The sequence below is a fragment of the Salvelinus alpinus genome, chromosome 13 (genome assembly GCF_045679555.1).
Source record: "Salvelinus alpinus chromosome 13, SLU_Salpinus.1, whole genome shotgun sequence".
NCBI lineage: Eukaryota > Metazoa > Chordata > Actinopteri > Salmoniformes > Salmonidae > Salvelinus > Salvelinus alpinus.
In genome coordinates, this window is record NC_092098.1 from 9,597,387 (window position 1) to 9,733,149 (window position 135,763).

A 135,763-nucleotide genomic window follows, 5' to 3' on the forward strand; every position below is an offset into this window, starting at 1 on the left:
TCTAAGGGGGGGGGGGGGGGGTTAGAAGGATTACTTTATCCTATCCTAGGTATTCCTTAAAGAGGTGGGGTTTCAGGTGTCTCCGGAAGGTGGTGATTGATTCCGCTGACCTGGCGTCGTGGGGGAGTTTGTTCCACCATTGGGGTGCCAGAGCAGCGAACAGTTTTGACTGGGCTGAGCGGGAGCTGTACTTCCTCAGAGGTAGGGAGGCGAGCAGGCCAGAGGTGGATGAACGCAGTGCCCTTGTTTGGGTGTAGGGCCTGATCAGAGCCTGAAGGTACGGAGGTGCCGTTCCCCTCACAGCTCCGTAGGCAAGCACCATGGTCTTGTAGCGGATGCGAGCTTCAACTGGAAGCCAGTGGAGAGAGCGGAGGAGCGGGGTGACGTGAGAGAACTTGGGAAGGTTGAACACCAGACGGGCTGCGGCGTTCTGGATGAGTTGTAGGGGTTTAATCGCACAGGCAGGGAGCCCAGCCAACAGCGAGTTGCAGTAATCCAGACGGGAGATGACAAGTGCCTGGATTAGGACCTGCGCCGCTTCCTGTGTGAGGCAGGGTCGTACTCTGCGAATGTTGTAGAGCATGAACCTACAGGAACGGGTCACCGCCTTGATGTTGGTTGAGAACGACAGGGTGTTGTCCAGGATCACGCCAAGGTTCCTAGCGCTCTGGGAGGAGGACACAATGGAGTTGTCAAGCGTGATGGCAAGATCATGGAACGGGCAGTCCTTCCCCGGGAGGAAGAGCAGCTCCGTCTTGCCGAGGTTCAGCTTGAGGTGGTGATCCGTCATCCACACTGATATGTCTGCCAGACATGCAGAGATGCGATTCGCCACCTGGTTATCAGAAGGGGGAAAGGAGAAGATTAATTGTGTGTCGTCTGCATAGCAATGATAGGAGAGACCATGTGAGGATATGACAGAGCCAAGTGACTTGGTGTATAGCGAGAATAGGAGAGGGCCTAGAACAGAGCCCTGGTGGACACCAGTGGTGAGAGCACGTGGTGCGGAGACAGATTCTCGCCACGCCACCTGGTAGGAGCGACCTGTCAGGTAGGACGCAATCCAAGCGTGGGCCGCGCCGGAGATGCCCAACTCGGAGAGGGTGGAGAGGAGGATCTGATGGTTCACAGTATCAAAGGCAGCCGATAGGTCTAGAAGGATGAGAGCAGAGGAGAGAGAGTTAGCTTTAGCAGTGCGGAGCGCCTCCGTGACACAGAGAAGAGCAGTCTCAGTTGAATGACTAGTCTTGAAACCTGACTGATTTGGATCAAGAAGGTCATTCTGAGAGAGATAGCAGGAGAGCTGGCCAAGGACGGCACGTTCAAGAGTTTTGGAGAGAAAAGAAAGAAGGGATACTGGTCTGTAGTTGTTGACATCGGAGGGATCGAGTGTAGGTTTTTTCAGAAGGGGTGCAACTCTCGCTCTCTTGAAGGCAGAAGGGACGTAGCCAGCGGTCAAGGATGAGTTGATGAGCGAGGTGAGGTAGGGGAGAAGGTCTCCGGAAATGGTCTGGAGAAGAGAGGAGGGGATAGGGTCAAGCGGGCAGGTTGTTGGGCGGCCGGCCGTCACAAGACGCGAGATTTCATCTGGAGAGAGAGGGGAGAAAGAGGTCTTATTCCTTATTCCACATTTTGTTACGTTACAGCCTTATTCTAAAATGTATTAAATAGCTTTTTTCCCTCATCCATCTACACACAATACCGCATAATGACAAAGCAAAAACAGTTTTTTAGAAAATGTATTAAAAATAAAAAATGTAAATTATTATTATTAAAAACATTTACGTAAGTGTTCAGACCCTTAACTCAGTACTTTGTTGAAGCACCTTTGGCACCGATTACAGCCTTGAGTCTTCTTGGGTATGATGCTACAAGCTTGGCACACCTGTATTTGGGGAGTTTCTCCCATTCTTCTCAGCAGATCTTCTCAAGCTCTGTCATGTTGGATGGGTAGCATCGCTGCAATGATATTTTCAGGTCTCTCCAGAGATGTTTGATCTGGTTCAAGTCTAGGCTCTGGCTGGGCCACTCAAGGACATTCATAGATTTGTCCCGAAGCCACTACTGCATTGTCTTGGCTGTGTGCTTAGGGTCATTGTCCTGTTAGAAGGTGAACCTTCGCCCCAGTGTTAGGTCCTGAGCGCTCTGGAGCAGGTTTTCATCAAGGATCTCTCTGTACTTTGTTCCGTTTATCTTTCCCTCGATCCTGACTAGTCTCCCAGTCCTTGCTGCTGAAAAACATCCCCACAGAATGATGCTGCCAACCCCATGCTTCACCGTAGGGATGGTGCCAGGTTTCCTCCAGACGTGACACTTGGCATTCAGGCCAAAGAGTTCAGTCTTAGTTTCATCAGACCAGAGAATCTTGTTTCTCATGGTCTGAGAGTCCTTTAGGTGCCTTTTGGGAAACTCCAAGTGGGCTGTCATGTTCCTTTAACTGAGGAGTGGCTTCCGCCTGGCCACTCTACCATAAAGGCCTGAATGGGGGAGTGCGGAAGAGATGGTTATTGGTCTAGAAGGAACTCTAGAGCACTGTCAGAATGACCATCGGGTTCTTGGTCACCTCCCTGACCAAGGCCCTTTTCCCCCAATTGCTGAGTTTGGCCAGGCAGCCAGCTCTCGGAAGAGTATTGGTGGTTCCAAACTTCTTCCATTTAAGAATGATGGAGGCCACTGTGTTCTTCAGGACTTTCAATGCTGTAGACATTTTTTGGTACCCTTCCCCAGATCTGAGCCTGTCTCGGCGCTCTACGGACAATTCCTTCGACCTCATGGCTTGGTTTTTGCTCTGATGTGCACTGTCAACTGTGGGAACTTATATAGACAGGTGTGTGCCTTTCTAAAACATGTCCAATTGAATTTACCACAGGTGGACTCCAATCAAGAAACATGTAGAAACATCTCAAGGATGATCAATGGAAACAGGATGCAACTGAGCTCAATTTCAAGTCTCATAGCAAAGGGTCTGAATACTTATGTAACTAAGGTATTTCTGGGTTTCTTTTAAATACATTTTCCCAAATTTCTAAAAAACCTGTTTTCACTTTGTCGTTATGGGGTATTGTATGTGGATTGATGAGGAACAAAAATTATTTAATCATTTTTAAAATAAGGCTTTAACGTAGCAAAATGTGGAAAAAGTGAGGGATCTGAATACTTTCTGAATGCACTGTATATGCCTAATATTACATTTTTTCCCCCCAGTTTTTTCCTCCACGTTTTGTTTAAGAAAAACTGTCGGAGGTGGTAGGTGTGGTGAAGTTCTCGGCGTCCAAGGCTTGCACTGACGGTCAGGATAAAGATGAGTCTGTGACAGTAGGAGTGAAGTTTTTGGAAAAAGTGGACCCTTGCCTTTTGTCTGATCCATTTGTGGATTCAGGGTGGGTGAAAACAGAGTTGGGTGCTGTGGAATCGGTGAGGGTAACCAGAAGTGGTCTTGTGGTAATTGTTTGTGTTTCTGCTGGACAGAGGGAGAAGGCACTCTGCGTTAAACGAATGGGGGCAAGACATGTGAATTGTTTTGCTCTCAAGAAAAGGGCGCCATTGAAAGGAGTGATTACTGGGGTAGCAGTAAAAGTTGACCAACTGAAGGGACGATTCCTGGTGTTTGTGATGCTCGTCGTTTGGTGCGACGCAGACAGGGCGGCGTTAGTGGTGATACGGAAAGTCATTGTTCTTTTGAGTTTTAATGTTGATTCTTTACCCGACAAAGTGATGTTAGGATATATAAGTTATCCTGTACGAGCCTTTGACCCGAATACATTACGTTGTTACAGGTGTCAAGCTTATGGGCATGTGGCAGCAGTGTGTAGGAGGAGGCTCCTAGGTGTGAGAAGTGTTCAGAAGGGCAGGAGACAAAGGAATGTGTAGCATAGGGGAAAGTAGTGGTATGTGTTAATTGTCGGGGTGCCCATGGGGCTGGGGATCAGAAATGTCCCGTGCGAGAGAGGCTGGTGTTCTTTTTTATTATTAGATATATTTATTTTTATTTTTGTGTGTGTTGTGTTAGATGGTAGGTTTAATAATAACGAAAATGGAACGTTATTTGTTTTTGTTTATTTATGTTATTTGTTTATTTATGAATTTTTTCAAGCAAAGTATAATGGAGTTGTACTCCAGTCTAGTAGGTGGCGGTAATGCAACATTTATTGGATGCCAACCGCCGTTAAACCTCATCGAAGAAGAAAAAGACAGTCGTCAGGCAGTATTGGTTCTGTTTTCATGTCCAGACACTTCTCTTGTTTTGTAACGTTCCATTTTCGTTATTAAACTCACCATCTGCACCTGCTTCCTGACTCCCTGCATCCTCATTATGTTGGGGTTCGTTCCTTGTTCCTTGTCAATCATTGGCTCATTGGTGAAATTAGCATTCAGACAATATCTTTAATTAAATAATTCAAAAACCTTTATTAATGCAATTGCAGACAGAAGTTGACAACAGGAACATAGCATGCATGTTTCCGAGTAAGTTCTGCAAAATAGAAAAGGGTCCGAGGTGTTTTATTATGCCTACAGTCATATATCTTAGTGATATCACTGCCTACGTCATTACCTTCTACTCATGAGAACAAGCCCATGCCTACACAGCTATATAAACAAGAGGTTCAGTGTTATCTAAAAGCTCAGCAGTAAATGTCCACTCCCCAAGTTGATTTACAGTGGAATGTCTGACTAGTCTCTTATCTCTTACACTCCCCTGCAGAATTCTGTCTCACAGTCACACATTTCTCAGACCGTTTCTTTATATAATATTAAACCTTTATAATGAATATATATAGTTAATCTGTAGTCTAGGACCCTATAAATGTAAGGAGGGAGGGGTCTTATAACCCCTCCCCTTATATTAATACAACATAAGCATAGTCAATTATTATAATACATCAAACATTTGGTATAGCCCCTATCATGACCCAAAGGTGAACCCGACAATTACACAGCCTGAATTCAAAACGGATTAAAAAATATCTCACACAATACCCCTTAATGACAAAGTGAAAACCTGTTTATTGAAAATGAAATACAGAAATATCTCATTTAAATAAGTATTCACACCCCTGAGTCAATACATGTTAGAGTCACATTTGGCAGCAATTACAGCAGTGAGTTTTTCTGGGTAAGTCTCTAAGAGCTGGATGGTACAATATTTTCCCATTATTCTTTTGAAAAGTCTTCAAGCTCTATAAAATTGGTTGTTGATCATTGCTAGACAACCATTTTTAAGTTTGCCATAGATTTTGAAGCAGATTTAAGTAAAAACGGTAACTCGGCCACTCAGGAACATTCACTGTCTTCTTGGTAACCAACTCCAGTGTAGATTTGGCCTTGTGTTTTAGGTTATTGCCCTGCTGAAAGGTGAATTCATCTCCCAGTGTTTGGTGGAAAGCAGACTGAACCAGGTTTTCCTCTAGGATTTTGCCTGCGGTTAGCTCCATTCTTTTTCTTTTTTATACTGAAAAACTCCTCAGTCCTTAACGATTACAAGCATACCCATAACATGACTCAGTAATGTGTTGTATTGAATTTGCCCTAAACATAACACTATATTCAGGACCAAAAGTTTATTTCTTAGCCACATTTTTTGCAGTATTACTTTGGGGCCTTGTTGCAAATAGGATGCATATTTTGAAATATCTTCTTTTGACTGTCAATTAGGTTAGTATTGTGGAGTAACTACAGTGGTGAACCATCATTCAGGGCAGGTGGAGCAGAACCTTTCTAGCAAAATAAATAAATATATACACTACCGTTCAAAAGTTTGGGGTCACTTAGAAACGTCCTTGTTTTCCATGAAAACATACATGAAATGAGTTGCAAGATGAAATGGAAATATAGTCAAGACCTTGACAAGATTAATTTTTTTTTTTTTTTATTGAAATAATAATTGTGTCCTTCAAACTTTGCATTCGTCAATGAATCCTCCATTTGCAGCAATTACAGCCTTGCAGACCTTTGGCATTGTAGTTGTCAATTTGTTGAGGTAATCTGAAGAGATTTCACCCCATGCTTCCTGAAGCACCTCCCACAAATTGGATTGGCTTGATGGGCCCTTCTTACATACCATATGGTCAAGCTGCTCCCACAACAGCTCAATAGAATTGAGATCTGGTGACTGTGCTGGCCACTCCATTATAGACACAATACCAGCTGACTGCTTCTTCCCTAAATAGTTATTGCATAGTTTGGAGCTGTACTCTGGGTCATTGTCCTCTCGTAGGAGGAAATTGGCTCCAATTAAACGCCTTCCACGGGGTATGGCATGGCGTTGCAAAATGGAGTGATAGCCTTCCTTCTTCAAGATCCCTTTTACCCTGTACAAATCTCCCACTTTACCACCACCAAAGCACCCCCAGACCATTACATTGCCTCCACCATGCTTGACAGATGGCGTCAAGCACTCCTCCATCATCTTTTCAGCGTCTCACGAAATTTCTTCTTTGTGATCCCGAACACCTCAAACTTAGATTCGTCTGTCCATAACACTTTCTTCTAATCTTCCTCTGTCCAGTGTCTGTGTTATTTTGTCCATCTTAATCTTGTCTTTTTATTGGCCAGTCTGAGATATGGCTTTTTCTTTGCAACTCTGCCTAGAAGGCCAGCATCCCAGAGTTGCCTCTTCACTGTTGACGTTGAGACTGGTGTTTGCAGGTACTATTTAATGAAGCTGCCAGTTGAGGACTTGTGAGGCGTCTGTTTCTCAAACTAGACACTCTAATGTACTTGTCCTCTTGCTCAGTTGTGCACCGTGGCCTCCCACGCCTCTTTCTATTCTGGTTAGAGCCCGTTTGTGCTGTTCTCTGAAGGGAGTAGTACACAGCGTTGTACGAGATCTTCAGTTTGTTGGCAATTTTCGCATTTCTCAGAACAACAATAGACTGACGAGTTTCAGAAGAAAGTACTTTGTTTCTGGGCCTTTTGATTCTGTAATCGAACCCACAAATGCTGATGCTCCAGATACTCAACTAGTCTAAAGAAGGCCAGTTGTATTGCTTCTTTAATCAGGACAACAGTTCAGCTGTGCTAACATAATTGCAAAAGGGTTTTCTATTGATCAATAAGTCTTTTAAAATGATAAACTTGGATTAGCTAACACAACATGCCATTGGATATCAGGTGTGATGGATGGTTGCTGATAATGGGCCTCTGTACGCCTATGTAGATATTCCATTCAAAATCAGCCATTTCCAGCTACAATAGTCATTTATGACATTAACAATATATATACAATAACACTGTATTTCTGATCAATTTGATGTTATTTTAATGGACCAAAAATGTGCTTTTCTTTCAAAAACAAGGACATTTCTAAGTGACCCCAAACTTTTGAACGGTAGTGTACATACATATATTTTTATTGTTTTTGAGGGGGGATGCCCGTTTTGCATGTCACAATCAGTTTGCAAACAATGTAAAAAAAATATTTAAAAAATCATTGAGTTATTAATAAAGCTGCATACAAACAATCCAGGTGTTTCAGTCTAGCTCAGTGCTTTCTGTGGTGGTGAGGAAGCCATCGGAAAATAGAGCGTAGGGGTTGGTAATGTTCTCTAGTTGCGTTGCGATTAGCTCAGTGTTCTGTCACTCATAGGGACTGTCATGGTTCCTCGTGGCACCAGAGGGCGGCAGAGACCGCCCTAGAGACTTTTATAGGCCTCAGATGTGTCTTATTTCATGATTGTGTCCCTGTTGTGTTTTGAGGTGTGTTTTCTGTGGTCCTTTGCAGAAGCTTGAATTGTATACCATGTGCGTTCGTTTCCTGAGTGAGTTTTCGAGACTTAGTGTTTGTTGTTTTTTCAAGTGTACTGTGATCCTGCGGCTACCGTATCTCAGTAAAGTATTATGTTTATCCTTAACCACTGATTTCTCGTGTGGTCTCTTCTCTGCACCTGGGTCCAACCTTATCACATCACAGGGACACGGAGACTTTTGTCACCATCAAATGAGCCCAGCAAAAAGGGTAGAGCTCGAAAAGTCAAGCCCCTTGGGTGCTACCATAGAGTTACATTAGAAGTGCCCATCCAAGAAGGCTCAAGGTCATTGGCCACAGATAAAATGACGTCAAATCACATATCTGCAGCAGCCTTGATTGGACTGATCATGTCAACATCATACTTTCAAAATCTTAACAAACAAGCTAGCAGTCATCATCATGAATCAAGTCGACAATCTACTTGCAAATCCTTTTTGATCCTTGTCACATGAAGATAAATTATAGATAAACATATCGGTGCTCATCGGCCATTGGACATAAACATTACACAACAAGTTGGATATCGCAAATTCAAAAATGAGTGTTTTGGAAGGAATCAGTGGCTAACTGCAAGCATTGCAAAGCAATCACTAGCCTGCTATTCAGTGGAGTCGGTGTGTGGTCTCAAGTATGGGTTTAAGGGTGTCATGACGTTGCCCTCTTTGGGTACAGCGAGCACTATTCCCCCTCCCTCTGTCTCTCCTACACCCAGGCTGCTGCGACCTCAGGTCGTAAATTCCTAGAGGAGAATCTTCCTAAATGGCCAGACAGTATAGAGAGAGAGTGAGTTTTCATAGAGAGAACAAATGAATTTCTTCCACCTCACAGAACTTGACAACCGAACAATATTCATGTTCTGGAGAAGGTATAAAAGATCGGTGAAGAATCCAGCTACGAACTGGTCCGTTTGGTACAATTTTGCGAAACTCATGAGAGACAATACAGCCACATTACCATAACCATGTTTATACAAAAGTCTCCGTTATGAGGCTTACATCTAATGGTTGTATAAAATGAATGAGTAAAGATTAAACTATTTGTGAAATTATGTAATGTGATTTTAGACTGTTTAATGAAGGAAACTCCAATTCCCTTTGGAGTTTAACTAAATCAGAGGACCGCCCATGAGCACAGTTATGGTCTGGCGTCATGGGACAGGCCCTTTCTGCTCTTCCAAATAAAACCCCCACCCGGGTTTTCCCACTTCAGACCAGCTTACCTCGATAACGAGAGGGCCAAGGTTTGAGACCAGACCAGTACCTCTATCACAGAGGGAAATAAGGTTTAAGTAGATTGCTGAATCTTTTAACCATCCCACGTGGTTAAACTCTTAGACTATCGATACCAACAGAATAAGAACAAGTCTTTGATATTAATTACTAGTCTGCAGCTAGGAATTCGGTATCATTGAACGCGAAGACCGACAACCGCCGAAACATCTATCTAATACAACATTTCTGAATGGGACTCTGAAGTATCCATTCTAACCACGGATGAAGTTCCAACAGAAAGAAGGACGATTCCAACAGAGATCACGTGACACACTGAGCGTAAATATATATATTGATTGCAATTATTCCCGAATGAGTGACCGTTCATGTGCAAAGGATTAGCATTTCAATTGTTATAATTATCAACTTTGTAGTGTCTTTTATCTTTCGCGCCCCTCAGTCTTTTGTCCACCAAGCCGCCATGCCGGTTTAGCCCACTAGGGCACATTCCCCTATCATTTCCTTGTAACCATGTGTACTTTGTTTGTTTGTGTGTGCATTTCTGTGATTAATTACTTAGTAAATAAATGATTTAAGAAAATTGGTATATGGATGACTCATAGTGAAGACTGGGTTCATGCAGATAACCAACAATTTACGACATTTGGAATGAGACTAACGTGAGGTAAAGAATAATTAATTAACCAGAAGACTAAGTGATCAGATATTAAAATATCTGAAAGTTATATTAGGAAAATTATAACTTTGTAATCTGAATATTTTCCTTGGTGCCCCGACTTCCTAGTTAATTACAGTTACATGATTAATTAGTTTAATCGCGTAAAAATAATTACAGAGAGTTATTTGATAAATAAGTCTTCAGTTTCAATGATGCCAAAGACCTGCCAAGGGTCTCTTTTCCAAGCTTAAAATGATAAATATTCAACATTGGCCATGTTGTCAATCCAGCATGACTTCTGCCATGCTCAAAACAACTGGAAACTCAGAACTTGGAAATCTGATTTCCGTGAGTTCAAGACAACTGACAACTCGAGAGAAAAAAAACGAGATACGACTGGGAAAATACATTTTGAACGATCATCCAACTCGGAATTGCAAGTCGGGAACTCAGACCTCTTTCTAGAGCTCCGACCTGAAGATCACTAACGTCATCATGATTCGACCTTGTTCCCAGTTGTCTTGAAAGCACCATAAATCCAGAGAATGCCAGACTTTGATCACAAAGTTTGATGAGAAATTTGCCCACGAAGGAGCGCCGCACCACCTTCCTGTTCAAGTGAGCACAGCACAACAATGTGAGTCCAAAAATGTCTTGTATGCTGCTGCATAAATGATATGCCCGGGAGATATGTATACTGTGGCTAAGAAAGTAATACTAAGTGTATGTTGTGTAGTAATATGTTAGTAGCCCATGTGTCTCACCCTAATAATTTGGTCTATTTTCCCATCCTAATTTCACCTACTGTTCTGACTTGGTGGTGCACATGTAGCCTTTAACCTGTTTTAGAGAAATGTATTCATTGAATATTGTAAGAGCTTTCATTGTCTGCTTATATGCCCCATTTATTTATCCTACGGTTCTGACTTGGTGTACAGTGAGAACACTGTAAGAATGGCCATGTTCTGAATTCTGTCACTGTACATTTCAAAAGTGCACAAATAAATAAAAGTGCACAAATAAACTTATGGCATAGTTTGTACATCTCAATTGTCAGTAGAAACCACATTTGTTTAAGCAAGTCAGCCATATCAGCAGTTTTTTTTAAAGGCAATAAATGAGGCTGAATGAACTGTTTCACTGCCAGACAAGGCTCCGCTGATAGCCAGGTGTAGCAGTGGTAAGGTGTTGGGACTCTGCTTTTGGGACAGCTTTATGTACTGTAGGCTCTAACAGTGTGTGGGCACCATTTGTCACTGTTATAGAGCAATTCATGTATTGTTTAGTGTTGTGTTGTGTAGTGTAGTGGGTTTGCTGGCATAAAAAAGGTGTTTTAGTTTGCCACACCAAGATTTACATGCTAAAATCTCCACTGAGTAACTACAATGTCTGAAACTGTTTTAAAGTCACCGTTGGCCTCATGGTGAAATCCCTGAGTGGTTTCCTTCCTCTCTGGAAACTGTATATTTATAGTGACTGGGTGTATTGAAACACCATCCAAAGTATAATTAGTAACTTCACCATGCTCAAATGGACATTTAATGTCTGCTTTATTTTACCCATCTACCAATAGGTGCCTTTTGCGAGGCATTGGAAAACCTCCCTGGTCCTTGAGGTTAAATCTGTGTTTGAAATTATTTAGGCTTGCCAATAACAAAGGGGTTGAATACTTATTGACTCAAGACAAGCTTTTCATTTTGAATTAATTTGTAAAAATGTCAAACATAATTCCACTTTGACATTATATGGTATTGTGTGTAGGCCAGTGACCAAAAAAATCTACATTTCATCCATTTTAAATTCTGGCTGTAACACGTCAACATGTGGAAAAAGCCGAGGGGTGTGAATACTTTCTGAAGGCACTGTATTAAAACACGTCTCATATCCATCCACTGTGTCCACATTGTGACCAGATTTCCTGGTCCCTCCCTGTATGTGCATTATTTGACAACTATTCAGTCAAAATAATATTGATTGATTTATTTGAAGACACATATTGATGCCATAAGTCAATGGTGCCACCTGTCCATTTTTATTGAACCTCTATTTTATCAGGGAGTCATACTGAGATTGCGGGATAATTATGATTTAAAGGGTTTCACTGTCTATATTCCAGACACAATGCATGCCTGATTAACTCCGGAGGTGGTCAGGAAAATCTGATCACAATCAGATCACAATGCATCTTTAATCATCTACACTTTTCAGAAAATGTGGGCACAATCAGAATGTGGACAAGATCAGGACAAAGGATGTATGTTAGAACCAGGTATAACGGTTGTGACTAGAGGGAGTACAGTTACTAACGGAAGTGGCTTTTCGTAGCAGGTAAGGAGAGCATTTAAGCTAACACTTACTCTTTTCCTAACCTTAACCTAAATCTCCTAACCTGCCATGTTAATTAACCTAACCTGCAGCATAAATTATCCTAACCTGCTACGGTCGACTTCCGGTCATAGCTGTACTCACTCCCTGTAGTCAGAACTGTATAAACTTCTGAATAAACTCTATTAACTGAAGTGTTTTAGTAACCAGAGTGCTCCTCTTGCAGTCTAAGTACCGTGGAGTGTATGGGTCAGAGGACTGGGTGAAGTGTGAGTCCCACTTCAGGCTGCAGAACACAGATGCTGATTATCCTTGGCCTAGAGACAATGCTGTCAGGAGGACACTATGGGAGCCATCAGCCAAGTAGAGGCCTGCAAAATGGGGGTCAGCCCTTTTCAAATATGATTTTGTCCATTCCCACACAGAAGTGTTCACCAACTTCTCATTCTTGCCCCACAAACCCCAAAAACAAAAGACTATGGGAGGACAGCAAAAAAGGGCAAAGCCAAAGGTTTCCCTAGCTAACTAGCAGAGGTGTCATGCCCATTTTTTCCACGACCCTGAGTGTCACGGGACTCATCTGAAGGTAACCCATACAAACGAATGAAAGTAGGGAGATAGTTTTGTGCCAACAAAAATAAGTGCCAACATTAAATATGTATCCAAAAAAAACTACAATATTTCTTAGATATAAGACAGACACTTCAATTCCTTATGATAAATTGTTTGACTGTCTTTTTTGCCATTTATGAATGTGTTATTCAATCTGTTTCTATTGGCTATAGTAGTAAATGTCAAATTCAATATTTAATAAAATAATTTGTAAATATATTTTATGATACCTAAAGGGGTCCTACAATTCCAAATAAAATAGCTAAATGATCCATGGTAAAACAAAAACAATTCCATATGTTAGCTTAGTAGAACCACCCCCCAGCCATCCTCACGTACTTACTGCCCTCTTTATACTTTTGGGGTGCAAGACGCCCCTTTAGCAGTAGCTAGCGAAATACTTGCAATGCTAGCTAGCTAGCTTTGGATTGCTAGAGTGATAGATAATGTCAAGCTACCGTGAAAATACAGATCTAATTGCTCATTAAACACATCAGTAATATTGTTAGAAATAGAAAGTGACTTACCGAGATCGTTGGTACACTGGCACGTGGACTTGCTTGCCTCTGGCAAAGATGTTTGAATATGATGTCATTTTTTTGTTTAGACTGTTTGAAAATAGTACATTTTCGATCGCAAAGATGTCGCGTACGCAGCTCACCTGCTTTTCAAGAATCTTTTTGTCACTCCAAGAGAACCTTTATAATACTTCTAAGATTTATTGGTGAATAGTTATTCCAGGAACCCCAACGGACACTGAAGAACCACGGAACCATTGAAGAACCTTTATTTTTTGCACTATTTTCCAGTTTAGATCTGACTGATGTGTGGTAACATTATGGAAGTGACTAGAGAGGTTCTGTTGCATGAAATGGTACAGTGCTCTAATATAAAATGTAATCTTTATTTTCGGGTTGTTATGATTACATTGCTGGTCCTTTGATCAGCAATGTAAGTGATCTTTGATCTTGAGTCAATAAGTATTCAACCCTTTGTTATGGAAAACCTAAATAAGTTCAGGAGTAAAAATGTGCTTAACAAATCAAATAATAAGTTGCATGGACTCATCCCGTGTTCAATAATAGTGGTTAACATGATTCTTTAATAACTACCCCATACAAATTATCTGTAAGGTCCCTCAATCAAGTCGTGAATTTCAACAACAAAGACCAGGGAGGTTATTCAATGTCTTGCAAAGAAGGGCACCGATAGGCAGATGTGTAGTTTTTTCTTTTTAAAGCAGACGATGAATATCCCTTTGAGCATGGTGAAGTTATTAATTAGGCTTTGGATGGTGTATCAATACACCCAGTCACTACAAAAATAAAGGTGTCCTTCCTAACTCAGTTGTCGGAGAGGAAGGAAACCGCTATGGAATTTCACAATGAGCCCAACGGTGACTTTAAAACAGTTACAGAGTTTATTGGCTGTGATAGGAGAAAACTGAGGATGGATCAACAACATTGTAGTTACTCCACAATACTAACCTAAATGACAGACTGAAAATAAGGAAGCCGGTACAGAATAAAAATATTCCAAAACATGCATTCTGTTTGCAACAAAGCACTTAAGTAATACTGAAAAAACATTTTGTCCTGAATACAAAGTGTTGTTTTGGGCAAATCCAACACATCACTGAGTACCACTCTTCATATTTTCAAGCATGGTGGTGGCTGCATCATGTTATGGGTATGCTTGTCATCGACAAGGACTAGGGAGTTTTTTAGGATAAAAATGAACAAAATACAGCTATAAGCACAGGAAAATCCTAGAGGTAAAACCTGGTTCAGTCTACTGGGAAACAAATTCACCTTTCAGTAGGACAATAACCTAAAACACAAGGCAAAATCTACACTGGAGTTGTTTACCAAGACGACACAATGTTCCTGAGTGGCCTAGTTACAGTTTTGACTTAAATCGACTTGATAATCTATGGCAAGACCTGAAAATGGTTGTCTAGCAATGATCAACTATCAATTTAACAAAGCTTGAATAATTTTGAAAAGAGTAATGGACAAATGTTGTACAATCCTGGTGTGCAAAGCTCTTAGAGACACCCAAAAAGACTCACAGCTGTAATTGCCACCAAAGATACTTCTACAAAGTTTTGACTCAGGGGTGTGAATACTTATGTAAATCAGATATTTCTGTATTTCATTTTCAATACATTTTCAAACATTTCTAAAAACATGTTTTCACGTTGTCATTATGGGGTATTGTGTGTAGATGTGTGATAAAATAATATTTTTCATCCATTTTTAATTCAGGATGTAACACAAAATCCTTGCTGAAGGCACTGTAGCTGCTCTTGCATTGAGACAATGTATGCATTAATCAAAATTAGTTTAATTTCAGCAAATAGGCCCAAATAAGGTAAAATGGCATTACTTAAAATGCCACTTAAATGTGCTGAAGAAAAGCTGAAAATAGCAACATGGAGAATTAGATCTTTGTTTTCCTGCAGTTCTGCAGTTCTTTGTGATATTGGGAGTAATTTTCCACTACACTCAGTCAGACTTCTGAGGATGACAAAGAATGCTTCAAATAAACTTCAGTGCAGAGCTACCAGTAAAGAAGTAATACAAATATTTACCTTTTTTTGTTCAGCAAATAACCTTAAATTCAATACATTTTCATCTCTGTTATCAAAATTAAGAGAACCAATAAATACAAAAAAAGTATTTTGATTTGTTTAACACTTTTTTTTATTACTACATGATTCCATATGAGTTATTTATAGTTTTGATGTCTTCACTATTATTCTACAATGTAGAAAATAGTAAAATAAAGAAATACCCTGGAATGAGTAGCTGTGTCCAAACTTTTGACTATGTTGTCAAAATAAATCATTATAAACTGTAACACATAAAAATAAAGAAGTCACAGTGATGCCGAAACATTGGTGTTTTACCCAATAAATTACTGGGAGTTTATATATATATACAGTGTGCGACTCTCTTTACTTTTTATAGCTTACAGATTATTTGCAGTTAGTCAGCACCTCTAAACTACATAATTTTCTCTGGGTGTACGCCAGTTCATGCTTTTTTCCCCAAATAAATCATTACGACAAATCATTCTATGAACAAATCCCTAGAAAATATGTTAGGCCTATACGTGTTTTTAATTTTCATATCTTTCCGTGGCTATACACAATACATCCAATTTTGGTCCATACAGAATTGTACAGGTCACACATGTAGTATTATGTCAATACAGCTGCAAAAAACTAGCATCCCTGTTCTGATATTCGTTTAACTCTTCGCAACATTTAAAGCATAGCGTTTGAGTCCTCTCTTTTTGCAATCTGCACTTGTATCATACACAAATACAAGTGTCAGCACATACATTTCTCTCACTATCCTTTTCTTTAAAACGCAAGCGTTTCTCTTCAAAGCCTGTTTTCATCACAACAGACATTTTACATTAGGTATTTTTGTCATCTATCCTCCTCATCCTAAAACTTTACCAAAACGTCACTTTACAGTCCAATTAAGAGAACACCAACTATGTCAGTTCTGATAAATTCCTGGTAACACTGGTAACACATACCAGTATAAGTATTGGTAACATTACACAATATAGAATTGGTGAAGTAATGTCTGGCTACTAGAATTGAAGCCAAATAAAAACAACAAAGAATTGGTCAAGTGTGTTAATGACTATCAATAGATTCATAATTGGATAAATAAATACCATTAGTGTCTATAATACAATTACAACTAAAGTAGCTGCTTTCTCCTGTTCTCATCACTCAGAATGTTGGAAAAACACTACCCTGATACTATGTCAGGATAAAAGCTGATCACAGCGACAATAGCTGGGCGTCAGTGGGTTCATACTGTATGGAGTCGTTATTCAGTTCACAAATTATGTAAGAAGAAAGGTAGAAATAAAAACAAAGCAGCGATCACTGAAGGTACAACTCTCTTTGGCAAAAAGGCAATCTTGTGATTACCAATGATGACATGCAAACTAGTAAAATACATTTTCTCAAATACCAATGGCAATACGGGTCGATGTAACATTTTCCTTTCTTTGGCTGTCTATCCTTCATATGCATATTACAAACATGTCTAACATTTGAATTAAAAAAATATAATTTGAATATTAATCGATCATTACTGCATATGATTTGGATTAAAATCTTCACCACTAGTCGAGAATACTTATTTTACTGCAGGACAGAGAGGTGATTGTAGGAGCATTGGAAACAAATAAACGGTTCATTTCCCAGAATAGTTTCATACCAAAGGTAGAATTATAGGCCCAATATTGCTAAAATTATTTACATAAGTCCAAGAACATGGAGGATGAGCAGAAGGATAACCAGAGTAGTGTTAGGAAACTGGTTAACCTGTCCAGTGTCTCATTCAATCTGCCTGTGGCTCCTATTGTCAAATATCATGGACCTCCTCTGTGGCTGATAAAAGCAGCTGGTCGAGGTCTCCAGCCTCTGTCCACTCTTGGGTAATGTCATTTTGTTCCGCAGGGTCACCCCCTCTGGGGTCCTGAGATTCTCATCCATCTCTTTAGAAAAGACATCGAGTGCTGATGTTTCAGTTGGACTTCTGATGGGCGGGAGGAGGAGCTTGCCATCATCCCCTAGCGGTGGGTAATCCATGATGGGGAAGGGTGGACTGAACAAGATGAGGCTCTGTGGTCTCTGGCGGTTCCTAAAGGATGGTCTTTGTAGAACAGTAGACCGTTCAGGTCTTGGACAGTCAGCAAAGGCCTCTGCATTGGAGGAGCGTTTCCTCCTCAGCACCAGTGGGTCTGAAATAGGTGTGGTTTTATTAGTCTCTGTAGATTTCTCTGCAATAGCCTGCCTTATTTGGGATTTGGGGGCTGGCTCCTTATTCTCCAACTCCTCCTTTAGATCCCTGATAGATGGAAGAATAGGTACAGTATCTAGTTTCTCTCCCCTGGTTTTTGTGAGTTCTTTCTCGGCTTCATTTCCTGCATCATTGTTCGTGGAATGAGGTATGTGGCTGTACTGCACCTTTGGGGGGATGACAGGCACGGCTTTGGCCTGGCAAGTCTTTATCATGAAGGCCGTCCTGACAGACGAAACACTGACGGGGGCGGAGTTCCGGCGCACAGGGGCCTGACGATCGCTCAGGAACAGCTCCAGTTCCTGGGACAGGCCGTTGGATTTGGTCCCAGACGGGGTCACTGCCCCTCTCTGAATGGAGGATAACTCAGCTGACTCAAGGTTTTGCTGATTGGAAATGTCTCTGATACATCGAAGTCCTAAATCCAAATTGAGTGAATAGGGTCTGTGTTTGGAAAAACTGTCCTGCACAGTTTTTTCTGAATAACATGCTTCATAAGACGTCTGTCTGTGAAATCTCTGGGAGGAGGTGGTGTTTTTCTGCTTGGCTATGCAGCTGTTCCCTCTGTGTGGTCTCGTTGCGTCATCACTGACCATGGTGGTTTTGGCGGGTAACGGAAGTGGATGTGTGATTTTGGTCTCTGTTTTGCCGCTGCATGCTAGAGAGCTATTTCCTGGGAACACTTCTATGCTCCTAACGGGACATGATCCATTTGTTGGTTTGTCTTCTCTAGATCGAGGAGGAACGTTTAGATCTTTGGAGCTCAAACCTTCTCCCGCAGAACAAGACGATGACACATCTAGTTTTCCAAGCAAATCCTTAAATGTGGGTGAATGAAGAGGACTGGTTACCCACTGTTTGGTGGAGCTGAAGACCTCCTCCCAAGGTTCCTCCTCCAAGTCCTCCGATTCGGAGTGTCCTCCACATCCATCCTCATCATCTTGGCGTGCTAGCCCCAAGGTGTGGGGTCTTTCCTCCAAACATATTGAAAGCCTCTCAATGCCTCCCATGACAACTGACAAAGCATTCTTTCCATCGTCATGGAAAACCCCTTTGACCCAATCTTGACTTTTACTTTTCCACGATGGCTCTTTTCCTTTCTCTACTACAGACGTGCCTATGTATGTTATGTCATCCCCTGGCTGCAAATGGTTTATGACCTGGCTTTGTTGAGTAGAACGTAAACTTGGCTCTGCGAGGTGAGGAACCACAAGTCGTGGCTTGACGCTGATGGGTTTATCTGTTTCTGTGAGCTTAGATTTTGGGGAAATGTGTGATTTGTTTTCTGTTTTATCTGTTGAATCAGCAGCATGTAGAGGTGTATTTTTCATATCTGTGCCAACCATGAAATGTAATGTTTTGTCAAATGGAAATAGTGTGTCTGAGGAGTTCTTTCTTGCTGAATGTGCTACTGTAGAAGCACGTTGATCAGTCAATGCAGGCCTGGTGGGCATCAAAGGCTGTCCCTTATATAACAACGAGTGAGTTGGAAGACTGGTTCTTCTTTTTGCCTTAACATCCTCACGAGTGTTCTTGGTGGAACAAACAACAGGCATGAACTCCTCTTCCATAATGTCAAGCTCAGGCTCAGTGATTTTCAGCTCAAGATGGAGTTCACACCACAGTTCTTCCTTGATAGGTAGAGATCCCATATCCTGCAAAACATAAATCACAAACGCCCTAATAAAGCGACAGCCATTGTCACTGTGTTATCCTTTGTATATTATATGTGATGAAGCACAGAGCTAAACTGGAGATTAAACATACCAGTTGTGTCAGTTCTTTTGTCTCAAGCTGTGGTGCTGGCGGGCTGTCCAGATTCCCAGGAGATTGCTGTTTCTCTTTATCTTCCTCTCTTGTGTTGGGAGTGGAGGACTGTCTCAGGTCAGATACTTCCACCTTCCCTTGAACCTCTTTCACCTCTCCTTCACTTCCTGAAACTAATAACATAAATAGATATGTCATTATTTTATTAATAGATGCTGTTACCATGGATAATGAGGAAGGTTTTCAATCTGAGTGCATGCACACACACACACACACACACACACAGTCACAGGCTTTTTTCTATGTTATCAGGTGAAAATGTCCTACCTTCTGGCACACTTTTGGAAGCTGCCTCCTCTCTGCTCCTCTCCTCTGCTGGTCTCGCCTCCTTTTCCAGAGGGGTTGAGCTGCTGTTACTGTAAATACTGCTCTCACTCCCCACACTGCTCTCTACAAGGGGGTGCTCTCTGTAACTTGAGCTGCCGCTGCTATCACTCTGCTCTGACTGGGAGGTCTCTCTGCTGGGTTTCAGGGCAGCTGCAGCAGGCCTCTCTTTCCCTGTTGCCCTGCAGGGGGTGCTGTTGGAGCTGATGACTGCAGAAACCCTCAGGGGCACGGACACAGCAAAGGGCTCTGATATGTTGAGAGCCTTGCGCTGATGCCTGGGGGAGGACTCAGGAAAGAGGCTTCCTGGGAAGGAGGGCCTGGATGTGCTGCTGTGGGTGGAGCCAGAATACAGCATCCTCCTGTTTTTAGGAGAGGTGGGCTGGCAGGTGCTGAGGTCATCGCCTTTGAAAACCTTCAGTTGTTCAGGTAGAGACTTCTGTTGGGGTGGTGAGACACTTGGAGAGCCCCTTCTCTTCATGTTAGGGCTGCTGCCACCTGTGGCCTCGCTCGATTTCTTAATCTCAAACTCCCACCTCTGGTGTTCACTGAGGTCATAGAGTGAGTCAGATCCAAGTGTTCTGGATTTTATGCCTGGTGCAAAGAAACCGTTGGCCTCGCCTGCTGAGTTGAAATTTCCTGCCTTGTCATCATCTGTGTGTTGGAAATCAAATGTGAAACAAATTGTTAGATATACATCTTCTCAGCCTTATTTACAAAGCAAATGCTACAATGAGGATTTGTTTATTGGGGAGAACTGCTGTGAGTAGATTTCACGATGACAAAAGTCTTTTGTATGCAATGTAGTGCATTCAGCCCCACCTGTTGGCAGAGAGCACAAAGAGTCCATGCTTCTAGCTGGTCGGATAGCTGCCTTTTCTGTGAATCAAGAATGCAGTCATGGGGTAAATCCATTTGAATTGAATACATTTTTGACAGCATCCCTTTTGATTGAAACAAAACTTTCCATACATGTCTGCCCATGGAAGAAGTGGTCAGAGAGTGACTTTTTGGACCTGAATGCCAAAGCATTTAGGAGATAGAGATGCTCAAAGTTGACCCATTTTGCATCACCCACCCCACGGGGGGTCTGGGGGTCCTCCATTATTTTGGGCATCTAAAGCTCATTTCCTGCATTTCTACACATCTAATATGACCCATGGACCTTCTAGACATCTATTTAGAACAACAAAAAGTTACCAAAAATGCCCCCAGTCATCAAGCTTGGTAAGAGATCATTATTAAATATGTTTAAGTGATTGATAAGACTGAACTAGGTCAATGATAATTCAATAATCAATATTGTGTTGCACCTTTAACCAAAAGCCTAACAAATGAACAACTCTTACAAATAAAGTACAAATACTTTTTGATTGTCTTTGTGAAGACAACCTCTATCAAATTTCATCCAGACCGCCCAGCTGCGCCAAGCCGCCTGCACACCAGACCCCCCACCAGTCTAGTCAATAACTTAACTCTCTCCCCAACACAGCTTCTTTCCCATCATTTTTTTATGTCTCAAGGGAAAACAAAAGTTTAATAAAAACACACATACACCTACACATTAACACAGAGAAAAAAAGTACACCCTCCATATAATTCGTATCATAGGCCTAAAAGTACTGTAAAGCTATTTTTACTTGCACACAACATGGCAGAATCACCCGGTCCTGCCCCTAGGGGTCCACGGCCCTACAGCGCCACAACCCAACACACCCCACTCAGCTTTAGGATCTTATTGAAACATTCATTATTGGTTTCAGGTATGTTAGGCCAAGGCAACCAACAGTGGCAACCAACAGTACGGCAGACCCCCAGGGCCAGGACTGAGCAGCCCAGCAACTAGGGATTGCTTAAATAGGTATCTCCCCTGACATGGGCATGTTTTCAATATAGACTCCTTTTGTCGTACAGTATTCCATATAAGGCATCCAGACCTTATGAAAGTTGCACAGTATACCCTTAATCTTGTAGTAAATCAAATCTAGTGATACAGTGCCTTCGGAAAGTATTCAGACCTCTTGACTTTTTCCACATTTTGTTACGTTACAGCCATTATTATGAGCCGTCAACAGTCCTGCCACAGCGGCTGCAGCATAACACTTGATGTACATCGTCATCAGCAGTCGGTCTGGTTGGCTGATAGCCTATGCGCATCAGAAAGACACAGTAGAGAAGAGCGGCTGCATCTACGACCCTCTGACCCAACTCCATCCCTTCCTCAGTCGGGAGTTACACATCTACGACCCTCTGACTCAACTCCATCCCTTCCTCAGTCGGGAGTTACACATCTACGACCCTCTGACCCAACTCCATCCCTTCCTCAGTCGGGAGTTACACATCTACGACCCTCTGACACAACTCCATCCCTTCCTCAGTCGGGAGTTACACATCTACGACCCTCTGACTCAACTCCATCCCTTCCTCAGTCGGGAGTTACACATCTACGACCCTCTGACACAACTCCATCCCCTCCTCAGTCGGGAGTTACACATCTACGACCCTCTGACACAACTCCATCCCTTCCTCAGTCGGGAGTTACACATCTACGACCCTCTGACCCAACTCCATCCCTTCCTCAGTCGGGAGTTACACATCTACGACCCTCTGACTCAACTCCATCCCTTCCTCAGTCGGGAGTTACACATCTACGACCCTCTGACACAACTCCATCCCTTCCTCAGTCGGGAGTTACACATCTACGACCCTCTGACTCAACTCCATCCCTTCCTCAGTCGGGAGTTACACATCTACGACCCTCTGACTCAACTCCATCCCTTCCTCAGTCGGGAGTTACACATCTACGACCCTCTGACCCAACTCCATCCCTTCCTCAGTCGGGAGTTACACATCTACGACCCTCTGACCCAACTCCATCCCTTCCTCAGTCGGGAGTTACACATCTACGACCCTCTGACTCAACTCCATCCCCTGCTCAGTCGGGAGTTACACATCTATGACCCTCTGACTCAACTCCATCCCTTCCTCAGTCGGGAGTTACACATCTACGACCCTCTGACACAACTCCATCCCTTCCTCAGTCGGGAGTTACACATCTACGACCCTCTGACTCAACTCCATCCCTTCCTCAGTCGGGAGTTACACATCTATGACCCTCTGACTCAACTCCATCCCTTCCTCAGTCGGGAGTTACACATGTGTGTCAGGGCAGCAGCAACACAGGTAGTTTGGACTCTTGCTAACCACCATATACTAAAATATCCACACAAGCCACTAGCCAGCCTGAACTGTATATCATGAGTTAAAATATTCTGAATATTAAATTATGAGGTTATTATTTAAGAGCATTGAAGATAAATCAAAATCAGTAAAAAATGTAATATGGAGCTAGCTAACAAGCAGATTTACATCAATCAACAATGATCAAATGATAGCACACCCTATTTTCCCGATGTCAGTCATGCCTTTAGGAGGCCCTGTAACTAGCTTGATTACAATTTGTGATGAGTGTTCTTGCAGAAATAAATAGGCCTATGCAAAAAAATATATATAAATAAAAATCGCTACAGAGGCAGTTAGTAGGCTATGTTATGAATTTCGAGATATGAAATATGAGTATTTTCCCCCCTTCATTTTGAGCACCTGCTAAAAATATGCACAGCCCTGTTCAGTTAATATCAATTATTTCAAGTAGAATGTTCATTTCTGTGATAGTCATTTTCATTGATCATTCACTATAAGATTGAAATAAAATGTGTAGGGGAGAGTGGGGTAAGGTGAGCCAAACGGTTAGCTGAGCCACCCCTTGTTTCTCGGAAACCATACACAAAATTCACAATGTGACCAAATATTTAGGAAGAGGTCATCATTTCATGGAGTCTGTGAAGGAAGAAACCACATGGAAAAAGTGGTAAGCAAGTTAGGTCCCAAAAACTGATTTTCACAAAGATTATTACATTTATTGGTTATAGGTTTCATGGTGCTTGTATCTAAACCAAAGTAAATAGTCATAAGATTGTTTTGTACATCAGCTGGGTCTCTATAGCTACAATATGAGGTCCTAAACCTAGCATGAAAGTGCATCCTGAGCCAATGGCCACCATACCCCAAACAAATGATTACATTTTGTCTGTTGTATGTATAATGTGCATAGTATTTTTGCAACGCATCATGCATATGAACTCAAGATAGTGCAGACATCATCATTCCCTGTGTATACAAATGCAAAACAAGTAGAGGTCTAGCCCCCCTTGAGGTTCTTGAGAGAGTAGCCAAGGAAGTGGGAGAAGGGAAGAAGTCCATTTGAGCAGAAGCAAGAGAGGCTATGATAGACTAGCAGAGGAACATAAGGTCTTATCTGATGACATGGAGTCTGAGCTTGCTAAACATATCAAGAATCTCGACGACCAGTTTCATGGGCTTAGTAGCCTTAACAAATGCAGAGAACTTGCCTTGCTATTCATTGACTACAGCTCAGCATTCAACACCATAGTACCCTCAAAGCTCATCACTAAGCTAAGGATCCTGGGACTAAACACCTCCCTCTGCAACTGGATCTTGGACTTCCTGACGGGTCGCCCCCAGGTGGTGAGGGTAGGTAACAACACATCTGCCACGCTGATCATCAACACTGGAGCTCCCCAAGGGTGCGTTCTCAGTCCCCTCCTATTCTCCCTGTTCACCCACGACTGCATGGCCAGGCACGACTCCAACACCATCATTAAGTTTGCAGGCGACACAACAGTGGTAGGCCAGATCACTGACAAAGACGAGACAGCCTATAGGGAGGAGGTCAGAGACCTGGCCAGGTGGTGCCAGAATAACAACCTATCCCTCAACGTAACCAAGACTAAGGAGATGATTGTGGGCTACAGGAAAAGGAGGACCGAGCACGCCCCCATTCTCATCGACGGGGCTGTAGTGGAGCAGGTGGAGAGCTTCAAGTTCCTTGGTGTCCACATCAACAACAAACTAGAATGGTCCAAACACACCAAAGCAGTCGTGAAGAGGGCACGACAAAGCCTATTCCCCCTCAGGAAACTAAAAAGATTTGGCATGGGTCCTAAGATCCTCAAAAGGTTCTACAGCTGCAACATCGAGAGCATCCTGACTGGTTGCATCACAGCCTGGTACGGCAACTGCTCGGCCTCTGACCGCAAGGCACTACAAAGGGTAGTGCGTACGGCCCAGTACATCACTGGGGCTAAGCTGCCTGCCATCCAGGACCTCTACACCAGGCGGTGTCAGAGGAAGGCCCTAACAATTGTCAAAGACACCAGCCACCCCAGCCATAGACTTTTCTCTCTACTAACGCATGGCAAGCGGTACTGGAGCGCCAAGTCTAGGACAAAAAGGCTTCTCAACAGTTTTTACCCCCAAGCCATAAGACTCCTGAACAGGTAATCAAATAGCTACCCAGACTATTTGCATTGTGTGCCCCCCAACCCCTATATTTTACGCTGCTGCTACTCTCTGTTTATCATATATGCATAGTCACTTTAACTATACATTCATGCACATACTACCTCAATTGGGCCGACCAACCAGTGCTCCCGCACATTGGCTAACCGGGCTATCTGCATTGTGTCCTGCCACCCACCACCCGACAACCCTTCTTTTACGCTACTGCTACTCTCTGTTCATCATATATGCATAGTCACTTTAACCATATCTACAGTACATGTACATACTACCTCAATCAGCCTGACTAACCGGTGTCTGTATGTAGCCTCGCTACTTTTATAGCCTCGCTACTGTATATAGCCTGTCTTTTTACTGGTGTTTTATTTCTTTACTTGCCTATTGTTCACATAATACCTTTTTTTTCACTATTGGTTAGAGCCTGTAAGTAAGCATTTCACTGTAAGGTCTACCTACACCTGTTGTATTCGGCGCACGTGACAAATAAACTTTGAATTGGCACATCGAAATAACATCCCTGTCCAAGACAACTGGTCAAGAAATGGAAGGGTAAGTGATATTTAACAGAGAGATCTATATCTGAATGTAGGCATACATTTAAGATATGCCGTACAATATACCACACCCCCATTCCGTTAATTAAACTTTGACCAACCCGCACCATCACACACTGTCACAGGACACCATCACCCACTAAGGCGGCTCAACTTACCCTGTACCCGGAGTAAGTTGTGCCAAGAGACAACTTTTTTTTGGACAACCTGTGTTTTCAAAACTTATGTCTGAAATAATTTGGATTATTTACAGGGATACACAACATCCAGAGATATATGTAGACTTCTTTGTTAGAAATAATACTATACTTACATGGACGTAGTGATGCTGAATGTAACAAAAATGGCTCAACATACCCCGCACTCCCCTACTATGTTACCATGTTTTCCATGACAAATCATTTAGCCTTACCAGTTAAAACCCTTTCCTGCAATCAATGACCAAAAGGGCCCTCTTTGGCCTCATGGGTGGAATGTTATTAATATTGTTCAGAATTTCATAATTAATAAATATTCTAAAAAATCCGGTGTTTCTATGTCAAACAGTTTTGTTATATTTCAGTCTTCTGTGATGTATATAAAGTGTAATATTGGGATGCAAACTCAAATTCGAATACATTTCAACTCTATCTGACATGGTACAGGTGTCTTATTTTTTAAAGCCCATAACCATCTGTATGAGGTGTATACTTTTATTTCAAAGTAGATTTGTTTAAGACCACCAAGAATCACTATGTGTGACCCTGATTTAGCCTACTGCAGTAAATTGTTAAAGTGCTTTTACCTGTGATGTTCTGTGCTCTCAAGAACACGCTCCCATTCCGGCTCAGTTTCCCCTTAGAGTCTGTCACAGACTTGCCCAAGTTGAAGATGGACTTCCACGTTTTGGATTTCCCAGAAAGCTTTCTTCTGACAGAAAAGGAGAAACATTTGTGAACAATATGGCCTGTTTGGTTTTGTATTTGTTGATAATCAGTGTGTTTATTGAAGAGTAAAAGCAGTATGTACAGCAAAACAATGCAGTAACAATAAGGGTACAGTAGCTAAAACCATACGATCAACCTAGACTGATTTGCCAGGCACTGTACTGCACAGTGTACGAGTTATTGTATACTACATTATGTTTGATCAGGTATTTTTTTAAATTTATGTTTTCACTGCCAAATGTATCCAGGTGCCTGACAGCCCAGAGGATTTGTGTATTAAGCATGTTAAGTAAACTAAATAAATCAGTCAGTTGAATCCTCATCCATCTTACTTGCTATCCGATATGTCTATGACGGTATGGTACAGCGTGGCAGTGCTGGTGTCAGGTAGACTGTTCTCCCGTTGACGCTCTTTCCGTGCTGGGTGGTTAGGGCTCAGGGAGCGGGCCTGGGCCTCTTCCAGGCTCATCAGCTTCATTGGCCCACCCTGGCCACTGATTGGCAAAGTGGCATACTTCTCCCCACACATCAAACCGGGTCCTATAATAATACATTGTGTAGGTTTTTACTGTTGGCATGACAATAAATACAATCCATTGTCCAATGGCCATATAAATGACACAAGTGTAACGGATGTGAAATGGCTAGCTAGTTAGCGGGTACGCGCTAATAGCGTTTCAATCAGTTACGTCACTTGCTCTGAAACCTAGAAGTAGTGTTGCCCCTTGCTCTGCAAGGGCCGCGGCTTTTGTGGAGCGATGGGTAACGACGCTTCGTGGATGTCAGTTGTTGATGTGTGCAGAGGGTCCCTGGTTCGCGCCCGTGTCGGGGCGAGGGGACGGTTTAAAGTTATACTGTTACATTGATGCTGTTGACCCGGATCACTGGTTGCTGCGGAAAAGGAGGAGGTTGAAAGGGGGGTGAGTGTAACGGATGTGAAATGGCTAGCTAGTTAGCGGGTACGCGCTAATAGCGTTTCAATCAGTTACGTCACTTGCTCTGAAACCTAGAAGTAGTGTTGCCCCTTGCTCTGCAAGGGCCGCGGCTTTTGTGGAGCGATGGGTAACGACGCTTCGTGGGTGTCAGTTGTTGATGTGTGCAGAGGGTCCCTGGTTCGCGCCCGGGTCGGGGCGAGGGGACGGTCTAAAGTTATACTGTTACACAAGCAAGAGGGCAACATTCATGAAATGTCTAAATGCACACATTGGACACTTTCAAACATTGTGACATGCATACCTTTAGGTTTTATTGGTGCAGCTGCATGGTTGAAGATCTGCTCAGTGTGATTTAAAATGAACTCAACCACTGACTGCTGTACCCGCACCTCCAGGAAAGCCATGTCCCCATTGCAGGATGCAACTTCAATATCTTTAGAGCTACAAAACACGAAGCCAAGAGAGAAAGTAGAAATGCTTTCAGTCACAACCAAGGAGGGATTTTACCGTTGCTCGTTGAGAGTTACCATATGGAATAATGCATCAGATAGGGTATAACTCAAAGCAAATGTAGTTATCACAGAACTGTTGTAGTATGTTCTTGGATAAGGTGATATTGGTTTGTGTACAATATGTGTAGAGCTCACCGCAACAGATTTGGAGCCCACACCAAGGCCAGGTTGCGGCTGTGCATGTTAGTCTGGGGGCTTAAGGTGGCCAGGTGGGCCAAATGCTTGGTAAGATATTCCAGAGTCCTGAAAAGAGAGGACACACACTTCCTTTTAGCTTATAAACCAAATATAAATGTTGGGAAGGTCCTTTACAAGGGAAACAAAAGTCTGAAGTGAGTTTTACCTAAAGTGGGGGAGTGGTAGCTCTTTAATGACATCCTGAATATGCTGTAATCTTTCATGATCCTCCTGGACTGAGACGGCTTCCTAAACAGTAAAAGACGAAGACAAGTATTATCAGTGTTGCACATCATTCTTTCTCTGAATGTGCCAGAGTATTAAATGACTAATCTCTCATGTAAATCAAACAGGGATTATTGTGACCAAAGTGGACACATTACAGATGTATTGTACTGAACCCCTTGCACTGGCTCTATGCACACTCACTAGACTCTACCCACACACTCACACATACTACACTGACACTCCAACACACAGATACGCACACTACATATGCTCACACACAAAACACACACACACACACATGCATATTGACGCCACACACACACTCACACATAGACACACGTTGACACTTCACATACGCTGCTGCTACTCTGTTCATTATACAGTGCTGTGAAAAAGTATTTGCCCCCTTCCTGATTTCTTATTTTTTTGCACATTTGTCACATTTAAATGTTTCAAATTATCAAACACATTTTAATATTACACAAAGATAACCCAAGTAAACACAAAATGCAGTTTTTAAGTGATAATTGTATTTATTAATGGAAAAAGCTATCCGAACCTTCATGGCCCTATGTGACAAAGTAATTGCCCCCCCCCTTATTAAATCATGAATTTACTGTGGTTAATCACATTTTTTGAAAGCTGAGTTCAATTTCACTAGCCACACCCAGGCCTGATTACTGTCAGACCTGTTGAATCAAGAAATCACTTAAATAGAACCTGTCTGACAAAGTGAAGTAGGCCAAAAGATCTCAAAAAGCAAGACATCATGCCGCGATCCAAAGAAATTCATGAACAGATGAGAAACAAAGTAATTGACATCTATCAGTCTGGAAAGGGTTACAAAGCCATTTCTAAAGCTTTGGGACTCCAGCGAACCACGGTGAGAGCCATTATCCACAAATGGAGAAAATTTGGAACAGTGGTGAACCTTCCCAGGAGTGGCCGGCCTACTAAAATGACCCCAAGAGCGCAGCGACGACTCATCCAAAAGGTCACAAAAGAACCCACAACAACATCTAAAGAAATGCAGGCCTCACTTGCCTCAGTTAAGGTCAGTGTTCATGACTCAACCATAAGAAAGAGACTGGGCAAAAATGGCATCCATGGCAGAGGTCCAAGGCGAAAACCACTGCTGACCAAAAACAACATAAAGGCTCGTCTCACTTTTGGCAAAAAAACATCTTGATGATCCTCAAGACTTTTGGGAAAATATTCTGTGGACTGACGAGACAAAAGTTAAACTTTTTGGAAGGTGGGCGTCCCCTTACATCTGGCGTAAAAGTAACACAGCATTTCAGAAAAAGAACATCATACCAACAGTCAAATATGGTGGTGGTAGTGTGATGGTCTGGGGCTGCTTTAGGACCTGGACGACTTGCTGTGATTGATGGAACCATGAATTCTGCTATCTACCAAAAAATCCTGAAGGAGAATGTCCGGCCATCAGTTCGTGACCTCAAGCTGAAGCGCACTTGGGTTCTGCAGCAGGACAATGATCCAAAACACATCAGCAAGTCCACCTCTGAACGGCTTAAAAAAACCAAAATGAAGGTTTTGGAGTGGCCTAGTCAAAGTCCGGACTTGAATCCGATTGAGATGCTGTGGCGTGACCTTAAAAAGGAGGTTCATGCTCGAAAACCCTCCAATGTGGCTGAATTAAAACAATTCTGCAAAGAAGAGTGGGCCAAAATTCCTCCACAGCGATGTAAAAGACTCATTGCCAGTTATCGCAAACACTTGATTGCAGTTGTTGCTGCTGAGGGTGGCACAACCAGTTATTAGGTTTAGGGGGAAATTACTTTTTCCACATAGGGCCATGAAGGTTCGGATAGCTTTTTTCCCCTTAATAAATAAAATCATCACTTAACTGCATTTTGTGTTTACTTGGGTTATCTTTGTCTAATATTTAAATTTGTTTGAAGATCTGAAACATTTAAGTGTGACAAATGTGCAAAAAAATAAGATATCAGGAAGGGGGCAAATACCTTTTCACAGCACTGTGTATCCTGATTGCCTAGTCACTTTTACCCTTAGCCACATGCACATACTCTATTACCTCAACTACCTCGTACCACTGCACATTGACTCGTACTGGTATTCTTTGTATATAGCCTCGTTTTTGTTTTTATTGTGTTACTATTTTCTTTAGCAAATATTTGTCTTACTCTGCACTGTTGGAAATGGGCTCTTAAATAAGCATTTCACTGTAAAGTCTACACCTGTTGTATTCGGCGCATGTAACCAATAACATTTTATTTTATTTTGATTCGATTTTTATAGGTAGAAAGGAAAGGGGAATGCCTAGTCAGTTGTACAACTGAATGCATTCAACTGAAATGTGTCTTCCGCATTTAACCCAACCCCTCTGAATCAGAGGTGCGGAGGGCTGCCTTAATCGACATCCACGTCATCGCCCAGGGAACAGTGGGTTAACTGCTTACTCAGTGGCAGAACGACAGATTTTTACCTTGTCAGCTCGGGGATTCGATCCAGCAACCTTTCGGTTACTGGCCCCACGCTCCTACCCGCCAGGCTAAAAACACTGCCTCTTTGAACAGTACTCACAGTGAATTTCTTGTAAAGCTCATAAGTGAGTAGAGGATTGGGTAGCTCCCTGAAGTACAGCTTGCATAAGGAGCCCACACAGTGGATATCCTGGAGGTACATGTCCTTTGTGAGGTCAGGGCACAACTCAGTGCAAAATTCCTGTCTGTAAGTAAGCACACAAACACATGGGTATCGATACAGCTGTAGACGAATGATGCTTCCACAATCCCTCTAGTATGTGCAGGTTGTTTTGTAAGATTGAAATGTAGGCTGCTAAGGGTTTATATTGAATAAACTAAAGTTGTACAACATGATACGTTCATAATGGCCTAAATCGATAAACGTACTACACAAACACGCTTAGCATAGAGCCCAAACTGAAATGTTGACTTCCCTGTCCAAATTCTTTTGGAAGGCACAGTATGTGGTTAAAATAGTTACCTGAGTCGCTGGATATTGGAGGTGACCCCTGAGAGTCTGTATATCCCATCCACAACGCCATGTTTCTCAATAAACTCTGCACACGTCTTTAAAACTTGGGGAACTGAAAAAATAATGATAAACAAATATTATTTCAACCATCCGTTCGACATGAAAAGACACACACACATGGCAAACCAAATAAAAACATTTTGAGGGTTCAGTCTGGCAACAGACAGACTTTGAGGAGGGAAGGTCAACATATTTTAGGGTGGTCATATTAAACTGTCATGGATGTTGTAAAGAAGGTACGTGAATAAGCTGTTATTTATGAGAGAAATCATAACATACGAAGTTACGTATCTTTTGGTGTTCTGTAAGAGGCAACATTCTCATTTTCGCAGAAATGATGTTCAACTGAATATCTTTCATTATATTATTTTAAAACGTAATGCCATGTCTACAGTCTAGGGAGGTGGATGGAAAACGTGGCAACTTGGGTTTTAGCAGTTGGGAAAATGCTGGCATGCCATTTTCAACTGCTGACATAAGGCAGAAAGAGGAGGGACAGAGAGGGCCTCTATGAACTGGACAGGGTCAGTTTAATGCTGTATTTACTATAAACAGAGTCAGAATCTGGATCTTTGGCTCATTCTTTGAGACAACCCTTTTTTCCATGGCAGAAAAGGACAGAGAAGCGTTAGGAGTATACTTTGGGAGAAACCAATTTCCATTAGTATAAATTGTATTAGTACTTATTTAGTATTTTAAATCATACTTAACATACTTTACGCTGTAGCTTGGCTTTGTATTCCATAGGGTTGCTGATTGTGAAGAAGGTGGAATTTCACAGGAAGTTAAAAATGGTTTGTTTGTTTCAGAGGAAGGTTGACACACCCAATCCTTGCAGCTGGTATTACTTGTGACACTTCCTCTAATAGAAATGGCCTTTCAAATGTTACCACCCAATTCTCTATTGCTTTCCAAACTCTATTCCCTACTGGGATGTCTCTATTCTTAAAATATGTTATCTACGATGCTGTATTCGAGAGGAATGAGGGGTTGCTTTCCACACCAATGAATACTTGTAAATCAAAGACAAAGAACATCTTCATAATACATTGTAACTGGAATTGAAACATGTATAGCTCCGCTTTGGCATGGTATGGCGTAGACTACAGCAGTTAGTGTCCCTCCTACCTACGCTAATCGAAAAACCAGATGATATAGCTCACTTCTTTTTACAAAGTTGTTCCACTCTGGACTGAAATCAGCAAACCAATGTATGCAACAACCTTAGACGAGAAATACACCGTGCACAATGTTCCTGTAAGCTCCTCTATCCCTCAAGGAAAGCACTTGAGACTCATAGCTCAACTAATTTAAGTTAAATAGACCTTCCCACTTTGCAACCAGGCATTCCCCACTTCACAGATACACTAGATGAGGCCCTTCCCAGAACTCTTTACAAGGGGATAAGGAACCATCTCGCCAGTGCCCCAGTGACAGTGGACCGTTTCACATTTTAGCCGCACAATGACAAGCATGGAGGTCAATCTCTCGTGTCCCCAGAGAATGCAGAGCGATATAGTGTAGGTCTACTCAACAACTTACAGTGGAACAGTGGCATAGATGAATGACAGTTTACAGATTGTTTCCCTTATTTGCAGACTCTTAACATATCTCATGAGCAACACAACTAAACCTGAACAATAAATCAGTAAGCACATAGACATGATGATTTCTTAAAACTGCATTGTTGGTTAGGGGCTCGTAAGTAAGCATTTCACTGTAAGATCTACACCTGTTGTATTCAGCGCATGTGACTAATACAATTTGATTTGATTTGATATTATTTATATGCAGCTGAACATTAGCTAAGCAAAACTAAAACAATTTATTCCATCTTTGGAGCTTTGAAATGTACTAGTCAGAGGTTCCCCTGGGCAGTATGAATGAAAGTCTGTTCTCCCACATGAGGCTTGCTTAGGGACTACACATCTGAACAGACACTCTCAGTGACATGCCTGTGGTCAAAATGGTGGCTGGTCTGAATGGGATTTGAGTCACCATGAGTTCAGAGTATTTTCTCAGAAAGAAAACTCCTGCTTGCCTGAAAATCTCCTTGCGGATTCAAAAGGAATCCAAGAATACGGCTCATTGAATAAGATGCTGTTATTTTAGATGACAATTGTTAAATCAAATAACATCCTCGTAGGTAAATTGTCTGTGTAAATGAATTAATTACACACATCCTTTCTCGTCCCTGTCTAGGGTCAAACAGAGTTAGTGACATTTCAGCAACCTCAATACCAACTCAACAACAACTGATATCTCAAAGTGCCATGTCAACAAAAGCAGATATTATTATAAGCCACTCGTAATTATATATGCCATTTGACAAATAACAACTAAAAGTATCATCATATTAACCATATACAGTCATTTATACCTTCTCCCCTGTAGCAGAGCAAAATGTGTATTGTGCAACAAAGATCTACTGTATCAAATCTGTTACATCTGTTCATCTGTTAAATCTGTTCAAAATAAAGGTTTCTAAGTCACATCACATTACCTCACTTCATATTACAATTTTACCTACATTCAAATACTATCTGGGTAAACACACCCATCCTCAATTGTTGTCTAATATATGATCTGTTGGCTGACACTCCCCCCTATGAGCAGTGTTGCCCACCCAGAATCCTCAGTTAGAGAGCCAGACACAGGCCTCTTGGTGGGCAGGGGAAGTTGACAAAAAGACTATGAGCCACACCCTAACTCACAAATCCCCTATTTAAAACTCTGTGGGAGCCTAAAGGACTTAATGGAATGTAAAACATATGTACATTGATGTCCATATTGCAATATACATCTGTGCCACATACCTGAATAAACGACATCCTCTTCTATACAACTGTTAAAAACAGCATGGATCTTTCCTAACCAATTTCACATTAAGTTTACAAAATCATCCAAGGCAAAGAGGTTTAACATAATTTTTCCCAAATGTATGGGGTATAATGTATAAGTCTCAATCTAATTCGGAATTCTCCTAAAACCATAGAGGTATTCCATACTGAACATGTATAGACAATTCAACTGTACCATTACACATCCTGTCGCAAACAGTCATCAACATTGTAATAGCTAAATTAAAAACTAAATCTAGACTAAGTTGTTAAATTGTTACCTGTTTAGTCTAAAAAAAACTTTTTCCCAATGTAGGTTGATTTGGGAAAGTGTTTTCTCAACGATCACACTGTGTTAATATTTTTGTAATTAGCATAACTATTATTATGATTATTTGTTGTTTATTTGGTTAATACTACATGTCTAATAAATCTGTACACATGAAATATGACAATGGCCTCAATAACTCTAGTACATGTTGAATAATGGGCCAATAATTAGGCTCTGTTTCTGTGTAACTCAGAATTCATAAGGTCAATATTATGGGGCATGATGACATTTTCTGAAATCTGCTGGAAAAGGGAAGCAGCAGGAAAGGGAAGCAGCAGGAAAGGGAAGCAACATAATAAACATAGAAAGAAACAAGTTTACCGTCTTGTCCTGAATTCTGTAGATGTTCTGTCAAGTCACAGCCGAATGCATTTTCACTTCCTTTCTTTTTGGACCTCTGCTTGGTTCCTTTATTCTTCATCTGGATCCAGTTAGTAGTCCAGGAGTTCAGAACAAACAAATCCTCAAATTCACAACCATTGATCCAACAGACCCTGGGAAAGGGGTGAGATGTAGCCCAGAAGTAAAAACCACACGAACCTCCCAAAAAGGATTCAGCCGCTCACATCTTGACCAACCACACTAAATGTGTGGGAGACTGAAAAGTCCTTGAGAGAAGAATGAAGCAGACGTCACTTTTCTGTCAGAGTTTTAGTGCTTTATACATTTCCAATCAATCTTACAAAAATGTATGGGAAAACCCTTTGTCAGTTATAATTGTCAAATGTGGATTGGGAATGGCAGTCCTCTGAAGTGATTTATCTCAGGAGGATTTGCAGAAAACAGCACCAGAATTATTTGGTTTCCTGTCGGTTTTTTACTCAGTGTCCCTCTGCCTTTTTACTCTCCTCCTCTTTTCCTCTCGTCCACACAATCTCCCTGTTCTTTGGCTCCTCTGTATATGAGGAAATGTACCCAGTGAGGCGCAGGAATATTGTTTCTTTATCCTTCTGCTTCCAGTTTTCCATGTTTCGAAGGTCATGGTAGTTGTGGCACTGGCGTGGTATGGAGATTTGAAATGTCAAGTCTGTGAGAAGGGGAGGGAAGTGAAGTCAGGGGAGGGGAATAGCTGACTGGTCTTTCTCCTCTGGTTTAGAGATTACTGACCCCTTTTATCCACACTTTTTTTTTGCCATGGTCCTAACAGGAAATCTGCTCTTTGCCTTCCTGAATGCCTCCAAAGTACACAATTTCCTGTACAGAGAGCCTTGTTTGGAAAACAAAAACAGACTGGTTCTTAAGGAAGAGGGAAGTGGGGGGAGAGTGAAATGAGGGCTTTAAGGGCGCAGATGGGAAAACTGGGAAAAAGGACACATGGTTCTTGTTACTGACTGCTTAGCAGTTTAATCCTTTTCCCTCTAAAGCAGACTGAAGCTCCAACCACGTGTTTGAAGTACACTTCCTCATATCAAATTAATGTTTAACGGATCAGAATGAATCAATACTTTAAAAACAACCGTACTAAAACTCAGTAGGCCTAGATACATAGCTACTGCGTTGGTTTGAAAGACATTCAGGGTTTTCCATTTCATTTTAAAGCATATACCTGGATCTACACAACTGATGGACGTCGGATGTGGAATAAACTTAACACATTATATCACTTTTGAGGTCTGAAAACATCAGACAAAATTTGGAGTGAATAAAACTATAACTTTAAATTAACATAGGCCGACTACAGCTATACATTTCTTTGATTTGGTTTAAATTGTTTCTTGGCAATCTGTAGAACTGTTGAAACAGCATGGTCTTGTAGCCCTCCCTGTTCAAACAAGAAATAAGTACACTACCAAATACCAAGTGAATTCACATGCCCTTGCTGTTCCTTAGGTAGTGTCAAGTAGAGTCAAACAAGGGTGTTTATAGTTGTAAGCTATAACTTGGGCCCATAGCTTTTCCAGGTGAGGTTATGTTGTCAGGTCCCTAACTTTAGCACTAGGTATTTAGCCATTAAGGGTCATTTAATTGAACATTTGTTTTGGCTTAAAATAAAGTTTCCAGTCAAGTGACCAAGCTTGCTGAGCCATTGAGATAACAACCCACGTAGGGAGTCAATAGTTTCGACATATCCTGAGTATTTTATTTAATTTTTTCGAGGACAGCTGGCTAATAGTACAGTAGGACGCTTTGCTGTGGTTTTATTATAATTTTAAGCTCTTTATGTCTGCTGTAGTGCGAAGTACATTTCAAACTCTACATTCTATGATATCATGTGATATCTTGTTTGCTGGGCTCAAAGCTTAATGTTTCAAATGTCAAAAGTTAGCCTTTGGTGCCCTGGCCATCCTGGCCTCCACTGAACAAAGCTTTCTTTCTGCACCACAGGAAAAAGAGATGACATCATTTTGCCCATACAAAGGCTCGGACATCACACTCCTTCCCCTCTTTGGTTCCCTCCACAAGACTGGACTGGTGAAACTAGTGCTCCCTTCAGAGCACAGCCTTCAAACTTGTAATCAAAAACTACTATACTGAACAAAAATATAAAACGTAACATGTAAATTGTTGGTCCCATGTTTAATGAGCTGAAATAAAAGAGCCCAAAAATGTTCTATATGCACAAAAAGCTTATTTCTCTCAAATTTTGAGCACAAATTTGTTTACATCCCTGTTAGTGAGCATTTCTCCTTCGGCAACATAATCCATCCACCTGACAGGTGTGGCATATCAAGAAGCTGATTAAACAGCGTGATCATTACACAGGTGCACCTTGTGCTGGGGACAATAAAATGCCACTCTAACAACACAATGCCACAGTTGTCTCAAATTGAGGGAGCGTGCAATTGGCATGCTGACTGCAGGAATGTCCATCAGAGCTGTTGCCAGATAATTTAATGTTCATTTCTCTACCATAAGACTCCATCATCATTTCAGAGAATTCTAGTTGGCTGGGCCTAGCTCAGAAGTGAGTGGGCCTATACTAGAGGTCGACCGATTATGATTTTTCAACGCTGATACCGATACCGATTATTGGAGGACAAAAAAGCCGATACCGATTAATCGGCCGATTTATATATAATTTTTTTTTTAAAAGGTTTATATATATATATCATACACACACACACATTTTTGTAATAATGACAATTGCAACAATACTGAATGAACAATGAACACTTTTATTTTAACTTAATATAATACATAAATACACACACACACAGCTTTGAAGTGACAATGATACTGAAGAGTCTGCTTAGGAGACAAATACTCTCAACTGTTTGAATAAAAATAGAGTTTAAGTTACCTGTGATGAATGTTGAAAACAAAAACTGTCATTTCTATATGCAGGAAATCCTATTTTAATAATGGGCATGGTAAGAATTGACGACCAAAGTGCGAGTCATAATTCCCATGACACCTAGCAAAATCTGAAAAGTGGTTCCTTCATTTATTCCATAGGATATTTTTTAGATTCACTTAAAATAAGGTCTGTGTTTCGTGTAGGCTTACACCACCTTGCCAATTTTATAACTGTGTAGATATCCATAGGACAAGGTAACTCTGATTAATATTGGCTAAATATAAGCGAAGATCATTTTTTTTGTAGAGTGGATTTATGAAAATATGTTGACAAACGTTACCTTATCCTAGTGAGATTTACACGGGTATCAAAACATCGAGGCGGTTTAAGCCTGCACGAAACACAGACCTTATTTGAAGTAGATCAAGACATTCTCTATTGAAGACATGAACGGTAAAATAACGAAGGAACCCCTTTCAAGTTCAGCCGCAAGTTATTACAGGAATTATAACGCGTCGACTATTTCTCTCTAAACCATATACCTTTGACTAATCCGGAAACTATCACCTCGAAAACAAAACCTTTATTCCGTTCCGTATTTTATCTAACGGGTGGCATCCATGAGTCTAAATATTCCTCTTACATTGCACAACCTTCAATGTTGTCATAATTACGTAAAATTCTGGCAAATTAGTTCGCAAAGAGCCAGGCGGCCCAAACTGTTGCATATACCCTGATTCTGCGTGCAATGAACGCAAGAGAAATGACACAATTTCACCTGGTTAATATTGCCTGCTAACCTGGATTTCTTTTAGCTAAATATGCAGGTTTAAAAATATATACTTGTGTATTGATTTTAAGAAAGGCATTGATGTTTATGGTTAAGTACATATTGGAGCAATGACAGTCATTGATTGATTGTTTTTTTATAAGATAAGTTTAATGCTAGCTAGCAATTTACCTTAGCTTACTGCATTCGCGGCACAGGCAGGCTCCTCGTGGAGTGCAATGGAATCAGTGTTAGAGCATTGGACTAGTTAACTGTAAGGTTGCAAGATTGGATCCCCCGAGTTGACAAGGTTAAAAATCTGTCGTTCCTAGGCCGTCATTGAAAATAAGAATGTGTCTGACTTGCCTAGTTAAATAAAGATTATTTTTTTTAAATTAAAAAAAGCGGCAAATCGGCGCCCAAAAATACCGATTTCCGATTGTTATGAAAACTTGAAATCGGCCATTCCGATTAATCGGTCAACCTCTAGCCTATACCCTCCCAAGCCCACCCATGGCTGCGCCCCTGCCCAGTCATATGAAATCCATAGATTAGGCATTAATGAATTTATTTCAATTGACTAATTTCCTTATTTTGGACTAACTCAGTAAAATTGTTGAAATTGTTGCATTTATATTTTTATTTTGTATAGATAAAAACTTTATATTCCATCTTGTCCATCATTTATAGTAGAGGGTGAAGAACAGGGACTTTACAAATCAGTATCATCAACCCACTGTCTAAACATTCAAAGACTAGCCCTAACTAAAAACACACTTTAAAATGACTTTGTTTATAGAAATAGATCATTTATTTCTCTTCAATTCACAAGTCCCATCTGATTCATGTCTCTCCCCACCTATAATACAATCTACAAAACTAAAAATGTTATTTTGAAAGGAAAAGATTCAAGAGAGAAAGGTCTCACCGAACAAGGCACTCTTAATTAATCAGTCATTATGGCATCCCAAAACATATTCTAAACATCAATAATTTATACATCATCAGATAAAGTAGGACCACAGAAAGAAACAAATGTTGAACGCTACAGTACTACTCATATAGCTAACCTCACACCATGCAAATATGAATGACGCATAACTTACAGAAGCATATATGTGAAAGAGCAGGCCATACCAAAACCATATTAAAATATATAAAACACAATAGTCTTATATGATATGATAAATAACATTGTTAAAACAGGCATAGACTAAGAATACATTTGAGCAAAACGGTGAAAGTGTCAAAGGCAGTAGGTAGCTCTTAACAGCCTAAATGGGACAGCTTGCTTCAACTCAAGATGGCCCACATAGACCTAGATGGGGGGGTAGAGGGAACCTTTGTAATTTTCCATTGGAGCAGATTTTTTTGTTTAACTGGTTGGATTGATATTTTTACCATGTAGGCACCTGCAACTTCCCACAGGTGAGAAATTACACAGTAAACGAGAACTTGCCTCCAACCAAATTATTTAGAACATTGAATAAGTTATTGCAGGACATTTGACTTCGATGTGAAAAATCTAAATTTCAGTTGGTTTTTTTTGGGGGGGGGGGGGGGTCTGTGCAGTTGTAAAACCTACAAATACACATGTGAAGAACACATGTTTTGGTTTATTTCAACTTATTTGAAAATAAATAGTGAATCATGTAAGGGTGGCAATATATTTGACTGGAACTGTATAGCTCAGCAATAAAAATAAAAACAGGAATGGACCTCTGGTACTTTTACAACTGGATGAATTAAGGCAACAGAAGCAAAGTATTTTACAATATTAGACATTTGACTAAATTAGTGTTTTTGAGTTACTTCACAAATCTTGTAGCAGCATATTCAAAATATAAAACTTGTGATGTCTAGAAAATGAAGCCATCTACACTGTGATATTGCTGTTGGCTGTTGTAACAAGATTGCATAAAAACTACAATTAATTTCCATGTAGCATACTTTCACAAATGTGAGAATGATTCATATATGAAAACGTGTTCCTTGCGTCCTATGTTGTCCCTTGTTTCCCCATCTTACCTTCTACATTCATCAATTCATGTAGGAGTGATTTGAGAGCAATTCTTGGTTCCCATTTTTATTTGACAACCAGAGATTAAGAAATGACCAAATACAGGATTCTTTAGAATAAAAAAAAGACAACATGCTCTATTAGAATGCAAATACTTGTTGAAACAATCAAGTCACAACAAACCTCTAACGCAGAGCAAAATTTAATTGTGGTTTTATTCTCACCCCTAGAAACTACTCACCAGTTTTGACTGAAGGGCTTCCAGACTTTACGTTATTAGGACCTGGCAATATTAAGTGCCCTGCTTGGAATGGTTTACAGTGAAAACTTTTGCTTACCAGCTACTGCCACTGTTTGTTAGGGCAGGTACATAACATGTAGGCATGGACATACCAGAGCACCATTACTGTATTCAATGCAGTAAATCAAGACAGATGCTCTGAAGCCTCAGTGCAGTGGTTTGCCAATGTCCACTGTGACATTAATGTACAGAGGTGGCCTCTCAACTGAGAGAGTACTGTAGGAGCAGGTGTTAAGGCCATCCGTTCTCCAGACTTGAGGTGTCCGTCCTAACAAGAGCATCCTGTGAAGGAGGACAATTTCAGAATAAAAGGAATTAAATGACGAATAATAGCTTATGATTACAGCAAGCAATTTATAAATTGATGTGTCCACAGTGACTCACCGGTCTTTATTAATTTCGTTGCCGCTATCTCTTTTATGAAATACCATGGTATAGCGTGCTATAAGAGGGGGTGGCCGTATAATCTTCATTTTCTGGAGCTCCACCCTATCAGAGACAAATTAAATAAATCGATAACATCCCGCATTGACTAAGATGTAGGACACAAATGGAGTAAGGTCCAAAAATTGTACATTAAGCCAACATGGTTAGGACTGTTGCGGTGACCGTATTACCGCCACACCGGCAGTCATGAGTCATGACCGCAGTTAAATTCCACGTGACCTTTGTGTCATGCTGATCTCCTTTTATGCACTGCTAACTACTATCAGGTCGCTAATGACCTGGTACTCAGGGCTCTATTATCCCTCTAACCACTGACATCAATGGAAATAAGATTAGGGAGGTAAGGCAATAAATAGGCCATAGAGGCGAAATAATTACAATTTAGTATTAACACTGGAGTGATAGATGTGCAGATGATGATGTGCAAGTAGAGATTCTGGGGTGCAAAAGAGCAGGAATATAAATAGCAATATGGGGATGAGGTAGTTGGGTGTGCTATTTCAGCCCAGCCTCACATTCAATTCACGCATATATGTACAAAATGTATTTCAGCAGATTTCGTGCGTTTTTGTGCATTTTTGGGGTGGTTCAATTCGTTTGAAAATACACGAATTTCTGTGCTACTTAATTCGTGCGAAAATACACAAATTTCTGTGCTACTTAATTAGTGCGAAAAGACACGAATTTAACCAGTTGGCGACACACAAGCCGTTGCAACAACCATAGACGCGATCGCCTGTATTTAGTAATTTTACGTTATGAATATATAGATATTTTGTCTTTTTTTTTACCATATAACCATAAGAGGTTATATACAGTGGGGAGAACAAGTATTTGATACACTGCCGATTTTGCAGGTTTTCCTACTTACAAAGCATGTAGAGGTCTGTAATTTTTATCATAGGTACACTTCAACTGTGAGAGACGGAATCTAAAACAAAAATCCAGAAAATCACATTGTATGATTTTTAAATAATTAATTTGCATTTTATTGCATGACATAAGTATTTGATCACCTACCAACCAGTAAGAATTCCGGCTCTCACAGACCTGTTAGTTTTTCTTTAAGAAGCCCTCCTGTTCTCCACTCATTACCTGTATTAACTGCACCTGTTTGAACTCGTTACCTGTATAAAAGACACCTGTCCACACACTCAATCAAACAGATTCCAACCTCTCCACAATGGCCAAGACCAGAGAGCTGTGTAAGGACATCAGGGATAAAATTGTAGACCTGCACAAGGCTGGGATGGGCTACAGGACAATAGGCAAGCAGCTTGGTGAGAAGGAAACAACTGTTGGCGCAATTATTAGAAAATGGAAGAAGTTCAAGATGACGGTCAATCACCCTCGGTCTGGGGCTCCATGCAAGATTTCACCTCGTGGGGCATCAATGATCATGAGGAAGGTGAGGGATCAGCCCAGAACTACACGGCAGGACCTGGTCAATGACCTGAAGAGAGCTGGGACCACAGTCTCAAAGAAAACCATTAGTAACACACTACGCCGTCATGGATTAAAATCCTGCAGCGCACGCAAGGTCCCCCTGCTTAAGCCAGTGCATGTCCAGGCCTGTCTGAAGTTTGCCAATGACCATCTGGATGATCCAGAGGAGGAATGGGAGAAGGTCATGTGGTCTGATGAGACAAAAATAGAGCTTTTTGGTCTAACTCCACTCGCCGTGTTTGGAGGAAGAAGAAGTATGAGTACAACCCCAAGAACACCATCCCAACCGTGAAGCATGGAGGTGGAAACATCATTCTTTGGGGATGCTTTTCTGCAAAGGGGACAGGACGACTGCACCGTATTGAGGGGAGGATGGATGGGGCCATGTATCGCGAGATCTTGGCCAACAACCTCCTTCCCTCAGTAAGAGCATTGAAGATGGGTCGTGGCTGGGTCTTCCAGCATGACAACGACACAAAGCACACAGCCATGGCAACTAAGGAGTGGCTCCGTAAGAAGCATCTCAAGGTCCTGGAGTGGCCTAGCCAGTCTCCAGACCTGAACCCAATAGAAAATCTTTGGAGGGAGCTGAAACTCCGTATTGCCCAGCGACAGCCCCGAAACCTGAAGGATCTGGAGAAGATCTGTAGGGAGGAGTGGGCCAAAATCCCTGCTGCAGTGTGTGCAAACCTAGTCAAGAACTACAGGAAACGTATGATCTCTGTAATTGCAAACAAAGGTTTCTGTACCAAATATTAAGTTCTGCTTTTCTGATGTATCAAATACTTATGTCATGCAATAAAATGCAAATTAATTACTTAAAAATCATACAATGTGATTTTCTGGATTTTTGTTTTAGATTCCGTCTCTCATAGTTGAAGTGTACCTATGATAAAAATTACAGACCTCTACATGCTTTGTAAGTAGGAAAACCTGCAAAATCGGCAGTGTATCAAATACTTGTTCTCCCCACTGTATATATTGTCTTTATTTAATCCCTATTAAAACATTGTGGTTTTATGCCTATATGTACTGTTTTCGATTTTTCTGAACAGACTTCAGTATAGAATGAATCATGCAATGCATGATGGCTAATGGTATTTTATTCGGTTGTAGTTCCATGTATTTCTTAAAAAACAAACGTGTAAACCATTTTTATTGACCAGAATGTAACTGAAAATACAATGGCAGCCTTGCCATTGTCCATCAATAACAAAACATTTTTTTTTCGTATAACATTTGGGGAAACGTATGCAGTCATTGTAGTCTTACATTTTGTTGGCCAACCAAAATTACCAAAACGTTAACCCGTAATAAGGCTAGGGTGGCTGAGTGTAAATACATGGCTCTGAGTGTAAGCACCTTTTCACTAGAAACGTTCTTGTGTTCAAATTACCGTCAGTGCGAAATAGCTAGAAAGCTTTCGTATTTCCACTTGGCTGCACCTACGGTTACGATAACGATAAATCAAGTGCAATACCTGCGTCGACCTGTGTCGAGCAACAAAACACCGGAAAGCTTCTAGCCTACCGGAAAGTTACAAGAAGAACAAGAATAGTTACCTCATCCGGTCATGTGACACTCTGGATGCCCCCTAAAAGCAATTTCAACCGTTTTGAAAAATGACACCTGGTAACCCCAAAAAAATACCAGGTGCATGAGAAGTTTGGACTTAGAATATTTTTTTTAAAACCTCCATAAATCACCCAGGCCATTGACTCGAGAAGAAAAAACATAAAATATTTTCCAGAAGAAAAAACAGAATATTTTTTGAAAACCTCCATAAATCACTCAGGCCAGCACCCATTGATTTGGGGCGGTAGTATAGCGCTCCCAGAGCGGGTATGGAAGTCTGGATCCCCCCTAAAAGCATTTAAGGCTCTGTGTGTCTTTAAGCACCATACTTTTTCACTCCGTACTTGCTGTGTGTGTGTGTGTGTGTGTGAGAGAGAGCTTTTCTTTGACATCTGTTTAGCGAAATTACTGATTTACAGTTCATGAGGGTTGACCGATTCACACATTTAAAGTTTTGGAAAGATCTGACTTTTTTAAACCTTCGAAACAGCACCTATGACCCCATTTTAAGGCAATTCCGGTTGGCACAGGAAGCTATAAGTAAATACATATCCTGATCGGGGTATGCTTTTACAGAATCCTGAGTTTTAAGTCTATACGTTAAGAACTGACTGATTTACACAGGGTTGAATGCACTATATATCACAAACTGCTGGTTGGGTATGGCAAAACACTTTTAGGGTGATTCAAGCCATAGTGGCTTGATGGATTGTCATTGAAGACAGGTTCATAAGACATTCATAACCCACATAGGCTTCAGGTTGAATTTAGGGGTGCAGGCAATGTGTTCCTATGGGGTGAGATGTCATTGTAAACTGTTTGATGTAAACACCTTCTTTTAACTGTTAAGGGTTAATGCCACACGGTCAAGGTTAGGCTTGCACAGAGACCTTAGGAACGTTCCTGAGGTCAAATTGTGCTTCTAAACCTTAACAGTTCTCTCTCTGTCTCCCAAAAGCAAAAGACTTGAAATGTAGGTCAAGGGTCATCTTCTTGTCACTGTCGCTGCGCTCAGACCGAGCAAGCTACGGTCAAGCGGGGCATCTCGTTGAACTCGGCACGGCTATGGTGATGTCATTTTTAGTGGTGATTTCAGAATGCTATTTTGGTGGTTTTTCACTGTTGAAACATATTGCAAATGCACAAAAGTCAACTAGCAAGTCAGTGTCCATCAGCCAATTAGATATTTTCAGACACCAAACTGATACCATCTGACTCCAAACTCACTTTTTCCAACTCGTTTAGAAGCCAACTATCACATATTTCAGAGCAGGCCCAAAATTCACAGCGCCTTCCATTTAAACCATAATAAAACAAATAATACGTAGTTATGTTCTAGCTGCGGGTCCAGTTTTCACATTATGTTTAGCCCTATGTGAGGCGACCTCGAATCCCAAGTTTCGGCTCGATAGGTCATTCGGTGCCCGAGCAAAACCTTAATTGGTGCTGAAATTCCACTTTTTTCCATGCCTTGCTACGGGGTCCTTGAATGAGCTATCGGACAGAAATGTCGGGGTCCGTCTCTATGGGCCGAGCCAGTTTCAATGCACCTAGTCTTGCAACTCTGGGACTTTTCTAAATGTCACCATTTTGTAATGCTCAAAATGAATTGAAGTCAATGCAAATGCACCGAGGCTTTTTATCGGTCCGAGAACCTTCGAGAGCCACATAACTCACCGTGCTTAATCGACCTGAGCTCTAGAACAGGTTTGTAAAGTTTCAGAACTCTAGGTCTGACGGTTCTTTAAAAGTTCAAACAAAAGTAACTATTGCAGTCACTGTCTGCCTCTAAGCCCATCAGTGTGTCACTCCATCCTTTCTGTGTGGGTGTGTAAATTTTTCCTTGAAATCTGATGGGATGAATGACTGATTTACAGTTCATGAGGGTTGCCTATTCACATATATTAAGTTTTGGAAAGATTAGACTTTTTTAACCCTTCGAAACAGCCCTTTTGACACCAATTATGGCACTTCCGGTTGGCACAGGAAGCTGAAAGTAAACACATATCCTCATTGGAGTGGGCTTTTACAGAATCCTGAGTTTTAAGTCTATACGTTAAGAACTCACTGATTTACATAGGGTTGAATGCACTATTTCTCTCAAACTGCAGGTTGGGTATGGCAAACACTTTTAGGGTGATTTAACCACTTCCGGTTGCTCCAGGAAGCTTAGAATCGACACAGGTAGACCTCATAGTGGCCTGATGGATTGTCATCGAAGACAGGTTCATAAGGCATTATTAACCCACATAGGCTTCAGGTTGAATTTAGGGGAGCAGGCAATTAATTCCTATGGGGAGACATGTCATTGTAAACTGTTTGATGTAAACACCTTCTTTTAACTATTAAGGGTTAATGCCACACGGTCAATGTTAGGCTTGCACAGATCGGGAGGACCTTAGGAACGTTCCTGAGGTCAAATTGTGCTTCTAACCTTAATGGTTCTCTCTCTGTCTCCCAAAAGCAAAAAAATATGAAATTGAGGTCAAAGGGTCATTTGGGTCCTTCTTCTTGTCCCTGTCGCTGCACTCAGACCGAGCTAGCTACGGTCAAGCGGGGCATCTCGTTGAACTCGGCACGGCCTGGAGATAATGGCAATGCCATTGCAGGCTTTGTGTGTCTTTAAGCAGCGTACTTTTTCACTCCATCCTTTTATCCCCTTTTCTTTGTGGTATCCAATCGCTAGTAATTACTATCTTGTCTCATCGCTACAACTCCCGTATGGGCTCAGGAGAGACTAAGGTCGAAAGCCACGTGTCCTCCGAAGCACAACCCAACCAAGCCGCACTGCTTCTTAACACAGCGCGCCTCCAACCCGGAAGCCAGCCGCACCAATGTGTCGGAGGAAACACCGTGCACATGGCCCCCTTGGCTAGCGCGCACTGCCCCCGGCCCGCCACAGGAGTCGCTGGAGCGCGATGAGACAAGGATATCTCTACCGGCCAAACCCTCCCTAACCCGGACGACGCTAGGCCAACGGACCTCCCGGTCGCGGCCGGCTGCGGCAGAGCCTGGGCGCGAACCCAGAGACTCTGGTGGCGCAGCTAGCACTGCGATGCAGTGCCCTAGACCACTGCGCCACCCGGGAGGCAGATCTGACCTTTTTAACCTTTCGAAACTGACCCTATGGCACCATTTGAAGGTACTTCCGGTTGACATAGGAAGCTGAAAGTGAACACATATCCTCCTTGGGGTAGGCTCTTATATAATATTGAGTTTTAAGTCTTTATGTTAAGAACTGACTTATTTACAGAGGGTTAAATGAGTGTGTGTTATTTCATAAAATCACATAAAATCACAGAATTCTGGCAGAGCTTCGAGACCCACTTAAAAAATGTTCGTCTGAACACACTGCAACTGGATCTGTAACTTTTTTTTTTTTTAACTCCTTTTTGTGAACATGACCAATTTGTCAATGTACGATTTCTCTTAAATTACGATAGATAAATGGCTGGTTCTTTTTTTCCTGACACCGTATGCTTATGTACTTTGACGTGAAGCGGTCAAATTAGCACCCTACTTTGCGTTTTTGACCTTTAATCCCTGAAAAATGGCCATAACTCAAAAAGCGTTGAGGCCTCGACGCCATCTTGTTCCGGGCCAACTGTCCATTACGTCTTCGAAATATTTTCCGTTTAGGAGAAAAGGCCATATGCATTTGCAATGTGCTTGTGCATTTGCAATATTATTTATTTTCCCTCTGGTGGGAATTTCCGAGACTGCGGAAAAATGACCAAAATGTGTTATTTTTATAAAATGGAAACCGAACGTCCGAGAGATTTAGTTTGATGACTTCCTGAAAGATCTCTCCCCCGCGCACGGCCCGACGCCGTCCACGAATTTTAGAAACGTTGCAGGACGTCTAGTAAGGGACCTTACATTTGCAATGTGGCGTTTCTCACTAACCATATGGTGAGTGCTAAAATGTTCCCTTAAGGTATGGAAAGGCCTTGGAAAGGCCATAAGTGTAAGCCAACACAATTCATTATTTTACATTAACATGTAATACATGCATTATGAAGAAAATTGTGTAATTTAGGCTCCACGAAATATGAAATGGGTTATGAAGAAAATCGTGTATGGTTGCCTACATGACAAAAAGGCGTTCTGATTACAAGTGCACCAGTATCCAAAGTATTAAGCGAAATCAAGCACAGAAAACAGCATTGGCATTAATAAAACAATATTTCCCACGAATGAAGTCGCACTTAAATGTGCGTCTTTTCTCAAAAATTCTGTTCAGCAAGTCTAAAACAGTACATATAGGCATACAACGACACATTTTAAAACATGGTTAAACAAAGACAACATTTCTGTATATTCATGACGTTGAATTAGCCATTAAGAAGAACAGAAATGAAATACAAATTATCGCGTCTACATGGTTGTTGCAACGGCTTGTGTCGCCTACTGGTTAAATTCGTGTCTTTTCGCACGAATTAAGTAGCACAGAAATCCGTGTATTTTCAAACGAATTGAACCACCCCAAAAATGCACAAAAAATGCACAAAAACGCACGAAATCTGCTGAAATACATTTTGTACATATATGCGCGAATTGAATGTGAGACTGTGTTGGCTATTTACAGATGGGCTGTGTGCAGGTACAGTGATCGGTAAGCTGCTCTGACAGCTGATGCTTAAAGTTAGAGGGAAATATAAGTCTCCAGCTTCAGTGATTTTTGCAATTTGATCCAGTCATTGGCAGCAGAGAACTGGAAGGAAAGGCGGCCAAAGGAAGGATAGGCTTATGAGCCCAAGCCCAAAAAAGAAACTGAATTAAATGATTGCAACCTTATAGAATGCCATGCGTAATATGCGGTAGGCTGAAAAACATAAAACAAAAATTATTTAAGATGTCTTTTGTACAAACGGTCTAGCCTATACTCCAAAATTAAACAAAAATCGAGTAATCCCCTTTGAGTGTGGACTGTATTACTATGCATACTGGATGGACTGGTTACCTTACGCTACACTCCAAAATATCTATGAATGAGTCTGGGAGAGAACATATAGCAATGCTGTTGGTTCATTGATTGTGCAGGGCGGCTTACAGTTAGCCTACAATTAGTGAATTTGGATTTGATTTGGATTTTGAATAGCTTAACAGGGATTTTTTAAATATTCTCATAATTAAATTCAGTGGAACAATACCTTTAGCTGTGCAGAACATCTCACCGCAACGTGTTTCCAGCTCCTCCTCTCTCCTTTATTCCTTTCTCGAACGCGCAGACAGCCCAACAATAGTTTAGTAAAATATGTTGTTACGGGAAAAAAGTTACTATCGATGTTCCCGAACAGATTTCACTTGGTTTCACAAATTAAGCATTGGGTAGCTGCAGGAACAAGATTGGAGAGCCCATGGCATACAGAGTTTGGGCAGAATATATCCTGTCGCGCAGCGAGAGCATGCACCTCAAACAGTGGTTGACGCCTGGAGTGAAATAAGTGTCCTTATATTTGTTTCTCAGCTGTATAAAGTACATGCTCCGCTATAAAACCGAAGTAGCCTACAAAACCGACCGACAGAAAAGCGTTTGGCCTCCATTCGCTATTCGAGTACATACAGATGTATTTTTTCCCCTGCCCATTTGATAATGGTCCAATCTAAATCAAAACTAATTTGACATATTAGTAAAGACAAGATTAAATTGAGAATAGTCTGATGTGAAAATATGATCACTTGATGAGAGAACAGCTGTGCAGCCTGAGGCAAGGGACAGAGCAGAGCGCAAGCTTTATTTAGCTGCTTCCCAAATCATTAAAAAGCCTAAAGTCGCACCATGCAGTCCATATACGTTTTGATTTCTAAGACATTTTAAGGTTTGTATCATTCACAACTAAAGTTTTCCCCCCCCCAAAAAAAGCATATAGAATCTGTTTCAAATTATCACTTTTATGCTCAACATAGCCACTTCATAGGAGCACTTGCTACGGAATGCAAAAAATATCCTCCTTTTATTCAGCTAAGTTCAATTATATTCTTCTTACTATAAAATCATATAAAATAATGGCACAGGACTTAAGCATATCTTGTCAGTTAAATGAACAAGCCTACAGCATATGTCAGTGGGCCAACTCATATTCTGTTCTTCTGAAATACATTTTCTTCATATGATAAAGTTTCTTTAGACCCGACTAAAATAATGGATTTATTGTGATGGTATATATGAAATTGATTAATTAGACTTAAAAATTTTTTTATGTAGATGTTCCAAAGGTGCGCATCAGCGACTTGTATGAGTGGAGGCCTGCATATGCTAAATGTGTTCCAGCTAATTAACGGTCAATTACCATGAGACCGGCACTCTTTTGCATGACAATAATCGGTGAACAAAATTTCACGACCACCACAGCCCTAACCATGGTTAAAAGTAATAGGGGTCTCACCTGATGCGAAGGTCATCATCCTCCCCACCCCATCCCCAGTAAGTGTTTGAAAATCCGTTCACTTTGTGAAACTGGTCCTTCGTCATGGCCGTCACCCCTCCAAAGTACCCTTTGTATCGCAATCTACGAGAGCAAAAACAAAAAAAAGCAAGACATTACAGACCTGTTCCCAGGACTTTGATTGAACATTGGTAATAATTGAAATGTTAAAAAGTGAATTTGGTATGAATAGTCCATTTATAGTGATAGCTGCCACATCACTTCGGACATGCTGTTGAGAGAGCATATAGACATTTACCTGCTTTTGCATAAAGGTGGACATGAGTTGAGAGCTAAGATATTTACTTGTATCCTGTAGCGTTCCTGCCGACCACTAAGTGTTTGGGCTGTTGGTCACACTTGTATAGGTTGTAGTCGTTCTCTGGAACCAGATCCACGTCATGAAAAACAAAGCAATCCCAATCGTAGTCCTTGAGTGCCTCCAAGTACCCCACATTAAGTAGCTTGGCACGATTAAACGTCACCTCTCCAGCCTGTCACAACACACAAATCAACCACAAACATCAACCTTTTTCAAGTTCAAAGTCTGTAACCCTTATCGGCTCAAAAATCGATACAAATATAATTGAGGAAATGACATAATGTAGTGTAACTTCATGACAGTAATACCTGGTGGATGACGTAGATGCCGTAGTGCAGCTGCTGCCTCTGAAGAAAGGGGTGCAGGTGATGCAGGAGGTAGAGGAGGTGTTTCTCCCGGTTACGGTGAGGGATGAGGATGGCCACACTCTGCTGGGCGAGGCAGTCTGGAGGCTGGTATTGGCCCTCAGCCACTCCACTGTTCTCACTCTCCACCTCCTTCAGCGTTAGAGAGTCCTCGAATGTCAGCTTCAGGGCTCCACCTGTAGGCAGAAAATAATAGGCATGATGAAAACCTAGACAACTAAATTGTAAAGTCTTACGGAGAAACTCCATTGCAATATATTTACATGGCACTAATTTAAAATACAATATCATGAACTAAAAAACAGCATGGTCGGGACAGATAATTACAAACGTGTGTGTGCATTCTGTTTGGGCCACAGACATAAACACAAGCCGTCTTCAAATAGGAATTTATGTTGATGGAAACCCACTGTAACGCTGTGCCATCTGCCTCCCATATGGTGTAAGCCTTATTACAACAGTTGTCCACTTCCTGTCAACAAGGAGCCATTTTATGTAGGCTACATGCAAACTGTTACCACATAGGCTACAGTCTGAAAATAATCAAAATGAGCCTCAGCCTAGCAATGTTTGAGTAATAAATCAGGCGGTTACACAATCCCTACAGTTGCACATTAAAGTATTCACTTGATTACCAACGTTCTTCTCTCCACACTGCACATAATGTTCTTTTCAAGGAAGTACACAGTAACATGGCATTATCATCAGTAAGTAAGCTATAGCAAAGCCTGTATTAAGCTTACAATAACATCTGTGGATACTGTGTAGCCCTACTTACGAAGCAGTGGTGATTTCTCAGGACAGCTTTCTTTTGGTGGTGGGGTGTCAGGGAGAGGATTGGAGAAGACTTGCGTCACTGTTTTCCATGAGTATTGCATTCCCCCCCTCAGGACCTCAGCGTTATCCTCAAGTGTCTGTGCTGACCTATGTGTATCCTGAATTGCTTTCACTGTTTCGCCGGCAAAAGTGGCGATCCAAGCCAAAACAGAGACAGAGAGCAGCAACAGTATCATATACTTCCACCTCCGGAAGTACCTGGACACAGCAGGACAGACTCCCATGGCTGATTGGTTGTACAGGTATTAAATCCCCCAAAATGTGGGAGGCTTCAATCTTGGTTTATGACATCTGGTTCTCCTTTGCAGCAGCCACAGGAGAAATTACTTAGTAGAGAGCACCAGGCCCCCTGACATTCAACCTATGATGACAACATTCTGGATGAGTTTCATTATTTTTGTCAGTTAAAAAAAAATGTTTGTCATGTAAAAAAGCATTTGGGTACTTTATATTATTTAGTTGATTTTCCAGAAAATATAGTTGCATGTGAAGGAAGGTGTGCCGCTTAGAGGAATTGAGTTCCTCTGACTGCTGTACCTGTTATGTAAAAGAAAATATTTCAGTTCCATTGACACTTCCTACTTGAATTTATAGCATTTGACTAGTGCATTATGCAAAAAGTAGCCTCAGGTGCCCGGGCTTTGGTGAAAGCCTGTGAAAGAGGCTAGGCGACAACAGAATTCACAGTACTTTACATTGGCTGTGCACTGAGGCGTTTAATCTATACACACCCGGCTCTATGTACTCCCAGCTACACTCCACCCAAAAGAAACGGTAACTGAAGTGGAACGATTCTCTTTTCTACTTCCTCACACCTGTTTGCGCTTTGGTTTCATGTTGACACAATTACAATCCATTGTCTTTCAATGCACATTATTCAGGGATGTCCTGGATAGTAATCTTAGGCTTTAACTGTAGCCTGCTTTTGTGTGTGCTAAGCTTAGACACATCACATGTTGCCACGTTGTTCTTATTTCTCCTTCTCTATTCACATAACCAAAATGGGATACCTATCCTAATCAAAACGGTCATTAGCTAAAATGACTAAAGAACAGGCCCAGGACAAAATATTCAAATTTACTGTAAAAAGACAACTTGCTATAAAGTCCTTGCACTACTAGCTATTTACCTATCATGACATGAGCAGTGGAATTTAAACATGACATGTTGTGCAGAAAGCCAGTAGCCTTCTGCACAATTGTACAGTCAGGGAATTAATGTAAGTTGTTGTTTGAATGTTGCCTGTTACACATTCAACGTTCCTCAAACTGGCTGTAGTTAGCTAACTTAGCTCGATGCTGACATCTTTTTGGGTGGTCAAATGAATTGATTTATTAGGGTCACACATAAATATAACGTTAACCTGACTTGCAAACTGATTGTTCTCTGAACAGTGACACATTTTACTTTAGAACTTAAGAAATGGCTCGTGTAGTCCTGCAACCAAAAGCTAGTATTTAACAAGCTAAGTAACATTAGCTAGCAAGTAGCTCGTGAAGTCCAATGTAGATAACAGCTTTTTAGCTTGCTGAAACTAAACAACAGCTATTACTGCGACCACATTGGGTTAGCTATTTCGGTATGAATGAAGTCCCGGAGAATACGGGTTTAAATGTACACAGCAATTACCATATTTAACGAGAAATACATGTTCTTAGAGAATGATGAGCGGATGTCTTACTTGCCAGTTGCCTAGAGTTCTTCTGCTGTTGTTTTGGGCAGCTGGCTGGCCACTCCCCGTTGGTACTACTCCTGCAAACGCCGTTCTAGAAAGATATACGCGTTCAAGACTCACACATGAACGTCAAATAGAAAAATAAGGGGTAGGGTGACCACATGTCCCGGATTGTTTGGGACAGTTCCGAATTTTGGCCCATTGTCCCTCAACCAAACAATCATGTCCCGCATTTTATCAACAAATTCAAACACCACTCGTTTAGAAAAATAAGTTGTCCTGTATTTCAGTCAGACGTTCCAACCTGTGTATTATAATCACGTTGCGCGTATGAAAATATATCATAAGGATGTGGTACTGGTGATGTTAAACACGTATCCAATCGTTGTTGAGATCTGATATTTTGTGCAGCGCAAAACGAGACAGTAGGCCAATGTCATAGGACTATCGTCAACCAAATCACATTTCTCAAATCCCTTTGCACTAAATTCCAGCTAAATTTGGAGACAGTTAGGCCTAAATCGAACAACCTCCCTCATAGAATTCATTCAAAATAATAATAATAATAATAATAATAATGTTTGTGAGGTCTGGGATCCGCTCGCCTACCAAGAATTCACAAAATGGGACAAACACCAAATTGACTCTGCATGCAGAATACTGCAAAAATATCCTCTGTGTTCAACGTAAAACACAAAAATAATGCATGCAGAGCAGAATTAGGCAGTTACCCGCTAATTATCAAAATCCAGAAAAGAGACGTTATATTCTACAACCACCTAAAAGGAAGCGATTCCCAAACCTTCCATAACAAAGCCATCACATACAGAGAAATAAACCCCTAAGAAAGCTGGTCCTGGGGCTCTGTTCACAAACATAAACAGACCTCACAGATCCCCAGGACAGCAACAGAATTAGACCCAACCAAATCATGAGAAAACAAAATGATAATTACCTGACACATTGGAAATAATTTACACCGATGGCAGACTTGGCTCTCAAGAGAAGACTATGTGCACACTTCCCACAACAAGAGGTGGAAACTGAGCTGCAATTCCTAACCTCCTGCCAAATCTATGACCATATTAGAGACGCATATTTCCCTCAGATTACACAGACTCACAAAGAATTTGAAAACAAATCCAGTTTGATAAACTCCCATATCTATTGGGTGAAATACCACAGTGTGCAATCACCACAACAAGATTTGTGACCTGTTGCCACAAGAAAAAGGCAACCCGTGAAGAACAAACACCATTGTAAATACAGTTGAAGTCGGAAGTTTACATACACTTAGGTTGGAGTCATTCAAACTTGTAGTTCAACCACTCCACAAATTTCTTGTTAACAAACTATAGTTTTGGCAAGTCGGTAAGGACATCTACTTTGTGCATGACACAAGTAAGTTTTCCAACAATTTTTTACAGACATAATTCACTGTATCACAATTCTAGTGGGTCAGAAGTTTACATACACCACTAAGTTGACTGTGCGTTTAAACAGCTTGGAAAATTCCAGGAAATTATGTCATGGCTTTAGAAGCTTCTGATAGGCTAATTGACATCATTTGAGTCAATTGGAGATGTACCTGTGGATGTATGTCAAGGCCTACCTTAAAATTCAGTGCCTCTTTGATTGACATCATGGGAAAATCAAAAGAAATCAGCCAAGCACTCAGAAAAAACATTGTAGACCTCCACAAGTCTGGTTCATTCTTGGGAGCAATTTCCAAACGCCTGAAGGTACCACGTTCATCTGTACGAACAATAGTATACAAGTATGAACACCATGGGACCACGCAGCCGTCATACCACTTAGGAAGGAGATGCGTTCTGTCTCCTAGAGATGAATGTATTTTGGTGCGAAAAGTGCAAATCAATCCCAGAACAACAGCAAACGACCTTGTGAAGATGCTGGAGGAAGCAGGTACAAAAGTTTCTATATCCACAGTAAAACGAGTCCTATATTGACATAACCTGAAAGGCCGCTCAGCAAGGAAGAAGCCACTGCTCCAAAACCGCCATAAAAAAGCCAGACTACGGTTTGCAACTGCACATGGGGACAAAGATCGTACTTTTTGGAGAAATGTCCTCTGTTCTGATGAAACAAAAACAGAACTGTTTAGCCATAATGACCATCGCTATCTTTGGAGGAAAAAGGGGGAGGCTTGCAAGCCGAAGAACACCATCCCAACAGTGAAGCACGGGGGTGGCAGCATCATGTTGTGGGGGTGCTGTACTGCAGGAGGGACTGGTGCACTTTACAAAATAGATGGCATCATGAGGAAGCAAAATTATGTGGATATATTGAAGCAACATCTCAAGACATCAGTCAGGAAGTTAAAGCTTGGTCGCAAATGGGTCTTCCAAATGGACAATGACCCCAAGCATACTTCTAACGTTGTGGCAAAATGGCTTAAGGACAACACAGTCAAGGTATTGGAGTGGCCATTACAAAGCCCTGACTTCAATCCTGTAGAAAATTTGTGGGCAGAACTGAAGAAGCTTGTGCGAGCAAGGAGGCTTACAAACCTGACTCAGTTACACCAGCTCTGTCAGGAGGAATGGGCCAAAATTCACCCAACTTATTGTGGGAAGCTTGTGGAAGGCTACCTGAAACATTTTACCCAAGTTAGACAAATTAAAGGCAATGTTACCAAATACTAATTGAGTGTATGTAAACTTTTGACCCACTGGGAATGTGATGAAAGAAATAAAATCTGAAATAAACCCTTTCTCTACAATTATTCTGACATTTCACATTCTTAAAATAAAGTGGTGATCCTAACTGACCTAAAACAGGGAATGTTTACTAGGATTAAATGTCAGGAATTGTGAAAAACTGAGTTTAAATGTATTTGGCTAACGTGTATGTAAACTTCTGACTTCAACTGTACAACCTATATTTATGTTTATTTATTTTCCCTTTTGTACTTTAACTATTTGCACATCATTACAACACTGTATATAGACATAATATGACATTTGAAATCTCTTTATTCTTTTGGAACTTTTGTGAGTGTAATGTTTACTGTACATTTTATATTGTTTATTTCACTTTGGTTGATTATCTATTTCACTTGCTTTGGCAATATAAACATATGTTTCTCATTCTAATAAAGCCCCTTAAATTGAAATTGAATTGAGTGCAGCGCCTGTGTTGTGGTCGGCGAACCCTCAACCTTCTGTCCCGTAGTCCCTGGGTGGCATTGACTGTGCCACTGTCACGTTCTGACCTTAGTTCCTTTTTTATGTCTTTATTTTAGTTTGGTCAGGGCGTGAGTTGGGGTGGGCATTCTATGTTGTTTTTCTATGTTTTGTTCTGTATTTCTATTTCTATGTGTTTGGCCTAGTATGGATCTCAATCAGAGGCAGGTGTCAGTCGTTGTCTCTGATTGGGAGCCATATTTAGGTAGCCTGTTTTCATTGTGTTTTGTGGGTGATTGTTTCCTGTGTTAGTACCATACGGGACTGTTTCGGTTTTCATTTAGTCTCTTGTTTTTTTTGTATTCATTCTCGATTAAATTATATTATGGATACGTACCACGCTGCATTTTGGTCCTCCTCTCCTTCCACCAACGAAAGCCGTTACAGCCACAAAAACAAAGTAGATATCCATGGGTTGCTAACCATGAAGGGCAATGGGTTCTATAACTGATTCAAGTATTTTTTGCCAGATCCAAATTGCACTCTCCCTACATGTTTCATTACTTCACGATAAGAGCCGGTTGCAGACAATGATCAGCGAGGGAGAAATCAGATTTTCTAAATTTTGATGCAATATTGATAACTATATAAAATGTATACAACGAATTTTCCACCAACAGGTTACTGTGCCAATGCACCACACAACCAATAGGTCTAAACAAAACATACCGACATGGTTTGTGTTTTCAACAACGCAATAAATAGACTACCGGTATGTCAATCTCGACAAACAGAAAACACATCCCTCCCTACCTTGTAGGCTTACCCAGTATCGAAGGCTTGGCTTGACAATCTGAATGAAACGTTTTAGGCCTATAGACAAATAACTGTAAAAGTGACCGGGATTGCACAATAAAGTTGGGTACTTATTTTCATTGTGGTCCATACATTTGCTGCAGCATATGCTACGGTAATATAAGGACTGAATGCATGTCTTACTTACATATCTCCATCTGGCTTTTGGGGGTCACCTTGTTTTTGAACATAGCTACATCAGCTTTTACGTTTTTCTGTCGTGCGAAATGTGCGGTAGCCTATAACATAGGCTATGTGTTGGATAAGAAGACAATCATTTGGGCTTTTTTGGGCTTGGGCTCATAAAATGTCTTTAATGCACGGCTCATAAAATGTGTTTAATATATAGCTCATCAGGCATCAGACTTTAATGTTCATGCCGAACAAAGCGCTAATCAAATCCAGACATATGCTTTATATGCTTTAGAATGACACTTCCGGTCTGGGTAGGAAACACGGGGTTGCCCTGGAGAAAAGTTATTATTCTCGGGGTGGAACATTTGTAAAATACTGTTAAAACATTCAACCCTAGTCTAGATCATTCTTTAGATGTTTGGGGCTGCTGGTGAACCATGAAATGGAGGGATAATCAAAGTGACACTGGACTAGCGCATTTGCCAGAGTCTATAGGGTGTCCATGCATTTCTTTATGTCAGATGGCTCCTGCGTCTGATATACAGATATAGATGTACGTGAGGAGGCTGATTTGTTAAAGATAAGCATTATACTGTTAGATTATAGGAGTAAGTCTGCAAGGCCTAAAACCTTATTTCTCCCGTCAAGTTCAAATGTCAGAGTCAGTTGGAGCACAAGTGCACACTGCCTTTATATCATAGGTTTGCAGTAGCTAAAGCTTAAGAAAAGGCACACCACACCAAACCGTCACAAAGTTTCTACATTTCTAAGCCATTGGTTACAAGAAAAATAGGAGCAGGCTATTATATTGCGGCAAACACAGCAATACAGTTGGAACTTAATTTGGCCAAACAAAATGACTCAATAGAATGAAACAAAACACTTGCGAACTGGTTTAAACCTTTACAAAAGTTTTGAACAGGCTATATTGCAGCAATTACCAACAAAGACAAGTGCCTACCATACCCAACCAATTAGAGAAATAGGCTAATGTTATTTATTTTACAACAGACCTACTTATACTTTATTATACTTATACTTATCTACCACTCTAAATTCCAAGCATCTGCCTCTAACCCTAGGAAGCTCTTTGCCACCTTCTCCTCCCTCCTGAATCCTCCTCCCCCTCCTCCCCCCTCCTCCCTCTCTGCTGATGACTTCGTCAACCATTTTGAAAAGAAGGTCGACGACATCCGATCCTCGTTTGCTAAGTCAAACGACACCGCTGGTTCTGCTCACACTGCCCTACCCTGTGCTTTGACCTCTTTCTCCCCTCTCTCTCCAGATAAAATCTCGCGTCTTGTGACGGCCGGCCGCCCAACAACCTGCCCGCTTGACCCTATCCCCTCCTCTCTTCTCCAGACCATTTCCGGAGACCTTCTCCCTTACCTCACCTCGCTCATCAACTCATCCTTGACCGCTGGCTACGTCCCTTCCGTCTTCAAGAGAGCGAGAGTTGCACCCCTTCTGAAAAAACCTACACTCGATCCCTCCGATGTCAACAACTACAGACCAGTATCCCTTCTTTCTTTTCTCTCCAAAACTCTTGAACGTGCCGTCCTTGGCCAGCTCTCCTGCTATCTCTCTCAGAATGACCTTCTTGATCCAAATCAGTCAGGTTTCAAGACTAGTCATTCAACTGAGACTGCTCTTCTCTGTGTCACGGAGGCGCTCCGCACTGCTAAAGCTAACTCTCTCTCCTCTGCTCTCATCCTTCTAGACCTATCGGCTGCCTTTGATACTGTGAACCATCAGATCCTCCTCTCCACCCTCTCCGAGCTGGACATCTCCGGCGCGGCCCACGCTTGGATTGCGTCCTACCTGACAGGTCGCTCCTACCAGGTGGCGTGGCGAGAATCTGTCTCCGCACCACGTGCTCTCACCACTGGTGTCCCCCAGGGCTCTGTTCTAGGCCCTCTCCTATTCTCGCTATACACCAAGTCACTTGGCTCTGTCATATCCTCACATGGTCTCTCCTATCATTGCTATGCAGACGACACACAATTAATCTTCTCCTTTCCCCCCTCTGATAACCAGGTGGTGAATCGCATCTCTGCATGTCTGGCAGACATATCAGTGTGGATGACGGATCACCACCTCAAGCTGAACCTCGGCAAGACGGAGCTGCTCTTCCTCCCGGGGAAGGACTGCCCGTTCCATGATCTCGCCATCACGGTTGACAACTCCATTGTGTCCTCCTCCCAGAGTGCTAAGAACCTTGGCGTGATCCTGGACAACACCCTGTCGTTCTCAACTAACATCAAGGCGGTGACCCGTTCCTGTAGGTTCATGCTCTACAACATTCGCAGAGTACGACCCTGCCTCACGCAGGAAGCGGCGCAGGTCCTAATCCAGGCACTTGTCATCTCCCGTCTGGATTACTGCAACTCGCTGTTGGCTGGGCTCCCTGCCTGTGCCATTAAACCCCTACAACTCATCCAGAACGCCGCAGCCCGTCTGGTGTTCAACTTTCCCAAGTTCTCTCACGTCACCCCGCTCCTCCGCTCTCTCCACTGGCTTCCAGTTGAAGCTCGCATCCGCTACAAGACCATGGTGCTTGCCTACGGAGCTGTGAGGGGAACGGCACCTCCGTACCTTCAGGCTCTGATCAGGCCCTACACCCAAACAAGGGCACTGCGTTCATCCACCTCTGGCCTGCTCGCCTCCCTACCTCTGAGGAAGTACAGTTCCCGCTCAGCCCAGTCAAAACTGTTCGCTGCTCTGGCACCCCAATGGTGGAACAAACTCCCTCACGACGCCAGGTCAGCGGAGTCAATCACCACCTTCCGGAGACACCTGAAACCCCACCTCTTTAAGGAATACCTAGGATAGGATTAAGTAATCCTTCTAACCCCCCCCCCCCTTAAAAGAGTTAGATGCACTATTGTAAAGTGGTTGTTCCACTGGATATCATAAGGTGAATGCACCAATTTGTAAGTCGCTCTGGATAAGAGCGTCTGCTAAATGACTTAAATGTAAATGTAAATGTTATAACCTATCTTATACAACAAATGGAGCACACAATTCAAATCAAATTTAATTTAGCCAAAGAAAATGTCTCAGCCAAATTAAACAAAACAGGTTTTGCATGTTTAAAGAACTGGTTCCGATTAATAAATAGGCTTACAATAATAACAATGATATACAATAATTGTCATGCCCTGACCGTAGAGATCTTTTTATTCTCTATGTTTGGTTGGTCAGGGTGTGACTCGGGTGGGAAACTCACGTACCACGCTGCACCTTGGTCCACTTCTTCCGACGGGCATTACAGAACATCCCACCACCAAAGGACCAAGCAGCGTGGAGAAAGGGACTCATGGACATGGGAGGAGATCCTGGACGGTAAGGGACCCTGGAGGCAGGCTGGAGAATATCGCCGTCCAAAGGAGGAGATAAAGGCAGCGAAGGAGGAGCGGCGGCGATATGAGGAGGCAAGTCATCAACGGAAGCCCGAGAAGGCACTCCCCCCCCAATTTTTTGGGGGGGGACACACGGGGAGGTTGGCAGAGCTAACTCCTCACGGCAAGGAGCGTGGTACTGGTCAGGCACCGTGTTATGCGATAAAGCGCACGGTGTCTCCGGTGCGCTCGGAGCCAGCTCTCCGCCAGCTCTCCGCAAGTTCCACGCTAGAGTGGGCATCCAGCCAGGGCAGATTGTGCCAGCTCAGCGCTCTTGGTCTCCGTTGCGCCGTTTCGGCCCAGGGTTACCTGCGCCGGCCCTGCACACTGTGTCACCGGTGCGCTGTGACAGTTCAGTACATCTTGTGCCTGCGCTCCGCACGTGCCGGGCTAAAGTGGGCATTCAGCCAAGAGGAGCGGTGCAAGTGTTAAGCACCAGATCTCCAGTGCTCCCCCACAGCCCGGTTCAACCTGTGCCTGCGCTCTGGAGGTGCCGGGCTAAAGTGGGCATTCAGCCTGGAAGAGTGGTGCCAAGGAGAAGCACCAGATCTCCAGTGCTCCCCCACAGCCCGGTTCATCCTGTGCCAGCTCCACGGGTCAGTCCGGAGCCTCCAGCGACGGTCCCCAGTCCGGAGCCTCCAGCGACGGTCCCCAGTCCGGAGCCTCCAGCGAGGGTCCCCAGTCCGGAGTCTCCAGCGAGGGTCCCCAGTCCAGGGCCTGCAGCGAGGGTCCCCAGTCCGGGGCCTGCAGCGAGGGTCCCCAGTCCGGGGTCGGCGACGAGGGTCCCCGCACCAGAGGCGCCACCAAAGTGGGTGGAGCCAGAAGTGGAGCGGGGTCTGCGTCCCGCACCGGAGCCGCCACCAGGATAGATGCCCACCCGGACCCTCTCCTATAGTGTCAGGTTTGCTGTCCCGCCTTGACCGTAGATATATTTTTATTCTCTATGTTTGGTTGGTTGTGTGGTGACTCGGGTGGGAAACTCTATGTTCTTTATTTCTATGTTTCGGTCGGGTATGGTTCTCAATCTGGGACAGCTGTCTATCGTTGTCTCTGATTGGGAATCATACTTAGGCAGCCTGTTTTGCCACCTTAGTTTTGTGGGATGTTGTTTTTTGTTGGCTCTGTGAAGCCTACAGAACGTGACGTTCGTTATTCTTTTGTTGTTTTGTTTGGTGTTCTGAGAAAATAAAGAATCATGAACACGTACCACGCTGCACCTTGGTCCACTTCTTCCGACGGGCGTTACAATGATAGTATTAATGATAAAACAAATTATTAAAAATATATACATTACCGGTCATAAGTTTTAGAACTTATGTTTCCTTATTTTTACTATTTTCTACATTGCAGAATAATAGTGAATACCTCAAAACTATGAAATAACACATACGGAATCATGTAGTAACCAAAACAGTGTTAAACACTGAGATTCTTCAAATAGCCACCCTTTGCCTTGATGACAGCTTTGCACTCTCTTGGCATTCTCTCAACCAGCTTCATGAGGTAGTCGCCCGGAATGCATTTTAATTAACAGGTGTGCATTCTTAAAAGTTAATTTGTGTAATTTCTTTCCTTCTTAATGCATTTAGCCAATCAGTTGTGTTGTGACAAGGTAGGGGGGTATACAGAAGATAGCCCTATTTGGTCAAATACCAAGTCCATATTATGGCAAGAAGATCTCAAATAAGCAAAGAGAAACAGCAGTCCATCATTACGTTAAGACATGAAGGTCAGTCAATACGGAAAATTTCAAGAACTTTGAAAGTTAGTTCAAGTACAGTAACAAAAACCATTAAAGGGCTATCATGAAACTGGCTCTCATGAGGACCTCCACAGGAATGGAAGACCCAGAGTTACCTCTGCTGCAGAGAATACGTTCATTAGAGTTACCAGCCTCAGAAATTGCAGCCCAAATAAAAGCTTCACAGAGTTCAAGTAACAGACACATCTCAACATCAACTGTCTAGAGGAGACTGTGTGAATCAGGTCTTCATGGTCGAATTGCTGCAAAGAAACCACTACTAAAGGACACCAATAATAAGAAGAGACTTTCTTGGGCCAAGAAACACAAGCAATAGACATTAGACTGGTGGAAATTTGTCCTTTGGTCTGGAGTACAAATTGGAGATTTTTGGTTCCAACCAATATGTTTTTGTGAGACTCTGTGTGGGTGAACGGATGATGTCCGCATGTATATTTCCCACTGTAAAGCATGATGGAGGAGGGTGTGATGGTGTGGGGTGCTTTGCTGGTGACACTGTGATTTATTTAGAATTCAAGGCACACTGAACCAGCATGGCTACCACAGCATTCAGCTCACAGTAGTTTTGGTCACAGAGCCCTGCTTCTGTAAACCAGATGAAACATTAACTGGGAGGGGGCAGTCGATTTCCTTCAGCTAATTAAGCTAATCTTTGTTCACTCCTCCTTTTTCAAATTCATCGTATAGACCACTACATGGCACTACGATCTATATTTACAGTTAAAAATGCTGTCACAGAGAAACCAAAAACTATTCAAACCATATACCATATCATATAGTGCCTTCAGAAAGTATTCATACCCCTAGACTTCTTCCACCTATTTTTGTGTTACAGCCTGAATAAAAAATGGATTAAATAGAAATAAAAATGTATTTATGTAGTCTCATCCATCTAAAAATGTAGTCTCATCCATCTACATACAATACCCCATAATGACAAAGTGAAAATATGTTTTCAGGCCTCCCGGGTAGCGCAGTGGTCTAGGGCACTGTATCGCAGCGCTAGCTGTGCCACCAGAGACTCTGGGAGGTCCGTGGGGCGATGCAGAATTGGCCTAGCGTCGTCCGGGTTAGGGAGGGTTTGGCCGGTAGGGATATCCTTGTCTCATCGCGCACCAGCGACTCCTGTGGCGGGCCGGGCGCAGTGCGCGCTAACCAAGGTGGCTAGGTGCACGGTGTTTCCTCCGACACATTGGTGCGGCTGGCTTCCGGGTTGGAGGCGCGCTGTGTTAAGAAGCAGTGCGGCTTGGTTGGGTTGTGTTTCGGAGGACGCATGGCTTTCGACCTTCGTCTCTCCCGAGCCCGTACGGGAGTTGTAGCGATGAGACAAGATAGTAATTACTAGCAATTGGATACCACGAAATTGGGGAGAAAAGGGGGTAAAATTAAAAAAATATATATATGTTTTCAGAAAGTTTGCAAATTTATTGAAAATGAAATACAGAAATCTAATTTACATAAGTATTCACACCCCTGAGTCAATACATATTAGAATCACCTTTTGCAGCAATTACAGCTGTGAGTCCTTCTGGGTAAGTCTCTAAGAGCTTTGCGCACCTGGATTGTACAATATTTGCCCATTATTCTTTTTAAAATTCTTCAAGCTCTGTCAAGTTGGTGGTTGATAATTTCTAGACAGACATTTTCGAGTCTTGCTATAGATTTTCAAGCAGATTTAAGTCAAAACTGTAGTTACAGTAGGCCGCTCAGGAACATTCAATGTCGTCTTGGTAAGCAACTCCAGTGTATATTTGGCTTTGTGTTTTAGGTTATTGTCCTGCTGAAAGGCACATTTGTGTCCCAGTGTCTTTTTTTCAGTTTTACTTTATTGCAAACAGGATGCATGTTTTTGAATATTTTTTATTCTGTACAGGTTTCCTTCTTTTCACTCTGTCATTTACATTAGTATTGTGGAGTAACTACCATGTTGTTGATCGATTTTCAGTTTTCCCCTATTACAGCCATTAAACTGTTTTAAAGTTCCTATTAGTCTCATGGTGAAATCCCTGAGCGGTTTCCTTCCTCTCCAGCAACTCAGTTAGGTACTTTTGTAGTAACTGGATGTTTAGATTTTTTTTAACCAAGTAAGTTGACTGAGAACACATTCTCATTTACAGCAACGACCTGGGGAATAGTTACAGGGGAGAGAAGGGGGATGAATGAGCCAATTGGAAGCTGGAGATGATTAGGTGGCCATGATGGTATGAGGGCCAGATCGGGAATTTAGCCAAGATACTGGGGTTAACATCCCTACACCCCTAATGAAAGCAGTGCCACAGATGGCATCTCTTAGAATAATGAGATGGGCAGTAACACTACAAGCATATGAGTATGTTATTACTTACAGAGCAGGCAAGGACAATGGTAATGCAGATGCTCTCAGCCGACTCCCTCTCCCAGAGTGTCCAAGCAGTCGCCTCCGGAGGAACGAGTGCTGATGTTGGACCAGGAGAACAGCCCACTGATGACCTCCCAGCAAATCCAGAGCTGGACAGCGAAAGATCCAGTCCTGTCGAGGGTCCGTGAGTACACACTGAGGAGGTGGCCAGATCACAATGTGGGACCCGAGTTTGCTCCATACAAACAGAGACAGCATGAGCTAGGTGCCCAGGACGGATGTGTGCTGTGGGGAGCCCGTGTCATCATTCCAGAGAGAGGACACACAGTGATGATGAAACAGCTACATCAGAGTCATCCCGGCATGACCAGAATGAAAGGCTTGGCCAGGAGCTACATTTGGAGGCCTAATATGGACTCTGACATTGAAAGGAAGGTAAAGTCATGAACCACATGTCAAGAGCAAAGGAAAGCACCTGCTAGTGCACCACTCCATGCATGGGAGTGGCCCATTAAGCTCTGGAGAAGGCTACACATAGACTATGCAGGTCCTTTCATGGGGAAGATGTTTTTGGTGATAGTAGACGCTCACTCAAAATGGCTGGATGTATATCCAGTGAGCTCAGCTACATCTGCTGCTACCGTGGAGTGCCTCAGGAACAGTTTCAGTATACATGGCATTCCAGAGATGATTGTTTCAGACAATGCTCAGCGTTTAGTGTGTGAGAACAGTCAGGAGTTCATGACAAAGAATGGAATCACACATGTCCCTTCGGCACCACACCACCCTCCCCCGAATGGTTTGGTAGAGAGAAACGCTCAGACGTTCAAAGAGCTAACGAAAAAGAGAGCAGGCAACTCGTTGGAGACAAAACTGAGTAGAGCGTTGTTTAGCTATCGTGTCAGTCCACAGTCAACCACCGGACTTTCACCGGCTGAGATGATGATGGGGAGGAAGTTGAGGTGCACGTTAGACTTGATACACCCAGACCTAAAGAGTAAGGTGCAGGCTAAGCAAGCAGGACCGAAAATTTACCATGAGAAACATGCAAAATCTCGCAGTTTTCTAGTCAGAGACTCAGTGTATACCAAGAACTTTGGGTATGGATCTAAATGCATACCTGGGCTGGTTAAGAAATCACAGGGCCTGTGTCATACACTGTGCTAGTGGGGGATGGTAGAGGAGTACGTAGGCACGTTGATCAGCTGTTCAGCAGACAGGAAATAGATTATGCAGAGCCAGTGACAGACAACACAGAGCTCAGTCCAGTAGGCAAGGAGTTACCACAGGACACAGGTACTCCACAGCCACCAACGGACAATGCACTTGTTAAGAAAACCAACAAAGGTTCATCTAGAGGTGAATTACGACGCTCTCAAAGAGTTAGGAAACCTCCAGCTCATTTTGGAGAGTTAGGAAAGTAAAGGAGATATTTCTTTCTCATGGGCTAGAATGTGCCCTTATCTCCTTTAGGAAGTAACGTAGTCTACCCTTGTTTCCAATAAACAAAAGTGAAAAGACAATGCAAACACTGAATCAGTTGTTCAGTTGATATAAGAAACACTGGAAGGTGATGTCATTATTGCTAAGTGAAGAGATTACTTACCAGTTACAATGAGGATGGTTGCTGTTATTGTTGTTGGAATACTCATACAGTAGGTGTTAAATCTGAAAATGTTAAACTAACCGAGAGTTAGCTCAGATTTATGCGGGGAGGAGTGTTATAGAGTGATAAATCATGCTGGATCATCTAACCAATAGGCGGCGCTATCACCGGTCCTAGGTTGGTAATCGTTCTATGCGCAATAGATAGTTGAGTATTGGTCTCCATGATAGATGGTGGTGTAAATCAGTTCCTAATAAACTACAAGTAAAGATTACATCCTGTGTCCTCCAATTATATGTTGGTCTATTCAAGATACTACACACCACAACACTGAATTTAAAAAATACAATAATTAAATAAAACAAAAAACGAATAATTCATTAAAACCCCCATCTATTGGACATATTCTCTAAAACATCCCCTTGAGCAATTGAGATCACCAATTTTGGACAGTTTGCATACCATGTCCAAATTCTAGAACATATCATTCTGATCCTCTTTTTTTCCTGAAATGACAAATACATCTAAAATGTAACATAATCTGTTAAAAATGCTTGTACTTCAGAGAAGTGAAAGTTAACAGGAGAGAAGCCACAGGATGGGTTTGTGCCTACGAATACCAAGGACAGAATCCAGAACAACCCAGAGGGACTGCACCTTAACAAACAGCCAGGAAGGTAAGATCACCGTAACTATACTAAACAAAAATATAAACGCAACATGTAAAGTGTTGGTAACATGTTTCATGAGCTGAAATAAAAGATCCCAGACATTTTCCAGATGCACAAAAAGCTTATTTCTATCAAACGTTGTGCACAAACTTGTTAACATCCCTGTTAGCGAGCATTTCTCATTTGCCAAAATGATCCATTCACCTGACAGGTCTGTTATATCAAGAAACTGATTAAACAGCAGGATCATTACACAGGTGTAACTTGTGCTTAGGACAATAAAAGGCCAATTTAAAATGTGCAGTTTTGTGACACAACACAATGCCACAGATGTCTCAAGTTTTTAGGGAGCGTTCAATTGGCATGCTGACTGCAGGAATGTCCACCAGAGCTGTTGCCAGAGAATTTAATGTTCATTTCACTACCATAAGCCGCCTCCAACTTCATTTTTAGCGACTTTGACAGTACGTCCAACCGGCATCACAACCGCAGATCACGTGTAACCACGCCAGCCCAAGACCTCTACATCTGGTTTCTTCACCTGCGGGATCGTCTTAGACCAGCCGACCGGACAGCTGATGAAACTGAGGAGTGTTTCTGTCTTTAATAAAGCCCTTTTGTGTGAAAAAACTAATTCTGATTGGCTGGGCCTGGCTTCCCATTGGGATTTTATTATATGAACTTTAACTCCGTAAAATCGTAGACATTTTTGCATGTTGCGTTTATATTTTTGTTCATTATAATTACTTATAGTGACATGCACTATAGCCATATGTACTGCAGCCTTGGTCCCAACGGGATGGATCTGACTGGTCTCATCTGATGCTCTACAGGCAATATCTCTTCAATGCAAGAACTGCATCTAATATCAACATTCAGACAGGGAGAAGACAATCCACTCCTAGTCTTACACAAATATAATTTGAAAAGAAAACAGCAAATTGAGTGCTTGTTTAAGTTCAATATTGGTTATGGCTGGTCATTGCTCTGTTTGATTTTGACATTAAATATTATATTTGTCACTGATCTGGTGATCAAATTTGTTGTCCAATGTAGAATATGATCCTACTTATGAAATTCTAGAGACTAAATGAACTGCATGCAAATGTTAACAGTCATATTAGTTTTGTCTGTAGTGTCTTATCAGCAGTATAGACAGCAGTGTTCAGTATATCTATAATTAAAACCAAGACTGCCTGTCATTGGTTGATAAATAAAGTGGGTTTAGTAATTTGTGTTCTATTTTTGATTTAATATAGGCCTACCATTACTTACAGCGTTCTAAATTAGTTGATTGTCCAAATGATGTCATCAAATATATTTGGACAAATCCTCTGCTCTTGCAGAATGTCTGGTGCCAGGCTGTTACTGTTCATCTAGAGCCTGTCTCTTAGGAAGCCCATGGAGCCAGAGGGGTAGGTGTCCAATTTCAAACAATGTCTGATGACCCTTGACCTGGTGGCTCTGGGGGATGGCAGCACACTGGAGGCTGGCGTGTATGTGCTGTCAGGAGATATGGCCAGAGTCGTGGTTGGGCCCAGTATAATTATATATTTCCTTGCGGCAGCAATAGCCTCCATCTTTGCAGAACTGTGCTATGCTGAATTTAGAGCTTGGGTGCCCAAGACCGGCTCTGCCTATCTCTACAGCTATGTGACAGTGGGGGAGATTTGGGCCTTCATCACTGTCTGGAACTTGCTGCGGTTATGTCATAGGCATGTCAAATCTAATAATCAATATAAAATATTAGATATAAGCTGTTTTATTGGATGCTCCGTCAGAGCTCAAGCCCATACGGACAAAAATATATCAACAATACCAATCAGAGCTCACTGCTGCATTGAAAATGTCTCATTGACATACTGTAAAAATCCTTTATACAAAGCAGACTTAACCACCTTTGGTTTCTTGATACAGTATTTTTCTTCTCTGATCAGGAACATCAAGTGTAACCAGGGCATGGAGTGGTACCTTTGATGACCTCATTGGAAATGCCATTGCCAACTCTTTGGGTTAACATGCAGCAGTGGATTTGCCAGGCCTCGCTTCCTACCCAGACTTCTTTGTTGCTGCTCTCAGAATGCTGTTGGCAAGCAAGTTATATTATCAAAAAGGTTTTATGGGGCAAAATAACTGGTAAATGGTCACAGTAAAGAACTCTTTAACTATATATATTGTATAGTGAACAATGAGCTTACTCTTGGTTCTAACAATTTATCACTTGTTTCTTCCATAGGGATTTGGCATTTAAAGAGTCTGCTATTGTGAATAAGATTTTTTTACAGCAGTAAATACAGTGTTTGTTTTTATTATCATCGCTGGCTTCATCAAAGGTGACATTGACAACTGGTACATTAGTGAGGACACTATCATGAATGGAACAACAAATGAGTAGGAACTTTATACATTTTTTAAATGTTAATCTCAGCACTATTATGAAATACGATGTGTTCTAATAAAGTACAGTAAATTGATATTCAAACAACATGAAGTGTGTCATATATCCCTTCAGAAACTTCACATCTGCACTAAATTAAACCACAAATGGCTTAGCTTTGTGGCTTGGGGCATTATCCTGCTGAAAAAAATATATATTTGCAGATGGATACACTGCTACCATGAAGGGATGCACCTGACTGGCAATTTTTTATTTAACTTTTATTTAACTAGGCAAGTCAGTTAAGAACAAATTCTTATTTTCAATGATGGCCTAGGAACAGTGGGTTAACTGCCTTGTTCAGGGGCAGAACAACAGATTTGTACCTTGTCAGCTCAGGGATTTGATCTTGCAACCTTTCGGTTACTAGTCCAACCTTGCAACCTTCCAGTTAATTAACTGCTCTAACCACTAGGCTACGCTGCCGACCCAAATGATCTTCATATATCCTGTGGCACTCAAATGTTGCAACACTTAGATTTTAGATACAAAACTATTCACATGCTTCATAATTCGCAGTTGTAAATGAGAACTTGTTCTCAACTGGCCTACCTGGTTAAATAAAGGTGAAATAAAAAAATAAAAAAATGTATGATCTCTGATCATGATGATGTATGATCTCTATAGAAGTTGAATAAATGAATATTATTATTAATATTATTATTTTGGCCTCCTCACAGTTCATTGGAAGAGGATATGTAAACTCTATCATAACCTATTTGCTAGAAAAGGTAAAGGTATCTTGGCAGTGGAGAGAAAATGTTGCTTTTGTACATTTTTCCATTGAGCTGAAAGAAAAAATAGCAGATTTTAAGCTAATTTCCAACAATTCTACACAGAGCTGAGAAAGAACTTCGCAGTTTCAAAGCAAATTTCCTGCAATTCTATGCATTTTGCCATGGCTGCTCAAACATAACAAAATCAATGGGCATGTGCCCTGAATGGCTGACTTCTTTTTATTTTCGATCCCTGACTGTATAGATTTTATTTGTTTGTTAGTTCTCAAAGATGGTATAAAAATATAATTTCTGTATGATTTCTATCTGGTTTTGGTCGTTTAAGTTGACACTGAATCTGTTTTTCCATCCCGAACATTACCACTTAGAAGGCCCACCTAAGAATATTCTACACAGAAAAACCTCTGTAATTAGCTCCAATGACTGTAATGTCCTCCATATTAAGGGGATAGTTTGTGATTTTTGCAGTGAGGCCATTTATCTACTTCCCCAGAGTCGGATGAACTGGAACAGCTAGCATGCCAACTGTTCCTGTAGACTTCCGGTCATTGTGCTAACACTAGTTAGCATTGCATTTGCTCGTGAAACTACCTCCTGTTCTTCATACTGGACACAGAGACATAAAATGTTATTCACGATGGTATTCTCTTGTATCTAGCGATATTCATAAAAATGTGTTTGTCATATTAAAAAATCCCCACAAATATTTCCCCCCCCAAAATAAGCCGACCTCCTGCAGTACCTCCATAGACCACCAGCGAGGCGCGGAAAAACCCCAGAGCCAGAGAGAACAAGGGATTGGCACCCGGCAAGCAGCATTAAGACTTCCGTTTTTCCGATTTTGCCTTCAAAATACAAGTCTTCGGTGAAACACTAAGTGTATGATAAGAAATCTTTTTTTGCAGGTTTGGATAGTTCAAATATTCAAATTATTTAACAAAATTCTTGCTACATCAGGGAAAAATCAAAACTAAAGAGAATGACTACTTTATATAGATAATTAATATTATAAGGTGGAGCACATTGTGAAATGGCTACTATTGTCATTTTACTATTGTCATTTTATGTTATATGACTGGTGCTATGCTTAAAAGTGTTTCTTGGTTCTCACAGATCCTATCACGTCATAATTTATGTCCAGTTTGGTTGAGATGTATTCCTAGATGATTATATGGACTAGTGGCTTATACACTGAGTATACAAAACATTTAGGACACCATCCTAATATTCAGTTGCTGTCCCCCTTTTGCCCTCAGAACAGCCTCAATTCGTTGGGGGCATGGACTCTACAAGGTGTCTAAAGCGTTCCACAGGGATGCTGGCCCATGTTGACTCCAATGCTCCCCACCGTTGTGTCAAGTTGGCTGGATGTCCTTTGGGTGGTGGACCATTCTTGATACACACGGGAAACTGTTGAGCGTGAAAAACCCAACAGCGTTGCAGTTGTTGACACAAACCGGTGCGCCTGGCACCTACTACCATACCCCGTTCAAATGGATTATAGCTTTCACCTGGATTCACCTGGTCAGTGTATGTCATGGAAAGAGCGAGTTCTCCTAATGTTTTGTACACTCAGTGTACGTCTTGTAGCACCCTCTAGTGGCTGAAAGCCTCATGTGCCTAGTCCGAGTTGTGTGAAACCATAAAGCTTTGTGCTGTACCCAGCAGTTGTCTTACTATCTTTCAGTGCTGGAAAAAAAATACTTGAGTAAAAGTAAAGATACGATAATAGAAAATTACTCAAGTAAGTGTGAAAGTCACTGAGTAAAATACTACTTGACACAAAGTTGGAAGCACAGAATCATCTAGAATGTCATTGTATGCTGTAGCATTAAGATTTCCATTCACTGGAACTAAGGGGCCTAGCCTGAACCATGAAAAACAGCCCTAGACCATTATTCCTCCTCCACCAAACCTTACAGTTGGCACTATACATTCGGGCAGGTAGCGTTCTCCTAATATCCGCCAAACCCAGATTCGTCAGTCTGACTGACAGATGGTGAAGCGTAATTTATCACTCCAGAGAACGTGTTTCCACTGCTCCAGAGTCCAACAGCGGCAAGCTTTATACCACTCCAGCCGGCACTTGGCATTGAGCATGGTGATCTTAGGCTTGTGTGTAGCTGCTTGGCCTTGGAAACCCATTTCATGAAAGCTCCCCGACAAACAGTTCTTGTGCTGAAGTTGCTTCCTGAGGCAGTGTGGAACTCGGTAGTGAGTGTTGCAACCGGGAACAATTTTTACGTGCTTCAGCACTTGGCGGTCCCGTTCTGTGAGCTTGTGTGGCCTACCACTTCGCGGCTGAGCCTTTGTTGCTCTTAGACGTTTCCAATTCACAATAACATAATTTACAGTTCCCCGGGGAAGCTCTAGCAGGGCAGGCATTTGATTGACTGACGTGTTGGAAAGGTGGCATCCTATGACGGTGCCACTTTGAAAGTCACTGAGCTCTTCAGTAAGGCCATTCTACTGCCAATGTTTGTCTATGGAGATTGCATGGCTGTGTGCTCGATTTTATACACCTGTCAGCAACGGGTATGGATGAAATAGCCGAATCCACTAAATTGAAGGGGTGTCCACATACTTTTGCATATATAGGGTATATACAGGGTAAGTACCAGTACCAAATGTACAATGTACAGGGTCGGGATACTGGAGTTGTTAAGGTAGATTTAGATGTAGGCAGGGGTAAGGAGAAAGTGACTGGTAGCAGGATAAATAATCATTATAATAATTAATATAGCAGCAGTATAAGTGGTGTGTGGGTGTGAGTGTATGTATGTATGTGTGTGTACGTCCGTGTGTGTGTACGTGCATGTGTGTTTGTGTGTGTGTGTGTGCAGGACTGTCAGTGTAGGTGTGTGTGAGTGTCTGTCTAGAGACCTGTGAGTGGCATTTAGTCAGTGCAGATAATCAGTGCAGATAATCAGTGCAGATACACTGTGGGTGAGCATGGCCAGCCATCGCCTAGCTGTTGAAATGTCTCAGTGCTGTTTGGAGCCTGTTGGTCCGAGTCCCAATGCTCCTGTAACGCCAGCCAGACGGTAGAGGAGAAACCAGTCCATGGCTGGGGACGACACAATGCGGAGTGCCTGGATACAGCCCTTAGCCGTGGTATATTGGGCATACACCACAATCCCACGAGGTGCCTTATTGCTATTATAAACTGGTTACCAAGGTAATTAGATCAGTAAATAGTATTTTTTTTTGTCATACCCATGGTATACGGTCTGATATACCACGGCTTTCAGCCAATCACCATTCAGTGCTCGAACCACCCAGTTTAGAACACCATTTATCGCATGTGTTGAATAGTTGTTGGCGTGAAGGGCATTCTAGACCGCACGGTATATCAGCATGGTATAATTCAATGGATATAGTTAATTCTTACATGTTCTACGTTTGAGCTGCTTTTGAAGGCAAAAGTCGAATTGAAAACATTATTGGAATGGTAGGCAGAATGGTCTGCCTACCCATGTGAGAGACGCAGACTCGGTCTCAACCTTTAAGTCTTTACTGAAGATCTATCTCTTCAGTAGGTCATATGATTGAGTGTAGTCTGGCCCAGGAGTGTGAAGGTGAACGGAAAGGCTCTGGAGCAACGAACCGCCCTTGCTGTCTCTGCCTGGCCGGTTCCCCTCTCTCCACTGGGATTCTCTGCCTCTAACCCTATTACAGGGGCTGAGTCACTGGCTTACTGGTGCTCTTTCATGCCGTCCCTAGGAGCGGTGCGTCACTTGAGTGGGTTGAGTCACTGACGTGATCTTCCTGTCTGGGTTGGCGCCCCGCCTTGGTTTGTGCCGTGGCGGAGATCTTTGTGGGCTATACTCGGCCTTGTCTCAGGATTGTAAGTTGGTGGTTGAAGATATCCCTCTAGTGGTGCGGGGGCTGTGCTTTGGCAAAGTGGGTGGGGTTATATCCTTCCTGTTTGGCCCTGTCCGGGGGTATCATCGGATGGGGCCACAGTGTCTCCTGACCCCCCCTGTCTCAGCCTCCAGTATTTATGCTGCAGTAGTTTATGTGTCGGGGGACTAGGGTCAGTTTGTTATATCTGGAGTACTTCTCATGTCTTATCCGGTGTCCTGTGTGAATTTAAGTATGCTCTCTCTAATTCTCTCCTTCTCTCTTTCTTTCTCTCGGAGGAGGACCTGAGCCCTAGGACCATGCGTCAGGACTACCGGGCATGATGACTCCTTGCTGTCCCCAGTCCACCTGGCCTTGCTGCTGTTCCAGTTTCAACTGTTCTGCCTGCGGCTATGGAACCCTGACCTGTCCACCGGACGTGCTACCTGTCCCAGACCTGCTGTTTTCAACTCTCTAGAGACCGCAGGAGCGGTAGAGATACTCTTAATGATCGGCTATGAAAAGCCAACTGACATTTACTCCTGAGGTGCTGATTTGCTACACCCTCGATAACTTCTGTGATTATTATTATTTGAACATGCTGGTCATTTATGAACATTTGAACATTTTGGCCATGTTCTGTTATAATCTCCACCCGGCACAGCCAGAAGAGGACTGGCCACCCCTCATAGCCTGGTTCCTCTCTAGGTTTTGGCCTTTCTAGGGAGTTTTTCCTAGCCACGTGCTTCTACACCTGCATTACTTGCTGTTTGGGGTTTTAGGCTGGGTTTCTGTACAGCACTTCGAGATATTAGCTGATGTACGAAGGGCTAAATAAAATAAACTTGATTGATTGATTGGCATTGTTGAATTTGATTAGCATAATAGCAAGCTAGGAATCAAATCACATTTTATTGGTCACATACACACGATTAGTAGATGTTATTGCGAGTGTAGTGAAATGCTTGTGCTTCTAGTTCCGACAGTGCAGAAATATCTAGCAAGTAATCTAACAATTCCACAACAAATACCTAATGCACACAATTCTAAGTAAAGGGATGGAATAAGAATTTGTGCATATAAATATATGGATGAGCAATGACCGAGCGGCATAGGCAAGATGCAATAGATGGTATAAAATACAGTATATACATATGGGATGAGTAACGCAAGATATGTAAACGTCATTGTTAAAGTGGCATTAATAAAGTGACTAGTGATCCATTTGTTAGAGTGACTAATGATTTCAAGTCTGTATGTAGGCAGCAGCCTTTCTGTGTTAGTGATGGCTGTTTAACAGTCTGATGGCCTTGAGATATAAGCTATTTTTCAGTCTCTCGGTCCCAGCTTTGATGCACCTGTACTGACATCCCCTTTTTGGATGGTAGCGGGGTGAACAGGCAGTGGCTCGGTGGTTGTTGTCCTTGATGATCTTTTTGGCATTCCAAAGGACTGATGGTTTGCTAAACTAGCAAGTCTGTTTGATAAAAAAACAAACATTTTAGTCATTTGGCAGACACTCTTATCAAGAGCGACTTACAGGAGGAATTAGGCTTCATAAGTACTTGCTTTTACATCGCCATTTTTCTCTATAAGAACAATTATGGGTAGGCCGTCAATGTAAATAAGAATTTGTTCTTAACTGACTTGCCTAGTTAAATTAAGGTTAATTAAATAAAAAAATGAGCCAATATGTAATTTATAGGCCTACAGTTTATTGCATTCAGGGCTGTGGAGTGGGTGAAGTAGAGTGTTGCTGTGTATTTAGACGAGTCCTCCATGAAATAACACCATATGTAGATTCTACTGACGCCACTGAGTATTCCCAACCCCACTTTTACGTTGACACATAGTATATTTTTTTCTCTATAAGCCAATAGATATTTCATATACAATGTATTGCATTGGGGACATTTATTTAACTTTGAAAAAATAAAACTATAAAAAAAACATTTAATGCAAATGTCACTTAAATATTAATCATAGTTCATGTTTAGACAATTATTTTTTAAATATCATGAATAAATACATGTTCATGTATTTACGTGGGGGACTTTTATTATGAACATTTTCTAAATTCCGTGATAGGGAAGTACTTTTTTTTTGTCACTGACGAGACGCTGGTAGAAGGATTAGTTACACATATCTTTGTCCAGACTGTAACGTTAGCCACCTAATTTTACGAAATACCTGAAAGGGGACTTCTTAAAAGGTTTGTTTTGCAGCATTCACCATTTGTATTTCATGTGGTAGTTGAACTGGATGCATAAACTTTCACCCCAAAACTATCTTTCTAGAAAGCTATGGTTAGCTTCTTCTTGTTAGCTAGCTTCCTAGCTGTGGGCGGCTAGGCAGCATTCTTCAGCGGTGCGTGCTGCTAGCTAACAATAATGCACTAACGTTATAGCTACATGGTACATACTTAATAGCTAATTTTTATTCATCAGGGGTGAGGAGATATTGGGCTTCGTTTTTCAGAGCTAAAGATGCGTAGTTAGCTAGTTAATAGCAACTGGCTGTTATTGTGCGGAGGCCTTCTGCGAAGGCCCATTCGATGTAGCTAACGTTAGCTTGCATCTACGTTGTTCTGGGCTGGTAAACATATTATTCTTTCTGTGATGGACATCAATTGACATCTAGTTAGCTATTGAATGATTAAAGATGGTAGTATTTCAGATACACAGTCGTCGAAGGAGACTTCCTTCCCACGGCTCTTCATTAGGGCCTACACTTTATACCAGGCTGTATCACGGTTTGGCCGGGGTAGGCCGTCATTGTAAATAATAATTTGTTCTTATCTGACTTGCCTAGTAAACGGTTAGATAAAAATAATACAAAAAAATATAATAATAATATTAATACAAAAACGAAAAAAAACAACCATTGATTTAGACATCAAATGTTATTTGTCACGTGCGCCGAATACAACAGGTGTGTAGACCTTACCGTGAAATGCTTACTTACAAGCCGTTAGCCAACCATGCAGTTCAAGAAATAGAGTTAAGAAAATATTTACTAAGTAAAGTAAAAAGTAACTCGCTACCGTTACTGAGTCAATGTGCGGGATTACAGTTTGGTCGAGGTAGTTTGTACATGTAGGTTGGGGTAAGTGACTGCATAAATAATAAAAAGCGAGTAGCAACAGTGTAAAAACAAAGGGTGGCGGGGTCAATGTAAATAGTCCGGCTGGCCATTTGATTAATTGTTCAGTAGTCTTATAGCTTGGTGGTAGCAGCTGATAAGGAGCCTTTTGAACATAGACTTAGTGCTCCATTACCGCTTGCCGTGTGGTAGCGAAGAGAACAGTCTTTGACCTGGGTGACTGGAGTCTTTGACACTTTTTTGGGGCCCTTCCTCTGACACTGCCTACTATATAGGTTGCCTTAGACATGTTCATATGTTACAACATCAGTTGAAATGACTGAACACCATTTTCCCCCAATTTCAGAATAAACTTCTCTGTGCCCTGACGGTTTGAGGATGGAGGACAGTGAGGGTCACAGCTCTGCACACAAAGGATCTGGTGATGGTGCGACGAGCACTATGAACTTATATGCCACTCTGGGGCTCTCTCCAGAAGACGTGGATGCTCTGGCCCAGATTCCAGAGAATGAGATCAGTGTGGAGACGTTGCCTTATCTGATAATGAAACTGAAGGCCAATCGAGCCAAGCAAGAGGAGCAGGGACAGGCCTCCCCAAAGGGAGACAGCTGTCAGGAGGATACAGATGATGGAGACCTTAGCAAACAGGACAGTCCCCCTGCTGTCCCTCGCAGGTCAAACAGCCACTGTGACACTGATTATAGGAGAGCGGAGATTCACAGTCGACCAGAGCGGACTGAGGCAAGGAGAGGTTCCCGTCACACTAGGCCCTCAATGGAAAAACCATCCGACAGCCAGCAAAAGATTCCTTTCTCCTATCAAGTGGACGATTTTCATGGAGTTGTGCCCAAGGTTTACCCACACACATGCTCTCTATGCTTATGCATGTTGAATTCTAATAAGGTAAGCTTTGTTATATTTCAAAACTCTTGCTGTTGGACTGTTATTCTATATCATTTTAATCAGAACACTCAACCTTCCATGATGGCATTTAGCTTAATATGGGTTTGTTTTTTTCACAGACATGGAAGGAACATCTCAATGGATTACGACATGCGGAGGGATGTCAAGATCTCTCGCGTCTGTAAGTGTTTTCATGCAAAGTAAAACATTTAGATAATGGACTATTACAGGTCACAAAATAAATTGAGATATTTTCTATAACATGGTTTTATTTAAATTTGTTTTGTCTTTTCTGTTTGTTTTTTTACAGATATCCAGATTGGAAAAAACAAGATCCCCGGAAGGAAATGTTAGGGAAAACATGAAATTAAGCTTTATGTTGAAAACAGGCATGTCATGATGTAAAACCATTAGCTGTTCCTCTTCTTACTTAGCACTGTTTACGTTGTCTTCCAGGTCCAACTCCATTCCAAGTAGAGATGCTATTTCAACCGCCCAGAAGTCTGCATCAGAAAGACACTATTTGAAGCCCAGGGTAATGATGCTCCTTTTGTGACAATATTTTCTTATAAATAGAGCATTTTTAATTCACTTATGTTTATTTGCTTAAAGCTGCATGCTTGAATGTATTTCTATTTTGCTTCAGGCTGGCACGAAGGTGGTGGTCACAAAATTTCCCCATGGCTCTGTTTGTGTTGAAGACTTGATGACTTTGGCTAAGCCATTCGGCACGGTTGTAAAACATCTGGTGTTCCCCTGCAAGGTAAGTTACACAAATTGATAAGAAAAACCGAGTAATAAACACTAAACTCTTAAACATGCACTATGCAGAAATTGCTCCGCCATTTCCTGGTTGCTAAAATTAATAGTTCACCTAATTTCAGTGTATGTGACAAAACAATTTAGTATAGTGTAGAGAATCATTGTACCATCTAAACCTCTGTGAAACATTTATTTTCAATAACCAAAAATATTTGCTGTTCTAATACCCATACTAACCTACTGTATGCTACATACTTAATGAGTGTATATACTATTTGTTCATTTTAGTATACTGTAAACGAATGGTATCGTTTCAGTTGAGCGTACTAGCGCTTCGCCTGTCTACTGGAAGTTGATGCTATTGCTATGCAACCTCTTGCTAGCTTGTTCGCATAACAAATGACTAGCTAGACGGTTTACGGTTCCAGGTGTGTTAGTAAATTCAATCTGGAGTGCCAGCGTGCGCTCTGGGCGTTTGTAAATCCAGAGCATTGTCAGATTGTCCTTCGTAAATTCAGAGCGTTTCGCTCTCAGAGGGTTTAGAGCGCACACTAGATGCTCTGGCCGAGGAGTAGGGTTGATCCGTGCGTTCAACGGCAGTCAAGCACCCAAGCTAACTGGCTAACGTTGGCTAGCTACTTCCAGACACATAATGAGAGAGAACCTCAGTCTGACCATTTCACTCACCCAGGCAGAGCTGGGTTAGGCTGCTTTTATGTTATCCAGACCGTTGGTGACTAACTGTGCTGCTGGCAACAATTTAATTACAATTTTTTTTTGCCGACGTTTACTGCCGGGTGTTGAGCGTTCATCAGTTATTCTGCGCTCTGGCACACTCAGACGAGAGTCAAATCAAATTTTCTTTGTCACATGTGCCAAATACAACAGACCTTACAGTGAAATGCTTAATTACAAGCCCTCAACCAACAGTGCTCTGAAATCTCTGTACAGTTTATGACCATTGCAATAAATAATACAAAGTCCACCTTTTTAACATGTAGCATTTCACTATCCCTCGGTTGATGAGAAACTTCACTGGTCATGGTGGCTCTACTACTATTGCTTCTTCCCCGCTACTCGTTCCTTCCAATTTTCTCACCACCTCCAGATAGGATACACGCTGGACACTCCTTACCCGTGCCACCTCATTCTCCTTCACCCTAACAGGATACTTCAAGAATTCAGGCGCATGTTCACCTCCACAGTTTAAGCATTTCCCTTCATCTGGCATACAATATTCTTCCCTTCTGCACACACTTGACACATGACCAAACCTTTTACATTTATGAAACTGAAGGGTCTTGTGCACAAAATCTCTTACAGGGCATCTCATGAATCCTAACTTTATATGAGATAGGAGAGACTCTTCATCAAAGAACAGTAGCATGGATGAAGTCTTTCTTTTCTCCGTCCACCATACAGGTCAGTCGACGTGGACCAACTACCATCGATGTCTTCAGTTATATCCTCTGCCTTTAGTTTTTGCACCACCCCAGAAATAATCACCTTGATAGGCGCCCTGCTACAAAAATCCATGCAGGAAACATTCCACTCCGATATCTTAAAACACGCTTCTTCTTGCGACTCTCACCGACTCCAGACTTTCCTCCAACACATTACAGGTTTTCCTGGAGACGTTAAACGGATTTCCCAAGTAGCATTGATCCAAAACCCTGACTCGGACCAAAAAAACATAGCTTTGCTACTCTTGTTTCCCTTTTTCTTCGCCACTAACCCACTCATTCTTACTTTCTGTACTATTAGCTTCACTCGACTCAAGTTTTCGCCATCTTCAATCCTCAGTCACTCTTCCTTCACCTTTCGCTGCATATTTTCTGCAATTTTCTTCAAATCTGAAAACGTTGTGAAGCCACGGCCATTTTCTGAGGAATTGCATTAACAGCCCTAAAAGCACGGAGAAAGTGTACACTGCTTGTATACTTTGTATTTTGGCGAAGTTAGTACAACATCCGGGTACTTTTGGCATACTAACTATATCCATGCTATGACCAATAAGGATACTATATTCTCAATTCATGTCACAAATAGTGCGGTTAGTATGAGTTTTCGAAGCACAGCTATTGTCTTTTCAGCTATTTGAAGCTGGTGTACAAAACCGAAGGTTAAAGAGGAAACTTAGAACATTTCTATGCTTCCTCTGTTTATGTGGCCTATATCTACTGCTTCTTCGACTTGCTTTCAATGAGAATGACAGCGATATTTCTAATTTCTATGTGAATTTGGTCGGGTCGCCCAAAAAGTTTCATGTTGCAGCTTTAATATTCTCTCTCTCAAAATCTGTAGTTGAATGTCTTGGATGATTCACTGTTGTATTTTTTTGTTACAGGGATTCCTGGAGTTTGATTCTCACAAAGAGGCAGTCAATATGGTGAATCACTTCAGTGAAAAGCAAGCTTTCGTGAAGGGATATAAGTTGAATCTGTACTTGTCACCTATGGTGTGCAGTATTCATGTAAGTGCAGCTGCCTCTTAAAAGTTTGAGATTCTGTGTTCTTAATCACAGAGATCGCAGTATGAGCTTGTTTTTTCTTTTAGCCGCCAAGGTTGGATGAACCAACAGAAAAACGTCCGACCAAACAAGCTACCAATACAGTGGTTTGTTTTTCCCGCCTACCTCCTGGGAAGGAAAGAGAACCAGAGATTCTCGATCTCGCCAAGATGTTTGGGGATGTGCGGCATTCAACATTTTCAAGTGATCAGGTAAGGTTCGAGCAATATGGAATTGAAGTGTGATCAATCAAATTCTGCAAGTCTCTGGTGATTTCAAATAGAAAACAATTATTAAAACAATTTACTCCAAAACCTTCATTATGCAGCACCATATTTAGCTTTGTCTAATGCATTCTCCCTTATTCATCTGCAGGCCCTGATTGAGATGGTAGATTGGAAGGATGCTGACATTATGGTGAAGTACTACCACTCCAACCCCCTCAAGATCAATGGAAAGAGTGTCAAAGTATACTTGTCACTGAAACGCCTGAGGTAAGTAAGAGTCCTTCAACTGGGGCTATTGCGGCCCGACCAATTTTCCTGTGGGACTCATCAGGAAGTATGTCTCAGGGAAGTTTACCTCAATGGTTTTTGCCTTGTAGAGAAAGTCCTGACTCCACCACATCCAGAAGAGCAGATTCCAGTAAAGGCCGCAGCAGCAGACACAAGAGCGAGGAGACTAGCAAGACCTCAAACTCCACGAACAAAGAGAAACCCAGTACAGGCAAACAACCTGCTGAGAAAGTGATGGAACAAGGAGAAGGTCAACAAAGCACCTCAGAGGTCAAGGAAGTGGTCAAGCAGGACATCGAGGAGGTGGTCAAGGAGGAGGACATTGATTTGGAAAACAAAGATCTGGACGAAGAGATTATCCAGGTGGAAGCTAAACAAAGCTTATTAGATGACGAGGTTGGTGCTGGTGTTGATACTAAAGACCCTGCTCCTTCCAAAAGTGCCTCTCTGGTGGTTGATTCTAAAGATAAGGGGGAACCCGAAATCTCAGAACTATTGGCAGACGATACCTTGGAGGATTCTGACATCAAGGCTGCCGATGATCCAGCTCTGTGTGATGCTGACGTCTCAATGGAGAACATGATGGAACAGGAGAGCTTTCAAGAAGATGTAAGAAATTCTTGTCATTCATATTTGTGACCGGAACCAACAAAAGGCTTATTGTTCCCAGAATTGAAAATAAGTTTGTCAAGTAACCAAGATGTGGGTTCCTAGCAATGGCTTCTTAAAGCATGTATGCTTCAACTCTTCAACTTGGTTGAAGTTCTGGGAGCATTCCTGAGAATAGTTTGGTTGAGTGAGATCCTCCACTGATCAGTTGAAACAGATGTGGCCATCTATTGCCTAGAACCACTGAAATCTGGCTGAAGTTTCAGTGGCAAATAAAATGTATCTGACACTTCAGATTGAACCTCGTCAATATAGACAAACAGTCAAGATGTTTTCTGTGACTCATGTCAGCAATGCCCGGTTTGACTCATGGCTTGTTGGAATATTGAGTTTGCTTGGTACCATAGCACGCTATTTACAGTGCCATCAGAAAGTATTCATACACCTTGAACTATTCCACATTTTGTTGTTACAGCCTGAATTAAACATTTATTACAGTCTCACCCATCTACACAAAATAAGCATTATGACAAAGTGAAAACCTGTTTTTAGAAATGTTTGCAAATTTATTTAAAAATTAAATACAGATATCTAATTTACATAAGTATTCACACCCCTGAGTCAATATGTTAGAATCACCTTTTGGTTAAGTCGCTCAGATTTTCACACCTGGATTGTACAATATTGGCACATAATTATTTACGCTCTGGCAAGTCGGTTGTTGATCATGGCTAGACAGACATTTTCAAGACTTGCTATAGATTTTCAAGCAGATTTAAGTAAAAACTGTAACTAGGCCACTCAGGAACATTACATTTTGTCTTGGTAAGCAACTCCAGTGTAGATTTGGCCTTGTGTTTTAGGGTATTGTCCTGCTGAAAGGTGATTTTCGGATTTTCGTCTCCCAGTGTTTGTTGGAAAGCAGACTGAACCAGGTTTTCCTCTTGGATTTGGCATGTGCTTAGCTCTAAGCAGTGCCTTTTTATCCTTAAAACTCCCTAGACCTTGACAAGGATACTCATAACATGATGCCTCCACCACCATGCTTGAAAATATGACGTAGTCCTCAGTTAATTTCTTTGCCTTATTGCAAACAGGATGAATGTTTTGGAATATTTTTATTCTGTACAGGCTTCCTTATTTTCACTCTGCCATTTAGGTTAGTATTGTGAAGTAACTACAATGTTGTTGATCCATCCTCAGTTGTCTCCTATCACAGCCATTAAACACTAACTGTTTTAGTCACCATTGGCCTCATGGTGAAATCCCTGAGCTATTTCCTTCCACTGAGTTGGACTGGGTGTATTGATACGCAAGTGTAATAACTTCACCATGCTCAAAGGGATATTCAATGTCCAGATTTTTTTTCTTTTTTTACCCACCTACCAATTGGTGCCTTTATTTGTGCGGCATTGGATGACATCCCTGGTCTTTGTTTGAAATTCACTGCTCGACTGAGGGACCTTACAATTATCTTTATGTGTGGCGTACAGAGATGGGGTAGTCATTAAAAAAAGAGTCCATGCAACTTATGTGACATGTTAAGCACAATTTTACTTCTGAACTTTAGGCTTGCCATAACAAAAAGGTTGAATACTTATTGGACACAAGACATTTCAGCTTTTAAAATGTTTTATTTGTAAAAATGTCTAAAACCATAATTTCACTTTGACATGGGGTATTGTGTGTAGGCCAGTGACACACAATCTAAATGTAATCCATTTAAAATTCAGGCTAACACAACAATGTGGAAAAAGTCTAGGGGTGTAAATAGTTTCTGAAGGCACTGTATGTAGGCTATATGATGTGCTCAGGGGTTATTAATTCCATCAGTTTTATGAGTGCCCTACAAATCAGATGGAGATCAGCTTTGAAGGATCTCCTTATGTTTCATGGTTGAATAGCAAAGGTTATAGAACCATCTCTGTACAAGCTCCAATTGTTTCCAGAAAACCTAGACTGACAGTAGTAATCCAGAACAGGCACTTAATCGCTCAAAAGTCAGCCAAACATTGTTGAACTGCATTGTTGGTTAAGGGATTGTAAGTAAGCATTTCATGGTTAGGTCTACACCTGTTGTGTTCTGCACATGTGAGAAAGTACAATTATATTTGATCAGACATGCTTATCTGTTCAGCCCTAGCATGGTTAAAACCTGGACTGACCAAGAGGTTTGAATAACTTTGGACATTTAAGCTGTCAATGTCAATTGTAATAGTGCAGCCACAGAGTTCACTTCCTAGCTTTGTGACATGGATCTTTATCATACTTCAGTACTATTGAATACAGTTTTGCATACTTTTATGTTCATTGTTTGAAATGCTTTTGAGTTTCCAATTGCAACCTCACAAATATTTGTTATGGTTTTGGTGCAGCACTGTGGACCTTGAAACTCAAATTCTTTAACTTATTGATGTTGTGGACTTATTTCCAACAGGACAATATGGATGACATGGATTTCCCTGAGAATATGGATGACTTCGTTACATTGGATGAACTTGACGACAGTACTGGAGGGGACACATCGCTGGGTAAGCAATGAATGATGCAAAACATTCTTACTTGGCAGCAATGGACAAAAACAATTATTACAGTTTAGCCTGTGTAGATAATCTCCAGATAATTTATAGTAATAATTACTTTTTGTTTTTATTTGCAGAGTCAAAGGATGCTTCATGGGTGGGTATTCCTCCATACCGAGTAGTTGGAATGTGTCAAACGTGTAGAAAGTTGTTTTTATTGATAGTTGGTTAAAATTGTTTTCTACAGGATGGAAAAGTTGTCCAAATTAGCCCAATTAGAAAGGGCTATGGCAATGTGGAGGTGGCCCTATTGAAACTGGCAGAGCGAGCAAACGTGAAAGTTGTAAACCATTCCATATCCTTCCTCAGACAGGAGGTATGTTCATAATTATGTTACTTGCAGATATGTTATTTGGGGTGTATTTTATTTTGTATGGTACTTATCTAGGTTTCTTCATGTGATGGAAATAATGTTGTCATAGCAACAGTGGTGAATAATTTGACATTCATGTAGTTCGGCATACAGGAAGAAGTTTATTTACTCAACACCTGATTTGTGCAAATCTTTGCTGTCTGTTTTTATGACATTGAGCTTTTTCTATATTTTCAGGCATGGTTAGAGCTTGAAACTACCGAGGAAGTATGTGAAATGGTGAAATTCTACAAAGGAAAAGGACAGTTGTTGAGGAAACATGTCAATATTAGCATGTGCTTTTCACGGAAAGAGTTGGAGGTGGGTTTGGTGTCTGCTAAATGGTGTAGTATCTATGTTGTACGCGTTATGCATCTGATGAAAGAATTGAGTTGCAGTGCATTCATAAAGTATTCAAACTTTATTGACTTTTTCCAGATTTTGTTATGTTACAGCCTTATACTAAATTGATTCAATTGGTTTTTTCCCCCCTCATGTACAACACACAATACCCCATAATGACAAAGCAAAAACTGTTTTTTAGATTTTTTAAAACGAATTTATTAAACAAAAAAAAGAGGTCACATTTACTTATCTATTCAAACCCTTTACTCAGTACTTGGTTGAAGCACCATTGGCAGTGATTATAGCCTCAAATCTTCTTGGCACACCTGTATTTGGGGAGTTTCTCCCATTCTCCTCATCAGATCCTCTCAAGCTCTGTCAGGTTGTACTTGGCCCGAAGCCACTCCTGCGTTGTCTTGGCTGTGTGCTTAGGGTCGTTGTCTTGTTGGAAGGTGAACCTTCACCCCAGTCTGAGGTCCTGAGCACTCTGGAGCAGGTTTTCATCAAGTCTCTCTCTGTACTTTGCTCCGTTAATTTTTCCCTCGGTCGTGACTAGTCTCCCAGTCCCTGCCGCTGAAAAACATCCCCCTTGCATGAAGCTACCACCACCATGCTTCACCGTAGGGATGGTGCCAGATTTCCTCCAGACGTGACGTTTGGCATTCAGGCCAGAGTTTAATCTTGGTTTCATCTGGACTGAGAATCATTTAGGTGCTTTTTTGCAAACCATGCGGCCTCTCGTGTGCCTTTTTCTGAGGAGTGGCTTCCGTCTGGCCACTCTACCATAACGGCATGATTGGTGGAGTGGTGCAGAGATGTTTGTCCTTCTGGAAGGTTCTCCCATCTCCACAGAGGTCTTGGTCACCTCCCTGACCAAGGCCCTGCTCCCCCGATTGCTCAGTTTGGCTGGGCGGCCAGCTCTAGGGAAGAGTCTTGGTGGTTCCAAACTTCTTCCATTGAAGAATGGTTGAGGCCACTGTGTTCTTGGGGACCTTCAATTCTGCAGAAATGTTTTGGTACACTTGTCCAGATCTGTGCGTTGACACAATCCTGTCTCGGAGCTCTACAGACAATTCCTTCAACCTCAGCTTGGTTTTTGCTCTGATATGCGCTGTCAACTGTGGGACCTTATATAGACCGGTGAGTGCCTTTCCAAATCATGTCCAATCAATGGAATCCACCTGTGGTAAATTCAAATCAAGTTGAATAAACATCTCAAGGATGATCAATGGAAACAGGATGCACCTGAGATCAGATTTGCGTCTCATAGCAAAGGGTCTGAATACTTAAGTAAAAGTATTTCAGTTTATATTTAATAAAATTGCAAACATTTCTAAATCTGTTTTCGCTTTGTCATTATGGGGTGATGTGTATAGATAGATTGAGGGGGGGGAAATATTGAATACATTTTAGAGTAAGGCTGTAACATAACAAAATGTGGAAAGTAAAGTGGTCTGAATACTTGCCAAATGCACTGTATTATAAACTCAACTACAGACCTGGTCAATATGTGTAATGTGATTTTGTTTCTGTCAATATAGAGTCCTAGTGGGAGATCCATCTACATTTGTATGCTTCCACTCCAGAAGTACTCGGACGTCTCTCTTTTACGACTTGCCCAGCCTTTCGGGAAAATCACTGGCTATAATTTGAACTGGCGTCATGGAAAGGTAAAGTTTCACCTGCCCCTTTTGTTTTTCTATTAATAAAGGACTTTCACATGGATGTTTTCTTTCTTTCAGTGTTATATCCAGTTGGAGAGTGTGGAAGCTGCTCAGAAAATGGTGAAGTACTTCCAACGTCCACACAAGTTCTATGGGACCCTGTTAAGGGTCAGTTTGTGCAAAAAGGGAGACTCCCTAATATACTGGTAAATAATTTTAATGACCCTAAGCATATGCAGTAGAGTAGATGATGGAAATGATAGTTAGACTAAATGGAATTTGAAGACTGGATACTAGCATTATGTCCACTGCCAGTTCAATTGATTGGAATTTATTGGAAGAATATACAGCCAAAGAATAATCTGATAAAGAATGTTGTGATCTATGGTTCAACTGGACTGTATGAGGGCTGTATCTAAGTACACTTTCATGATATAGTACTCCATGACATATTCTGTTCTCCTGATACAGGAAGCCTCCAGTCAAATATGAGCTGTGGTTGGCCAGTCAGAAAGACAGAAGATCAAGAGATCATCATGGAGATGAAAAGACTAATGGCCAGTCAACCAAAAGCCCCTATCCAGAGGTGAAAGATGGTTATTGCTGTGTTTTTGTTTCCTTAATTTAAAAAAGGTGAAATATTGCCTTGTTAGTTAAATGCTTGCTGAATATTTATGTATTTAATTTTGGCATGTCTGTGAATAATCCTTTTACAGTTACTGGTTAGTCAAGAAGTAATCAGTTATTGCACTTCACACAGGGAAGAGTGCTGATATTTATTCGTGTTGGTCTCTCAGGCTAAGTAGAACAAATGAGTAAAAGACATGATTGTGTTTGTATGGCCAGGATGTCCAGAGTCCTGTGTCTGACAGTGAGGGGGTCTGTGGGGACCCTGAGGGTGAGGTAGCCAGTGGTGTGGAAGCTATCCCAGAGGGAGAGAAGAAGGAGGAGGAGGATGAGGAGAAGAAGAAGCAGGAGGAACCTCTGGGTCCTTATCAACCTGACAACCCTGTTGGTAAGATGCTAGAGAAACTGACTTCTGTTTGTGTGGCTGCCTATTTTTATTATCAGGTGTGACAGGGATCTGCTAAAGAGCTTTTAGTGCCATATTGCAATAACAACCCTTTTTCTCTCCTTTTACTTGCAGGGTTAGACTATCTGGTGCCAAGGACTGGATTCTTCTGCAAGCTGTGCAACATCTTCTACAACAATGAGGAAACAGCCAAATCAGTCCACTGTAGCAGTGAGGAACATTATCTGAACCTTAAGGTACTTCTCAACTATGACGAGTCAGTCTTATGAGTCATTCTTTGTGGTGTGGCGTTTTTGAAAATTTATTTATTTATTTTTTAATTCACCTTGGAGGCCAGAATACATTCCCAAATGTTTCACTGTTAAGTGTCAAATATTCATCAATTTCAAGGGAAACCTTGTTTATTTAAAGCTAGTATCACCTATGCTTGTGGAATCTCAACCAATTGGAAAGATGAGACTTGGGGATCTGTTTTAGCTGTTCTTGGTAATAGGTTAACATAGATAATGCATTGAAAATGTACACTGATTTTCTTTTCTTTCAGAGAAAGATGGATAAAGAAACAGACCTTGTCTGATTGAGAGGATTGTCGTCCCCTTGTAGTCTTCCCAGAGGAAGGCCGTTTTAGTATAAACATTTCTGTCCAATTTGTTTAACATTCCAGTCTTTTTTGTTACTGTTAACATTGTTACCCATTTGAAATTAATTAATGCAGCCAATTATGAAATGTAGTCCCATTCTGTGGTTTGGAATAGTACCTGGATAAAGTTTCCTCTTATTGAATAAACAAATGTTGGACTTGTTCTTTGACTTCTGCCATTACTTTTGTCACCTCTTATGGCTAACATTTACTCTGAAACTACTGCACTTAACATACTTGACAGAGGCCTATGGTTGTTTATGGTCAACTGTCATTTATCAAGGACATGTGGACAGGATTAGCTTGAACTACATCCCATAATCCAGAGAACCATCTGGTGCTTGACTGTGACAGCAGAGCTGGCTAAGAAGATTCACCCCGTCTGTAGCAAGGAGCAGCACATCGCTTGAGGAAAGGACAAATGAGGGAGATTGGCTTAAATCTTCCATGTTTTAGACTGAACAAACAGGCCTAGATGCTTCCGATAGGGGATAGTTCAGTGAATGTATTCCATAACATTTTACATTTCACACAAACTCGAGGCTATAAAAATTGTTGCGCACTTTATATTCAAGCTACCACTGTTTTGGAACACTGCCTTCATGGTAATGTTATGAAAGCTTGAATCAGGTTATGTAGACAGTGTAATTAGTGCAACCAATGACAATAGTCAAGGGGTGTGTCATGTTATTAGAGGGATGAGAATGAAAAAAAAATAGTTTACAGGATGTTGAATATATTAGGCTATCAAATTGCAACATAAGTAGATATTTTACATAGTATTAGCATCAACATGATTTAATTACATATACACATTTTATATTTTGGTTCAACCGTAAAGCACAATATGCAGAAAGAATCTAGTAATCCTATAAATATTCTAGTAATTACTATAGAAATCTGCACTATCATTTAGGATTGTTATGTCCAGCGGGTAATACACTCCTGTCCCCCGTGGACCGGCTCGCACATAAAGCATCCTCCATTCAGGCTGCAAAGGCATAATTTCCCTCCTTAATAATGGCAGGGGGGGAAAAACAGGGTAAATGTGTACTTCTTAATAAAACACCATTAGCCACCCCCATTTTTGGATAAGGGTGTGAAACATCCCAAATTGTCAGAAAATTGGAAAAATGGTGGTGGAAAAAGGTTTTATTAAGACAGTACACATCTTTCCAGTTTTTTCTCAGACGGCACGCCAGCCCGGCGGTATTTTAGTTGTTGGCTTGAGCACACGCGCAAAGACCAGAGTGTGCACATTTGCTCGATAATGCAATTTATTTTAGGACAAAATGATCAGTAGCCTAGAGTTAAAAATGCGATGGAAATCCATTTACTTGTATTTTTTATTCGGTACATGGAAATTTAAATTTTATGCGCACGGCTTTTTATTCGCAACAAATCAATTTGATGGAAATACATCTCTGATGTGTAAATGCGCATGTTTTTAATGCAGATTTTTTAGTATTTGCTTGGAAATCTGTCGCCAATTAGATGGAAACCTAGCTATAGAGAACAAGTGGTGGGGTTGTGCTGTTATTCAAAAACATTTCCCAATGTTGACAGGTCTGCTATTTGTATGTTGAAATGCATCTGTGTAGGCTACATTTTGTTGTTGGTGACCCTGCATGCAGAAAACACTATCTTTAAACTATAACAAAGGTTTTGAACTTGGTCTTACAGCAGATGGCAGAGACTCGTGTGGGACATTGTTGAGGTTTTGCTTCATGGTCCTTAAAGGCATTGGCCTTCTTGCTGGTAAGTGAGGCTAAAGAGTGTCCCCATCAATTCCAACACCTTTTGGAGGGGGGTTCTTAGCTAAGCCTTGCACAGAAAGATTTTTGGAATTTTGATTTTTGAGCCCTCTTCCAGTTCAACCTATAGAAAACACATAAGTTTATCATACATCATTAGTTTAGGCATGTGGTCACTTTTCCAATAATGAGGAGATATGTAGCCTTGTTAATGTTATTAAACATGTGTTTACATTATTCACAATGCACCTATTCACAGTTGGCTAGTTAATACAAAATAATGGAAATGGGGGGGAAAGGATAAGGAATAGGTCAATCTGTTCAGATGTACTCAAATCAACTGTGTCTCATGCATTGTGAATGTAAGAATTATATCTGCCATTCACAATACTGTATGCACAACAGGGATGAGGAAATTAAATTGAGTAAGATAGATGACTGATGCTTACCCTTATTCATTGAGGAGCGGTGGAAGTTCTACAAAACATAATTGTTAGTTTTAGTATTAATAACAGTAATTTTCAACAATTCAAAATAGCTACTAAAAACTATTTGTAAATATGTATTAATTATCATCTTATCTCACAAATACACATTTTCATCATGTCATTCTCAACATATCCCTAACAACAGTAAGTTACAATGTTTCCCTTTATTTACACTCTCTGTGTGAACGTTCGTTGGAGTCCTCAGATGACATGACTATGGTAGGCTAGCTTGGTTGGAGCTAACGTTGGACGATGTTAACTTCTATGCTAACAGAGTTTTATAAATTAATTAAACTACGGAAACATCATAAAAACATGACAATAATATCATTAAACTCCGCTTAACTTGGTATTTCACATCATATGCTTTATAACTCGCTCACCGTGAAGATAATGTTTAAAATAATTTGTTTATCTGGTGCTTCTCTCTTCAGTTTTCAGTTGGCTCTCTCATTCAACTTCAATAGGCAGGCAAGCTAGTGTGAGAGCCACTGAGTGAGAGCACGTGAAGTAACCACGTGAAGTAACCACTTCCCACTCTGCGGGAAGAAACAAGCACACCCCTTGACTATACATGATTACAAATAGCAGATTAGGTTACCATATATCTCACATTCTCTAACATTTCTGATTGGCAACACAGGGAACCCAAACATGAGCACTTAAAAATATATATATATTAACACAGAAAGTATTACCCCTTTTTCACAGCAACTATTTTCTTTTTTATTTGATGTTACAGACAAACTAGGACCAACAATAGTAGCCTAATGCCTCTGACTTTGTATAGCACAATATTGGATCACTCCAATATGGTATCATTCTGCTCGGCAGGATACATTTAGTCCTGTGTACCGGGTAGTGCTGCGGGTGTCCCCCTTAAATAGCTGCCGCCCTAGTACTCTCACCGTTTCCTATTTTCAGCTCATTTCAGAAGATTAGCTGGGGGGGATGTTTTTCAGCAGCTAGGACTGTGAGACTAGTCAGAATTGAGGGAAAGATGAACGGAGCAAAGTACAGAGAGATCCTTGATGAAAACCTGCTCCAGAGCGCTCAGGACCTCAGATTGGGATGAGAAGGTTGGCAGTAGTATAGAACACATTGTATTGCTAAAATGATATCTGCAGTGGCCGTACGGCATTTACTGTGATACAGCCTCTGCAGAAGTCAGGGCATGTACACTTGCGCTTCGTTGAGCAGAGCAGGACTTCCCGCCCCCACCTACCGTCAACCAATCATGTCAATGCGGAGCTATGCGGAGACCTCCACATTGTTACAAAATCTGTCCCGTGCATGGCTTTGCGGTATGGAACTCCATTTGACCTCTGCATGCCTACTGCGGCTCAGCAATACTACTCTTCAACCATGTTTTTTCAGATCAAGCATAAATTGGCGTTAAATTGCCCCTCACTATAGCTGCACTTCTCCACATGGCCAGACTTTTAGGGCCGGTGTCAGACAGGGCTTAGATTAAGCCAGGAGTAGGCCTTAATGTGTACTAGTTAAACTAGGACATTTAAGTAGCTTTCATGAACGTGGTTTAAATTTGGCTTAGTTAGTCAGAGACTATGGAGTCCTGGAGTAAGGTAAGTAAGCCTAAATGAGAACACCTGGGTTAAGCCTGATTAGGTTAAGTATGAGCACATGCTGTTGGTCTAATGGTGCTCATAAAACCCCGGGAATGGAATAGAAAACACCATCACTGGTGTGAATCTTGAGACAAAACAATGGCAGAGGCAAAAATAATTTGTTCAAAAAAACTTGAGTATGAAAAAATGAAACAAAAACAAAATTTGTCAAACCATCCAGTTATTGAAAGTAAAAACCATTCTACTGCTACTGAGCAAAAGAAAAAGTGGTTGGGCTGCAATTTGGAGTGATTTAAATGAAAATGTAACCACGAGTACAACAACTTCAGGTGAGTTATCTCCATTATTTTCAGTATTTCACATCCATCATATTCATATTTTTGTGACATCACTTATATTGAATGATATCTGCTTTTTATAGACTGAAAGAACCTTTAAATTGGCTTTAAAAAGAGAGAATGCAGATTTCAGAAGAGAGCGATTTACTACTGCTGGTGGAACACCAAAAAAAGACGAGACTGATGAATTGAGTGACTTGCTGTCTGGAATAATAGAGCACCAGCCACCTCTGGATGGTATACCAGATGATGACCATTTGGACAGTTCAGAAGAAGCACTGAGCACAAATGGTACTTATACGAAATAAAGTAAATTGGTCACTTCCTTTGGTAAATATATTCCACTGTCTGTCAATCTGTATTCTTCCATCGATCTAAGGACCATGTGAGTTTATTTGTGCTTCTGTGTTCTTTTTCCAGAGGAAAGGAATGTGAACAGGTTGGAAGAGCCAGTGCAGAGTGAGTGTACCCACCACATCTGCTATAGCATCCCTGAGATAAGATTCTGCCACCACCTTTCAGCAGAGAACAAAAAAGATGACCGTGCATGAAAAGTTAGCCAGAGAATTTCACGAGCATAAAATGAAATCTGAAGAACATGAAATGAAAATGAGAGTTCTACAGGTTGAACTGGATATGAAGTTGGAAGAGAGCGGTATGATGCAAACTAAATACAGTAATGAGACAATTGTGATTACCAGCCATGGTGAACAATATATGTAAAAAATGTTTTGTCATTTGGATATTCATGAGTGAGTATTTTAATCACCACAAACTACATTTTAAACCAGCCTTGGTTTAGTCACTCATTTCATTTTGCTGCACACTATTTGAATTTTGTACAGAACATGCAAAAATAAGCCATAATGAATAATTCCATATTTAGATGCGTCTCATCTAGTTGAGGTGCTGCAATTTGAAAGCAACTCTGTGTGCCAGTCCCCATTGGTCCTTGCCTGCCTCATCCATGGGCACATCTGCTTGATCCTGATCTTCCATTGGAGGACAGCAATGCTGCTTCAGGTAGTTGTGCAGCACAGCCGTAGCAATGATCACTTTGCAGCATCTTCTTGTCTTGAAAGCAAGTGTATTGTGTAAACTGGAATCGATTTTTCCATACTCCAAACATACGCTTGACCATCCCTCTTGTGCGCATATGAGCTCAGTTGTATCTTTGCGGCTCAGCTGTTGTGGGATTTATGTATGGAGTGAATAAAAAGTTACTCTGACCATATCCACTGTCACCAAGTAGTAGTCCACTATGTTGTCCTCTCTGAAACTAAGCACACAATGAAGAGTTGAGGAAAAATCCTTGAATTGCGAGTTTCACCTTTTGTGAGGGGAAAAATTATGTATTCACCTTATTTGTTGGATATGGAACAATTATTTACTTAACAAACAATAAGATATTTCTCTCCTGCTAATGCTGAGTTTTATGGTGTCCACTCTGGCTTCCTGCAGCTAGTCTGGGTGTTGTGGACATGGGTTTTACTAGAGATAGCTGGAACTGACAATTGATTGACCTGGTGATTTAAAACCTACAGCTGGCATTCCAGTGACAGGATGTGGGGTGGTTGTAACTGGGATAGAGAGGAGTAGAACAAAGGCCTCTGGTTCTTAGACATCTGGGATATTAGGCCAGGTTCGGGAGTTAAGATAACGTCGGGCAAATAAAGACAGGATGAGCCCAAAGTGGCTCATGGTGCCCCCCAATCTATATGGGAAGGGTGAAGCAAGCCATGGTTGAAGCATTTTTAGGTTTGGTATATATGTAACGGATGTGAGATGGCTAGCTAGTTAGCGGTGGTGCGCGCTAATAGCCTTTCAATCGGTGACGTCACTTGCTCTGAGACCTTGAAGTAGTGATTCCCCTTGCTCTGCAAGGGCCGCGGCTTTTGTGGAGCGATGGGTAACGATGCTTCGTGGGTGATTGTTGTTGATGTGTGCAGAGGGTCCCTGGTTCGCGCCCGGGTCGAGGGGACGGACGGAAAGTTAAACTGTTACATATAAATATACAGTATTCTCTGTATGATTCAAGCACTCGGTCCGACAGTCAAAACTGCTGGGCTGATAGCTTCATTATTACATTAATTAATCAATATTAAATAAAGACGATTGTTTGAAGAAGAAATGACCAAGTCTCTCTCAGTACTGAATTTCCACAACACCTTTACAACGGGCAACCATGTTTGAAAACTCTAAATTAGGAGTGCATACTCCCGCAACATTGATGGAAAACCAGTTCTTACGGTTCCTGTACTCCTCAGCACCAGGAGTTGATAGACACTTGATGGGAACATGACATCCATCTACACTTGAAGTTGAAATTTTACATACACCTTAGACAAATACATTTAAACTCAGTTTTTCACAATTCCTGACATTTAATCCTAGTAAAAATTCCCTGTCTTAGGTCAGCTAGGATCACCACTTTATTTTAAGAATGTGAAATGTCATAACAGTAGAGAGTGATTTATTTCAGCTTTTATTTCTTTCATCACATTCCCAGTGGGTCAGAAGTTTACATACACAAGGTCCAGGCACATTAGCAGGACAGTAATATGGTGAATTTTGTCATGATGTATCAGCTAACAAAAACATGCTAATGCAGGGATTTCTAGTGGTGCACATATGAATTATAACAATAGACCCCTTTCTGTGTTTGCAATTATTGCTTTCTGTGTTTGCAATTATTGCTGCACTAGGGCAATATGCACAAGTTGGTGGCGGGGAGTTCTTATAGAACGGCAGCAAAAAAAAGCCTCTATTTACATGTTGCTTATGAGTCTATTTCACACTACCTTTTGATTATAATTTGATTGTAATGCTCGTATGCATGTCCTGCTTGATATAATGGTTGAGTCATCATCACAAATCAACTGCATTACACTTTTAAAAAACACTTACAGCCCAACACCGTGCAGGACGTTTGGCATTTGCCAGAGAACACCAAGATTGGCAAATTCGCCACTGGCGCCCTGTGCTCTTCACAGATGAAAGCAGGTTCACACTGAGCACATGACAGACGTGACAGAGTCTGGAGACGCCGTGGAGAACGTTCTGCTGCCTGCAACATCCTCCAGCATGACCGGTTTGGTGGTGGGTCAGTCATGGTGTGGGGTGGCATTTCTTTGGGGGGCCGCACAGCCCTCAATGTGCTCGCCAGAGGTAGCCTGACTGCCATTAGGTACCGAGATGAGATCCTCAGACCCCTTGTGAGACAATATGCTGGTGCGGTTGGCCCTGGGTTCCTCCTAATGCAAGACAATGCTAGACCTCATGTGGCTGGAGTGTGTCAGCAGTTCCTGCAAGAGGAAGGTATTGATGCTATGGACTGGCCCGCCCGTTCCCCAGACCTGAATCCAATTGAGCACATCTGGGACATCATGTCTCGCTCCATCCACCAACGCCACGTTGCACCACAGACTGTCCAGGAGTTGGCGGATGCTTTAGTCCAGGTCTGGGAGGAGATGCCTCAGGAGACCATCCGCCACCTCATCAGGAGCATGCCCAGGCGTTGTAGGGAGGTCATACAGGCACGTGGAGGCCACACACACTACTGAGCCTCATTTTGATTTGTTTTAAGGACATTACATCAAAGTTGGATCAGCCTGTAGTGTGGTTTTCCACTTTAATTTTGAGTGTGACTCCAAATCCAGACATCCATGGGTTGATACATTTGATTTCCATTGATAATTTTTGTGTGATTTTGTTGTCAGCACATTCAACTATGTAAATAAAAAAGTATTTAATAAGAATATTTAATTCATACAGATCTAGGATGTGTTATTTTAGTGTTCCCTTTATTTTTTTGAGCAGTGTATATTCCTTTCTTATTTTCCACTAACCCTACCACCCTTCCCCTAATTGGAGTAAACTAATGAACAACAACACTTAGGCTTCTACTTCCAGCTTATACATACTATATACATTTCACGCACACAATCTATTTTACAAGTTATATTTTGTTTGTTTTCAGTCCTGTCCTTCCTCTACCCCCAACCTCTCCCATCTATTTCTGATGTCCATCCAGTCCATCCAGTTTCTATTTGCCATATTTTTTTAACTGTGCTGTTTCACAAAAGTTCTGAACCTATATACATTTTCCAGACACAGTATATTTTACATTTGTTATCTTGTTATTATTAGTCCCACTCTTCAGCTCCATTCAACTCCTCCCATCTATCTCTTAACACCATCCATATTGGATTTCTATTTGCCATATATTTTTTGACTGTGCTGTGATGCTTCACAAAAGTTCTGAACCTTTCCATTCTCATAGTTTCTACAGTTTGTAAATTAAAGAAACATTTTTGCTAAAAGTATTATATTATTGATCGATTGACTGTGACTTTTCAAATCACCCACTATTGCTATCTGCAGCGTTAGCTCCAGGTAAATGTTGCAATTCTTCAGCCATTCCTGGACCTGTGACCAAGAACAAGCTAAAATGGACAGTAGCAAAATAAATGATCTAATGACTCTGTTTGCAGCAAAATTTGAGAAGGTTGTATCCCCATATATATATATATATAACATTCTATTGGATGCAAGAATTTTGTATAATAATTTAAATATAAAAATGATATGTTTTGAATCCGGCGTCGTTTAGCGTATCAGTTCATAAATCATGTGCCATGGAATCGGTACATCGAAAATCTCTTCCCAACTATTTTGCAATCTAACTATACCCTATATAGGGCATAGCTGTCAATGTTTTGGTCCTTGAGACACACTGTTTTCACAACTGTGAAAACCCCAGCAGCGTTGCATTTCTTGACAAACATAAACCTATGTGTCAGGCACCTACTACCATACCCCGTTGAAAGGCACCTAAATCTATTGTCTTGCCCTTTCACTATTTGAATGGCACACATACACAATCCATGTCTTAATTGTGTCAAGACTTAAAATCTTTCTTTAACATATCTCCTGTCATCTACACTGATTGAAGTGTACATCAATAAGGGATCATAGCTTCACCTGGATTCATCTTGTAACAACCTAAGCATTATGAAACTTATATTAGATCAAATAAACCTCACATATCAAACTAGCAATAAATGTTTATCTTGACCAAATTCGACACTCATTTCCCCATACAAAACTATTAACTTGCCTAATAATTATTTAACTGGAACAGCTAGCATGCTAAATGTTCCTGTACACTTCCAGTCATTGTGCTTGTGCTAGTTAGCATTGGCTCGTTAAACTACCTCTAACTTCCTTCATACTGGACACAGAGACATACAAATGGTATTCACGATGGTATTCTCTTGTAGCTAGCGATATTGATTTTTTTTTGGTCATATTAAAAAATCCCCAAAAATATTCCACACTCCCAAAAGAATACGCAAACCCCTTGCAGTACCTCCATAGACCTCCAGGGCGCGCGGAAAACTCCATGAGCCAGACGCAGATAGAACAAGGGATTAGCATCACAGCAGCAACATTAGCAACCCGCCAGCAATATTAAGACTTCCGGTTTTCCGATTTTGCCTTCAAAATAAAAGTCTTCGGTGAAAATCTTATTTTGCAGCTTTGGATAGTGGCAATGTTAAAATTATGTTACAAAATTATAGCTACATCACGGAAAAATCTAAACTAAAGAGAATGACTACTTTATATAAGATAAATAATATTATAAGGTGGAGCACATTGCGAAATGGCTGTTTTTAATGTTGTCATTGTATGCTATGACTGGTGCTATGCTTAAAAGTGTTTCTTGGTTCTTACAGATTCTATCACGTTTTAATTTATTTCAAGTTTGGTTGAGATGTATTCCTAGATGATTATATGGACTAGTGGCTTATACACTGAGTATACAAAACATTTAGGACACCTTCCTAATATTGAGTTGCCACCCCCCTTTTGTCCTCAGAACAGCCTCAATTCTTCCGGGCATGGTCTCTACAAGGTGTTGAAAGCGTTCCACAGGGATACTGGCCTAAGTTGACTCCAATGCTTGCCACGGTTGTGTCAAGTTGGCTGGATGTCCTTTGGGTGGTGGACCATTCTTGATACACATGGTAAACTGTTGAGTGTGAAAACCCCAGCACGTTGCAGTTCTTGACACAAACTGGTGCTCCTGGCACCTACTACCATACCCCATTCAAATGCACTTAGTTTTGCCTCTTCATGCTTTAAATGGCACACATACACAATCCATATCTCAATTGTCTCAAGGCTTAAAATCCTTATTTAACCTGTCCCCTCCCCTTTATCTCCAGGAATTGCAGTGGATTTAACAAGTGACATCAATAAGCGATTGTAGCTTTCATCTGGTCAGACTATGTCATGGAAGAGCAAGTGTTCCTAATGTTTTGAACACTCAGTGTATGTCTTGTCCTAGTAGCATCCTAGTGGCTCAAAGCCTCATGTGTCTTGTTCTAGTTCTGTGAAACCATAATGCTATGTGCTGTGCCGAGCAGTTGTCTTACTATCATTCAGTGGTGGAAAAAGTACCAAATTGTCAGTAAAGTAAAGATACCTTAATAAAAAATTACTAAAGTAAAAGTGAAAGTGTGAATAATTTCAAATTCCTTATATTAAGCGAACCAGGCGGCACTATTTTCTTGTTTTTTTTAATTTACGGATAGCCAGGGGCACACTCCAACACTCAGACATAATTTACAAATGAAGCATTTGTGTTTAGTGATTCAGAGGCAAAAGCAATGATCAGTGATGTTCTCTTGATAATTGCCAGAATTTGACAATTTTCTTGTCCTGCTAGCCATTCAAAATGTAACGAGTACTTTTTGGTGTCAGGGAAAATGTATGGAGTAAAAGTACATTATTTTGTTTAGGAATGTAGTGAAGTTAAAGTAAAAGTTTAAATAGTAAAGTACAGATACCCCAAAAAACGTCTTAAGTAGTACTTTCAAGTATTTTTACATAAGGACGAGCTTGCTGCTCGGAAGTTAACCACGGATCTTGACTCCCTCATCGCCTTGACCATCTGCATCGATGGCCGATTGCGGAAACGACAGATGGAGAGGAAATTCGATTTCGCTCGCACGTCCAGGGATTCAACCTCGCCTCCGAGTCATCCCGGAGGTCCCCGACGGTCCCGTTGCCGAGAGCACCCGACGCTTCCCGACCTTCCTCGAGAGTCGCCAAAGACGGCCGAGGCACTGTTTCCCGAGCCTATGCAACTAGGCAGAGTTGGGCTGTCGCCAGCAGAACGGCAACACAGGATCAAGACAAGGAGCTGTCTGTATTGCAGGACTTTTGGTCATTTTGTGTCCTCTTGCCCTGTAAAAGACCAGGCTCACCGGTAGGAGCGAGTACTCTGGTTGGCCATATGGAGAACTTTTCTGCTTCCCTTACTCACACCCCTTTTCATGGCATTGTGCTGTGGGGAAACCAGTCCAAATTTCTCCAGGTCCTCATTGACTCTGGGTACGATGAGTGCTTTTTGGACGCCACACTGGCTTCCGAGCTGAACATCCCCACTCAGCCCCTCTCCATTCCCATAGATGTTAGAGCGCTGGACGGGTGCTCTATAGGTCAGGTCACCCATAACAACCCCCCCATCAACCCACGTATGTCAGGGAATCACAGGGAGACCATTCAATTCCTGCTCATCAAGTCCCCCCAGATTCCCATGGTTTTGGGATTCTCCTTGCTTCAGCGGCACAATCCCCTCATCAACTGGTCTACGGGTGCTATCATGGGCTGGAGTCCATTTTGCCACGGCCATTGTCTGAAGTCGGTGCAACCTGCCCCGGGACATCTTCCTGGGGGGCTCGGAAGTTGCTCCGGACCTCTCCGCCATTCCCGCGGAGTACCAGGACCCTCTAGGAGGTGTTCAGCAAGTCCCGGGCCACTTACCTTCTGCCGCACCTCCCCTATGACTGCGGGATTGACCTTTTCCCTAGCACCACGCCGCGCCGGGGACATCTGTACTCTCTGTCGGAACCAGAGACCAAGGCTATGGAGACCTACATTGGGGACTCCCTAGCTACAGGGTTTATCTGTCTCTCTTCCTCTCCCGCTGGCCCAGGTTTCTTCCTTGTGGAGAAAAAGGACAAGACCCTGCGCCTGTGCATTGACTACTGGGGACTCAATGACATTACTGTGAAGAACCCTTATCCGCTACCAGTCATGTTTTCTCCAAGCTGGATCTACGAAATGCCTACCACCTGGTGCGGATACGAGAGGGGGACGAGTGGAAGGTCGCCTTCGACATGGCCAGTGGCCACTACGAATATCTGGTCATGCCCTTTGGCCAAACCAACGCCCCTGCCATGTTCCAGGCTCTGGTGAATGATGCTCTCCGTGTGATGCTTAACCGGTTCGTCTTCGTCTACATTGATGACATCCTCTTCTTCTTCCGCTCCTCCCAAGAACATGTGCTCCATGTCCAGCGCCTTCTGGAGAACCAGTTGTTTGTTAAAGTGGAAAAGTGTGAACCGGGTGTTCCGGGACCTTAAACACCACTTCATCACTGCTCCTATCCTGGTTCACCCTGACCCTTCCCATCAGTTCGTGGTGGAGGCCGATGCTTCGAATGTCGTAATGGGGGCTGTTCTGTCCCAACGTTCTGCCCTGGACCTTAAGCTGCATCCCTGCGCCTTCCCACCGCCTCAATGCCACGGAGAGGAACTACGATGTGGGGAATCGGGAGCTTCTCGCTGTGAAGAAATTGAGGTGTTGGAGGAATAGATGCACTGGCTAGAAGGGGCGGAACATCCGTTCATTGAGTGGACCAACCACAAAAACCTGGAGTATCTCTGCACAACCAAGCATCTAAATTCCAGGCAAGCGAGATGGACTCTGCTGTTTACCCGGTTCAACTTTTCCCTCTCCTACCGGCCGGGGTCCAAGAACGTCAAGACCATCCTTCCCATCTCGTGCCTGGCGACGGCACTCAGCTGGGGTATAGGGAAACATATCCGGGAGGCGCAGCGGTCTCAGCCGAACTCTGGGGGGGGGCCAGATAACCGGATGTTTGTGCCTGACGCTGTCCGCTCCGCGTTACTGGAGTGGGCCCATTTCTCTAGGCTTGCCTGTCACCCGGGCTCTCGTCGCACCCTGGCCTTCGTGCGACAATGCTTTTGGTGGCCGACAATGGTTCCGGATGTTTGTCGCCGCCAGCACGGTCTGCGCACAGAACAAGACTCCTCGGCAAGCTCCGGCTGGTCTTCTCCAACCACTGCCTGTCCCTCACCGTCCCTGGTCCCATACCTCCCTGGATTTCATCACGGGTCTCACCCCGTCTGAGGGCAACAATGCCGTCCTGACTGTGGTCGACCAGTTTTCCAAAGCCGCCCATGTCATTCCTCTCCCCAAACTATCCTCAACCAAGGAGACGGCACAGCTTATGGTGCAGCACGTCTTCCAGATCCACGGACTCCCGGTGGACATGGTCTCCAACCAGGATACGCAGTTCTCGTCCCGGTTCTGGAAGGCGTTCTGTACGCTCATTGGGTCGTCGGACAGCCTGTCCGGATTCCACCCCCAGTCCAACGGCCAGTCGGAGCGAGCCAACCAGGACTTAGAGACGACTCTTCGCTGTCTACTCTCCGCCAACCCTACCACCTGGAGTCAGCAACTGGTATGGGTTGAGTACGCTCGCAAAATCCCTTCCTTGCCCTGCCACGGGTTTCTCGCCCTTCGAGTGTTCCTTGGGAAATCAGCCTCCGCTCTTCCCCGAGCAAGAGGAGGAAGTCAGCAATCCCTCTGCCCAGATGTTCATCCACCTCTGTTGCCATACCTGGAAGAGAGCCCGGGCCGCTCTGTTGAAGACCACTTCCAGGTATAGGCAACAAGCGGCTCGCCACCGGACCCCTGCTCCATGCTATCGTCTCGGGCAAAGGGTATGGCTCATCACCCGGGACCTGCCCCTCGAGGTGGAGTCCCGTAAATTTTCCCCCCGTTTTATCGACCCATTCCCCATCTCTAGAGTCCTTAGCCCCACAGCTGTTCATATTTTGTTACCCCGTAACCTCCGTATTCACCCTACTTTCCATGTGTCTAGGATTAAGCCCATGTCTCACAGCCCTTTGTCTTCTGTTTCCAGGCCCACCCCTCCTCTCTGTGTCATCGATGGCCATCCGGCGTACACGGTGAGACGCCTCCTGAGTGTTCGACCACGGGGCAGGGGTTTCCAGTACCTGGTTGACTGGGAGGGTTATGGCCCGGAGGAGAGGTGCTGGGTCCCCGCTAGAGACATCTTAGACCCAGCCCTCATCGCCAACTTCCGCAGGCACCCCGGTTAACCAGGTATGCGATCAGGTAGGACGCCAGGTGGCGACCCTAGAGGGGGGGATACTGTCACACCCTGATCTGTTTCACCTGTTTTTGTGATTGTCTCCACCCCCCTCCAGGTGTCGCCCATCTTCCCCATTATCCCCTGTGTATTTATACCTGTGTTCTCTGTCTGTTGCCAGTTTGTCTTGTTTGTCAACTCAACCAGCGTTTTTGTATCTCAGCTCCTGCTTTTCCCAGGCTCTCTTTTTCTCGCCCTCCTGGTTTTGACCCTTGCCTGTCCTGACTCAGAGCCCGTCTGCCTGACCACTCTGCCTGCCCCTGACCCTCTGACCCTGAGCCTGCCTGCCAACCTGTACCTTTGCCCCACCTCTGGATTATTGACCCCTGCCTGCCTTGACCTGTCTATTGCCTGCCCCTGTTGGATTATTAAACCATTGTTAATTCGACGTTGTCTGCATCTGGGTCTTACCTTCACACCTGATAGTATGTGCATGTGTGTGTACATGTATGTGTGTGTGTGCAGGACTGTCAGTGTAGGTGTGTGTGGGTTTCTGTATAGAGACCTGTGAGTGGCATTTAGTCAGTGCAGATAATCAGTGCAGATACACTGTGGGTGAAGGTGGCCAGCCATTGCCTAGCTGTTGAAATGTCTCAGTGCTTGGGGAAAGAAGCTGTTTAGGAGCCTGTTGGTCCGAGACCCAATGCTCCGGTACTGCCTGCCGGACGGTAGGGGAGAGAACAGTCCACGGCTGGGGACGACACAACGCGGAGTGCCTGGATACAGCCCTTAGCCGTGGTATAGTGGGCATATGCCACAAACCCCCGAGGTGCCTTATTGCTATTAGAAACTGGTTACCAAAGTAATTACAGCAGTAAAAATGCATGTTATGTCATTTATTTTTACTGCTTTCAGCCAATCAGCATTCAGGGCTCAAACCACCCAGTTTAGAATACCAGGTATGGCATGTGTTGAATAGTTGTTTCTGTTTGGCTTGAAGGGCATTTTAGAACGCATGGTATATCAGCATGGTAGAATTCAATGGCTATAGTTCATTCTTACATGTTCTATGTTTGAGCCGATTTTGAAGGCAAAAGTCAAATTGACAACATTATTGGCATTGTTCAATTTGATTTTCATAATAGCAAGCCAGGACTGACGGTTTGCTAAACTAGGAAGTCTGTTTGATTTAAAAAAAAACATTTGAGTCATTTAGCAGACACTCTTATCCAGAGCGATTTACAGGAGGAATTAGGCTTAAGTGCCTTGCTTTTACATCAAATGTTTCTCTATAAGCCAAAATGTAATTTATAGGCCTACAGTTTATTGCATTCAGGGCTGTGGAGTGGGTGAAGTAGTGTTGCTATGTATTTAGACGAGTCCTCCATGAAATAACACCATATGTAGATTCTACTGACGCCACTGAGTATTCCCAACCCCACTTTTACATTGACACATAGTATACTTTTTTCTCTATAAGCCAATAGGTATTTCATATACAGTGTATTGCATTGGGGGCATTTATTTAACTTTGAAAATTAAAAAGAAGAAAAAAATACATTTAATGCAAATTTCACTTAAATATGAATCATAGTTCAAGTTTAGACAATTATTTTTCAAATATCATGAATAAATACATTAATGTAATTACGTGGGGACTTTTATTATGAACATTTTCTAAATTCCGTGATAGGGAAATACTTTTTTAATGTCGCTGACGAGACGCTGGTTGACGGAATAGTTACACATATCTTTGTCCAGACTGTAACGTTAGCCACCAAATTTTACGAAATACCTGAAAGGGGACTTAAAAGGTTTGTTTTGCAGCATTCGCCGTTTGTATTTCATGTGATAGTTGAACTGGATGCATAAACTTTCACCCCGAAACTATCTTGCTAGAAAGCTATGGTTAGCTTCTTCTTGCTCGCTAGCTTCCTAGCTGTGGGCGACTAGGCAGCATTCTTCAGCGTTGCGTGCTGCTAGTTAACAATAATGCACTTACTTTATAGCTACATGGGGCATACTTGATAGCTAATCTTTATTCATCAGGGGTGAGGAGATATTGGGGATTCGTTTTTCAGAGCTAAAGATGCGTAGTTAGCTAGTTAATAGCAACTGGCTGTTATTGTGCCGAGCCCTTCGGCCAAGGCCCATTCGCTGTAACTAGCTACAGTAGCCAACGTTAGCTTGCATCTACGTTTGTCTGGGCTGGGAAACGTATTATTTATGTGAAGGACATCAATTGACATCTAGTTAGCTATTGAATGATTAAAGATGGTAGTATTTCAGATACAAATGCGAAGGATACTTTCTTCCCAAGCCTCTTCATTAGGGCATACACTTTATACCCAACCACGCCGAATACCACCGTGAAATGCTTAACGTTACTTACAAGCCCTTAACCAACAATGCCGTTCAAGAAATGGTTAAGAAAATATTTACTAAATAAATTAAGTAAAAAATGTATAACACAATAAAATGACATAACAATAACGAGGCTATATACAGGGGCTACCGGTACCGAGTCAATTTGCGGGGTTACAGGTTGGTCGAGGTAGTTTGTACATGTAGGTTGGGGTAAAGTGTCTATGCATAGGTAATAAACTGCGAGTAGCAGCAGTGTAAATAGTCCGGGTGGCCATTTTATTAATTGTTCAGCAGTCGTATAGCTTCGGGGTAAGGAGCCTTTTGGAACTAGACTTGGCGCTCCGGTACCTTCTTGCCGTGCGGTAGCATAGAGAACAGTCTATGACTTGGGTGACAGGAGTCTTTGACACTTTTTGGGGCCCTTCCTCTGACACAACCTGATATATAGGTTGCCTTAGACATGTTTATATGTTACAACATCAGTTGAAATGACTGAACACCATTTTCCCCCAATTTCAGAATAAACTTCTCTGTGCCCTGACGGTTTGAGGATGGAGGACAGTGAGGGTCACAGCTCTGCACACAAAGGATCTGGTGATGGTGCGACGAGCACTATGAACTTATATGCCACTCTGGGGCTCTCTCCAGAAGACGTGGATGCTCTGGCCCAGATTCCAGAGAATGAGATCAGTGTGGAGACATTACCCTATCTGATAATGAAACTGAAGGCCAATCGAGCCAAGCAAGAGGAGCAGGGACAGGCCTCCCCAAAGGGAGACAGCTGTCAGGAGGATACAGATGATGGAGACCTTAGCAAACGGGACAGTCCCCCTGCAGTCCCTCGTCGGTCAAACAGCCATTGTGACACTGACTATAGGAAAGTGGAGATTCACAGTCGACCGGGGCGGCGACCACAGCGGACTGAAGCAAGGAGAGGTTCCCGTCACACTAGGCCCCCAATTGAAAAACCATCTGACAGCCAGCAAAAGATTCCTTTCTCCTATCAAGTGGACGATTTTCATGGAGTTGTGCCCAAGATTTACCCACACACATGCTCTCTATGCTTATGCATGTTGAATTCTAATAAGGTAAGCTTTGTTATATTTCAAAATTCTTGCTGTTGGACTGTATTTCTATATCATTTTAATCAGAACTCAACCTTCCATGATGGCATTAATTTAGCTTAATATGGGTTTGTTTTTTTCACAGACATGGAAGGAACATCTCAATGGATTACGCCATGCGGATGGCTGTCTAGAACTCTCGCGTCTGTAAGTGTTTTCATGCAAAGTAAAACATTTAGAAACTGGACTGATACAGTTCACAAAATCAATTGGGATATTTTCTATAACAATGTTTTATTCAAATTCGTTTTTTCTTTTCTGTTTTCTACAGATATCCAGATTGGAAAACACATGATACCCGGAAGGAAATGTGAGGGGCATGAAATTAAGCTTTATGTTGCAAACAGGCATTTCATGATGTAAAACCATTAGCTGTTCCTCTTCCTACTTTGCACTGTTTACGTTATCTTCCAGGTCCAACTCCATCCCAAGTAGAGATGCTATTTCACCGCCCAGGAGAACGCCACGTCCTGCTATGCCTTACAAGAGACAACATAGCTCAGACCGCGTAGGAGGTGATAACCCCAGTCCCGTTCCAAAGTCAAGTTTGATCCAGACCAAATAAGGCCCAATTGCAAACCACTTGAAAATAAATACTATCTCCTTTCATGTTTTCATCTTTAGGTGAAGTCTGGTCTCCACCAGAAAGACACTATTTGAAGCCCAAGGTAATGATGCCCCTTTTGTGGTATTGTTTTCTTATAAATAGAGTGTTTTTAATTAACTTGTTATGACGTTGTTTATTTGCTTAAAGCTGCATGCTTGAATGTGTGATTTTATATTTTTGCTTCAGGCTGGCACAAAGGTGGTGGTCACAAAATTTCCCCTTGGCTCTGTTGGTGTAGAAGACTTGATGACTTTGGCTAAGCCATTCGGCACAGTTGTAAAACATCTGGTGTTCCCCTGCAAGGTAAATTACACAAATTGATAAGAAAAACTGAGTAATAAACACTCTAAACTCTTAAACATGCACTATGCAGAAATCGCTCTGCCATTTCCTGGTTGCTAAAATTTGTAATAGTTCACCTAATTTCAGTGTATGCGACTAAACAAGTAAGTATAGTGTAGAGAATCATTGTGCCATCTAAACCTCTGTGAAACATATTTTCAATAAGCAAAAATAGTAATTTTAGTTGTTTGATGCTGTAGTACAAAAGTAAAAGACGGGAAGCGCGGAAAGCATAGAAGCATAGAAATAGCACACATAGAACAGATCTATCGCTTCTTAGACTTGCTTTCAATGAGAATGACAGAGCTATATCTAATTTATATGTGAATTTGGTCGGGTCGCCCAAAAAGTTACATGTTGCAGCTTTAATATTCTCTCTCTTAAAAAAAGTTACATCTGTAGTTGAATGTCTATTGGATGATTCGGTGTTGTATTTTTGTTACAGGGATTCCTGGAGTTTGATTCTCACAAAGAGGCTGCCAATATGGTGAATCACTTCAGTGAAAAGCAAGCATTCGTGAAGGAAATTAAGTTGAATCTGTACCTTTCACCTATGGTGTGCAGTATTCATGTAAGTGCATCTGCCTCTTAAAAATGTGAGATTCTGTGTTCTTAATCACAGAGATCCTAGTATGAGCTTGTTTTTTCCTTTAGCCGCCAAGGTTGGATGAACCACCAGAAAAACGGCAGACCAAACAAGTTACCAATACAGTGGTTTGTTTTTCCCGCCTACCTCCTGGGAAGGAAAGAGAATCAGAGATTCTCGATCTCGCCAAGATGTTTGGGGATGTGCGGCATTCAACATTTTCAAGTGATCAGGTAAGGTTCGAGCAATATGGAATTGAAGTGTGATCAATCAAATTCTGAAAATCTCTCTGGTGATTTCAAATAGAAAACAATTATTAAAACAATTTAACAATGCAGTATCTATTTTTTTGTATGGCTAGGTAAATTCTTCACCAAAACCTCCATTATGCAGCACCTTCTCTAGCTTTGTCTAATAAATTCTCCCTTATTCATCTGCAGGCCCTGATTGAGATGGTAGATTGGAAGGATGCTGACATTATGGTGAAGTACTACCACTCCAACCCCCTCAAGATCAATGGAAAGAGTGTCAAAGTAATCTTGTCATCGTCAATGAAGCGCCTGAGGTAAGTAAGAGTTCTTCACCTGGGGCCATGGTGGCCAGAGCCAATTTTCCTGTGGGACTCATCAGGATGTTTGTGTCAGGGAAGTTTACCTCAATGGTTTTTGCCTTGTAGAGAAAGTCCTGACTCCACCACATCCAGAAGAGCAGATTCTAGTAAAGGCCGCAGCAGCAGACACAAGAGCGAGGAGACTAGCAAGACCTCTAACTCCACGAACAAAGAGAAACCCAGTACAGGCAAACAACCAGCTGAGAAAGTGACGGAACAAGGAGAAGGTCAACAAAGCACCTCAGAAGAGGTCAAAGAAGTGGTCAAGCAGGACATCGAGGAGGTGGTCAAGGAGGAGGACATTGATTTGGAAAACAAAGATCTAGAAGAAGAGATTATCCAGGTGGAAGCTAAACAAAGCTTATTAGATGACGAGGTTGGTGCTGGTGTTGATACTAAAGACCCTGCTCCTTCCAAAAGTGCCTCTCTGGTGGTTGATTCTAAAGATGAGGGGGAACACGAAATCTCAGAACTGTTGGCAGACGATACCTTGGAGGATTCTGACGTAAAGGCTGCCGATGATGATGTCTCAATGGAGAACATGATGGATCAGGAGAGCTTTCATGAAGATGTAAGAAATGATTGTCATTCATATTTGTGACCGGAACCAACAAAGAAAGTCTTAATTGTTAGGGATGCACCGATATGACATTTTTGGCCGATACCAATATCGGATATTTTCCTTGCCAAAGAAAACTAGACCGATATAAAATATAAAAATAGCGGCCTTTTAAGCATTCTAGTACAGTTAAGTAGTTTAAACACACACAGACACTGACCAAAAGTTTTTTTGTTGGCATTTACGTATGTCCCCATTACCAGTAAAACATAATCAAAATCTAATTATTTCACTTGCTGTGCTGTTTCGTTGTTCATTTGTTCAGTCTCAACCAGGATTTCATCATACATGTCAAGCAGTGAAGTTTCAGCTCTGTCTGTCCGTGGCCTCTCTTCCTCGGTGCGCTCTGTCACTGTGTCCGTTTCCATCTTGTCAAGCTGTGTCTATAACATTTCATGTAAACCCTGTTTCTTGTCTGCATCGAAGTAGCGGTCCTTGTACTTAGCATCGAGCATGGTGGCGACACAGTAGAGGCTCGGAGAGAATGCCACCGAATCGCTTGTTCACAGCCTCTAATAGAGTACTTTTCCAAGTTAACCCGACAGTCTGTGTTGGCATTTTTGTTGAGCGGGCGTTTCAATGCCTTGACAGGGTTTCACGTCTGCTGTAGATGCAGTTGAGCTTATTTCTCGAGTCAGTTGTTCGAATGGAGCTAGGAGTGTTCATGTTTCAAACATGTTCTCAAATGCCATTGAAATGGCAGCAGTGATGGTATGAGAACCAGCACATTCTTGAGCATGCAATACGGCTTTCCTCAATAGGAAATCCTCATCGACCCACTGTGCTGTCAGACTCCTAATGCTTATGGGGCTGACATCGCTGGTCCAAATGTCAGTCGTGAAGCTAATACCAGTGATGCCCATAGCAAGTAGCTCATGACTGAGTTTCGAGAATACTGTGTAACTCCGGTAGGGCAACATCTGAAAAATAGCGCCTACTTGGAAGTGCGTACTGGTGCTCGACCAGTCGGCGAAAGCCAACATCATCCACGACAGCGAACAGTTGATTGTCAAGGGCAATGAATTCCATTATCTTGGTATTAATAGATTTCGCCTTTGAGTTGTCTCGCTGAAATGTTCTTACTCTTTCAAATGACTGCTGGACTAGTTGACTGCTTGATCCACACAGCAGACATTGTGGACTAGATTAGGAATGCTGTGTTGCGCAATATTTTTTGTGGCGTCATTTAAGTCAAAGCTGTAACTAGGCCACTCGGGAACATTCCATTTTGTCTTGGTAAGCAACTCCAGTGTAGATTTGGCTTTGTGTTTTAGGGGATTGTCCTGCTGAAAGGTGAATTTCTCCCATTGTCTTGTAAAGCAGACTGAACAAGGTTTTCCTCTTGGATTTTGCTTAGCTCTAATCAGTCTCTTTTCATTCTTAAACTCCCTAGAACTTGCCGATGACAAGCATACCCATAACATGAAGCATCCAGCACATTGCTTGAAAATGTGAAGTGGGGCTCAGTGATGTGTTGTTGACCCAAACATGTCACTTTGTATTCAGGATATAAAGTACATTTCTTTGCCTTATTGCAAACAGGATGCATGTTTTGGAATATTTTTACTCTATACTGGCTTCCTCCTTTTCACTCGTCATTTAGGTTAGTATTGTGGAGTAACTACAATGTTGTTGATCTGTCCTCAGTTTTCTCCTATCACAACCATTAAACTCTGTTTTAAAGTCACCATTGACCTCATGGTGAAATCCCTGAGCGATTTCCTTCCTCTCTGAGTTAGGAAGGAGGGCAGTATATTTGTAGTGACTAGGTGTATTGATACGCCATCCAAAGTGTAATTAATAACTTCACAAGGCTCAAAGGGATATTCAATGCGTTTCTTTTTTTTCTTATACCAATTGGTGCCCTTATTTGCGAGGCATTGGAAAACCTCCTTGGTCTTTGTTTGAAATTCACTGCTCGACTGAGGGACCATACTATTATCTGTATGTGTGTGTAGTACAGAGAATGGGTAGTCATTCAAAAATCATGTTAATCACTTACAGATAATGGTATGTTCAGCACTATTATTGCACCGAGTAAGTCCATGCAACTTATGTGACTTGTTAAGCACATTGTTACTCCTGAACTTATTTAGGCTTGCCAAAACAAAAAGGTTGAATACTTATTGGACACCACATTTCAATTTTTAATTAGTAAAATCAATTCTAAAATCAAACCATAATTTCACTTTGACATGGGGTATTGTGTGTAGGCCAGTGACACACAATCTATATGTAATCCATTTTAAATTCAGGCTAACAACAATGTGGAAGAAGTCTAGGGGTGTAAATACTTTCTGAAGGCACTGTATGTAGGCTATATGATGTGCTCAGGGGTTATTAATTCCATCAGTTTTATGAGTGCCCTACAAATCAGATGGAGATCAGCTTTGAAGGATCTCCTTAGTTTCCATGGTTGAATATCAAAGGTTATAGAACCATCTCTGTACAAGCTCCAATTGTTTCCAGAAAACCTAGACTGACAGTAGTAATCCAGAACAGGTGCTTAAGCCAAACATTGTAGATGTATGTATCAGTTGACATGCTTATCTGTTCAGCCCTAACATGTTTAAAACCTGGACTGACCAAGAGGTTTGAATAACTTTGGACATTTAAGCTGTCAATGTCAATTGTAATAGTGCAGCCACAGAGTTCACTTCCTAGCTTTGTGACATGGATCTTTATCATACTTCCGTACTATTGAATACAGTTTTGCATACTTTTTATGTTCAGTGTTTGACAGTTTCCCATTGCAACTTCACAAGTATTTTTCATGAGATTAGATATGATTCTGGTGCGGCACTGTGGAACTTGAAACTCCCAAATTCTTTAACTTATTGATGTTGTGGACTTATTTCCAACAGGACAATATGGATGACATGGATTTCCCTGAGAATATGGATGATTTCGTTACATTGGATGAACTTGACGACAGTACTGGAGGGGACACGTCGCTGGGTAAGCAATGAATGATGAAACATGTTATTACTTGGCAGCAATGGACAAAACAATTGTTACAGTTGTTTAGCCTGTGTAGATAATCTCCAGATAATTTATAGTAATAATTACTTTTTGTTTTTATTTGCAGGGTCAAAGGATGCTTCATGGGTTGGTATTCCTCCAAAAATGACATTAATTTAGAAACTTGTAGTTGGAATGTGTCAATTGTACATTTGTTTTCTACAGGATGGAAAAGTTGTCCATATTAGCCCAATTAGAAAGGGCTATGGAAACATGGCGGTGGCCCTATTGAAACTGGCAGAGCGAGCAAACGTGAAAGTTGTCAACCATGCCATATCGTTCCTCACACAGGAGGTATGTTCACAATTATGTTACTTGCCGATATGTTATTTGGGGATCAGTGTATTTTATTTTGTATGGTACTTATCTAGTTTTCTTCATGTGATGGAAATAATGTTGTCGTAGCGTCAGTGGTGAATAATTTGACATTCATGTAGTTCGGCATACAGGAAGGAGTTTATTTACTCAACACCTGATTTGTGCAAGCATTTGCTGTCGTAGTTTGTATGACATTGAGAATTTCCTATATTTTCAGGCATGGTTAGAGCTTGATACTACCGAGGAAGTACGTGAAATGGTGAAATTCTACAAAGGAAACGGACAGTTGTTGAGGAAACATGTCAATATTAGCATGTGCTTTTCACAGAAAAAGTTGGAGGTGGGTTTGGTGTCAAATGGTGTAGTATCTATGCTTTAAATAGTTTGTTTTTCCTCATCAATCTACACACAATACCCCATAATAACAAATTAATTTATTAAAAATAAAACACTGAAATATCACATTTTACGTAAGTATTCAGACCCTTTACTCAGTACTTTGTTGAAGCACTTTTGGCTGCTATTTCAGCTACGAGGTTTTTGGGGAGTTTCTCCCATTTTTCTCTGCAGATCCTTTCAAGCTCTGCCATGTTGGATGGGGAGCATCGCTGCACAGCTATTTCAGGTCTACAGAGATGTTAGATCGGGTTCAAGTCCAAGCTTTGGCTGGGCCACTCAAAGATATTCAGAGACTTGTCCCGAAGCCACTCCTGCATTGTCTTGGCTGTGTTCTTAGGGTTGTTGTCCTGTTGGAAGTTGAACCTTCACCCCAGTCTGAGGTCCTGAGCGCTCTGGAACAGGTTTACATCAAGGATCTCTGTACTTTGCTCTGTTCATCTTTGCCTTGATCCTGACTAGTCTCCCAGTGCCTGCTGCTGAAGAACATCCCCACAGCATGATGCTGCCACCATGCTTCACCATAGGGATTATGCCAGGTTTGCTTCAGAGGTGACGCTTGGCAGTCAGGCCAAAGAGTTCCATCTTGATTTCATCAGACCAGAGAATCTAATCATTTAGGTGCTTTTTGCAAACCAAGTGGGCTGTCAAGCTCCTTTAGCCGAGGAGTGGCTTCCGTCTGGCCACTACCATAAAGGCCTGATTGGTGGAGTGCTGCATAGATGGTTGTCCTTCTGGAAGGTTCTCCCATCTCCACAGAGGAACTCTTAAGCTCTGTCAGAGTGGCCATTGGGTTCTTGCAAGGCCTTTTTCCCCCATTGCTCAGTTTGGCTATGCGGCCAGCTCTAGGAAGAGTCTTGGTGGTTAGTAACTTATTCAATTTTAAGAAGGATGGAGGCCACTGTGTTCTTGGGGACATTCAATGCTTCAGAAATGTGTTGGTACCCTTCCCCAGATCTGTGCGTCTACACAATCCTTTCTGAGCTCTACAGACAATTCCTTCAACCTCATGGCTTAGTTTTTGCTCTGACATGAACTTTCAACTGTGGGACCTTACATAGACAGGTGCATGCCTTTCCAAATCATGTCCAATCAATTGAATTTACCACATCCTTGAGCTGTTTCTACATCACAAGGATGATGAATGGAAACAGTATGCACCTGAGCGTTTTTTATATTTAGTAAAATTGCAAACATTTCTAAAAACCTGTTTTTGCTTTGTCATTATGGGGTATTGTGTGTAGATTGAGGAAAAATTATTTAATCCATTTTAGAATAAGGCTGTAACGTAACAAAATGTGGAAAAGGTCAAGGTGTCTGAATACTTTCCGAATGCACTGTATTATAAACATAACTACACACCTCACATAATACGCATCTTTGTGTTACAAATATTGACTGTGTAATTTGACTTTGTTTCTGTCAATGTAGAGTCCTAGTGGGAGATCCATCTACATTTGTATGCTTCCACTCCAGAAGTACTCGGACGTCTCTCTTTTACGACTTGCACAGCCTTTCGGGAAAATCACTGGCTATAATTTGAACTGGCCTCATGGAAAGGTAAAGTATCACCGGCCCATTTTTTTAAAGGTGGATGTCGTTTGTTTTTCTGTTGTTATAGGACTCTCCCATGGATGTTTTTCTTTCTCCTTTCAGTGTTATATCCAGATGGAGAGTGTGGAAGCCGCTCAGAAAATGGTGAAGTACTTCCAACGTCCACACAAGTTTTACGGCACCCTGTTAAGGGTCAGTTTGTGCAAAAAGGGAGACTCACTAATATACTGGTAAATAATTTTCAATGACCCCTAAGAATATGCAGTAGAGATGCTAATGATAGTTAGACAAAATGGAATTTGAAGAATGCTAGTATCCAGTCTGTCGACGCCTGTTTAATTGATTGGAATCTATTGGAAGAATATACAGCCAATGAAATAATCTGATAAAGAATGTTGTGATCTATGGTTCAACTGGACTGTATGAGGGCTGTATCTAAGTACACTTTCATGATATAGTACTCCATGACATATTCTGTTCTCCTGATACAGGAAGCCTCCAGTCAAATATGAGCTGTGGTTGGCCAGTCAGAAAGACAGAAGATCAAGAGATCACCATGGAGATGAAAAGACTAATGGCCAGTCAACCAAAAGCCCCTATCCAGAGGTGAAAGATGGTTATTGCTGTGTTTTTGTTTCCTTCATTTAAACAAGGTGAAATATTGCCTTGTTAGTTAAATGCTTGCTGAATATTTATGTATTTAATTTTGGCATGTCCGTGAACAATCCTTTTACAGTTACCGGTTATTCAAGAAGTAATCAGTTAATGCACTTCACACAGAGAAGAGTGCTGATATTTATTGGTGTTGGTCTCTCAGGCTAAGTAGAACGAATGAGTGAAAGACATGATTGTGTTTGTATGGCCAGGATGTCCAGAGCCCTGTGTCTGACAGTGAGGGGGTCTCTGGGGACCCTGAGGGTGAGGTAGCCAGTGGTGTGGAAGCTATCCCAGAGGAGGAGGAGAAAAAGCAGGAGGAACCTCTGGGTCCTTATCAACCTGACAACCCTGTTGGTAAGATGCTAGAGAAACTGACTTTTTTTAAATTAATGGGTGACGGGGATCTGGTAAATAACTTTTAGTGCCATATCAGTGAGAACACAAACATGTTTTTGTTTTTTTCTTTTACTTGCAGGGTTAGACTATCTGGTGCCAAGGACTGGAATCTTCTGCAAGCTGTGCAACATCTTCTACACCAATGAGAAAACAGCCAAATCAGTCCACTGTAGCAGTGAGGAACATTATCTGAACTTTAAGGTAATTCTCAACTATGACAAGAGTCAATCTTATGAATCATACTTTGTGGTGTGGCGTTCTTTGTGGTGTATTTGTAAGAAAATGTATTTGACCTTGGAGGCCAGAATACATTCAACTGTCAAATGTTAAATGTAAAATACTCATCACTGTATCACCTATGCCTTTGGAATCTCAACCAAATGGAACGATATGGAACTTTTTAGGGGATCAGTTTTCAGCTGGAGTTATGGTTTAACATAGATAATGGATTGACAATGTACACTGATTTTCTTGATTTTTTTTCAGAGAAAGATGGATAAAGAAACAGACCTCGGCTGATTGGGAGGATTGTCGTCCACCTGTGGTCTTCCCAGAGGAAGGACGTTTTAGTATAAATGTTTCTGTCCAGTTTGTTTAACATTCCAGGCTTTTCTGTTACTGTTGGCAACAGTTACCCATTTTAAATTAATGCAGCCTATTACGAAGTGTAGTCCCATTCTGTGGTTATGAATAGTACCTGGATTTAGTTTCCTCTTATTGAATAAACAAACGTTTGACTTATTCTTTGACTTCTGGAAATACTTTTGACACCTTTTTGCAAACATTTACTCTGAACCTACTGACCTTTAACATATTTGACAGAGACCTATGGTTGTTTTAATGGTCAACTGTCATTTATCAATGACAAGGACATGTGGACAGGATTAGCTTGAACTACATCCCATAATTTGCCATAACCCAGAGAACCATTTGGTTCTTGACAGACAGCAGAGCTGGCTAAGAAGATTCACCCAGTCTGTGGCAAGGAGCAGCACATCGCTTGAGGAAAGGACAAATGGGGGACATTGTTCGGTCTAAAACATGAAAGATTTAAGCCATACAGGCCTAGATGCTTTTGAATGATAAACCAATAGGGGGAGAGTTCAGCAAATGTATTCTGTAACATTTTACATTTCGAAAAGTAAACGCGAGGCTATAAAAGTTGCACACTTTATATTTATTTATTTTTTATTTAACCTTTATTTAACCAGGTAGGCAAATTGAGAACACGTTCTCATTTACAATTGCGACCTGGCCAAGATAAAGCAAAGCAGTTCGACACATACAACAACACATAGTTACACATGGAGTAAAACAAACATATAGTCAATGATACAGTGAAAAAAAATAAGTCTATATACAATGTGAGCAAGTGAGGTGAGATAAGGGAGGTGAAGGCAAACAAATATATGTATAAATAAATTAAAATATAAAAAGGCCATGGTGGCGAAGTAAATACAACACAGCAAGTAAAATAAAACTTAAAACACTGGAATGGTTGGTTTGCAGTGGAAGAAAGCGCAAAGTAGAGACAGAAATAATGGGGTGCAAAGGAGCAAAATAAATAAATAAATACAGTAGGTAAAGAGGTAGTTGTTTGGGCTAAAATTATAGATGGGCTATGTACAGGTGCAGTAATCTATGAGCTGCTCTGACAGCTGGTGCTTAAAGCTAGTGAGGGAGATAAGTGTTTCCAGTTTCAGAGATTTTTGTAGTTCGTTCCAGTCATTGGCAGCAGAGAACTGGAAGGAGAGGCGGCCAAAGGAAGAATTGGTTTTGGGGGTGACCAGAGAGATAAACCTGCTGGAGCGCGTGCTACAGGTAGGTGTTGCTATGGTGACCAGCGAGCTGAGATAAGGGGGGACTTTACCTAGCAGGGTCTTGTAGATGACCTGGAACCAGTGGGTTTGGCGACGAGTATGAAGCGAGGGCCAGCCAACGAGAGTGTACAGGTCGCAGTGGTGGGTAGTATATGGGGCTTTGGTGACAAAACGGATGGCACTGTGATAGACTGCATCCAATTTATTGAGTAGGGTTTTGGAGGCTATTTTGTAAATGACATCACCGAAGTCGAGGATTGGTAGGATGGTCAGTTTTACAAGGGTATGTTTGGCAGCATGAGTGAAGGATGCTTTGTTGCGGAATAGGAAGCCAATTCTAGATTTAACTTTGGATTGGAGATGTTTGATGTGAGTCTGGAAGGAGAGTTTACAGTCTAACCAGACACCTAGGTATTTGTAGTTGTCCACATATTCTAGGTCAGAGCCGTCCAGAGTAGTGATGTTGGACAGGCGGGCAGGTGCAGGCAGCGATCGGTTGAAGAGCATGCATTTAGTTTTACTTGTATTTAAGAGCAATTGGAGGCCACGGAAGGAGAGTTGTATGGCATTGAAGCTCGCCTGGAGGGTTGTTAACACAGTGTCAAAAGAAGGGCCAGAAGTATACAGAATAGTGTCGTCTGCGTAGAGGTGGATCAGAGAATCACCAGCAGCAAGAGCGACATCATTGATGTATACAGAGAAGAGAGTCGGTCCAAGAATTGAACCCTGTGGCACCCCCATGGAGACTGCCAGAGGCCCGGACAACAGACCCTCCGATTTGACACACTGAACTCGATCAGAGAAGTAGTTGGTGAACCAGGCGAGGCAATCATTAGAGAAACCAAGGCTGTCGAGTCTGCCGATGAGGATGTGGTGATTGACAGAGTCAAAAGCCTTGGCCAGGTCAATGAATACGGCTGCACAGTATTGTTTCCTATCGATGGCGGTTAAGATATCGTTTATGACCTTGAGCGTGGCTGAGGTGCACCCATGACCAGCTCTGAAACCAGATTGCATAGCGGAGAAGGTATGGTGGGATTCGAAATGGTCGGTAATCTGTTTGTTGACTTGGCTTTCGAAGACCTTAGAAAGGCAGGGTAGGATAGATATAGGTCTGTAGCTGTTAGGGTCAAGAGTGTCCCCCCCTTTGAAGAGGGGGATAACCGCAGCTGCTTTCCAATCTTTGGGAATCTCAGACGACACGAAAGAGAGGTTGAAAAGGCTAGTAATAGGGGTGGCAACAATTTCAGCAGATAGTTTTAGAAAGAAAGGGTCCAGATTATCTAGCCCGGCTGATTTGTAAGGGTCCAGATTTTGCAGCTCTTTTAGAACATCAGCTGACTGTATTTGGGAGAAAGAGAAATGGGGAAGGCTTGGGCGAGTAGCAGAGGGGAGGGCAGTGCTGTTGTCCGGGGTAGGGGTAGCCAGGTGGAAAGCATGGCCAGCCGTAGAAAAATGCTTATTGAAATTCTCAATTATAGTGGATTTGTCGGTGGTGACAGTGTTTCCTATCTTCAGAGCAGTTGGAAGCTGGGAGGAGGTGTTCTTATTCTCCATGGACTTTACAGTGTCCCAGAACTTTTTTGAATTTGTGTTGCAGGAAGCAAATTTCTGCTTGAAAAAGCTAGCCTTGGCTTTTCTAACTGCCTGTGTATACTGGTTTCTAGCTTCCCTGAAAAGTTGCATATCACGGGGGCTGTTCGATGCTAATGCAGAACGCCATAGGATGTTTTTCTGTTGGTTAAGGGCAGTCAGGTCAGGAGAGAACCAAGGGCTATATCTGTTCCTGGTTCTAAATTTCTTGAATGGGGCATGCTTATTCAAGATGGTGAGGAAGGCATTTTAAAAAAATGTCCAGGCATCCTCTACTGACGGGATGAGATCAATATCCTTCCAGGATACCTCGGCCAGGTCGATTAGAAAGGCCTGCTCGCTGAAGTGTTTCAGGGAGCGTTTGACAGTGATGAGTGGAGGTCGTTTGACCGCTGACCCATTACGGATGCAGGCAATGAGGCAGTGATCGCTGAGATCTTGGTTGAAAACAGCAGAGGTGTATTTGGAGGGCAAGTTTGTTAGGATGATATCTATGAGGGTACCCGTGTTTACGGAATTGGGGTGGTACCTGGTAGGTTCATTGATAATTTGTGTGAGATTGAGGGCATCAAGCTTAGATTGTAGGATGGCTGGGGTGTTAAGCATGTTAAAATTTAGGTCGCCTAGCAGCACGAGCTCTGAAGATAGATGGGGGGCAATCAGTTCACATATAGTGTCCAGAGCACAGCTGGGGGCAGAGGGTGGTCTATAGCAGGCGGCAACGGTGAGAGACTTGTTTTTAGAGAGGTGGATTTTTAAAAGTAGAAGTTCAAATTGTTTGGGAACAGACCTGGATAGTAAAACAGAACTCTGCAGGCAATCTTTGCAATAGATTGCAACACCGCCCCCTTTGGCCGTTCTATCTTGTCTGAAAATCTTGTAGTTGGGGATGAAAATGTCAGAATTTTTGGTGGTCTTTCTAAGCCAGGATTCAGACACGGCTAAAACATCCGGGTTGGCAGAGTGTGCTAAAGCAGTGAACAAAACAAACTTAGGGAGGAGGCTTCTAATGTTAACATGCATGAAGCCAAGGCTATTACGGTTACAGAAGTCATCAAAAGAGAGCGCCTGGGGAATAGGAGTGGAGCTAGGTACTGCAGGGCCTGGATTCACCTCTACATCACCAGAGGAACAGAGGAGGAGTAGGATAAGGGTACGGCTAAAAGCTATGAGAATTGGTCGTCTAGAACTTCTAGAGCAGAGAGTAAAAGGAAGTTTCTGGGGGCGATAAAATAGCTTAAAGGAATAATGTACAGACAAAGGTATGGTAGGATGTGAATACAGTGGAGGTAAACCTAGGTATTGAGTGATGATGAGAGAGATATTGTCTCTAGAAACATCATTGAAACCAGGTGATGTCATCGCATATGTGGGTGGTGGAACTGTGAGGTTGGATATGGTATAGTGGTCAGGGCTAGAGGCTCTACAGTGAAATAAGCCAATAAACACTAACCAGAACAGCAATGGACAAGGCATATTTACATTAAGGAGAGGCATGCTTAATCGAGTGATCAATAAGGGTCCAGTGAGTAGAGGTTGGTTGGGGTCACGGCGATCCAGACAGCTGGCCGGGTAGATGGCTATCGGTAGCAAGATAGCATAGTATGGAAGTCTATTTGTAGATGTCTCGTGCGTTTCCGTCGGTAGGTTAGTGGGGTTCCGTGTGGTAGAGGGGATCAATCCAAATTGGCAAAATAGATATAGTGACCCAAGAAAAAAAATAAGAAAAAAATAAATAATAATAATAATTGTCCGATATACTTATTCAGATAGCAGCCGATAAGACAGCTAACGGTTAGCGGGCCCCAGATGAGCGTTCAGGTAACGTCGGGACGGAGGTGCCAGTTGGATAACTCCCTCGGGCAGATAACGTCGGCAGTCAGTCGTGAAGGCCCGGTGGGGCTCCGTATCTGCAGCAACAACAAAACAACAAAAAAACGGGTCCGGATAGGTGGCTGTAGCCCAGGAATGGCTGATGGAACTCCTCAGCTGGCTAGCTCCGGAATGATTTGAGTTTGCTCCGGGATCGACGTAAGCCAGTAGTCACACGGTTTGCAGCTAGCTAGCTGCAAATGTCCAGAGCCTGCGGCTGAAATCCGGGGAAACTGAGAGAAAAAAAGTCCCGGAATGCTCCGGTCCGAGTCGCGTTGCACAAAAGTGCCGGTAGATTATCGAGCTAAAGGAATAGCTGATGACCACAAAACGTGGGCAGCTGAAACACCAACGCTAGCCAGCAGACCGGCTAATTTCTGGGCAGCTACAGATTAGCTTCTGGCTAGCTATCGGATAGCTTCTGGTTAGCTTTCTGGCTAGCTTCTGAATTAGCCCCTGGCTAGCTTCCACGGTGGTTTTTCAGATTTGAGGTAAATAATACTTTTTTGTAATTGGTGAAGCGGGTTGCAGGAAAGCTTTTGCAGGGAAGCTTTTGTAGTTGAGTTCTTGGATAATAAAATATATAAAAGATATGCGAAGAAAGGTGTAAATATATATATATACAGGACACGACAATACGAAACAGAAATGACGTCTGAACTGCTAAGCCATCTTGGCTTTATTAAGTATGCTCTCTCTAATTCTCTCCTTCTCTCTTTCTTTCTTTCTCTTAACCATTATATACAAGCTCACAGTAATTTATTGGTGTGGTGGTTCATTTCTGCATTATCAAATGAGAGACAAAACTTATCACATACGTCAGAGTTATACTTAAACTAAATCTTTATTCACTTATAAGGAGAGCGGGTCACACAAACAATTGAATGATGTGAGTACTCTGCAATAACGATGGCTGGTCAACGAACCACCCTTAGATGATTTGTTGAGGCCCCAACACAAAGGATACAAAGATGTTTTAAAGCAAAGATACACCCACTTAGTCTACATGACAAACAACATGTGTGGAATGGGTCACAAGGTGAGACTTGATAAATGAGAAAGGAGTATCTCCCCACCAGATAGCATTAGCTATGAAGACTCTTCTTATTGTAGAGTTTGGCCCCTAAAACGAGGCTCTGAACTTATGCCTGGTACTTCATAATACAGAAACACCAGCTCATTCTATGGCATAAATTGTGACCTCCAGATACCCCTATCTGAAGTAAAACCCATGTCCTTGACCCCACGCCTAGACGAGGTCACTGAGGGGAGTGAGCCTCTGGGTCATACACTATCCCAGGATAGGTGAAACATCAGAGATGACGTACAATGGTTCCAGACACTACCCCACACATCCAGTCTCAGACCTCTCCCAAGGCCGAAGGAGGGAGTGACTGGGCACAGAAATTGTGGAGACAAGTAATTGGTTCCTCATTAATCACACCATTCCTTCAAAATCAAATCAAATGTATTTATATAGCCCTTCGTACATCAGCTGATATTTACATTTACATTTACATTTAAGTCATTTAGCAGACGCTCTTATCCAGAGCGACTTACAAATTGGTGCATTCACCTTATGATATCCAGTGGAACAACCACTTTACAATAGTGCATCTAACTCTTTTAAGGGGGGGGGGGGGGGGGGGGTTAGAAGGATTACTTTATCCTATCCTAGGTATTCCTTAAAGAGGTGGGGTTTCAGGTGTCTCCGGAAGGTGGTGATTGACTCCGCTGACCTGGCGTCGTGAGGGAGTTTGTTCCACCATTGGGGTGCCAGAGCAGCGAACAGTTTTGACTGGGCTGAGCGGGAACTGTACTTCCTCAGAGGTAGGGAGGCGAGCAGGCCAGAGGTGGATGAACGCAGTGCCCTTGTTTGGGTGTAGGGCCTGATCAGAGCCTGAAGGTACGGAGGTGCCGTTCCCCTCACAGCTCCGTAGGCAAGCACCATGGTCTTGTAGCGGATGCGAGCTTCAACTGGAAGCCAGTGGAGAGAGCGGAGGAGCGGGGTGACGTGAGAGAACTTGGGAAAGTTGAACACCAGACGGGCTGCGGCGTTCTGGATGAGTTGTAGGGGTTTAATGGCACAGGCAGGGAGCCCAGCCAACAGCGAGTTGCAGTAATCCAGACGGGAGATGACAAGTGCCTGGATTAGGACCTGCGCCGCTTCCTGCGTGAGGCAGGGTCGTACTCTGCGAATGTTGTAGAGCATGAACCTACAGGAACGGGTCACCGCCTTGATGTTAGTTGAGAACGACAGGGTGTTGTCCAGGATCACGCCAAGGTTCTTAGCACTCTGGGAGGAGGACACAATGGAGTTGTCAACCGTGATGGCGAGATCATGGAACGGGCAGTCCTTCCCCGGGAGGAAGAGCAGCTCCGTCTTGCCGAGGTTCAGCTTGAGGTGGTGATCCGTCATCCACACTGATATGTCTGCCAGACATGCAGAGATGCGATTCACCACCTGGTTATCAGAGGGGGGAAAGGAGAAGATTAATTGTGTGTCGTCTGCATAGCAATGATAGGAGAGACCATGTGAGGATATGACAGAGCCAAGTGACTTGGTGTATAGCGAGAATAGGAGAGGGCCTAGAACAGAACCCTGGGGGACACCAGTGGTGAGAGCACGTGGTGCGGAGACAGATTCTCGCCACGCCACCTGGTAGGAGCGACCTGTCAGGTAGGACGCAATCCAAGCGTGGACCTTGCCGGAGATGCCCAGCTCGGAGAGGGTGGAGAGGAGGATCTGATTGTTCACAGTATCAAAGGCAGCCGATAGGTCTAGAAGGATGAGAGCAGAGGAGAGAGAGTTAGCTTTAGCAGTGCGGAGCGCCTCCGTGACACAGAGAAGAGCAGTCTCAGTTGAATGACTAGTCTTGAAACCTGACTGATTTGGATCAAGAAGGTCATTCTGAGAGAGATAGCAGGAGAGCTGGCCAAGGACGGCACGTTCAAGAGTTTTGGAGAGAAAAGAAAGAAGGGATACTGGTCTGTAGTTATTGACATCGGAGGGATCGAGTGTAGGTTTTTTCAGAAGGGGTGCAACTCTCGCTCTCTTGAAGACGGAAGGGACGTAGCCAGCGGTCAAGGATGAGTTGATGAGCGAGGTGAGGTAAGGGAGAAGGTCTCCGGAAATGGTCTGGAGAAGAGAGGAGGGGATAGGGTCAAGCGGGCAGGTTGTTGGGCGGCCGGCCGTCACAAGACGCGAGATTTCATCTGGAGAGAGAGGGGAGAAAGAGGTCAAAGCACAGGGTAGGGCAGTGTGAGCAGAACCAGCGGTGTCGTTTGACTTAGCAAACGAGGATCGGATGTCGTCGACCTTCTTTTCAAAATGGTTGACGAAGTCATCCGCAGAGAGGGAGGAGGGGGGAGGAGGGGGAGGAGGATTCAGGAGGGAGGAGAAGGTGGCAAAGAGCTTCCTAGGGTTAGAGGCAGATGCTTGGAATTTAGAGTGGTAGAAATTGGCTTTAGCAGCAGAGACAGAAGAGGAGAATGTAGAGAGGAGGGAGTGAAAGGATGCCAGGTCCGCAGGGAGGCGAGTTTTCCTCCATTTCCGCTCGGCTGCCCGGAGCCCTGTTCTGTGAGCTCGCAATGAGTCGTCGAGCCACGGAGCAGGAGGGGAGGACCGAGCCGGCCTGGAGGATAGGGGACATAGAGAGTCAAAGGATGCAGAAAGGGAGGAGAGGAGGGTTGAGGAGGCAGAATCAGGAGATAGGTTGGAGAAGTTTTGAGCAGAGGGAAGAGATGATAGGATGGAAGAGGAGAGAGTAGCGGGGGAGAGAGAGCGAAGGTTGGGACGGCGCGATACCATCCGAGTAGGGGCAGTGTGGGAAGTGTTGGATGAGAGCGAGAGGGAAAAGGATACAAGGTAGTTGATATCTCAAAGTGCTGTACAGAAACCCAGCCTAAAACCCCAAACAGCAAGCAATGCAGATGTAGAAGCACGGTGGCTAGGAAAAACTCCCTAGAAAGGCCAAAACCTAGGAAGAAACCTAGAGAGGAACCAGGCTATGAGGGGTGGCCAGTCCTCTTCTGGCTGTGCCGGGTGGAGATTATATCAGATCATGGCCAAGATGTTCAAATGTTCATAAATGACCAGCATGTTCAAATAATAATAATCACAGTAGTTATCGAGGGTGCAGCAAGTCAGCACCTCAGGAGTAAATGTCAGTTGGCTTTTCATAGCCGATCATTAAGAGTATCTCTACCGCTCCTGCGGTCTCTAGAGAGTTGAAAACAGCAGGTCTGGGACAGGTAGCACGTCCGGTGAACAGGTCAGGGTTCCATAGCCGCAGGCAGAACAGTTGAAACTGGAGCAGCAGCAAGGCCAGGTGGACTGGGGACAGCAAGGAGTCATCATGCCCGGTAGTCCTGACGCATGGTCCTAGGGCTCAGGTCCTCCGAGAGAGAGAAAGAAAGAGAGAAGGAGAGAATTAGAGAGAGCATACTTAAATTCACACAGGACACCGGATAAGACAGGAGAAGTCCTCCAGATATAACAAACTGACCCTAGTCCCCCGACACATAAACTACTGCAGCATAAATACTGGAGGCTGAGACAGGAGGGGTCAGGAGACACTGTGGCCCCATCCGATGATACCCCCGGACAGGGCCAAACAGGAAGGATATAACCCCACCCACTTTGCCAAAGCACAGCCCCCACACCACTAGAGGGATATCTTCAACCACCAACTTACCATCCTGAGACAAGGCCGAGTATAGCCCACAAAGATCTCCGCCACGGCACAAACCAAGGGGGGGCGCCAACCCAGACAGGAAGATCACGTCAGTGACTCAACCCACTCAAGTGACGCACCCCTCCTAGGGACGGCATGAAAGAGCACCAGTAAGCCAGTGACTCAGCCCCTGTAATAGGGTTAGAGGCAGAGAATCCCAGTGGAGAGTGGGGAACCAGCCAGGCAGAGACAGCAAGGGCGGTTCGTTGCTCCAGAGCCTTTCCGTTCACCTTCACACTCCTGGGCCAGACTACACTCAATCATATGACCTACTGAAGAGATGAGTCTTCAGTAAAGACTTAAAGGTTGAGACCGAGTCTGCGTCTCTCACATGGGTAGGCAGACCATTCCATAAAAATTGAGATCTATAGGAGAAAGCCCTGCCTCCAGCTGTTTGCTTAGAAATTCTAGGGACAATTAGGAGGCCTGCGTCTTGTGACCGTAGCGTACATGTAGGTATGTACGGCAGGACCAACTCGGAAAGATAGGTAGGAGCAAGTGTAACGGATGTGAAATGGCTAGCTAGTTAGCGGTGGTGCGCACTAGCAGCCTTTCAGTCGGTTACGTCACTTGCTCTGAAACCTAGAAGTAGTGGTTCCCCCAAGGGCCGTGGCTTTTGTGGAGCGATGGGTAACGACGCTTCGTGGGTGTCAGTTGTTGATGTGTGCAGAGGGTCCCTGGTTCGCGCCCGGGTCGGGGCGAGGGGACGGTCTAAAGTTATACTGTTACACAAGCCCATGTAACACTTTGTAGGTTAACAGTAAAACCTTGAAATCAGCCCTTGCCTTAACAGGAAGCCAGTGTAGGGAAGCTAGCACTGGAGTAATATGATCAAATGTTTTGGTTCTAGTCAGGATTCTAGCAGCCGTATTTAGCACTAACTGAAGTTTATTTAGTGCTTTAGCCGGAAAGTAGAGCATTGCAGTAGTCTAACCTAGAAGTAACAAAAGCATGGATTAATTTTTCTGCATCATTTTTGACAGAAAGATTCTGATTTTTGCAATGTTACGTAGATGGAAAAAAGCTGTCCTTGAAACAGTCTTGATATGTTCGTCAAAAGAGAGATCAGGGTCCAGAGTAACGCCGAGGTCCTTCACAGTTTTATTTGAGACAACTTTACAACCATCAAGATTAATTGTCAGATTCAACAGAAGATCTCTTTGTTTCTTGGGACCTAGAACAAGCATCTCTGTTTTGTCCGAGTTTAAAAGTAGAACGTTTTCAGCCATCCACTTCCTTATGTCTAAAACACAGGCTTCTAGCGAGGGCAATTTTGGGGCTTCACCATGTTTCATTGAAATGTACAGCTGTGTGTCATCCGCATAGCAGTGAAAGTTAACATTATGTTTTCGAATGACATCCCCAAGAGGTAAAATATATAGTGAAAACAATAGTGGTCCTAAAACGGAACCTTGAGGAACACCGAAATGTACAGTTGATTTGTCAGAGGACAAACCATTCACAGAGACAAACTGATATCTTTCCAACAGATAAGATCTAAACCAGGCCAGAACTTGTCCGTGTAGACCAATTTGGGTTTCCAATCTCTCCAAAAGAATGTGGTGATCGATGGTATCAAAGGCAGCACTAAGGTCTAGTAGCACGAGGACAGATGCAGAGCCTCTGATGCCATTAAAAGGTCATTTACCACCTTCACAAGTGCAGTCTCAGTGCTATGATGGGGTCTAAAACCAGACTGAAGCATTTCGTATACATTGTTTGTCTTCAGGAAGGCAGTGAGTTACTGCGCAACAGCTTTTTCTAGAATTTTTGAGAGGAATTTTTTATATTTTCTGGGTCACGGTTTGGCCTTTTCAAGAGAGGCTTTATTACTGCCACTTTTAGTGAGTTTGTTACACATCCGGTGGATAGAGAGCCGTTTATTATGTTCAACATAGGAGGGCCGAGCACAGGAAGCAGCTCTTTCAGTAGTTTAGTTGGAATAGGGTCCAGTATGCAGCTTGAAGGTTTAGAGGCCATGATTATTTTCATCATTGTGTCAAGAGATATAGTACTAAAACACTTAAGTGTCTCTCTTGATCCTAGGTCCTGGCAGAGTTGTGCAGACTCAGGACAGCTGAGCTTTGGAGGAATACGCAGATTTAAAGAGGAGTCCGTAATTTGCTTTCTAATGATCATGATCTTTTCCTCAAAGAAGTTCATGAATTTATTACTGCTGAAGTGAAAGCCATCCTCACTTGGGGAATGCTGCTTTTTAGTTAGCTTTGCGACAGTATCAAAAATAAATTTAGGATTGTTCTTATTTTCCTCAATTAAGTTGAAAAAATAGGATGATCGAGCAGCAGTGAGGGCTCTTCGATATTGCACGGTACTGTCTTTCCAAGCTAGTCGGAAGACTTCCAGTTTGGTGTGGCGCCATTTCCGTTCCAATTTTCTGGAAGCTTGCTTCAGAGCTTGGGTATTTTCTGTATACCAGGGAGCTAGTTTCTTATGACAAATGTTTTTAGTTTTTATGGGTGCGACTGCATCTAGGGTATTGCGCACGGTTAAATTGAGTTCCTCAGTTAGGTGGTTAACTGATTTTTGTCCTCTGACGTCCTTGGGTAGGCAGAAGGAGTCTGGAAGGGCATCAAGGTATCTTTGTGTTGTCTGAGAATTTATAGCACGACTTTTGATGCTCCTTGGTTGGGGTCTGAGCAGATTATTTGTTGCGATTGCAAACGTAATAAAATGGTGGTCCGATAGTCCAGGATTATGAGGAAAAACATTAAGATCTACAACATTTATTCCATGGGACAAAACTAGGTCCAGAGTATGACTGTGGCAGTGAGTAGGTCCAGAGACATGTTGGACAAAACCCACTGAGTCGATGATGGCTCCGAAAGCCTTTTGGAGTGGGTCTGTGGACTTTTCCATGTGAATATTAAAATCACCAAAAATGTGAATATTATCTGCTATGACTACAAGGTCCGATAGGAATTCAGGGAACTCAGTGAGGAACGCTGTATATGGCCCAGGAGGCCTGTAAACAGTAGCTATAAAAAGTGATTGAGTAGGCTGCATAGATTTCATGACTAGAAGCTCAAAAGACGAAAACTTGTAGTTTTTTGGGGAAATTGAAATTTGCTATCGTAAATGTTAGCAACACCTCCGCCTTTGCGGGATGCACGGGGGATATGGTCACTAGTGTAACACAGTAAATTCATCAGGCTTAAGCCATGTTTCAGTCAGGCCAATCACATCAAGATTATGATCAGTGATTAGTTCATTGACTATAACTGCCTTTGAAGTGAGGGATCTAACATTAAGTAGCCCTATTTTGAGATGTGAGGTATCACGATCTCTTTCAATAATGGCAGGAATGGAGGAGGTCTTCACATGGTTTGTAATAGGTAAAGATACATATCCACATATGAAGACAACATTCCCTCCTGTCCTCTTCTCTTTCTGATATTCTACAGGTGATAGACAAGCCTGACTTCTCCCCTCTCTGGGCCCCAGGTGACTGAGGCCCATATGAGGGAGGAAGTGCATCTGCCATCACCAGGGTCCGAAGGGATACATTCTAATAAGAGTTCAACAGTTTCAATCATATAAGCATATTATGTAGATCATATCAATTTAATTATCTATGTTACCGAGCTAATTCTGATTATTCCGCCACATTGGGTAAACCAACGTTTCCGCACCACTGTGCCTTATTCAGGGTAATGTCATGAATGCTTGAACCAGGTTATGTAGACAGTGGAATTAGTGCAAACAATGACAATAGTGAGGGGTGTGTCATCTTTATTAGGGTGATGAGAATGATTTTTTAAAATTAAGACAGTTTACAGCATGTTGAATATATTAGGCTATCATATTGCAATAACTAGATATTGTACATAGTATTAGCATCAACATAAATTATTTAATCTTTGTCACATGTAATATTTTGATTCAACCGTAATGCACAATATGCAGAAAAAATCGATAGTAATCCTGTAAGACTAACATAAATTTATTTCAAGAATATTATAGTAATACTCTAGTAATTACTATAGAAATCTGGGATTGTTATGTCCAACCGGTAATACATCCTGTCCCCCGTGGACTGGCTCGCACGTAAAGCATCTTCCATTCAGTCTGCAAAGGCATCATTTCCTTCCTTTAATGGCGGGCAGTCGGGGAAAAAAACGGGGGGGAAATTCTTAATATAACACCATTAACCCAACCCCATTTTCGGACAAGGGAGTTAAGTCAAGGATGTGAAACATTCTAAATTGTCAGAAAAAAAAAAAAAATGGTGGTGGAAAATTGTGTTTTATTAAGACGTACACATTTTTTCAGACGGCCTGCCATTAAAGCCTGGTATCGGAGTTGTTGGCTAGAGCACACGTTCACAGACCAGAGTGGGCACATTCGCTATTAAAATGCTATTTATTTTGGTGACAAAACGATCAGTAGCCTAGAGTTAAAAATGTGATTCCAAACCAATTTACTTATATTTTTTATTTGGTACATGGAAATTTAACCACAAAAGTTATATGAACCCGGACTGACACTCGAACGGCGACAATCCAGTGGACGAGTTCAGCAGTGTGTTATGAGCATATTCAGCCCAGACGAGGAACTTGCTCCAGTTGATGGCCTGAGACAAAACAGCGGAGGAACTTCTCCAGTTCCTGGTTGGTCCGCTCAGTTTGCCCATTAGACTGTGGGTGGAACCGTGAGGAGAGACTCACCGACGCCCCCAACAGGGAGCAGAAGGCTTTCCAATACTGAGTGACGAACTAGGGCCCACGGTCCAAGACAATGTCCTGGGGAAGTCCATGTAGTCGAAAGACATTGGTAATCATGAGATCAGCGGTCTCCTTTGCCGAGTGCTACTTGGGTAAGGCGATGAAATAGGCTGTATTGGAGAACCAATCGACGACCAGCAGGATAGTGGTAAGCCCTTGGGATGGAGGTAACCGTGTGATAAAGTCTACAGACAGGTGGGACCAGGGCCGGTTGGGGATGGGCAGAGGTTGTAGCAACCCAGCAAGTCGCTGTCTTGAGGAATTGCTTTGGGCACACATCCTCAATCATGTTGGGCCACTAAAATTTTAGCCTCAGGAACTCCAGTGTCCGATTAACCCCTGGATGCCCAGTTCATTTAGAGGAGTGTCCCCATTGTAGTATTCAATAACGGGCTGATCGCGGAACATAAAGTCTGTTATTGGGACCCAGCCGGGGTCAGGTTCTCGGGTCTGTGCTTGTCGTACCGTGGTCTCAATACTCCAGACCACGGGAGCCACAATGCGGGAGCTTGGGATGATGGGCTCGTAAATCCCTCTTCTCGTTAGAGATCTCGTGTTGGCTTCTGCTTTCTGATTCTTGGATCCCGGGCGATAGGCTAGAGTGAAGTTTAACCTTTTATAAAAGCATTCAACCTCTTGGCTTCTTGAAAGGAGACCAAGTTCTTATGGTCCGTCAAGATCACGAAAGGATGAGTTACCCCCTCCAACCGGTGTCTCCAACCCTCAAGGGCCCACTTGACTGCCAAGAGCTCCCGGTTGCCTACATCGTAGTTGCATTCCACTGGTGAGAACCGCTTGGAAAGAAACAGTCTCTTGTCCCCCTCGTTCCGCTGTGAAAGGACCGCCCCTGCTTCGTTGTCCGAGGCGTCCACCTCTACCACGAAGAGACGAGTAGGATCAGGATGAACAGGGATGGGTCCGGAAGTGAAACATCCCTTGAGCTCCACGAATGCCCTGTCAGCCTCAGGGGGTCCAGCCAAAACGGGTCTGGGACTTGCGGGTTAGGGCCATGAGAGGCGCTGCCACCACACCACAGTTGTGTATAAAACGCCTGTAAAAATGGGCAAATCTGAGGAACCGCTGGACTTGTTTGAGTGAGGCGGGACGGGGCCAGTCGGTGGCTGCCGTAACCTTAACAGCGTCCATTTGGATTCCGGCAGTAGAGATAATGTGGCCCAGGAAAGAGACTTGGGATACATGGAACTCACACTTCTCTATCTTGACGTATAGTTGACTCTGCAGGAGGCATTTCAGGACTTGGCGGACGTGCAGGATTTGTTCTGAAAGGGTCTTGGAGAATAGCAGGATGTCGTTGAAGTAAACAAAGACAAACCGATTCAACATATCCCTTAGAGTGTCATTGACCAATGCTTGGAAGACTGCCGGTGAGTTTGATAATCTGAATGGCATAACTAAATACTCATAGTGGCCACTATGGGTGTTAAAGGCAGTTTTCAATTCATCTCCCTCCCTGATTCTCACCAGATTGTAAGCATTGTGGAGGTCCAGTTTGGTGAAGAATTGGACCCCTTGGGCCAGATCCTAGGAGGCGGACATTAGAGGGTAACAATTCTTAATCGTAATCCTGTTCAGCCCTCTGTAATTGATGCAGGGACGCAGACCTCCATCCTTCTTTCCCACAAAGAAGAAGCCTGCACCAGCTGTGGATGTTGAGGAGTGAATGAAACCTGCCTCCAGCGACTCCCGGATGTAATTGTCCATGACTGCTGCGTCAGAGGTCGAGAGGGAGTAAAGACTGCCCCGGGGAGGGGTGGAGCCGGGTAGGAGTTCTGTGGTGCAGTCGTATGGACAATGAGGAGGGAGGGTGGCGGCTTGCCTCTTACTGAAGGCCTCCCGGAGGTCGAATTATTCAGGAGGGAGAGCGGAGAAGTCTTGGTCTTCAATGGATGCAGGAGGACATGGCAAGGCGAGGTGAGGCTTTTGGTGGGGGTCTTAGACATTAAGTCTGGCAGTTCTTACCCGTTTAGTAGGTGTCCCGTAGACCAGGCGAATAGTGGGTTATGTAGAGCTAGCCAGGGGTACTCTAGGATAAGGGGGTTCTCAGGAGCAGTGATCAAAAGAAAACTAGGAGTCTCTAAGTGGTTCACCCCAACCTGAGGTAGAATGGGCTTGGTCTGATATTCCACCTGGCCAGAGCCAATGGGGCATCCATCGAGTGCTTGAATCTGCAGAGGCATGGAACATTTCACACAGGGGATTTGTAATTCTCTGGCGAAGTCTTGATCAATGAAATTATCTGCGACCCCGGAGTGCACAAAGGCTTGAATCTGGTGCTGATGGTTGTCCCAGTGGACGGTTGCGGGTAGTGAGAGATGGCAACTGGGTAGCCGGGGTGTAAACGCACAGCTCGTCAGGGTCTCCCCTTGTCCTGGCGAGCCCTGGCATTTCCCGTCAGCTCTGGGCATGTAGCACAGAGATGGCCGAGACCTCCGCAGTAGCGGCAGCAGCCTTCGCGAAAGCGCCTGTCACGCTCCTGTGGGCAGACGTGTGCATCTCAGCTGCATGGGCTCCTCAATGCTGGGCTTGAGTGCTCAGGAAACCGGGATACTGGGGTGGTGTCAAAAAGGTGCTGTCTCACACTTTCTCAGAGGCGTTTGTCAACCCTGATTGCCAGCGTTATGAGGGACACGAGGTCCTCTCCCAGTTCCCAAGAGGCCAGTTTATTCTTTGAGTTAGACAGACCCTGGTGGAAAGCGGTAACCAGTGCCTCTGTATTCCACTCACTCTCGGCGGCGAGGGTGCGGAACTCAATGGCGAAGTCAGCCACTGGTCTGGCCCCTTGGCGGATGTTGAACAGTCGGCTGGCCACTTCTCGTCCGGCGACTGGGTGGTGGAAGAATCGTCGCAGTGAAGGCTAATATGGAGCTGCAGAATGGTGGCTGCTGTTCCCGAACTTCTGTTGCCCACGCCAGGGCCTTGCCCGAGAGTAGAGAGATGATGTAGGCGATCATGGCCCGATCGGTGTGGAACGAGGAGGACTGTAGCTCATCATACCGCTCGGGGGCTGGGATCTTGGGTTCCCGGTGCAGGTTCCCTGGAAGAACTACGGCAACGCCTGTAGCACTGGGCGATGAGACTTGGGCATTGACTCCTCCTGGGTTGGGGTTGGACTGTGGTTGGAGGGAATCGGTAAGTGCCTGGAGGGTCTCTGATATTTGGGAGAGTTGTTCTTGCTGCCGCCCCAGCAGTGCTCCTTGGTGGGTTATAACATTCTAGATCTGGGTGATCTCTGCCGGGTCCATGTTGGAGGCAGAAGCTTGCTGTGATGGGGTGAGGTTGGACCCAGGTGCAGAGAAGATACCAGATGAGGAATCAGTGGTTAAGCATAAATGTAAATACTTTACTGAGAAACGGTAACAGAAGGATCACAGTAACACTGGGAAAACAACAAACACAAAGTCTCAAAAACTCACACGGGAGACAAACGCACACGGCAACCAAATCAAGCTTCTGCAAAGGCAAACAGAAAACACACCTCTCTTAACAGGGAAATCATAATTAGTAATAGGACACACCAGAGTGTCATTAATGTCTCTAGGACGGTCTCTGTCGCGCTCTGGTGACAGGTGCAAACATTCTTTCGCCAATTGGATGTAAAGTTGTAATGTAAACATTACTGAGAGAGCGCTACTCACCAGAGTGGAAAGCAGTGGATGGCCCCGTCCGATAATCATCGCCGCCACGGAAGTGGGTGAGTGTTATGGTCCCATGATTTCTCTCGAGTCACCCGGTTCCAAGATGAAATTTGACTCTCCAAACATATCCAAGTCGCTATACACGATCCCCGACTCTGCTTCTGCCACGCAAGCTGTTTTAATTAGTTCCCCGCATCCAGTGCAAGCGGAAGGGATAGTTAATTGCAGTACCGAACTCCCCCTAATTAAAACGGCCTAAACCGAGCTGTCAGAAAACACAGAAAACTTTTTTCAATGTGTCAATCTGTCACGAGAATTTTTATCCCAATGTTCTAACTCAACTATTTTATAGCTTTGACCAATTCCCAGAGGTTGTAAGGCCCTGGTTAATGAAGAATTAGACAAAGTCTCAGATTCTGCAATAGATCAATACTTTATTCAGAGAGCGCTCTGTCTTCTAAATGAGAACACAATATTTTTATAACACACACACACACACACATCAGTA

At 42.5% G+C, this 135,763-nt stretch overlaps 4 protein-coding genes and 2 long non-coding RNA genes across 9 annotated transcripts; 3 read left to right on the forward strand and 3 right to left on the reverse strand.

Moving 5' to 3' along the window:
• Positions 1-13,971: 13,971 nt before the first annotated feature.
• On the reverse strand, positions 13,972-35,561 carry LOC139536971 (rho GTPase-activating protein 31-like). Of its 2 annotated transcripts, none has more exons than XM_071337740.1 (12): positions 34,809-35,561; positions 31,266-31,368; positions 30,843-30,987; positions 28,213-28,295; positions 28,005-28,112; positions 27,659-27,798; positions 26,755-26,962; positions 26,281-26,402; positions 20,383-20,439; positions 19,504-20,214; positions 19,177-19,349; positions 13,972-19,064 (listed from the first exon to the last, which is right to left on the reverse strand). In XM_071337740.1, the coding sequence occupies exons 1-12, from the start codon at positions 34,906-34,908 to the stop codon at positions 16,944-16,946; spliced, it is 4,071 nt and encodes a 1,356-aa protein (XP_071193841.1). In that variant the 5' UTR covers positions 34,909-35,561; the 3' UTR covers positions 13,972-16,943. The 2 variants fall into 2 exon arrangements, with proteins under 2 accessions (XP_071193841.1, XP_071193840.1); XM_071337739.1 differs by having other exon boundaries at positions 26,281-26,405.
• Positions 35,562-40,048: 4,487 nt separating this feature from the next.
• Positions 40,049-55,380, reverse strand: LOC139536972 (beta-1,4-galactosyltransferase 4-like). 3 transcript variants are annotated; one of them, XM_071337741.1, is made up of 10 exons: positions 55,202-55,380; positions 54,866-54,984; positions 53,917-54,001; positions 52,681-52,772; positions 52,177-52,596; positions 51,342-51,574; positions 51,018-51,205; positions 50,673-50,795; positions 41,200-41,304; positions 40,049-41,097 (listed from the first exon to the last, which is right to left on the reverse strand). In XM_071337741.1, the coding sequence occupies exons 5-10, from the start codon at positions 52,457-52,459 to the stop codon at positions 40,962-40,964; spliced, it is 1,068 nt and encodes a 355-aa protein (XP_071193842.1). In that variant the 5' UTR covers positions 52,460-52,596; positions 52,681-52,772; positions 53,917-54,001; positions 54,866-54,984; positions 55,202-55,380; the 3' UTR covers positions 40,049-40,961. The 3 variants fall into 3 exon arrangements, with proteins under 3 accessions (XP_071193842.1, XP_071193843.1, XP_071193844.1); XM_071337742.1 differs by lacking the exon at positions 54,866-54,984; XM_071337743.1 differs by lacking the exon at positions 41,200-41,304.
• A 21,533-nt stretch (positions 55,381-76,913) lies between these two features.
• On the forward strand, positions 76,914-90,020 carry LOC139536976 (matrin-3-like). Its single transcript, XM_071337747.1, has 20 exons — positions 76,914-77,053; positions 78,290-78,846; positions 78,966-79,027; positions 79,157-79,195; positions 79,303-79,381; positions 79,493-79,609; positions 81,956-82,081; positions 82,165-82,329; positions 82,493-82,611; positions 82,722-83,241; positions 85,679-85,772; positions 85,901-85,920; positions 86,011-86,139; positions 86,374-86,496; positions 88,062-88,190; positions 88,263-88,390; positions 88,656-88,770; positions 89,031-89,199; positions 89,332-89,453; positions 89,762-90,020. The coding sequence occupies exons 2-20, from the start codon at positions 78,322-78,324 to the stop codon at positions 89,792-89,794; spliced, it is 2,814 nt and encodes a 937-aa protein (XP_071193848.1). The 5' UTR covers positions 76,914-77,053; positions 78,290-78,321; the 3' UTR covers positions 89,795-90,020.
• On the reverse strand, positions 89,032-92,610 carry LOC139536977 (uncharacterized). Its single transcript, XR_011667439.1, has 4 exons — positions 92,483-92,610; positions 92,061-92,088; positions 91,539-91,735; positions 89,032-90,262 (listed from the first exon to the last, which is right to left on the reverse strand). It is a non-coding gene; the product is annotated as an uncharacterized lncRNA (long non-coding RNA).
• A 349-nt stretch (positions 92,611-92,959) lies between these two features.
• LOC139536661 (uncharacterized) lies at positions 92,960-96,016 on the forward strand. The gene is made up of 3 exons (XR_011667371.1): positions 92,960-94,017; positions 94,110-94,317; positions 94,447-96,016. It is a non-coding gene; the product is annotated as an uncharacterized lncRNA (long non-coding RNA).
• A 9,900-nt stretch (positions 96,017-105,916) lies between these two features.
• LOC139536975 (matrin-3-like) lies at positions 105,917-117,577 on the forward strand. Its single transcript, XM_071337746.1, has 21 exons — positions 105,917-106,053; positions 107,126-107,694; positions 107,816-107,877; positions 108,002-108,040; positions 108,145-108,245; positions 108,355-108,398; positions 108,524-108,640; positions 109,125-109,250; positions 109,334-109,498; positions 109,706-109,830; positions 109,942-110,446; positions 113,359-113,452; positions 113,583-113,602; positions 113,681-113,809; positions 114,051-114,173; positions 115,661-115,789; positions 115,886-116,013; positions 116,275-116,389; positions 116,650-116,794; positions 116,916-117,037; positions 117,323-117,577. The coding sequence occupies exons 2-21, from the start codon at positions 107,158-107,160 to the stop codon at positions 117,353-117,355; spliced, it is 2,859 nt and encodes a 952-aa protein (XP_071193847.1). The 5' UTR covers positions 105,917-106,053; positions 107,126-107,157; the 3' UTR covers positions 117,356-117,577.
• Positions 117,578-135,763: the final 18,186 nt, after the last annotated feature.

Bases quoted from the DNA above. Each gene is read 5' to 3' on its own strand.
- LOC139536972 (XM_071337742.1), bottom strand. From the start codon at position 52,459: ATGGGAGTCTGTCCTGCTGTGTCCAGGTACTTCCGGAGGTGGAAGTAT. The intron at 51,206-51,341 runs GTATTACTGTCA...GTGTTGTGACAG, and splicing joins GCATCTACGTCATCCACCAG to GCTGGAGAGGTGACGTTTAA. The intron at 41,305-50,672 runs GTGAGACCCCTA...TGTCTCTGATAG, and splicing joins GATGATGACCTTCGCATCAG to GGTGGAGCTCCAGAAAATGA.
- LOC139536976 (XM_071337747.1), top strand. From the start codon at position 78,322: ATGGAGGACAGTGAGGGTCACAGCTCTGCACACAAAGGATCTGGTGAT. The intron at 79,196-79,302 runs GTTAGGGAAAAC...GTTGTCTTCCAG, and splicing joins CAAGATCCCCGGAAGGAAAT to GTCCAACTCCATTCCAAGTA. The intron at 79,382-79,492 runs GTAATGATGCTC...ATTTTGCTTCAG, and splicing joins GACACTATTTGAAGCCCAGG to GCTGGCACGAAGGTGGTGGT.
- LOC139536975 (XM_071337746.1), top strand. From the start codon at position 107,158: ATGGAGGACAGTGAGGGTCACAGCTCTGCACACAAAGGATCTGGTGAT. The intron at 116,390-116,649 runs GTGAAAGATGGT...TTGTATGGCCAG, and splicing joins CCAAAAGCCCCTATCCAGAG to GATGTCCAGAGCCCTGTGTC. The intron at 116,795-116,915 runs GTAAGATGCTAG...TTTTACTTGCAG, and splicing joins TCAACCTGACAACCCTGTTG to GGTTAGACTATCTGGTGCCA.
- LOC139536971 (XM_071337739.1), bottom strand. From the start codon at position 34,908: ATGAAGAATAAAGGAACCAAGCAGAGGTCCAAAAAGAAAGGAAGTGAA. The intron at 31,369-34,808 runs GTAAACTTGTTT...TTATTTTTTCAG, and splicing joins ACAGAATTCAGGACAAGACG to TTCCCCAAGTTTTAAAGACG. The intron at 19,065-19,176 runs GTATGTTTAATC...TATGTTTTGCAG, and splicing joins CAAAAGAACTGACACAACTG to GATATGGGATCTCTACCTAT.